The 144179-nt window shown below is 35.0% G+C and overlaps 1 protein-coding gene across 1 annotated transcript; it reads right to left on the bottom strand.

The window, feature by feature from the left end:
* Positions 1-10282: 10282 nt before the first annotated feature.
* LOC149535331 (uncharacterized) lies at positions 10283-66387 on the bottom strand. The gene is made up of 2 exons (XM_089805074.1): positions 66167-66387; positions 10283-10924 (listed from the first exon to the last, which is right to left on the bottom strand). Exons 1-2 carry the CDS (start codon positions 66223-66225, stop codon positions 10693-10695), a joined length of 291 nt encoding a protein of 96 aa, XP_089661200.1. The 5' UTR covers positions 66226-66387; the 3' UTR covers positions 10283-10692.
* Positions 66388-144179: the final 77792 nt, after the last annotated feature.

The following is a 144179-nucleotide window of genomic DNA, read 5'->3' on the forward strand; positions in this document are numbered from 1 at the left end:
CATCTTGATTATAGTGAGTTGGAATCTCCGGCGAAAGGAGTGTGCTCACTTGGGTCGTTCCTAGAGGTTGGATCACTTCGATAGACCCTCTAAAGGATTGGCTTGGACTGGTGGTTCGATCACAAGGGTCAAAGTTTTTTATTTCCCTCAAGGGGAAAGAGCATACTCCTCTACCTTACTTTCTCACCCAAACACGCAAAATAGGTTAATTACTGACTTAGCTTAATCAATCTAGACTCATTAAAGATTTTGATTCCCTCGAAAGGAAACCATCATCTCATCATAGAAAAGAATTAGCACTAGAGAACCACTAAGTTGCTTGCCTTCTTTGAAATGTCGTCTTTCAAAAGTGTCTAGGTTTCTGATTCACCCTTGGTCATGACCTCCAAGTGGAGAAGAGCATAATCCCCTATTCTTCTGTCTTGCACCCTAGGAAGTTCACGAGCCCTAATTAGCCTATGTTTTAAAAGAAGGAAAGAAAACACATTGTTTTTGTGGGTTTTAAGATTTGATCTTCGACAAACATGTCTTTGACAATCGTCCTACAAACAAACAGTCAATTCATGTTTTGAAGAATTTGTGTAAAGGAGTCTTCATCAAATGTCCTATAGACAATTGTTAGAAACCAGAAAAATCGAAATAAAAATGCTTCAGAGAAAATGTGTTAGTCAAACAGAAGCTTAACTATGGGAAAAAAAATTTTAACTTTTTTTGTTCTTTTTTATACCAATAAAATAGCTTAAAAAATATCAAAACTTATGAAAACATCAAAAGTCAAATTTCATTTTATACTCTTTTTTTTTAATAAATTATTTTATCTGCAAAATTTTGCGTGAAATCCTGCACAGACCCGCACGAAGAAACAATCTATACTGTCCGAAATCATGCACAGATCCGTGTGAAGAAATAATTTGTATCGCGCGAAATCATGCATAGATCCGCGCGAAGTCTTTCACTAACCCACACGAGAAAATGAGGTGCCACGTGAAGACTTGCGCAATAGGGCACTTTTTTGCGCGAGAAAGTTTAGAACTTCGCACGAGATCTTCAAATCCTCACGCAAAAATGGAATGTCTCGCACGAAGATTCGAGTGACTGTACGGAACAGTACAGACAGAATGTTAAAATAATAGAAAAAAAATGCAGATGAGGCCAAAGAAATTGATTTTCTCTGCCCCACGGTGGGCGCCAGAAATGTATGTGTGAATATGTGGCCTCTATTAACACACACACTTCAACACGATCTTTATATGCGAAGTCATCCTAGAATGAACATGAGATTGTTCACCTAAGAAGAGTCCTGCAAGAAGACCTGTTACCTTCTATCTAAAAAGATTTTGCCTATTTAATATCCTTAGATTTGAGGTGTAGGCAACCAGACCCTCTAAGAATGAAGGATTTAAAGAAAGCTAATCTATATGAGTGTGCAAAGTAATCTAGAATGATTAGCAACTAATTTAAGACCATATAAAATGAGATTAACTAGATGTATGCATATTAAATCTAGATGATTTTTAAATCTAAATGATGAGAAGCTTATGAGAATAACAAGTGCACAATTTAGCAAAGATTCGATAACAATAATATTCAACCTCTGAAATGAGGAATTAAGAGTCCTTTAAATAGAGTTCAGGAATTGATCAATGGGTGAGATCAACTTGGATCGACGGTCAAGATTGAAGCAAAGATTCAGTTAATATGGAAACTTCCTTGTGCAGGTGAAGTGAACTATTTCAGATCTAAGTGTAATGAGTAGTTAACTGAACTTGTCATAAGTATGAGAGCAAGTTAGCTAAATTACTTCGAATTTCAAGAAGTAGTTCACTCAGAGTTTCCGTTTAGAACTGAAGAGAGGATTTTGAAGATATTATTTAATTTAATAAATGAGACATGAACTCATAAATGCCTTTTCATTTAATTGAATAACTACATTCAATTAATTAAAATAAGCATCATTATTAAATTAAATAAATTTAATTCCCTTAGTACATTAGCCTTAGGATATAATTTAATTTAATTAAAGTAAAAATACTTAAAATTAAATTAAATCGTAATCAGTAGGTTTAATGTGACTAATATGAGTAAATACTATAGGAATTAAATAAAGAGTATGATTAATGCATATTTAGGTTTTCTGCATTTGACAATTAAGTCAAGTAGCGAATATTAGAGCCATAATTGCCTAGTGACATAGGACTTAGGATTGATTGAAATAGACCAGAATTGGTGATCATGGCAATGAGCCAATTTTGGGGTATTACATTGGTTAGTTAGGGAGGGCATCTTCTAGTCCTTTCCCTTTTGCAACTAGTTGTTATGATTTATTCCAATTTGACCCTTTATCTACAAACTTGCTCTAACAAACTTGGATATAATAATGTCCCATCCCCTTTCCATTTGAATGTATGTTGTTGCTTTTCTCCAAGAGAAAGTTAGATGCAAAATTGGGTAAGAAAGTTAAATCTAATTTGAATTTGAAATTGAATTAATCAAAGTATCTTCATTATAAATCAACTACGATAAGAATGAAGTAAATTATATAGGGGTAAATGAATAAATAATCAATCTAAACTCAAAATTGTATTTCTTTACAATAGAAAAATGTTATTCTATATTGTAAATTTAAAATTAATATCTTCTAGCCCCCACAGGTTAGGTGAGTTGGCCTGAGGTTGTGGACGATCCCCATGGTCTTGGATTTGACTCGCTTGCCTATCATTACCCAATTGCGAACACTTGGGGGAGGTGTTGGTTATCCCGTGGCTGAAGGGATTAGTCTCATTCCAAGTTTGCCCCGTAAAGGGAACCCACTGGGCTTGGATCGCGGGGACACCCTCTGAGAACAAAAAAAGCATTAATATCTTCTATATAATTATAAAACTACACTCTTTCACTTGTAAACTTATATATAAGTATATCATCTCTGTCAGGACATTTCTTACTAATATGACCTTTGTACCTCCATTCAGGACAAGTGCCAATATATTTTAGTGTAAAAGGCATGTAAGTTTTCCACTTGGATTATAAGTACACTCATACAAAAGTCTTAAACAATTGAAAAAGAAAATTTCAATGTTACACAAAATGTGTATATGTTAGTAACATTTTCTTTTATTTTTTGTATTTGTTTTTAAAATATGTTGTAAAATAGTTCATTTTGTATAAAACTAAGTTAATTTTTCTATTCTTATACACTCTGAGCTGATTTAATCTTAAAACTTATTCAACTGAATGAGCAATCAACAACTTGACCTTTGTTTTTAAATTCAAAACCAAAATCTAGTTGATTCATCTCTTTTATTTTCTTCCTTTGCAACATTTGATGTTATGTGCTTATTTGAAGGCATGCAATTGCATTCACACTAACAATAAACAAAATACTTATTCTACACCTACTTACACCTCCAATTGAGCTAAGGTAAGAAGAACGTGAGGAAAAATAGAACACAAACTCACGAAAATAAACCTTTTTTTTTATATTGTGTGATAAGGCTAATATTGTTCATAAGGAAATGTGATGCCTTAGTTTAGTATCATAAATTTTCCTTGCATCTTATTCTTACTCCTAGAAATGGCTTGACGAATGGTCAATCTATAGATTTTTTATACAGATGATAGATGGATAAGATTTGATATTTGTACATTAGAGGATAACAATGACGTATTTCAAATGATAAACTTCTAACTTGAAAAATGATAAAATTTATTGTTAATCAATATTATATCAAAGTTCCAAACTGATTATGTATTGAATTCTGCTTGATAAACAAGCTGATACACAAAAATTTATAATTGCAAACCAAATTTGGCATCTCATAATTGCATACCAAAATTTATTTATTTTTTAAAAATAAACTACTGCCTTCAAAACTTTGACTCTCGTTAGACACTTTTGATGTTCTTCTCTTCGAACTTTCAATGAGGACCTCGTTGGGGACATAGTATCCTCATCTAACCAAGTCTTTTTCGATGCCAAAATGGTTGAAATTTCAAGACATGGTGGACCATTTCGATGAAACTTTCAATGAGCACCTCATCGATGTCATAGCATCCTCGCTAAACTATGATGTAAGCCACTATCAAAATCAGATCTTCAATGCCACATTTTGCAACCATTTGACCTCTTTTTCGATGTCAAGATGCATCAAAATTTAGATGCACAAGTTGCTCATCGATCAATCAACCAAAAATTTCCGTCAAAGTTGTTTGTAGATACATCAACCAATGCACGTAGAAAAATCGACCAATGAGTGTCAAAAAATGCTTACAATTTTAGTAGTGAATAAATTACTTTGCCAAGAAAGATATTTTTTTTAAATCTATAAAAATGGAAATAAATAAATCACAAAATTAAGAAACAAAATTACATATGATACTAGGATGGCAAATCGGGTCACACAACTCGATTTACTAAAAAAATTGCCTTAAATTTTGCTTTTGTCAATATAGGCAAATTTATAGTCATTTCTTGCAAAAACCACCTCCTAGACATAATGGTGATGCCTTCATAGCCTTGATTTGTACCCATAATTGAATCAATCTAAACTTGCACTTCTTGAGGAGTCTTCATACCTTGAGAGCTCTTATATTATGTTAGAGTTCTACATGACATATGGTGCTAGGATGGAAAATCGGGTCATACAACTCAATTTGCTAAAAAAATTGCCTTAAATTTTTCTTTTGTCAATATAGGCAAATTTATAGTCATTTTTTTACCAAAACCACCTCCTAGACATAATGGTGATGCCTTCATACCCTTGTTTTGTACCCATAATTGAATCAATCTAAGTTTGCACTTCTTGAGGAGTCTTCACACCTTGAGAGCTCTTATATCATGTTAGAGTTTTAAGTGACTCTACAACACCCATGGGATCAAATGAAGACCGAGATAACTTTTATGAAAGAATGGCAAGACAATTGCATTAAGATGCAAGAATGATATTATTGTTAATGGATATCAACTAGAAGATAATATCATAACTGATGGATTTAACGATTCAACTAGAAGGATTTAAAACGTATAAGTATTTGATTATATTGGTAAGAAAATAAGAGACTATCATACAATGTAGATAAGTTATCACCCATCCTCCATTATGTAATGAAGTATGTGCAATATGTGATATATGCACTAAAAATGGCTCTTACCCATAAAGATGTGATGACAACTCTCACCACCTAAAGTATAATTTATCTTACACCATTTGCAAATAAGGTGCAAACTCCTAGGTGTCTCATATGCAAACTACTATACAATGCATTATTCTAAATAAGCTTAAGTAGAGTGTAATTAGTAAATATTTAATTACATCAACAAGGAGAACTATCATCCAACCTCGTAACATTAATGAAAGTGTCAATCATAGAACATACAATAAAATATTTATCTTTATTGACAGCCTTCTATACCTCCTCAATAATGGTTTAGACTCCTCCATAATAGGCATGTGTTCATTTTTCCTCCAAAGGCTTTGGTTGTTATTCCTTAAGCAAGTAGCAATAGTTCTTATGAGAATTGCAAACAAGAGAATCTTCAAAATCAATCTATTGCATCCAATTGTCATATTTTGAAGATAAGGTAAGGGAGAGGAGCTCAAAGTGAAGTAGGTCCAATGTTGGAGCAAAATAAGGTCATGTCAATACTTAAACCTCAAAATTATTTCAATAAATCTAAAAGCATTCAATGTTGTGATGCCACATCAACACACTAATAAGCATTTAGCATACAACTATGTGCCTTGTTTTCCGAACCATTTTGGACACCTCGGTAAAAAGAATGTGAATAAGCCATCATATTTGACATTATGAATCTAGCATTATATTTGACAAGTACAAAATTAAGAGTGATTTGAAATATTCACATGATATTGTGGGAGGTGCCAACTTAGAGTGTTCTACTATAGGGCTCTCTCCCCTAACATAGGTAAGAAGCACCCCATTCTTTTCCACAAACAAAAAAAAATCAAGAAAACAAATGTTGCTTAAATGTGGTGATCAAATCAATAGCATAATAGTGCCCAAAAGAATTTGCAATGATCATAGAAATCTTCTTATTCAAAAACTCCAACGACAACCTTTACAACAAATCCAAACAAGAAACTTGAAGACAATATCATTCATTAAATTAAAACCCAAAAACCAATCTTTAAAGGCAACTCACCATTGAAAACTAAGACCATCATAAAGAATCCTTGAGAAATCCTCTAGATTGGAAAAAGAAAAGAAAAATTGGTCAACACAATAGTTATCTAATGCTGCCTCTTATTTTGAATCTAGTGAAGATGTCTTCTAACAGTACTATTAGGACAATAGTCACAAAAGCTCCCAACAAGCAATCTCCTCAACCAAGCAAACTAGTCAACAAGAAGAGACTCTAGAATATCAAATTTTGGATCTAACCTTCCTTTGTAACCTTAATAGTATTATCATTAAAAGAATTGCCAAGATGTAGAGTTCCTTCAAAACCCTAGGGTTCAAAGCAAGAAGAAGAAGAGAGAAAACAACAATCACAACAATACCAAAACTATCAACAACCATGTCACTATCATAATTTATCTACAAGATTGAAATGCCACAAGCCTCCATCTCATAAAAATCCTCTAAAACACTTGAAGTTAGACCATGAAGAACATCAACAAGAGGAGAAACATTGCCACCCTCAACAAGCTTGGGCCAAATAAACTCAAAAAGTAGATTTAGTACTCTCTCTCTCTCTCTGGGGGAAAAAAAAAAAAAAAAACCTTTATATACAAACTTGAAAATAGTTCATCGAGAAGCCTTTGTCCCCCAACTCGCCAACACACTTTTCACCTTCACATAAGCTTCTAAGATGATATCCAAGAGAATTTAAGCATGGATGCAAATGAAGTCTTTGGACTAATGCCTTAGAGTGAAGATTGAAAACAATTTATTGTCACATTCTCTTTGTTGCATAAGAGTGAATCTTTAATACAAACCATTCGTCCAGAGACTTGTTTACATCCATAGTTAGACCATAAAGAACATCAACAAGAGGAGAAACATTGCCACCCTCAACAAGCTTGGGTTAAATAAACTCAAGTAGATTTAGTGTACACTATCTCTCTTAAGGAAAAAAAAAAAAAACTTTTATACAGACCCGAAAATAGTTCTTCTTCGAGAAGCCTTTGTCTACCAACTCACCAACACACTTTTCACCTTCACATAAGCTTCTAAGATGGTATCCAAGAGAATTTTAGCATGGATGCAAATGAAGTCTTTGGACTAATGCCTTAGAGTGAAGATTGAAAACAATGTGTTGTCACACTCTCTATGTCGCATAAAGAATGAATCTTTCATACAAACCATTCATCAAGAGACTTGTTTAGATCCATACTTAAATTGTGTGTTCTACATAACATTTGATAGTGTAATAAAGCAACACAATATGCAAATTTCAATGAGTTTAGCAATAGACTTAATATTGTGCACTACATATATCCTACCCCAATGTGATTTGCACAATGTGTGACTTACATTGTGGTGTGCAACATCTAACTCTTAAAGGATGACAATATAAATTTTAAATGATCAGTGAAATTTGTATTCCTCAAGTTATTCTCTCAATGTTTATTATTCATCATAGATCCAACTTATCCTTATTACACAGGGGTTTATGCTATTGTCTAGTGTTGTAGAATTCAAACTTGGAGGAGTTCCCCAATATGTTCTAGATTGTTCTACAAGCATAAGATTGGTTGGTCAAACAACCTCCTTTGTCCAAAGGAAATTGAATATAGCACGAGGTTTAAATTTGACTAACATGTAGATAAGATAAGATTATTTTATTTTATTGATGTCCAACAAAAGACCACAACATGGGTCTATGGGACAGGAAGCTCATGTCGTTGGTTTAAAAGTAGTGTCATCATATAGAAATTTTGAAAATGAACTAGCACATTATTAACTCAAACTTGGAGTTCCCCAATATGTTCTTGATTGTTCTACAAGCATAAGATTGGTTGGTCAAACAACAAACTTTGTCCAAAGGAAATTGAATATAGCATGAGGCTTAAATTTGACAAACATGTAGAGAAAATGATACACTACTACCTCATGGCACTGGTTTAAAGGTAGTGTCGTCATACAAAAAAATTGAAAATGAACTAGCACATATTATTGAAAAGATTGGGGATATCATGATTGTGTGCGTGTTCATGTGTGTACAGAACATAGTGTTTATGTGTGTGTGCACGCACGTGTGCAGAACATTGTGTGTGTGCATGTGTGTGCACAATCATTAGTGTGCAGAACATAATGTGTGTGTGCACGTGTGCACAAACTTTAATGTGTGCAGAACAATGTGCACGTGTGTGCAAATTTTAGTGTGTGCAAAACTATGCGTGTGTGTGTATGCACATGCGCATAACATAGTGTTTGTGTGTGTGAGAGAGTGTCTGTGTGTGTGCACGCACGTGCATGCTTTAGTTGAAGTACACATTAAAGGTTTTTAGGTTGTATACAACAATTGAGCTCCCTAAAACCTATCAAATATGAATCAATCAAGTGGATACTATATATTTAGTGTAAGCAACAAATAAATGGTGTTATTTATATAAATTTAATTTGGAAAGATTGCTTATGCAAAATTCAAAATTATGATGAATAAAACCAATTTTTAAAAATGTGATTTGAATGGAGCAACAATAACAAGAAGCAATCACATTAGATTGGTAAAAATAAAATATAATTCAAAAAAATTAGATATCAAGTATTTGAAAAAAATATAGAGAATTCACCACTCAAAGTAAATGGTCGAGTGGTGGTGGCAGCCGCATGCCCACCATGGTTTAAATCCCCGCTAGGCCATTGTGATTGTGGGTTTAGTTCTTCGTTCATCCTATGTTTTAATCATATTTTTGGGAACCATAAAGACTTCTAAGTCAACTGAAACTTATGTAAGGTCAATAATTCAAATCATCAAATGAAATTTAAAAAGGGCATAAACCTTTACTTCCAAAGGTTAAGAAATGTAAAATCTTTTGCCAATTAGCTCCATATTGCCTCGAAAATCAATTAACTCCATGTTGCCTAAAACAACATATTGACTAATAGTGCATATAGAATAAACCATTACTGTTTTGGGGTCTTACGAGGTTTTTATTTCATTCATGCAAATGCTGATTGACTGAGAAAATGTCCATGTAATTGGACACACTACCTGATTAGGAGAATGTGTTCATCTAAAATACCATAAGCAATGGGAAAATGAGGGCATCCATTTTCTTTTCTTTTAGATATTCTCATACTTCTCATGACTTGGAAAGGAAATGGTAAGGTGAACAAAACTTCCATTCTCATTGAATCATTAGCCTACATAAGATTCACATACTGAAAACTACTTTAATGAGATAAATCACTTCCAATACCTCATTATTCGTATATTTAAAATATTTTTAAAAGAAAATCAAGTGCCACGCATTTTAAACATGAAATAAAACTTAAAAGCTTAAATTTTAAAGAAAGAAAAACACATCCATCAAAAGCATTATATGTTGGCCATCAACACCCTAAAGAAAATCTCTAGCATCTCAGTGATATATGCTGGGCAGGTCTTCCATCCACAAGCATTTTGATAATGCAAGCTTCAACCACTAATGTTCCGAGGCCAACCTTGACACCAATGTTCTTCCGAAGGGCCTTATAAATGATATGCTTAACCCAAAAAGATGAAACAGCTTAATATAATGGAAAGGGTAGATGGGTCACTGAAATTCCCAATGGAACAGACTGATACAACAAATAAGGTAAATAGGTCACTAAAATTCCCAATGATACTTGCTCTCATGCTCACCAAGATGTGATAATACCTACTCATGACATACCACTCTACCTCTTAGTGTAGTAACAGGACAGGTGAAAATTTGAGGGGTCATTTTCTCAACGTTGTTTTACCTCTTCTCAAATTTGCCAGTAACTGTCTTTATCCCACTACTGATTTTCAGGAATAACTTGATACTATCTTCCTAAGCTGTCATCCAAGTGATGGTTGATAATATACTTTAAACAGGCTGCCAAGTATGGGCAGACACGGAGGCAATTCACTTGTCTTATACGCATTATGGATAAACTATCAAAGCTACAAGGGATATCTCTACAAAGGCATTCAATATTTTCTGCTTATGCTGATCGCCTTGGGTTTTTTGAACTCTAGCAGAATATCCAACTCACAAAATGTTAGTTCATAAACCTTGCTCCAAGACACGGGACCACTCCTAGGTTAAATGTACAGTTAGATAATAATGAACACATTCCCAACTCAGTCTTTGGCACTTGGAATATGCATTCCCAACAATTAAGCTCTTCTATAGTTGGCATCTTACATTATATCCTATCAAACGCATCCTTTCCACCAGATACATGTTCTGTGAACCAAACAATCACCCCTGCAACAGAAATCATATATAGAATCATCACTTTATACACAGGCATGGTTGCACCATGAGCATGAAAAACTTCAAAAAAAACACGCTCGAAGAAGCAAACGTGTTCAATTTTCCTTCGATAGTTTTCTTCAAACAGATCATTTCAATTAGATGCCAATTGTTTTGCAGTGATGCAGACAGATTTCAAAACTGCAGCTATTCTTTCTGTACTCAACTTATTATTTGAATCTTGCAGCAGTCAAAATAGAGACATCCATCTACAGGTAACCAGCCAGCATCCACAGTTTGATTATTCTAATTTATTTTCACCGACTGATTCAGAATTACTTTCAGAATTTTGAGATTCGAGCAACTTTTGGCGTTCTGCAAACTCTCTTTCACAAGCAGTTATGCCAACTAAAATGTCCAGCATGATTCCTGTTGTACCAAAGAATACAAGTGGTCCCAGTGACTTTCTCTTGATTCCAACTGGAATTGCCAACAGAGCTCCGGCTGCAGAAAATATCCATGTACTCCATGAACTACAAACACCAGAAAACCAACATTACTGACTCTATTTTATTTTTGTGAAAATGCAGACACTTTCAAAATTTAAAGACGTGGAGTTCAAACTATTCTATACCTTGTATATACCAAAACAGAAACATATATTTGAATATTGAGGCTATTTGATGTCCCACAATGCACGCACTTAAAATTGACGAAGTGGAGTTCAAAGTATTACTTGGTACATCACAAAAAATTATATATGTTAAATCTTATTTAGAATCACTTCCATTTCCCGAGAATGGATTGTGATAATTGAGCTTATTCTATGGTATTAGACATGTGTTGATCATTCCTGGATTTGTAACACCATAGCAGCGAAGCCAGTTTCCTTTTCCCAACAGGATAGTTGGGAGTTGGAAGTTGTTAAGCCAGCTTTCCAAGGGCGAATTTGCAGATTGTTTGTAGGTGCTCAAGCTTATTTAATTTTAAAAGAATGGTTTTCATATTAAATAATAGGATCATCTGAGATTTAGGTTATGAATCCTGTACTGGTCATTCATGGATTTGTAATATCATAGCAGCAAAGCCAGTTTCCTTTTTCCCACAGGGTAGTTGGGAGTTGAAGTTGCTAGGCCAGTCTTCAAGGGGTGAATATGCAGTTATGTTGGTAAGTGTTCAAGCTTAATTTATATTTTAGAATGCTTCTCATATTAAGTGCTAGGATCATCTAAGAACTTCAGATATTGGATGCACAATAGGATTAGCACTATTCAATGGCTGTTGAAGTCCATATATGAGGCAGCCAATAAAGCCAGATTTGGTTCTTCTAGACTCTAAACAGTAAAATTAAATTACCTGTATTTAGGTCATCCAGTTAAAATTCTCCATAAAGGTCACGCTCATAGTACTGGCACATGTTGAAAAGAACATGCTATGTTTAGGTTCTGAATCTAAGAAATCCAACACAATGGAGAATCTATAATTTCATGTAGATTCCATGCTGATCATAGGAAAAAACCTTTGGATTTCAGAGTATTCTGAAGATAAACTTGCCAAGAACAAAATGTCTTTACATAAATATATACTTATTTGTATGTATATATATACAAGCACACAAACGAATTTTATTATTCATATGTATAATATAGTTACACAGGACTAGAAGAATGTAAGTGTACATAAATTTATACTTACAATTTAAGGAACAATTGTTAATTTTAATCAAGTTTATTATCACTCTCTTTTATTGTTATTTTTGTATTGTTTTTCTCTAGTTTCTTCCCTCAACCCCTCCCACGCATAATTTTCTTTTTTATCCAGTCCCATAATCAAGTACTTTGAGCCTCGCCTCTTTTTGAGACTGCAATCAAGTTTTTTAATATCCTCTTTCTGATGATGCATCATTGACTGAGACCCAAAATGTCTTAAACTGATTGATAAAAACAAAGTTGTTTCCAAAAGCAAACTTTTGTATACCATCCTTGTAAACAACAATGCATTTGGATTTCGAAAGAAAATGCTCTTTCCATGCCTCAAATGTTTTAACATTTGGCTCTCTCAGCACCAAAACCTCCTAGCAACATCCACAGCATTCAAAACATTTTTGCCCGCACAAAAAACACTCACAACGGGGCTTCACTGCCCTCCCATTTCACAATCAAATCTCCTAATCAAGGGCAAAACATTCTTGATGCACAACACCAGGAATCCTCACAAAAAACCTGTCTAGAATTTGTCACCAAATTAGAAATATAATTTCATCTTTAGGAAAATGAAGGCAATTATTAAAAAATATAATTTTATCTTACAAGAGAAGTCCTTTAAACATAATTAAAAGTTCATTTTTAATATAAAAGTCAAAGTAAGATAAGGCTAAATTTGCTAGTTTATTATCTTTAATTTAAATTAAGTCAAGAAAAATTAAAATACTTTGCGCTAAATTTAAAACAAACTATACTTTTTTGAAAAATTTAAAAGTAAATCTAAAACCTCCACGTTTTATCTGCAAACATAATTTGTTGTTAGAAACAAATGAAAACATCAACCAATATAACGTAAGATGATTTATATTTATAATTTTCTTGAAGGACAGTTGATTGCATTATTATATTTTCAAAAAAGGAGGTAGACAAAAATACTAGTCCCATAACTCACCCCGGGTTGTGCAGGCTTTCTAGGTTAGCGGGCCAAGCAAGCCAAGGTGAGTTTTCATGACCCACTTGCTTGACCCACCGAGCAACAAGCCATGACCCATGTGACTTGCCGAGCCAGCAAGTGATGCCATGACTCGCCAAGTCTATGGCTATGACCTGGCTGGTGGCAACAATAAAGTTATTTGCAAAAAAAGACTAGTTTTTTTCCTTCTTTTTTTCCCATATCTTTTTTCATTTTACCATAAAAGGTGATTTATTTGCTTGTTATGAGAAGATGAGAGGGAAAAAACCAAGAGGCATAGGTTTACAACCAGCAAGGAAGAAGAGCATCAAGGAGTGCGCAAATCACATTGGGAAGGCCATAGGATTGCACTGAGAACATCAAGGAGTCCATAGCAGTTGTTCCAAGATGTTCCATGGGGACACATGCCCTAGCCTGGAACCCTTGTACCTTACTAGGGATGCTTGGATAGGTTATTCAACATCCTCGATCCATGCCAATTTCATCACCAAAAAGTGGGCATTTCCTTTTGCCAAAATGCAAAGTTTCCAAAACTCAGGGACGGATCCAAGTACCGCAGATGACTGAGGGGCAACCCAACCATCCCCGATACCTGAATCCGTTCCCTAATTCCGAGAAATTTAAAATGTCTACTGACTTAAAAAAAGATCATTTCTTTTTGGTTATGGGAGGACCCCACATGGTCTCTAATATCAAATAAAAAATTCTAAACCCTATTTTGGATCAAAAAAGGCAAAATCTCTTTTCTTTCTTCATTTCATTCATTCTTGGCAAGAAAAATGAAGAGGAACAGCAGCAAAGCCTTCATTTTTTAGTTGCAAGAGGAGGGTCTGGCATAAAAACTTCTTCATTCTAGGTATGTCTTTCTTATTATGGCCATTTCTTTGCATTTCATTTCAGTTTTACATTTGTTTTCCATTGTGCAACATACAAAGAAGGCAATTTGAGTGGAGTTTTTTTTTTTTTAAAGCTTGCAGCAGTATTATATGTTACACAATGATGAGCAGCAGCAATGAGGAGGGAAGTGCTAGTAGTGATAGAGTTGAAGTAGAAATTCAACAAACTCAATCCCAAAGGGAAAAAAATGTAGTACTATGGCAACCCTAGTATGAATGTATCAAGGCCAGCATCCTCTTCTGCATTTGATTGCCCTTTCGAAGCCCTCAAAAAGTATGCAAGAGGCCCACTCAATCCCAAGAAACCTCCCCTTTAATTTGCCACAAGAGTAGACAAAGGTAAAGAAAAAAGGATTCAACAGGTAGTAGGGAATGGGAGTTCCATTTGTGCAAAAAAATTTACTTTGGAAGCTATACTAGAGTTTATTGCCATCTTTTGTGAATGGATGGTCAAGGGGTAAAAGGTTGCCAAGCTATAACAAAAGTAGAAAAGCTAGAGGCCACTAGACTGCACATAGAGGGGGAGGCACTAAAAACAAGGGCTTCAAGCAAGCTTTGCAAGATTTGAGTCAGCCTTTTACTAGGGAAGAAAGTGCCACGCCTACTTCCATATCTACCAATAAGGGAAAGAGCCTTCTAGAAGGGAAGAATGGTAAAAGAGAAAAAAATGTTGCTGAATTACTTAACTTGCAAGCAAAAGAGAGGGTTGAAAAATCTATTGGGAGGTTTCTTTTTGCTCATGACATGCCATTCCATGTGTCACATTCCCCATTTTACAAACAAATGTGCAAAGATATTTATGTTGTTTGTCCCTCATTTGTACCACCTAGTGAGACAAAACTACGCACCACTGTTTTTGATAAAGAATATTCAAAAGTGAGTATTTTGATGGAGGAAACGAGATAGAAATCATCACCATGGATGGGTGGACCAATATCAAGCAGTGGCCGCTCATGAATATTATTATCGCTAGCTCAGCGGGCTCTTATTTTCTTAGAGTCATAGATTGTTCAAGGAAAAGGAAGGATGCAACCTTCCAATTTCAGATTTTAAAGATGCTATAAAAGAGGTTGGCTCTTCAAATGTTGTGCAAGTAATGATAGATTCAGCCTGGGTGCATAGGTCAGCAGGATTAATGGTGGAGAATACTTATAGGCACATTTTTTGGACCCCACGTTGTGTACATGCATTTAACAACACCTTGAAGGACATTGGGGAAATGGATTGGATAAAGGCTATGGTGGCTAAGGTTAGAGATGTGCAAATGTTTATCTGCAATCACCACACATCTCTTGCATTATTTAGGACATTTCCAAATAAAAAATTCCTCAAGCCCATAGAGATAGATATGCTAGCTATTTTATTTTGATAGAGAGGATGTTTGAGGTTCAAGAGGCCTTACAGTCCACGGTGGTCAAGGCAGAGTGCAATAGATGGCATAAATCTAGTACACAAGATGGAAGAAGTGTGAAACAAAGAATCCTTGATTATAACTGGTGGTCTACCATAAGGTAAGAAACTTAAGAGATTGTTATTGTTGATTTAATAAAATTATTTCTAATTTTACCATTTGCTGCTTTTATTATTTAAGAATTTGGAATTATTAAAATTTAAAATGTTTCCAACTTATAACTTGTTTGCATTTGCTCCTTCATAGAGCCCACTGTGTGGGTCATTAGATATGTTGATACTGACCCTCCTAGAGTTGGAGAGATTTATGAGACCTTTGATAGCATGTTTGGGCAGATCAAGCATGCTATTTATGCCAGAGATTGAAGCTTATGAGGAGCATCTTAGGCCCATTGTGACAAGACGATGAAACATTACAAACACTCTGCTCAATATGGCAGCGTATGTTGTGAACCCTAAGTGGTATGGATCAAGACCTGGAAGAGTCATTCCATCTAGGGATGAGGAGGTGAGTCTCCAATCTGAAATCTCAAGTTTTCAATTTAAAATTATTTAATTAAATCAACATGTGAAATAGCAAGCTATAATGCCCTTAGTTTTCAAATTTCAAATTAGTAATAGATATGTTTTTTATTTGTTCACCTTAGGTGAAGGAGGACTTCTTCAAGGCCCTTGCAAAAATGTACAATCTAGATGATGCTAGTAAGATTTGTGAACAATAGCTTGACTTTGCCAAACTTTGTGGCCCGACCTTTCGTAGACAAGAGGTGAAGACGGATAGAGCTACATTAGCTCAAAGAGACCCTATTGGATGGTGGATGTAGCATGGAGAAGATACACCTGAGGTGAATGTTCTTGCTATTCATCTTCTTTCACAGGTTGCAAGTTCTCTTGCTATAGAGGGGAATTGGTCAATATGTAGCTTCATCCAATCAGTGAAGAGGAACAACATTATCTCTAAACAATCGAAGAAATTAGTGGTTGTTCACAATGTACTACAGATACAAGATTGGCAGACTTAGTATCCTCAAACTCCAGCAGTACGTTGGGATGTTAATCTCAAGGATGCTCTACGGGTTGAGGAGAATGACACAACTCAAGGACTACCCCTACTAGTGACTCAAAGGTTGGCTCTGATGATGATATTGATTTAGATTTAGATTCTATGAGGATTCAGGACAGCCATATATTTGGCATATAATATTTGCAGATACATTATTAATTTTGATTATTATAGAAATATGATTATGGAGTTGAACTTCTATGTTACTGTTTAGTATTTTAGTAGGACTTCTCTTTATATCATTTTGATCTCGTGCATGAATTTTGGAGCCTTTGGGCAATTTTGGTATATGTACGCCATATTCTTACAATGAAATTATGAAAGTGTGTGAATCTTATTAATTTGCTATGTATTCATTGTATTATATCAATGTTATGATATGCATATTTGAATTTTCTCTATACATATTAAAATTCCCCTATTCTTTTAATAGTCATCCCCTATCGTCCCCTAAAATTTGGCTTCGAACTATATCCATACTAGAAACATGGCCCCATCCCCTAAAACGTCCCAGTCCCTAAAACTCCGTAGAGCATAGTTCTCAACTCATTTGAAAGAGGTAGGTGTTAAGTTTTGTTGATTTTGTTGGTATGTTTTCCATGTTTATGGATTTTCATTTTTTGTTAATTTTTTTAGTTTAACTTTCCAACTCTAGAATGTCTTCTATTAAAATATAATTTGCATACTTCAATGAGAGTAGTAGAACAATATATTCTTTTGGAAAAACATTATAAACATGTATTTATAATTTTTTCTTATTAACAATGTAGGGTTTGCTGATTTTTCTAAAGTCTTCCTTTGAAATTTGAAAATTTTGAAAAAAGAAACACAATGCACAAATGGGGAGATTTCTGATTATTTTCTGTTAGTTTAAAACTTTATAAAATACAAAGCATAAGTGGTAATTTGTCCATATAATTGCTTTATTGCAGCCGCCTTTATGTTTTGAAAACATTAAATTTTCCCAATGCCTCCAAAGGATGAAGCTTGAAAATATACTAAAGACTTTCCAGATAGACAAAATATTTTTTTTTGTAAAGAACATAATCATGGTGACATCAGTAGATATAAATACCATATTGTCGGCATATGTGGCAATGATGTTAAGCCATGTCTAAAAGCAACAGTCAAGGCAGTTTGATTCTATTAGGTTTGGTTAGAAACATATGTACAAGAAAAGGAAAATAAGAAGAGGTTGGCTCCTATTCATCCACACCTAAAGCTGCATCTGAGTCCAAATCCTGAGCTGTGTCATAAAGGGTTCTTCCATGCCTTGCTTTCGTCCTTGTGCTTCTTTCCCTCCTCCTAGTGGCAATATTACCCTTGGTGGCATCAGTAGATTTAAATATCATATTGTCGGCATATGTGACAATGATGTTGAGCCATGTCTAAAAGCAACGGTCAAGGCAATTCGATTCAGTTATGTTCAGTTAGAAACATATGTACAACAAAAGGAAAATAGGAAGAGGTTGGCTCCTCTTCATCCACAACTACAGCCGCATTCGTGTCCACATCTTGAGTTGTGTTATAGAGAAGTTCTTCCATGTCTCACTTGCGTCCTTGTGCTTCTGCTTTTGCTCCTCCTAGGCAATATTACCCTTAGTCGTAGAGTCCACAAATCCAAGTTGAACAGTTACTTTGTGTCATGTAGCACTCCTAGTTCATACCCCTCACTTGAGAGCATGGGTTGGAACAAGGAGGTCCATGATGTTGCAAGGAAACAAATTTGCAAGTTTTGGTACTTTTGCAACATTCTATTTTTTGCAGCCATGCAATTCCTTTTGATTTGATTGCTTTAAGTTTGAAAGTAAATTTTAAAATTTATAGTTTGTGGTTAAACTCTGCTTTGTCTAATCATAATCTATTTGTGACACGTCTCCTTACAAGCAATATTACAAAGTAATTGGTAAATATTTGCTTAATATTAACTGAGACCGAGAGGTCAATATATGCAAAAGAATGAAACGATGTTTCCTTAGGAAACGATTGTAAAGATTAGGAACTTTCTATTCTCGCTAAAAGAAAACAAATAGTTATCTATTACCTAACTAAATATTAGAAACATTCTAATATTCACAATAGATTACAAATAGATAACTATTAACTAATAATAGAAGCTATCTATTATTGTAATATCCTCCCTTAATGGTTAATCTATCCACAACACCTAGCTGGCCTCTGAATTTGACAAGCTTATCAGTACTAAGAGGCTTGGTGAGAATGTTTGTAGTCTAATCCGTTGTAGGAACATACTGCAATTCTATTGTTTTGGCTTCAACCAACAATCATATGCAGTGACAGTGAACATCCACGTGATTGGTTCGTTCATGGAAGACTAGATTTCGTGCTAATTTGATAACGCCGTCGTTGTCAACAAAGTGGTCAGTGTTGCTTGTGACATCTAAATATCCCCAAGTGTTCAACAAAGCCAACCAACTTCACAACCTACCTTGATTATCCCTCTATATTCAGCCTCTGTAGAGAAGACAGACACTACCTGTTGCATTTTACTAGTACATGTGACGGCACCAAATCCTAAACTAAACATATTTTTAGAAGTTGACTTTTTATCATCAACCGAGCTTGCCCAATTTGAATTTGTGAACCCACTGAGTCTAGGATTAGGACTCCGAGAGTAAAGAAGTTCATAATTTGTAGTGCCCTTCACATAACGAAGCACACGCTTTGTTGCCATCCAATGATCAGCCCTAGGGGCTGTCATAAAAAAATGAGATGTAGCTAACTATAGAGCTAATATCAAGCCTAGTAGCAGAGAGGTAGATGAGGTTGCCTACTAGTTGCATGTATGTAGTACCATTAACAGGAAGAGAATCAAAGTTGGCTGATAACTTGAGACCTTTCTCCATAGGCATGGATGCAAGTTTGCAATCCTACATACAAAATTTGTCTAACAGAGCCCTGGCATATTTGGACTGAGAGATGAATATACTAGAAGACTATTGTCAAACCTCAATACCTAGGCAATAATGCATGAACCCAAGGTCAATCATATCAAAAGACTAGCATAAACATTGTTTGATTCCCTGAATCAAAGATGTCAAACTGCTAGTGATGATCAAATCATCCACATAAATAACCAAAAGGATGATGTCACCATCAGTCGTCTTGATGTACAAATTTGAATCTGAAGAACTCCTCTAGAAGCCTTGATCACTGAGGTACTTGTCAATTTTCATGTACCATGCCCGAAGGGTCTTCTTCAAGCCATAGAGAGCTTTCACTAATCTAAGACCCTGATGTTCTTTACCGACAACCTTGAATCCAAGAGGTTGGGTCATGTAGACCTCTTCTTGTAGGTCACCATTTAGGAAAGCACTCTTGACGTCCATCTAATAGACCTTCCAGCCAAACTGTGTTGCCAAAGCTAGGACTAATCTAATTGTACTCATCTTTGCAAGAGCAAAGGTCTCCTCATAATCAATGCCCTAACGTTGAGAAAAGCTCTTTACAACTAAACGAGCTTTGTACTTATCCAAAGTACCATCAAATTTGTATTTGATTTTGTAAACCTATTTGCAGCCAATGGGTTTCTACCCTGGTGGAGGATCAGAAAGGACTCAAGTGTTATTGTTCAGGAGGCTCCGGTGTTCAAATGCCATCGGCTGTTTCCACTCTGGAATCTCTTTAGCTTCAGAATATGTTTGAGGTTCAAACACTCTATGAATGTTAGCCATAACAGCAAAATTAATTGACTCTTATGTTTGATCTTTTTCCAAGAACTTCTCCCATCAATGAGTTCATCATCCCAAAGATCAGCAAGTGTCTTAGCCCACCACTTAGGCTGGAGAGGAGAATGACCAACATTAGTATCAGGAGATGCTTTGTCATCAGGTCATCAAAAGAATCTAGATCAAACTCATGTGAAGCACCTACAAATCTGGGTGACCCTGCAGGAGAAGCTAGAGGTATTTGTACAAGGATAATTGGTATAACTTGAGCTGCAGGAGCTACTGGAGCTCTCCCATTAGGTGGACCTAATGGAAGCCTAACTCCCAAATCATGAGCCTTCATAGGCTGGTCTGTTGGATCAAGAATAGGAGAAATAAGCATGAATGGTCATCGCTACTCATCGAATACTATATCACGACTCTACAAGAGACAAGATGTCTCAGTGTTGATCAAGCGGTAGGCTTTGTAAAGACCATTATATCCAACAAGCATGATTTTCTGACTCTTGGCATCCAACTTGGTGCGTGACGCATCAGGGATCCAAACAAAAGCAAGGGAGCCAAAAACCTTCAAGTGGCTAATTCTGGGCTTATGACCTTACCAGGCCTCTTTTGGAGTCTTACCTTTGACCGCCACTATAGGTGACCAATTCAAAAGATAAACTGCGGTATTAACTGCTTTTTCCCAAAAGTTTGAAACGTGTCTATGTTCAAGGATGGATCGAGCCATCCTAGTGATTGTTCTATTCTGATGTTCAACTACACTGTTCTGTTGTGGTGTGTGGAGTGTGGTTAACTGGCGTTTGATGCCATGAGTATCCAAAAAGCTAGAGAATTCATTAGAACAAAATTCCCCCTATTGTCTGACCTAAGAGCAATAATAGATTTTCTAAAATCTTTTTCAACTAAAGGTTTAAACTTTTGAAATACAAGAAATGCGTCTAATTTCTTTTTAAGAAAATATACCCACATTTTTCTAGTGCAATCATCATCAAACAATAGAAAATACCTAGACCCAAGAACAGTAGGAGTGGCCATAGGGCTGCAAATATCCGCATGAACAAGCTGAAGTACCTGAGAAGCTCGCCATGAATCGCCACTCCTGAAAGGTGTGAGATGTTGCTTCCTAGCCTGGTATGCATCACAAACTCTAAGCTGCTGAGTCTAAATATCTAGCAAACCGAGAACAAGCTCTTCCCAAGCAAGCTAAGAGAGATAAAGCACATCTAAGTGCCCACACCGCTGATGCCAAAGTGTACTAACTAGAAGACCACCAAGCAGCCATAGTTAAGTCCCAAGAATCAGTAAGTTAGAAAAGAGACCATGATCCTCAAGACCCACTGCAACAATAGACTGAGTCGCCTTATCAGTGATGGTACACTAATGTGAACTGAAGGTGATATCCACCTGTGGAGAATGTCGCAACAACTAACTGAGAGTAGATTTAGTTCCATCCCTAGAACATAGTACATATCGAGGAAAATGAGATTCCTCCCAGTAAACTGAATGTGAATGGTACCCTTGCCAACAACGATGTACTCTTCTCTACCATTAAAAATAGCAGAATCTGAATAAGGCTAGTAGTCAATGAACCAATTTCTACAGTGGGTGAAATGACGGTAGGCACCTGAATCGATGTACCAGGTAGACGACTTCACATGATCTGCAGGTCTTTTAGCCATGAAGGCATAAAGGAAAATTCATTTTGCTTGGCATGCTCTACACTATTCGCTTTGGGTTGCAAACCAGATTTCTTAGATTGTGTAGCTAAGTGTTTCCGACATTCAACCTTTATGTGACCAAACTTGTGGCAATAGTTGCATTGAATATTCCTCTTCTAAGAGCCTTCTAAAGCTGGAGTAGAGAACTTCTGTTGAGAAGATTGTTGAGACTTGCCTTTATCCCAGCAAAGACTTTCTCTGTGGATGTGGAGCTAGAACTACTACCAAACTATTGTTTCCACCAATCTTGCTGAAATAGAAGTGTGCAAAGATCTGTGAACTTCAAATCAACACTAGTAGAAGTGATGTTGAGAGTTGAGATAAAATGCTCATAAGACTTGGGCAAAGTTTTGAGGGTTATGACCACAATGTCCTCTTTCTCTATCTTGTGTCCAATGCCAAGCAACTGATCACAAATTTCTTGAATCCTATTCAAGTACTCGGGAAGCAATTTCCACTCATCCATGGCAATAGAAAATAGTGTTCTTGAGAAAGAAGGCTCTACTTTTGTCTAATGTCTCATGAAGTTTCTTCAGATGCTCCCATATCTCAGCAGTTGTTTTGTCGGATGGAATTTGAGGGACTCGATCATTAGCTATGGATAATTTGAGAAGCATCACTGCCTCCCAATTATTGAGATCCCATGTATCCTGATCAGTACTAATGCCAATTGGATGATTTGCAACACCTAGAACAATCTGATCAGTATTCTAATATTCAAAGATTGCTAGTCTCCATTGCTTCCATGTATTATAATTCCAACCATTGAATTTTGAATTGCCCTTGAGCATACTATTTGTCAGAGATGCCATAGCACGTTTTTCGGTGAAAAAACATGAAAATCTATTGAGGCATGAACATTGAGGCAAAAAGACGAAAACCCCAATAAAATTGAAGGGGTACCTAGAAGAGAGCTCAAAAAACCCAGAGAGTATGTTGTTGGTTTTTGGATCCGCTGGCTCAAAAATCAAGGCACCTAGAAAAATCTACCAACCCAGTTGAGCTCTTGAAAAACCAAACCAAGAATCTATATTCAGAAAAAGAAAAAAAATTGAGTCAAGAAAGTTAGGGCTTTCGAACAACTAGTTGACGATTATGGAGGCAAAAAGTTACAAAAAAAAGGCAATTTCAAGTAGCAGGCAGCCGATTTTTTGCACAAAAAGGGGTTACTTGCAAAGACATCACAGGAGATGTGGATATTGACACCAAAAAATGGTGTTCCAAGTGCGTGTTTGAGAAAAAGCGGTAGCAAAAAACCGGCTCGCAATTTTGGAGTTTGTAACAAAAACATGCGAATGCAGACATTTTTTGTGTTTCAGATCAAAGGGAAAAAACAATGCCCCTAAAAGAAAATGCAAGCAAAAGAAATGACTCAGAAATTTCAATTTTTCAGATGGTTGTCGTGATTTTCTAGATCGCGATTTGTAGAAAAATCAACCCAGGCAAGTCGCAATTTTTGCCAAACAAGAAAACATGAATACTTATGGTAAATATTCTTAGACAAACCCTAGTTCGAAGCAAATAATTTCAGAAAAATTATTTTGAAAATAGGGTTTGATAATATCAGAAAAGAAATTATGATTTTTGAAAAAATTTAAAGTGGCTCTAATACCATATTACAAATTAATTGGTAAATATTTGCTTAATATTAACAATGACCAAGAGGTCAATATATACAAAAGAATGAAACGATGTTTCCTTAGGAAACGATCGTAAAGAATAGAAACTTTCTATTCTAACTTAAAAAAAACAAACAATTGTCTACAACCTAACTAAATATTAGAAACATTCTAATATTTACAATAGATTACAAATAGATAACCATTAACTAATAATAGAAGCTATCTATTATCATAATAGGCAAGCCATGGTAGATGTTGTAACCATTTGTGGGGTGAGGTTTACACCCCTTATTGATGTTAAGTACCCCCTCTTGTTAGAAATGATTGATGATATGAAAGTTGAGCTAAAGGAGCACCAACAGTCTTGGAGCGAAAACGATTGCACCATCATGACGGATAGGAGGAATAGGGCACTCCTAATTTTTTTGTTTCTTGCAAAGGTGATTGATCATTCTACTTCCCTAAATGCATTGAATTATTTAAGTTTTGATTTGTTGATTGATCCATGATAATTGATAATTATTTGGCTTTATTTATAAGATCCACCAATGTTCTTGAAGTCCATTGATGCTTCCTCACATGTGAAAAATGTCACATACTTATGTTACCTTATTAAGCAAGTCATATGTGAGGTGAGAGAAGAAAATGCAATGCAGTGGTGACGAATAATGCAACAAGTTATGTTGTTGCAAATAAACTTTTACCTTTTGATGAAGAGGCATCCATTAATTTATTTAAACGTTTCTTATCACATCTAAATTTCTAATTAATTTAAAATTGTTACAGGTAAACTTTTGATGGATAGGCACCCAAAAACAAAATTGGTCTCATGTGCAACCCATTGCCTTGACCTCGTGCTGGAGGAAATTGATAAGCTTGAATGGGTGAAAGCATACATTGAAAGGGCCAAAAATATCTACAATTATGCATTGGTCATTAGCGTTATGAGGCAATACACATGGCAAAAGAAGTTGGCTTGTCCTGACAACACAAGATTCATCCTATGCTACGACCATTGTAGGGATAGATGTGGCAAAATGCATTTATTATGAGCCAGGTTTTTGGACACATTGTGTAAAGATCATGCAAGTAAATTGATTAAAATTTAACATTTAATATTTACTTTTGATTTATATGCATATTTTCGTTTTTTTTGAAAATTGCAATTTTGTTTATTTTCATGCGCACTTGGAACTCAATTGTTTTTATTTACCATTATCTGCAAGTCATAGAGCCCTTGGTAGTTCTCTTTGGAGTTGTTGCTAGGGAGAAACCCTCTATGGGATACATATATGTGGGCACAGATAGGGTCAAGGAGGCCACTAGATCTATATATGCAAGAGTGGAGGATAAGTATGGCCCATTTGGGAGATAATTGATAGGAGATGGAAAAACCAGCTTCACAAGCTCATCCATGCAGCAGCTTATTAACTCAAATTCCAAAATTGAAAATCTTGATATGTTGCTAGTTCATCATCATCTGAGAGGAACTAGAGCACATACTCCTTCATCCACTCAATAAAACACAATAAACTGCATTCCAAGTTAGGCAAAAGACTTGGTCTATGTGCATTCAAACTTGAGGTTGCTAGCACACAAAGACAAGATCTACAAAAAAGGGAAGGCAATGCAATGGGATGTTGAACCAGAGGGTGTGGAATTGGAAGATTCAATTTATCAATATTGTCAACTCATTACAAAATACAAGCCTCCAAACTAGGCTACTTGAACAATTTTGGGAATGTATGAGATACAGAACTAAGTCAGATCCTCAAACTAGGTGCTCCAAAAATATATTGAAACTAAACATGGGGGCTGAAAAGGGGCAAATGTTTCTCCTATAGCAACTCAAAACAATACCAAAGAAGCTCCTAATGGCAACCATTGGGCTTTCACTTATTCACTGCTGCATATGTTACATACCCCACATCCACGAAAGAACAAGCCACTTAAAATAGAGCTAGTAGAATATGTCAGAGCTAGTAGAATATGTCACAACTAAAATTGTATTTGGTTTTTAGAATGTTTCTACTATAGCAATTCAAAACAATACCAAAGAAGCTCCTAATGACAACCATTGGGCTTTCACTTATTCACTGCTGCATATGTCGCATACACCACATCCATGAAAGAACAAGCCACTTAAAATAGAGCTAGTAGAATATATCACAACTAAAATTGTATTTGGTTTCTAGAAGGCATATCTTTTATTTGAATTTGTATTTCTCTATTTAGAAATTTCAGACTTACCTAGAACTTGGAATTACAAGATAGCAATTATACCAATATAAATACTGCAATTTTACCACAATTGCATAAAATTTAAACGCACATCATTGCATGGATACCTTACTTAATAGGAAATTGCAAAGCTTCTCTTAGAACCACTCCGTTTTGTCATTTGTACAGCAAACCAAGTCTTTTTTTTTAACTAAAGAAAAAAATTTAAAAGCATCCTTTTCGGGTTATCAAGCAGCTTTTAAGGCTTTTAGCCAATTTTGTTTATAAAATGATGATCTTTGTGTAGTGCCTCTCCCATTTGATTTCTGTAAGTCATCTTGATGGATGTAACCTTGATGATCTTGTTTTTGGGTGATCATGTTGAGACCCATCAATGGTCTACACCCATGGTGAAATTGGATTTATGCTATGGTCTCAATAGACCGTGTATGCTTATGCCTGATTGATGAGATTATGGTTAATGATTATCGATGGATATTGTTACACTTATTGTGATGTGCTTATGCTACGAATATTTACATCATTCTTGCAGTAAAAATTTATTATGGTGCAAATGAATGATTTAAATAGATTATTTTAATGAAATTAATTAAATGATTATTTACACAATTTCATGCACTATTGCTTTGGCTCTATGATTAACATGCATCTACTACACTTGATCGGGTTGTTTATTATGAAGGGCTTATATCCCCAACAGTGGCACATGGAGTCATTGATTCAGTTGCTCATACTAAGCCAATGTCGTCTCTCCGTGGGCAATGTATCTGTGTTAATTAAAATAATAAACCCTCTGATTAATTGATAAATCCAGATTCATTATGCATTGTGATTAGACCCATCACCGCGTATCTGCAATTAGGAATCTGCAATGGATGGGGAAGTTATTTTAATATTGTGATTTAATAGTTTAATGGGAATTTTATATTTGATTCAATTTATTTTAATTTACTAGCTAATTTTTCGTAGTTGAATTCGCAATTGGAATTGTCAGAGTTATTTGAGTTAAGAAAGCTAATTAGATTATTTAATTTAAATAATCTAATTTATGTCACTTTGTTAAATTGCATATATTGGCTAAAAGTGAGTTTATTCTCACTTCTCACTTTTGAAATTCAAGATTTTGGAGCAAATCCTCCAAACCCCTCTTGTGAGCCTTTGGAAATTTGTTCGTTGTGAGAACTACACTCGTGGAATCATCGCGAGAATAGGCTCACTGGATTCAGTGTGGGAAACTCCTCCTTTGTCGAACATTTTGTCAACCTTGGCACCTTTGTTATTTTCTAGCATCAATTCTCGTTTCTACCCTTTTGGCTGTGAGGTAGGGTTTTTCCGTTTTAATAGTTTTGGCCCATTTAAGCTTTTGTTTTTTATCACTTTAGGGTCAGAGGCTGAGAGCTAGTGTTCCCCTTTGTTTTCATATGTTTATTTGGCCCAGTTGGGCGTACGTAAGGATATTGGGTTTTGTGGCTTGGAAATTTAGAAGTTTTGAGCCGTTATGCTAGCCATTTTTGCATGAGCTTGGAACTCCGTTTTTATTTGATTTTTGGGAGTTTGGTAACCATTTGGATAATGGGTTTTAATTTCATCAATTTCGACAACGTTGATTTTTGAGCAATTTTTACATTGCCTCGTTTTATGTGCCACCCAGTTTTCTTGGGTATTTCTTGGCTCTTCTTTTGGTCATCGATTTGGAATGTATGTCTAGGTTTCCAATCCAACCATGTTTTCACTTTGTCTTCATTGAGATTTGTGTAGAATCCATGCTCCCAAATTCAGCTTAGTTGAGTGAGTTCATGATGCTTGGTGATTTGCTATTGGGATTCATGTCGAATCCGTACTCCCAGATATAGGCCAATTGAGTGAGATAGTTATACTTGTATCATTTGTTGCATTTCTCATATCCAAACCTTACATTGGTATTCTGTGATTACATTTGTGAAGTTGGTGGTGTCCACGCACGAGCACATGCGTGTGTGTTTGAAGGGATCTTGCGAGACCCAAACTCCTGGATATAGGCCAATTGAGGGATTGTTCATTTATTGGGTTGGGAAAATGCATTACCTACAAGCACTCATCGTGTGATGAGCATGGGTATGTAGGGTAGACGTATGGAGTGGTTTCTCTCGTGTACCCCAGCCCAACAGTGGCTGACAAGGTAACATGAAGAGGTTCTAATGAGTGAAAACCAAATTTAACCAATGAGTAAATAAACATAATGAAAGATAAGACTATGGAACACCTGGCCTCCTAAGGGAGTTGATCAAAGGTGTGTGTCTCGCCACCTAAGGGAGCTGATCAAAGATACATTTCGAGTTTGACCTACCGAGGGAGTTGATCAAAGGCTCAAAGTACTTGCCCCATCTGATGGCAAGTAATGACACTCGACTAGAGTCCCTACATAGTTATCCTATAGTGGGTCTAACGAGTGACCTAATGTATTATATTTTCTTCATGATCATATAGGTGTTGGTATCTTACTTGATTGGCATGTGTGTTAGCCATGAGTGAGTGTCTTATGTAATTTGTGGTCGGGCCATTATCTCCATAAGCACGGAGGGTGTGGATCTGCAGATAAGACATGGTTAGGAGGTGTAGCTACCGATACCACTATTGGGGACCAGTGTACAAAGACGGTCTACTTCCAATTTGAGGTCGGTGTTGGATGTTCACTTAGTACTTCGGTGTATTTGGAGTATGTTCCCTTGTGATTTATGCTTTACTTTGGATGTGTTTGATACCATGTTTAGATGATATTTAGTATGTTACTTGATGCATTCCTTTATCATGATTATGTATCTTATTGCTTAGGTGAAGTTTTTTACCATTGCTTTGGATTAGCGATGTTGTTGGTAGATTAGCATGTTAGGTGTTTCTTATTTTATGTGATGCTATGTATGTTTTATTGGTAAGAATGATCTATGAGGCAACTCCAACGATCTTGTTAGAAAAATGAGAGTTCATGCTCGAGGGTATGGTTAGGACCCTTGAGGTCTCATGATGCCATTAAGGTTGGGAGGAAACAAGCACAGTTGTTTTAGTTCAATTGACTCTTCTGCTTGTGCATTCCCTTCATTGCAATGTTGCCTATGTTCATTTTTTGCTTATGATGTTGTGGTTTAGATGGATAGATGCTATGTTATAATTTCTAGTATGTTAGGGTTATTTGATCTTCTTTTATGCATTCAAGTAATTACTCCTCGACTTTGGTGGTCCCGCTACTCCACGATGTGGAGGTTCTAACCCTACTTTGCCCTATGAGTTGGTCGATTGGCCTTGTGAGTATCTTGGGTGACCGTTTTCCAGTACTGTATACTCCTATCCTACTATCTTACTGCTTCTTTGTGGATTACTGTACGATACTGGACAAGTATTGTACTCGTACTTTGTAAACTATCATTTGATATTGGATGAGTATCGTACCAAAATTATGAAGTCTATCGTATTGCAATGATGCAAAGTATCATACTAGGTCTATTGGAAGACCTATTCGGCCAAACAATGGGTACCTCTCGACTTGTCTGATGTGTTCAAGAAGGTGATTTGGATACCCTTTTGGGAGTTCTTGCTCCCCATACCTTGACCATGTATATAAAATATATCAGTTGAGTATAAGGTTCTTATACTTAAGATATATTTTATATATACGATAATTCATTTGAGATAGGTTCCAACCCTCCAAGGGTTAAGATAAAGATTCCAATTTTCTGAAGTTGACAGGATTTCATACTTAGCCAAATTTCAAGGTTTTAGGATTTCAAACTTAGCCAATTTCAAGATTCAGCATTTGTCTTTCAGCATGGTGTCCAGTGGATGAACCCTCATCTTGTGCAGGAGCATTTGAGGATCTCTACTTACTATTCTTGATTATGTTATGGTTAGTTGGAAATGGACTTGTATGTTTAACCATGCTAGGAAATTTTACTTTGGGCTTAAAAAGAACATCTTGTTTGGGATTGATAGTTCAGTATTCCCCTCTTGGGATCCGTGGATGTTATCCAGATCTCCCTTGGGTATTCCCTTGACTCATGTGATCTTTGATTCTAAGTTATCATTTGGTTGTAACATCCGGTTTTCCTAGGTCTAAATTAACATCTAACATACTCAAAGAATACAGTTATTACTTCGTTTCATAGGAAGATAGTCATATCATTCCTGTTTATGTGAATAAGATTTACTGTTAAAATCAATTAGACAAAATTTCTTAACTAAAAACTTGAAATACCATCAAATGAAATTACTACAGAAATCGAAAACCACATACCTCGAAAAACTGAGATCAAAATCAAACTAGGGATGCTTCTGCAACCACCCAGGTTAGTCCACAAATACACTATAACAATTTCACATGACAACTATCTTCTAAAAACCGCTATCTTAAAATCAAATGATAATTACAATTAAATATCACTATATTTTAAATTAGGGCATCACATACTACTGTATCAATTAGGGCATCATTTACCATCAGTTCATTTATGGCTTCTGATACCGTTATATCACTTAAGGCTTCCGCTACCACGGATTCAATTAAGGCTTCCAATACCACAGATTTGATTAGTGCTTCCACTACCACAGATTCAATTAAAGCTTCCAATACCACTGATTCAAATAGAGCTTATGATACCTCATATTCAATTAGGGCTTCCAATACCACGGATTCAATTAGGGCTTCCAATCATCTCTCAATCAATTAGGGCTTCAAATTCCTTTCCTTCCAATTACTTAACTGTGATAGTAACTCAAGATTAAAATATATACTGATATTCATGAAAAACAATCCATAAAATCTATCTCTTGCATCTAGGTGTACGATGAAATAACTCAATTAATCTTACCTTCTTGCAATTAATCATAAAAGTGATAATAACTGTTTCCAGCAACCAATTGAATGTATGACTGAACTTTATCCGATGCACATCCAGTAACTTATGGGGAAGTGAAACATTGTTAAGGGCTCAACCACCCAACCTCAGACCAAATCTTATCCCCACACGATCTCTAACAAGAAAGGCCCTCCCTACCCGGAATAGACAGGTGTCATCTTGTCATCCACTGGGCATTCTGGTATGTAACACTCCATACAACTTGGCCGTAGGAGATCACAATAAAGGAAATATGCATGAGTTAATAATTAATTCTTATTAAAAATTATAAACGTTGTTATGTCATATCTGATACTGATTCATATTATTACAGATTTCTCTCTTTCACCTCATCACCCTTTTTCTTGGCTACACAGTCGAGTGAATCCCAAGTGTTACGAATTCTTAGATCAACCGGTTCAATCAAATATACAAGCATCCAGCATTTCACAATCTGTGATTACATAATTATGTTCTTTAAAGATTTCAAAATCGAATGTTTAATTAATTAATTTAATCATAACTGAATTCTCTTCCGCATACTTGCAGACCCTCTACACCTCCTCACCATTTCAGGCTACAATGCTAGTGATTCCCAGGTGCTCACAAGTTTATATCCACTATTTTGCTTTACACCTATTCACCTATTATGGCAATACTGCCGGTGAATTCCTCGGTGTTCAGATTACATGATTTCAATTCCATCTCGGATCAGATTTAAAAGGATGTATTAAATTCTAAGCTAATATTTATTGGACATGATTAATATGCTTTCTTGACTGAATAACATCAATGATTAACCAACTCCATATTCTAAAATCTATACCTTATTCCCTTGCATTCGGTCTGAAAATAAGTAAACATCAACAATATGGATTCTATGTAATAAGGGCAAAAGGATACGACTGGAGTGGTATATGGAAATGAATAGACGACCCACTTCTGTAATATATGTATTTAGTTTTCGGGTACTACATGAAACCCACCAAACATTATAAAGAACTACAAAAGGGACATACATGGTTCGACAGTAATCTTACTTGATATTTCAGTTATACTGAATTGCTCTAAAATCGGGAGTTCGGACTCCACTTACTGGTTCTGATTTCCACAGCAAGAAACGTGAAGGAGAAATACGCAAGGCAAAATCTCAACTAGTATTAATCTCAGTCGGGATTTATCTCAGTCGGAACTATTCTCAATCGCTTAGAGAGCCACTGATAGCAAGGAGAAAGGAGGAAAAAAAGTAAAAGATAGATAGCCGATACGATCATGAGACTCCAATATAAAAAAATAACTTGGCTCTTCGGCTTCCAACAGTTACAAGAAGACTTTTCGGTTCCTCCACAAATTCAAATTCCAAAGCATTAAATCGATTAAAAGCAAAAGAAGGAAAGATAAATAAAAGGTTGTAAAGTTGAAAGATTATGCAATTCAAATCGTCAAATATTAAATTGATTTTCATGCCAAGATGTTAAGAAATTATAGTTCGAATATTATAATTCCAAACATTATTATATTTTGAACATTATTATAATCACTTATTTAAATTATTAAATTATAATGTTGTTAAATCATTTTTATGTTTAAATGCACGAATATAAACTATTATCAAAATAATATGATGAAAGATAAATTAAAATCCTTTAAGATACTTTTTATATTTTATCTCAATTATATTAATGAAATTATTTATTAAATAACTCATGCGGGTCCCACAGATGTATTTTGTTCCAAGTCACTAGGTCCTTTACCCATCTGCTCAGTGATGGTGATGCCCCTACCTAATTCTTTTCTGACAATGCTTCCACCCCAATGACTTGCTCCCCTACAAGGAAATTCTCCACCGTTAAATCATAATAAATTATTTAAATAATCACAATGTTTAACCATCTTCTTAATTCCATGAATTCATGATTAATGATCAACTAACATGTCATCTTCACTTGAAATCATAATGACTAACTATCTTACCATTTCGCCAGATATAACAAATTAAACTGCCAACTGACTTCATGCGAACCTCAACGGCTATATTCCAAGTTGGGTCAAAACTTGGGATGTAACGTTGGTGTTTGGGGATCTTTGGAAGTGTTTGTAAGACTTCCGCTTATAAAAGTGAACATGTGAGTTTGGCCATGTTCCCTATGTTATTATCTTGAATAGGTGATTCATTCTTGCACTTGAATACTTTATGTTGTTGTTAGTAACTTATCTTAAGAAAAAAAATTTAGTCAGTGCATGTTTTATCCTTGTGTTCCAAGGATCTCCGAGCGGGGCATTACACTTTATCCCTATAAACATACAATGTAGCGTGAGAAAAGAAATTACTCTAGGATTTGGAAGTTGGGGTGCTTGCTAAGACCCTGGGGCCAATAGCAACTTAAAACAAGTGAGTCAATGTAGAGAGCTTGAGCCCAATGGCAGACAACTTGTGCTAACACCTAAAAATTTGACAGAGGCAAATTGAGAGAGGCGTGTACCTATAGACTATGGTTGGTGGACTAAGGCATTCATGAATTGGCAACTGCAATAAATGCAAACCATTTCCAAGTTCCTATTGTCACTACAACCATATAGGCTTTGTTCTACCTATGTAAAAGAATTGAACTTAGCAAATGAAATATTTAATTATTCAATATTATATTGTTTTATTTTAGAATTAACATATTGAAATATTTAAAATAGAGTATAGAGCTATTTCATTTTTTAGATTAAAAACGAAGACTATTTATGTTTTACTTTTTAATAAATTTAGTTAATGTTTTAAATATTGAATATTATTTTTCTTTTGAGCCATACAGTTATAATGGCTCCTAACAATCAACTTCCCCTGCGTGGAAATGTGACCTAAAAAATATCGAAATCAATTGTAGAAAGTGCTCCAAAGTTTTTACCAAAAGTTTAACAAGGGTAATCAACCACTTGGTAAGGTATCCATGTGAATTCAGCCAAAACATAAAGCAACATATTTAGACAATGGACTGCACATGAACTCTAAAATATTTGTGGGCACTTCTCTACAATCAACTTCTCAGCTCCCATAAAATTTGTTGCACAATTTTCACCCCTCCTTCAAGATGGCTTTCTCTACTATTCAAAGTATACATTCTAAAATTTTATTTGGCTCATGATTTCAGTACCTTCAAAGCACAACACCTTCAAGACAAACCACCAAAATATTGATCAATGGCCTATGCCATATATCCAACCATCCATCACTCAATACTGTGCAACCTATAGCCTTCCAAAAGGTTTTGAGCTCATCTACTTTTTCAGTCACTCTATTTTTTGACCTTCACAAAAGAGTTTGTCTTAAAAGCCTCAAAAGAGTGAGGTGTTTATCTTTGTCAAACTTTGCAGCTTTCTCAATTGCATTATTATAATGTGGATTTCTTGCTACATTGAATGGAATAACACTCGAATAAAACAAATTAGCTAGTGCATTATCCACTAGTTGTTTCTCCATTGGTTTCCAAAAACTGCTCAATGTTCCACTCTCTTAAATACCCTTACGGCCTTGGATAAACTAAAAGAGGAAGAGATGATATATGTGAATCTAAATGCATCCTCATCAACTCTTTTCTTCTTTTGTACCTACATCTATCCTGAAATCAAATAGGAATGCTCTTTCTCTAAAATAGCTCTAAACTTTGTAGTCACACCTACACATGCAGTAACTTCTCCACCTACAACCACTACAATACCAACCAAGTGGCCCATTACCCTTCCTATACTTTTTGTTAAAACTTTTAAGCACTCATTACAATTGATTTCAACACCATTGTGGGTCATATATTTCTATGCCTAGGCTATTGATTTGTTGGATGTCATTACAATCTATATGTTTCAAAAAAATAATAATAATAATATTTAAAACCTTAATTAAATTTTATTTGAATGTATTATAACCAAAAAATATATATCTTTATTTTCAACTCTAAAAAACTAAATAGCTCAATTAGTTTGAAGCTTTATTTAACTAGCGAGAGAGCGGAGATGGCCGTGCATGGCCAAGGGGGTGGCAAAGTAAGAAGGGAGTGACGAGGACTAGTTGGGGGGTGGATCCACCATATCCAACAGAGTCATGTAATAACTCACATGATACCCACCATCAACCAAGTCCACGGGTGGATCCACCATATCTACTCCTTGAGGGTGGAACAAAGGCTTTGGCCTCAAACTTCTCTCTCTCAGAGAAGAATGCATTGCAAGGAATTTCACCTCGAACTTCTTCCTCATTAAGAAGATCTCAATCTGTTGACTTTTAAGTCCAAGGTTGCTTTTTGGACTCCCTCTGAAACAAAATGTCCAAGATCCTTCAATGTCAACTTAAGTAGATCCTATAGTTACTCACTCTTGAACTATTGTCATTAAATCATCTAAGCGACCAATCTTGATCGTAGAAAAAAAATCCATCACACTCTGCTCCCTCTTGATGAAAGAGCCCTTTGTCTTGTCTTTATTTCATAGTCTTGTATGTTATCACTCAACAACATTCCTAATGCATCATTCTTCTTTTCCTAGAAGAATATTCCTCTGCACATCAACATCCTTAATACAAGTTGCTCCAGTGAAGGCCCATATGCATCAAATCAAAAAGATGATTCAAATTTGCAACTCTGATGATGTCCCTTCCCTTACATCTCCCTTCTAAAGATGGTTCAAGTGGGGAATGGAACATTGGCTATTATTATCCCCCCACAATAAAAAATTCCCACTCATTCCATTTTGTAGAGTCAAAACATTTCTTCCAATTGCTTTAGGAGTGAACCTGTAATCTATCTACAATCTTAGTGTATATTTGTATAGACATGATCATTGCTCTAAAACCATCCGGCTTAAGACTTTTGTATAACATCTCATCCTGTAAATCGTATGTATCATCAACATTGACTATTGGAGCAATTACTTTACTTCTCACATTTACTCTGAGTAATTTTCCACTTCTTGAACTAAATAATAGGAATTATGTCATATTTCAACTACTAAGTTTGGATTGAACCAACAATATATTTAGTAATGGAAAATATATCAATTCCTTAAAATATGATCTTGACAGATTTTGTAACATAACATTTTTCCTAATCAAGTTTTAATCTTGAATTATACTAATTTCCTATTTCATTTCACATGACTAATTTCCATCAACGGTATAAACTGAACACAAACACTTTTCGATATACATTACATATTCTACCAAGTTTCCGAGAATACAAAATGAGATGTTAGCATTTAACTTCATAATCAGCTGAAAGTAAATAACAGAAGTTCTTGAAATAAAATATCTAAAAATTACAATTTGAGATATTACGTATTGTAATCATTTATCTACTTCTTATTATTCAACTGAAAATAAGTAACAGATGTTCTTGGAAAGAAATATCTATCAAATTACAAATTGAGATATTTGCGAACATTTAACTCCTTTATCTAATTAAAATAATAACTATTTGAAAAGTAAGTAACTTTCATCTTGAAATAACTAAACATTCAGAGGTTTAAGAAACATACAATGAAATTGTGATACTTCTTTTGCTTCTTGTCCAAGCCCTGGCATTGGTGAGAGGAGAAGCATTGACATAGGCTTAACCTCCCAACCGTGGACCATTACTTATCTCCACTTATTCTAATTTAATAGAACGACTCTCCCTACCCCGAGGTCGGGCTTGGGATTTTCATATGTCCAGCCATCAAAGTATTCAGGTGGGTTGAAGTCCCAATAGTTATTTGACAAAATAACTAAAGCGTCTAGACAATCAACAAGATCACTTGTTCGGCAAATCCACCTAATTCCACCCTAGCCAATGTGAGTCAACAAACCCAATCTCCAAAACTCGGCTTGACAACATCCTTCATGAGTGGAACATGAATGAGCTAATGCATTATTTATTATATTATTTATTTCATTCTGATGTCATTCTTGTTTTGCAGATTTCTCTACACCTCCTCACCATTCTCAGGCCATCAAGTCGGTGATTCCTTGGTGCTCTCAAATTAAAAATCACAATAATACTTTACACCTTCCTCACCACATACTGGCATCTTCGCCTGGTGAATTCCTTGGTGTTCTGATTATAATATCTCACTCTCAATTATTTATATATATATCAGGATAAAATTAATTCTATCTAGAATGATAACTTTCTTGCCTTGAGCCATAAATGAATTCAGAGAATTTCTAATTTATCATTTCACATATTCGGTTATATATGGATAAGAAAAACGACAGGCTCTTATGCATAAATCAGTATCATATTATCACAAGGAAAACGATAGACTATATAAGCAGTATCTTGTTGGACTAAATAAGCAGTGTCATATTATCTCAAAGGAAAACGACAAACTTTGAAAAAGGGAAACAACAAACTTTATGCCCTTATTACTAATGGCTTAAGGAACAAATTCTGAATCCAAATAATCAAGCAAAAAGGGTGTAAAAGAAGGTTACGGGTTGCATCAGATATCTTACGTGACCAAAATCTAAGATTAGACTTGCACTTGAAAGAATCCACCAATCCTACTTTTTGACCCACCGTAAGATGGAAATGATTTAAATTGGAAAAGAATGAAATCGAAACAGAGTTGACTGGATAGTGATATCGGAGCAAGGCTCAGCCACAACGATGATATTTAGTAAGGATTTCAATTGCCAAGGAAGAAAGAATGCCGAAGGAAGGGAATGCCGATAGACAATTAAGGAAATTCATAATATAGATTGAGCCTATCTCTACAGCTTCCTACAGTTACAAGACTCAATTCGATAGCCATTCAAATCGACTTCAAAGAAAAAGAAAGAAAGGAGGGAAAAGTACGAAAGAAAGAAGATGAAAGGTTTTAAAAATTATAATTATTTTATTTTCTCATCTACGCTTATGTGTACGTAGTGATAGGGTGGCATCATTGAATTATTATTATTAATGTAATGGTGCCATTTTATTATTATTTACATATGATCATACTTAAGAATGTGAAATAATAATTAAATAATATTAATATTTGATAATTCTTTAAAAGTAAGAATTTATTTTTATTTTACATTGTTTTATTATAATGTTCTACTTATAGCTCATGCGGTTCCACCATGAAATATGTTGCCAAGTCTTAGTAACCTTGCCAAGATAGTTTTAGGTCAAACCTGTCAATTCTGATGACTAAACTATTCAACCATCCCCTTCCGATGACCCCGTTTAGCAATGCTTCCCCTCTCTCTTCAGTCTTCTTCCTGTAATCATTCCAAAACAACATTCTCGCCAAGACATCAATTCAAGATTTATAAATTGCTAATTCAAAATCACCAGGTGACCGTTAGGGATTTCATCAATTTCAGAGTAATGCTCATCATATATGTACAATGGCTATAATTAACTAACTCAATTTCACATGATCATGAATAGATTGATACAATGGCTATAATTAACTAACTCACTTTCATATGATAATTAAATCGATACAACGGCCATAATTAACTAACTCAATTTCACATGATCATGAAAGAATAAACGATGGCTATAATTAATTAACTCATTTTCATATGTTATAAACAATGGCTATAATTAACTAACTCAATTTCACACAATCATGAAGAAATAATTTGATTCAACGGCTATAATAAGTTTGAAATTTTAGGGCAAAATTTGGGCTGTAACAGATTTATTGTTGCATGTCGACTTTCATCATCAACTATCTGCTCCCTCTCTTTCCAAGGTTGCCTCTAATAAAATGCCAGGCTCCCTCCGAATCTGATATCAATCTTTCTTTTCTTGCACTAACATGTTGATGTGAAGCTTGTTTCACAATGTTAACCAATAATGATGATGCTATCACTATATGTGTATATATTGCTCTTTTTTATCTTATGAAATGATGGTGAGATATTTATAGCTGATGTGACAAATTCTAATTATTAATTAATCCTCTCTATCGATGTCTATCACTTCTTAGATGATGAGGTCCCTATATATTTTTTAAAATAGTGACATATATTTAAAAAATTAATAAATTATATTTTTTTAGTAAATCTCTATTATTTTTATCACTTCCTTGATATCATGTCCTTGGATTCTTTCTATGAAGTATGGTAGCCATCCAATAGACCCCTTGAACTCACAGCAGTGATAATGTCTAACTTCAACCCGTATTACAGCTTTCTATCTCTATTTGTCATGTAATAAAATCAGAATAATTCTGATTTCCTTCACTTGACCACAGCGCATCAAATCATTTGGAATGATGTTCTCCCAATGGATGTGTCACGGTGAAAGTAGAGACTCCTCTGATCTGTGTATTAATCATTGTGTGCTCTATATTTCTTCCCATTTATTTGTTGCACCTGGTTCTTATACTTCTTTTTGCCATCATATCTTCCTGATAACTAATCAATTTAGTTTTCTTTCTACTCCTGAGATGATATTGCACTTAGAGTTGATGGTCTAGCCATTTTCTATTGATGACTAGATTATGATCTTAACTGATATTAATTACAAAGTCTGCAGAGTATTTTAATGGGACTGATCTCTCATGGGTGTTTTGATGTTGTCAATATTCATTATCATTACATTGCTTATTGCTGATGGTTTCTGCATGATATCTTCTCCATATACATTGATGAAACATTTGAGCTAATAATGTCTTGTTTGACGTCAGATTATATATCACTTGCTGAAGTGATATATAATCTCAAATGCTCAATGCTGGAGGTGATTTAAATATAAACGCTCAGTGTGTGTGTATAATATTAATTGCTCAATTGTTTACTAACTTCCCATGGTCTGCAGTCTATACGTATGCTCTCCATTAATCACCAATTGTGTTCTTATTGAATCCCGCACTAAATTTCTCCTTATTATTATTTATTGCAGTCTTAAACTCTTCTATATTAACCGTTTTTCCCTGCATAAGCATTTAAGATAGTAGTAAGGTATCTAGGAGAATAGAAGTGATCGATGACTTTCTTGACTCCACTCTTATTGCAGTTTATTGCCAGTCTGTCCTTAATATTTGTGTACTATGAATTATATAGGTCTCTCATTGCAATTATTGCTATTTGGAATCCAAGCCTATAAAGTTTATGCCTATCATATACAGATCGGTCACAATTGCAATGACCCAGCATAACAACTACCTTCCTGAAAGGGTTTTGAGTCTTCCTCTAGATTTCTTCTTCTATAAAGTGCTTAACAACAAAAGTCACTGAATGGAAGCTTTTGGCTTCATGCTTGATATTTCAATAGATACACACTTCTCACTGGATAATATTTAATATTGCAATTGAGCAGAGAGGTCACTGCTATATTGTTCTTTCTTCCCACCAATCTTCTCTCCATTACTTCTGGTTCGCTGTTGAACACATTTCTTCAATAATTTATAAAACTTCTCCAATGGAGACATTTTCTACAAATCTTGATATGATTCCATTCCAAGAGGCGACATCTTTGAGTCGCCCAAAAATCTGCGAAGAACAAAAGCATTGCGTGCCATTAATCAGCCCTTGTAGAGAAACAGTTGTGACAACTGCTTTCCTTTTGTGTCATATTCCTTTCCAATGTGTTATTTTCTGTCACTTCTTTTATCGGTATTTTTGACAAGTTCAGGAACTTGATGAAGAACTGTGAAATATCGTTTCTTCCTTGATGATGCCAGATATGAATAACATATGTATATGTATTGAGTGGGTACTATTTCTACATGTTTCTTTCATACGCCCAGTGAGTATTTATTTTCTTTCCATTTATGATTCATAAGTTCCTCTCGACTGCTCATTGTCTACTCCAATTAGAAGACATCGATTTTGTATTAACAGCATTAATTTTTAAGACTCTTTGACATGGTTGTTTAGCACGAGCTTTCTTCCTTTTTCCATGTGCATAGACTTCCCCCCGTGTTCATTCCTTTGATATCACTGGACTAACTGAAGTATTTGTGTTCTTTTCTTGCCAATTACTTCCCCCGCGATTCTCATTTCTGATTTGATGTTATTTTTTCTTCTGCATATGGTATGATTCGATCTCCTAAACCGTTTTTTTCTGTTCTCATAAGTTCTACATCTTTTCTATTTTCTACACTTACAGCCTGCAGCTCTGGTACCATGTTAATTTTGTAGGATTGTTTTCTGCAAGTGTAATAATGCTCCTATTTATTTTTATGTGTTCCAAATGCAGACTTGAATGTTATATAAATATCTGTAGAAGAGACATGCCTCTATGGTAATAAATTAATCATCAATTAGACTATATATACATACATACATACATACATATATAATATAAGTAGATTTAGGATTTGTCTAATTGATGATTAACCAAAAACCATAGAAGGATACCTCTAGGTCTATTCAATTCGACTAAAGCTACAACATTAACATGTGTGATTTGTCTTCAAGCTTGAAAATCTATTGGGTGGTGGGGAATTTTGAAAGTGGCCTTGCATGACTGCCCGAAGGGGATCTACTGGTGTTTCTAACACTCCATTTTGAGATGTTTTGACAAGGAACGGTCCTTTCTCCATGCGAAAGAATCCTACTTTTGGTTTGAGTGACTCGGACATGGGTGAACATGCATCTCAGGCTGAAGTATTTATACCAACAAAAGTTAATGGATGTCTAGCTAGGATTGATAGTGATCTTGTCATTGTGATTTCTCTTACATTGGTTGAGAAGATATTGATTACCTCTCTAATCATGCTATGATTTGGAAACTTACAGGGATTCGGGAGTCCTTGCCTTTTTGGAATCTTGAGCTTGATGGACATGGAGTCTAGAAGGAGAAATGGATGTAATGTTAGTTGCTAATGGCTATTCTTTGGTATATTCTCAAGCATGACAGATAGAAACAGAGCTTTTGAAGGAGGCCCCTATTTCTATAATCAGATCAGTCTCTTTATTAAGCCATGGCATGTTGGATTCAACCCTATTGAAGAGCTTCCATCTTGGGTCCCAATTTGTGTGAGACTTCCATGGTTCCACTTGGAATTCTAGAGAGAGAACACTTTCAACTTAATTCTTGCACAACACGGTAAGCCAATAGGTTCTTCATACAAATGATGAGGAAAAAAGTAATCACTTATGCTTGTGCATGTGTTGAAATTGATTTGAGTAATCCTTTACCAGACTCCATAGAAAATAAGTTGGGTCCAAATTCTTGGATCCAACACCTAGATTATTAAACTTTACCTTTTCATTATTGTACTTGTCATGACTATGAACAATTGCAACAGACGTACCCAAAATCTAAGCCTACAGGGACTCTTAGTGGGAGGCATATGGGTTCTCCACCCAAACAGGTAAAGGAAAGGCTCCCATAGCGGAAGACTAGGAAGGTTTTAATCCAATTAGAACTCACAATAAAGGAAGAGGTTACAAATGATCATTTCATGACAGAAAATCTGATGTGTTTTTCAATAGGTTTGAGGCTTTAAACAACCAAGAGCGATTTGATGGGGGTATTGCCAACATGCCATGTGGTTAGGACGTTGTGGGTTCATGAGCTCTAAATAAAGAACACGACACAGATACATAGGTTGGACCTCAAAAGATAGATTTGGGGCACAAATGGATAGAGATGCATCTGTAGGAGATTGAGGGACTCTAAGGTCATGCAAAGGCATTAAAATATAGGATAAGGCAATAAGGGCTTGCTCTAGATTGCCTATGGAGAAAGATGATCAAGGCAACAGCAAAAGCAAGGATATTTCATCTAAGTTGGGTATTCAACAAAAGATTTTTAAAAATGGGGCTCTTGAGAAGGTCTCAAAGGCAAGTAGGAAGGAGGACCATGAGAAGGTTACGTTCGTTGTAGAGACTTTGGCAGAATTTAGTTCTATGAAGACCATTGGTTCTCACTTTCCCCCTCAACAATGGATATTCTCTCTTAGAATGTAAGGGGGCTGAATAACATCCCCAAACAAAAGGCTATTCGAGAGTTGAAAAGTTCTTGCTCTCCCGATGTGGTCTTCATTCAAGAGATCAAATTATCAATTTAAGGTATGCTCAATAGGGGGTTAAAATTTGACCTAGAAGTAAGTGTCAATGCATTAGGGCTCAAGGTAACTTTGGAGGTATGGCTTTCTTATGAGATCTGTGCAAGTTGGTCCCACTTTGGTGGATCTCCCATAGGTCTTCTATCTCTTTGGTGGCCAAAATTTATAATAGAGGGGTAAATCTGCTGCTAACTAATGTCTGTGCCTCAAGCAATATTTCTGGAAAATCCTTTCTTTAGTCACATATAAGTCTGGTCTGTTCTCTTGCTCCTTTACTTCCTTGGATATTGACTGGTGATTTTCAATGCTATCTCTAGTTTGGAGGAGAAAAGGGGAGGAAACATCAAGCTTGACTCTTCAATAGAGCTTTTGAGGAATAATATTGAGCTCCTAAGGGTTGTAGATGTCAAACCCACTAATGGGATGTTTACTTGGAATAACAGAAGATGAGGAGTTAAGGCCATAGATGAAATACTAGATAGATTCCTTGTCTCTTGCCTCTAGTTGGAAGATAGTTGGACTACTAGTGCAGATATTTAGATTGAATCAATGTCTACTACCAACTTTTTTGTGGTGAAGAAACGTTCTTTTCACGTCTAGTTAATGTGGCTTCGTGTTCCCTCTCTTCATCATCTTATGCCTGACTAGTGGAGTGAGGGAAGATTTTCTTATGGAGTTGTTATGTACTCATTTGTCAAGCAACTACAACACATTGAGTATAAGTTAAAATGGTAGAACAAGATGCATTTTTGGCTAAAAAAAGAGCTCAAGAGTAGGTTGATGTTATTACTCTACAAATCAGGGATCATGGCTTATATGTTGCCCTACTAAGAGAGGAATTTGTTGAACTCAAAGGATTGGAGGAATGGGAGCTCCAAGAGGAGATTTATTGGAACAAAAAGCTCCGGTAGATTGGCTATAGAAAGGGGATAGAAATACAAAAAAAAATCATTGTTCTTTAAAAATAGAAGACAGTGAGGTCATATTACTTCTCTTCTTTCCTCCAAAGGGGACTCTTCTTTTTTCCCAAAGGGAAATTTCTCAAGATGCCATCGAGTTTTTTGAGAACTTGTTTACAAAGAATCTACTCCTGCTACAGTAGTGGGTTGGTAGTTGAGTATGTTCCTTCCATAGTTACTAATGAAATGAAGGAAGACCTTATGAAGCCCGTTTTAATACTTGTCATTATAACAATGGTGTATGGGATGAAAAATGTAAAGCCCTATTGGATATTATTATTTTATTACTTTAATGTTTGTATATAATGAAATTTAGATCAATAAAGGTCGTTTCTACGATCTTCTTCAGTTCCTTATTAGAAACTTTCTATTTTGTACATTTGTAAAAAAAATTATAATATGGTATCAAAGCATAGTTTCTTCGATCATTTGTTGACACATCAAATATTGTACCAATTTGCATAATCTAGTATCAAAGCATAGTTTCATTTTTCAAAAAAAAATTAATTTCATTTTCCAAATTATGTGCTCATTGAATTTTTTTGAATTTCTTTCTCTAGGATTTTTGGCCCTCTATTCTTAGAATTCAACTAGGGTTTTCATAGCCATTGCCTCTGCAAATCGATGGTCTACAAATTGTGCGGGTTTTTTCAGGATAATTTTGGGTACTATTTGTTTGCATTCACGAACTAGATCTAGTTTATTCTGATCATTTTTTGCTTCAAGCAATGTTTTCTCTGTTGTTGTTGGCTCGTTGGGTTTTGAAGGCCTGTGTTTTGTACATAAACGTGTGTCTTCCGCATCTAGCCATTTTTTCTTGACAGGATTTAGTTCAGTCATCATTTTTTTCTACTACACGTCATTTATTGGGTCATTTTTCCTCTAGCATACTATTTTGCATTCTCTCTTTGTTACTTTGATCTATTTTCTGAGAACATCCACCATTTTTTTGAAGCTTGTCTACAATTTTTTGGAAGTTTTTTCAAACAGCTAGGGTTTCATTTGAAACTCTCTCCTTTTGTGTTGGTTTGAAAAACTAATAGCAGAATCTTGGTGGGTTTTTCAGATCTCAACCGGGTCATCATAGAATTTTTTGGGTGCCTTAGTTTTTGTCTCTTGAATTCCATACCAGCTAGAATTTAATTTTGATTTCAAATACCTTCTAAGTTTTTTGAGATCTCTTTTGGGTCTTCTTTAGATTTTTCTAGGTCATCCAAAAAAAACTTGAAATCCATGCAAGTCGTACTTGGTTTTTTTTTGAAGCTTGTACCTATATTTTCCATCGCCTCTTTAATCCTCATTTTTTGTGCATTGGGAAACGTGCAAGATAGCGTCATTGATCAACTCAATGTTGGACGACAATCAGAGATTCAACTAGAAAAAATGGTAACACCTAGAAGCAACGCATGCTGATAATCTTTGAATAGCACTGCCTTGAGACAATTGTTTTCGGCACAAAGACTCGTTCTACCACAGTCCAAGCAAACCAAGACAAGTTTGATGATCGGAATCAAGAAGTTGTCATGCTTCTCAAGCTCTCCTGTCACAGATGATTGATTGCCTCAAATTGCTTATGCCAAGTCTACAACAGACATTTGAAAGCATCTAAAGGAGTTGCATGAGACATCCGACAAGAGTTGAGCATTTTTTTCTAAAGAATCAGTTGTTCTCCATCATGATGGATAGATACATGTCCTTACAAGAGCATCTAACAAAGATTAAGGACATTCAAGATCAGCTTGAAGCTATTGGTGTGAAAATGGAGGAAGAAGATACAGTAATCATCACCTTGAATAGTCTATCTAAATCTTATGAGCACTTAATAGAGACTCTCAACATTACTTCCACTAATGTTATTTTGAAATTTCCAAAGTTGTGCACCAAACTTCTACTGCAAGACATTGGAAACAACAGTTTAGTAGTAATGCCACCTCGTCCTCCTCAAAGCAAGCCTTTTTCAGCCAAATCCTTCCACAAACATAAAGGTAAATCTCAACATTCTCAGCCATATCAACAGAAGGGCTTCAATCAGTCTCAAGATAGTTAAAAGAAGCAAGTGCAATGTAATTACTGTCACAAATATGGCTATTTGCTTAAAGATTGTCACGATTGGTCAACTTTTGAACAATGCTCATCCTAAAGGCAATTTTGTTGAGCACACAAAGTAGAAAGAGTCTGCCTTTTATGCCTTCATGGCTAAAAGACATGCAAACCACGTGAAATCTTTTGCTTGGTATATTGATTCTGGTGCTTCTTGGTATTTCACTCATAAGCATGATCGGTTTACAAATTTTTCTCTTTACTATTTCAGTTATATTTGGAGGAGGCAAAGAGTATATTATTGTCACCAAGGGCAAGATTCAGATACAATTTGGTGGGAGGAATCTCGTTTTCCTCAATATATACTACGTTCTTGGCATGGAACTAAACCAACTCTCAATAAGTTAGATCAAGCAGCGTTCTCCTTAACTTGATGTGGTATTCAGTTTACACTAGTATTTGATTGTTGATTGTGCAACACACACTACTATTGTTGTTGGCATTGAGGATCATGGTCTATGCAAACTTGTGGATACTACTAATTCCCTTGAGCATGCCTTTTCAGCAAAATCATCTCCAATCAGCGGTCTCTAGCATTAGAGATATAGTCACCTAAACATTCATTATCTTGCTCGACTTGTTCAAGATGATTTAGTACTTGGTCTACCTAAAATTGAAAATCAAAATCCGCGAGTTTGTGGAGCTTGTGAGGCTGCAAAGTAGCACAAGACGTCGTTCAAGGATGATGACTGATGGCAAGCCTCTAAGGTACTATAGTTGGCCCATGTTGATGTATGTGGTCCAATGGATACTCATTTTGTTACTGGGTGCGAGTATCTCTTACTTTTTATTGAGGATTTCAATAGAAAATTGTGGGTGTACTTTCTTAAACAAAAATTAGATGTTTTTATTGTATTTCAAAATTTTAAGGCCTTAGTAGAAAAAAGAGTTTGAGTTTTGTTCTATTGCTTTCTCCACTTTTTGATACACATGGCATAAAACATCAGTTAACCACACCATCCACCCCTCAACAAATGGCGTTGTAGAGGGTCGCAACTGCACCATTACAAAACTGGCCAAGTCTATGATGGAACACAAAAATGTTTCGAAGAAATATTGGGCAGGAGCAGTGTTTACTGCGATCTATCTCCTTACTCGATCTCCCACACATAGCGCTAAGGGCAAGACTCGCAAACCTAGGATCAATCACTTGAAGGTTTTGGCCCTTTAGCATATGTATGGATTCCAAATGCGCAATGGTCCAAGTTGGATTCCAAGAGTCAAAAACTTATGTTTATAGAATACGTTTGATAACCATAAGGCTTACCAGTTGATTGATGTAGACATTGATCACCTCATCTTCAGTTGCGATGTTGTCTTTGTTGAAGAACGAGGACTATTTCAACCTTCCTCCTTTGAGCAGAATTCTAAGGTTCAACATTTGAAGGCCTTTGATTTGGGTATCATGGAAAGGGTAACGACCATTCGTTGCCAAGGCAAAGATGCGATTGAAGCCAACACATTGGCAAAGTGGAACAAAGTAGGAATGACAATATCTACCATTAAGGATGTAGAGATTGCATTTGTTGTCAGAGTTATTGCACACAAATTCTATCAGTCTAGCCAACCTGATAGCATGCCCTGTGTTGTTATAGATTTGGCATGGAAGATTATCAAGAAAGATCATAGTTATGACCTTGCAGATCTCCAGTTAACACAGTTGGCTGAGAACTTGGGGAGCATAAGGAAAGCGAAGAACAGCTTGTGTAAGTTTGGATCTCTTATTATTTGTATTTTCTTCTATGTACAAAATTCAGTTCCTACAATTAGTAATGTTGTTTGGGATAGGAAGAGACCTGTAACTCGGCAAATAAATGAGATTATAAGTCAAATGGGTGGATGGGTACTTTGAAGAGTTTAAGAGAAAGATGAAAAACAAAACAAGGATTCCCCAATCCCTTGTTGATCAGTATTACAATGATATCTATTTCTTAGTTGACACATATGCACAAGCAGTCATACCTAGGATTGCATGGTTAAGACCTCTACCATATGAGGTTAACATTGATGAAGTGACAGCAGCAATTACTACTTTGTTGGCTGAGGAAGTTGATAAGGATGCTGTGCCATTCGGCAGATATGAAATTGCAAAATTGAAAATTATTGTACAACTCAACGCTCCAAAGATAGACAAGAAGAGAAAGAGAGTGACTGAATATTTGGAGAAAGCATTAGGAGGAGCAAGAAGATGCCTTTACAAATAACGTAAGGCAAAGGTGAGGATATGAGCAGTGATGATGAAGTAGATGGCAATAAAGAAGTAGAAGCAGAAGGAAAGGGTGATTAGATAGTGGCTACCAAGCCACAAAAAAGAAAAAGAAAGGAAATTGTGATTGTTGAGCCTAAAGTGTAGAAGACCATTAAAATAGTTACTAAGCCTGCATCTGCACCACCAAGAGTAACCAGGCAGAGGACTAAAGCATCTACCACTACAGCTGCAGCCGAGTGAAAGAAAGAGGTAGCTAAGGCTACTAAACCTGTTCAAAGAAGGATTTTGACAAAGAAGAAGAGTAATGGTGAAGAGGCAAAGAGGCAGAGCCAAGCAAGCCTGCTAAGAAGCCTAAGAGAAGGCTTGTGAATACAAATGATGAAGAGGAAGACAAAGAGAAGACAAAATCTGAAGATATTAGTCAGTTTAGAGTGGAAGTGCACAAGCCCCCAAAAACAATTGATGAAATATGTTACAACATCAGGGAAAGTGCAAGACTTTCTAGTTTTCATTTCATTAAGTATGAGAAACTCGGTGTTGCTGACAAGACCAAGTTGATGAAGCCACTTTGGATATGATGGCTAAATTCAAATATCATTGGAGTTAGGAAACATGATTCCTAATGAATTGTATGCAAAAGTTGATTAGAGGTGGCAATTTGCACTAAGGACAGAAAGGCAAATTAGAGAAGGTGCACTTGCTACTGTTATTCCTGAATTGAGTAGGAAGCAAATTGCAAACGCTATAAAAGAATATACCAAGAAATTTGTTCGAAAGACTAGAGCTAATGTGTGTCTAGATTATACTCTATGTCAATCTCGTTACCGCATGATTCTTATAGGTGTGTAGATGATCTAAGAAGTTACAAGCGCTTCAATTCCATAATAATTATAGGTAGTTGCATACACTCACTCTGAATCTAGATATTATGGATTGAGTTTTATAAAATGAAGAGCAGACGATGATGCCACTATTGGATTGTTATCGCATGCAATCTCCCAAGGAAAAGGCGTTGCGTGATTTGGCATTCTTCCTACTTACTCTAAGCACGGATGAATGTATGGATTTAGAAGACGATTACATTTTGTTTAAGGTGCGGTGGAGTTGTATTGGAAGGGCCTAATCACAAAGGATTTCATGAATGAATGAGCGTTGCTCAACCTTGGAAAATTCCTTCACCACAATCTAATTGTCAACAATTAGAAGCAGTGTCAACAAGTGTGTAGCTCATCTTTGATTACGATTATCGGAGTCCATCTAGCAGGCAACAATTCTCACTTTATTACTCTCCTTAGCACATATTATTCTAGCATGAATTTATTTTCTCTTGACTTCCGTTCATTTTATAATGGCAGTACAATTTATATCAAAGCCATCACTTTATGACTTGGTGGCTTCAGTTTTGTGGCAATATTATGGTAGTTTGTAATTTCATCGACTTACAAAAAATGGTGCTCTAGTTAAAATTTGAAGATCTCATGTGTTGCAAACTTCATTTTCAATCTTTTTGTCGTTGTATAACTGAAGCAAAATGGATTTATTATTCTGGGAATTCCCTGTCGCCGGAAGATTCAGTGATCACCTATGGCTCATCGCATTCCTATCATTGTTGTTGCATCTCTAAGGCATATTTTGTGAACTCCAAGGGTGTGTATATACCTGAACAGAACATTGATAAAGAGATTTTGAAAGCCGATCAACTAGGAGGTCTTGATATTTATCTTCATTTTCTATCTTCTCGAGAATGAGAGAAGATTTGGCAATTGAAATAGCTAGATCATATGCAGAGGAAGCCAATGGATCATTGTTATCATTTTTCATCAAACGGGAACTTCAATGGTCATGGTGTTTCTTTCCTTGCTTTCCCTTTTGCTTCAGTATCATTAATTTGTTTTTTTTTTCTATTCTTTGTTCATTAGGGTTGGACTAACAATTCTTGGCCTAGAAGTCATGGGAATGTCTAATTCCAACAAGTCTTGATGTTGCCTTCATTGTAGCGAAGGACAGAAGGACCACTTTGCGAAAGGATGTTGTTAAGGAACTGCACGAATGAATGGTGCAATACTAATTGTCTTCTAAGCTAACCAATCAATATCGTAGATCAAGGAGCATATTCTCCTTGCCATTCAAGCAGGATGATTATTATAGTGGATAAACTTGCTGATTGATTACTTTCTCAATTCCTTGTTAATATGTTTAATACGAGCAATGAATTCGGTGGCTTATTTTCAATGGATTGTTTATTACTATTTATCCTTACCATGACATTATTAGAGCACAATCTACTTGTGAAAATGGTTGTGATGATTTTAGTGGCTAGGTCATTTTCATCCTTGTGTCTCTATGAGTATTAGGATAAGGGCTCCATGGAAATTCTTGGTGTAACAGAGTTCTTGATTTTTTTGCCTTCCTAAAAAATTTCCGTCAATAATGATCTGGCATCATCTTTTGTTGAGCTTACATAGGAGTCTATGAGAGAGATGAGTATCATATGATTATATCTCTTGAATATTAGTTATAAAAAGTGTTTTCTTTCAAATGATAGTTATGAATTATTAACCTCCCACGATTGCAGGACAACTTAAGTAATGGGACGATGAGAGATTACATTCAAATAGGGTCATTGCATACAGTCTTAGAACTGAATTGATATTCAAAGGAAGGTTTCATTTGCTATCTTTATGGTGATCTTGATTGAGAGGGAGTAATTATGGAATTCCCACTATTCTTGTATATGTTGTTATTGTTTTATAATATTGTAGAATTTTGAGAATCTTGCTGGAAACGAGTCTCAGTTGTGATTACTTGTTGAATATGAGTTTTTATTAATATAGAAGGACAACTTGATAACTCTTTCACTTATGAAAGATTCATTGTGAGCATCATGTAGAGAAAGTCCATGATGTCATCATATTGAGAGATTTTGTGATGCGAGTTAGAAGCCATGTTGAGAGAGTCCATGAATGTATTACATTGAGAAAATATGTGATATAGAGTTAGTTGTAAACCTTATTGGCTTGTCATGTTGAGATGTTCCATGACAACGTCACATTGAGAGTCTGTGATGAAAACTGATCGTAAACCTTACTGGCTTGTCATATTGAGAGATTCCATGACAACCTCACATTGAGAGAATCCATGATGAAAGTTGATTGCGATTCTTGTAGGTTTGTCATGTTGAGAGATTCCAAAACAACATCATGTTGAGAGAGTCCACAAGGAAAGCTGATTGTGATTCTTGCAGGTTTGTCATGTTGAGAGATTCCATGACAACATCAGGTTGAGTAAGTCTATAATGAAAGTTCAATGTGATTTTTGCAGGCTTTTCATGTTGAGTGATTCCATGAACTATGTTTTTGATTTATGTGATCGGAATTTATCATTGACCTTTTTTTAGTTGCAACCTAGTGTGACTGTTTAGCTAAAAGATCTCTCTCTCGCTAAGAGAGAGTCTAAGAGATTGTAGTTGCAATAATGATCTTTATCTCTAGAAATATGGGCGTTATTATCGTTATGGTCACCTTTAGCTAAAGAGGACATTTATGATAATAATTGTAATATTAAATATCGAGACATGTCTTATGACATGTGTTGAGGCATGCATATGGAAATCCAAAGACTCATGTTTTGAGAAATTTAAGAGACCTTTGGTTGTAATGTGAAAAGTCTCTCTTCTGGTTATATATATCACATCAAGTGATAAGCATTGTCCACTTGAATAATTTATTATCAATAAACTGATCTTTTGTTGTATGGATGGGTTTTCCGTTCATTTTGGAAGGGTTTTCCCAGGGTAATTTCTGGTGTTTATTATATCTATTTTAGTTATTCCTTATTGTTGTTTATCCTTTTTTAACTGGGCAAAATCTAACACAATGAGCCCTATAGACATTCCTATTATGCTAATAACAAAGTCAACAAATTCATTTTTCTAATGCAAAAGATAACGGAGTGCAATTCCATTTGTTGCAATCATCCATGTAATATTTTAATAAAACTACCCTAGCTTGGTTCTATGTGAACTTAAGGCAAATGTCAACAATTTGTTACCTAATAAACTAAAGAGTGACTAAGATGACTATTAAAGAAAATTTATAATATTCTAGTACCCTCGCTTAATGGTCATTGTCTGACTATTTGTCTTTTGCTCACAAATTCTTCAAAACAGTTTGTTGCTGTTGAGACCCTCCCTAGCTCTACAAAATGTTAATGACCAAGAAGCCAAAATTCACCCATAAAGAACAAATAAGGGTGCCCTCTTCTTCAAAATGCTTTGCAACAAGAGACAAAAGCCTACCACTAAGTTGACTCTGCGACTAACCCTCCGAGAATCAGCAAAACATCTGACCAAAAATCATCATAAAATATCCAAACTAATGTTGGATAACAAAGTTGCTCTTCCCTGGAGACAGAAACAAAGACTAAGAACAACTAGCACGATTTTGAGGAAAAATTAACAAACCCTCCAAACTTTGCAAGTGAGCATAATGCTCCAAAACAAACTACAAAAAGGCACGATTTTTTAGAAAAAAATTTGACGAAACCCAACACAATTTTTAAGGTGAAAATTTGATCAAAACCTAGCATGAGTTTTGAGGTGAAAAATCAATCTAAACCAGACAATACAAGCTTCATTTTTTAGTAAAAACGGTAAAACCCACCAGATAATTTTTGGGGAAAAAATAACAAACCCACAAAGGAATCCCACACAACTTTGTGAATTACACAATCAAAATTTTAAAAGGGAAAAATTATAGAAACCCATAAGAATTTTTTATGAGAAAAAATCATGAAAACCCATCAAAAAAAAAAATTATTGGAAAAATTGGAAAAATTTATGAAAACCCATCAGAAATTTTTAAGGGAAGCAAAACATAGGACTTTGCATGGTAAACCAGCACGTGCAAGTAACATGCAAGGGCATACAAGAACATGCAAGTAAATGCAACCCTCAAAAATCAGAGACTTTTGCTGCAACCAATAAATTGAGCAATAGAAACCCTTGACCAAGCTTGTGATTTTCAGCAAAAATCCTCGAAGACTAACTACAAAAGTTTCATAAAATAACTCTTACAATTTTTGTTTCTAAAAATCGAAATGTAAATTTCTGGAAAGATATCCAAATCTAAAGAGGCTCAAGTTTTCCTTAAAAAATCTGCCAAATTTTATGAAATCCCATTGACCTGCTCTGATACCATGTTATGGTAAATCGATATTGTTGTAGTTGTATTAAACAAAGGAGATAAAAACTCCTTATATAGATTTACAAAGATGATGTTTCTAAAAAAACAATCATAAACTAAAGACGAAAAATAGAAACTACCTAATAAACTAAAGAGTAACTAAGATGACCATTAAAGAAACATTATAATATTCTAATACATGCTTCCTAACCTTGGCATTATGAAAATCTGCTACAAGCAACAATAGTTCATCTTTTGGTAGATTGAAGGATAGTTCATGATTTTACTCATCTTCTCTATCTAAAATTATGAATTTACCAGTGTTACACCGATGCACGGGTACGGTGGTGCGGGAGGGTGTCGGGGACAAGTTTCGGGTGCGGGAAAAAAAGGGCCTCAATTTGGGGATGGCGAAGGAACAAACAAAGGGACAGCGGGGGTGCGGAGGGGGGGTTGCATAGTGTATATATATATGTATGTACGTATATATGTGTGTGTGTGTGTGTGTGTGTGTGTGTGTGTGTGTGTGACTGAAAATGCTAATTATGAAATGCTACTTCAATATATTATATAACATACCAAATATAGTTGAATAGAGAAAATTGAAATGCGATTCACAAACCATAAGTTCAAACTTGAAACTTGAAACTTCATAACCATTTAACAAATTAACTTAGTTCAAGATGCAAGATTCAAAATTCATTGTTCAAATATGAATATCATATATCATAAAGATGCTAATGATGACAATGAGCCGAGTAGCATGAAACATTGAAATGAAATAATGTACATAGCCATATGATAGTGAGTATAATCAACAATATGAGAAAATTTCAATAATGAGAATCGAATCATCCCAAGCACTCTTTGATCATCCCCTATAATGACAAAATGTCAATAAAAAAGAAATGCAAAAAGTATTTTTTTATGACTTTTTGGGCCATTCAGTCGGCCACAACCCACGAGCACCCTGTGCCCACCCCCACACTTGAGCACCCGCCATGTACTTGTGTCTTGCGTCCCACCCGGGTGCTCGACTAGTGCAGCCAAGGTGCGGCGGCATTTTTCGGCCGGTGGGGGTACTCGGGTGCACGATGCATGCAAACCAGGTGCGTACACGTACCGGGTGCTTTGGGTTTTTGACCCGTGTGCGCGCACTCAGGGGTTACACTAGAATTTACTGTAATATTCAGATTTGTTGAATTTTTATAGCTGCAATAGAGATCTATATACCTATGTCTTGCTCGTTTGCTTCCATAAAAGCTCCACAGTCATCTTTCTTCCTCGCACAACCTTCTTTCATTCTCATTTGTGATTACATTCCTAGTTGGCTTTATGACAATTCATTGTTCGCTAGCAATATTCTATGATGTATTGGCACTTTATTTATGATTCACATCAAGTATCCAAGTGTTGTTTTTCTTGGCACTATGTGTCTTCATGTTACACACTGACTTAACATCATAAGGGTGTCACTTCATATGCTATCATGGCAGTTTTCTTACCTATCTTGAGCTCATGCTATGCAGTCACCACTTTTCATTATGGTCGACGGTGGATAGCAATCATGTGTAAAGGCCCAATTTTTCTTCTTGTCATGTTCTCTCTTATTGTGCAGTAGCTCATATTCAATTTTTTTGTGTAATCTTATTTCTATTCCATGCTTTGTGATCACTGGTGGATGAATAGTTATATTTTCTAAAGACTTCAGTAAGATTGAGCTTCAGCAGTTTTCATTCTCAGAGATTTTTGCTTTGCAATTTCTCTAATGTTACAAAACTTCAACATTCTTAATTTTTAAAGATTAAAGCACTGCGTATATATGCGCTGAGGAAAAACTTATATAGATTATTATCTTGTTGCATTTAATCAATGAGTGATAATTGAATAACTTCAGTGAGCTCTTGTGTTCATTTTTTTGTTTCACTTGAGCAGGAGGGTTTGCGTCATCTAATATTGTGTTTTTGTTTATTGCATTCTTGTATTTTGATTCAAAACATTAACATGGTATCAGAGTGGGTTTAAGGAAACGATGCGCACCAGACTAGAACAATTTGATTCTAGAAGAATCGCAATGTCTAATGGGTGCCAAAAATGATTTTCAATGTCTATGCTTACATGTTTGGCATTCATGTCTATGAGGATAGCAGATGTGCTAGAGTTCAAATTTTTCATTTTTGTATACACTAACACTGTGTGTGGCAAAAGATTTACCGGTGGATTTTGAGGAAATTCAAGCAATAAAGAGAAGTATTTGAATATTGATCATGAATTTTATGTAGTTAATTCATGCTATAATATTGGGTCTAGTAACTCATGTATGTTTTTAGCATTTTGTTTGTATGGTTCTCTTCAAGATAGTTTGATCCAATGAATCACTACTAATGTCTCTAAAAAAGTTTCCAAAATGGATTGAGAAGCAAAGGGATGATGAGAGATTACTGTTGATGTCAGTTTTGTACCACTACATAACATATAGCAATTGAATTCATAATATGGAATATCAGACACTCAATCCCTCTCTTGAAAAGTAAATACTCATAAAGATATGAGAATAACTCCAATGTTCCTTACACCTATGGATACTAACTTAGTTATATTAATGTGATTTGTTGGTTAATCACGTAGGAGGCCTTAAGTTGTTCATTCAAGGATAACTTGGACTTTTGGTGTGATGGTGATGAATCTAGCTTTGTAGAATATATGAGCACCAAATGATGTTGATGACGATGGGGGTGTGTCTGCCAATGGTGTTTCTCCTTTTCTAACTTTCTAAGAATGAACTCGAATTACTAAACTACTTGCTGCTCTACTCCTACTCTCATGAATGGAAAGATAAGCAAATAGATGGGGATCAATCTGACGAAAGCTTACCAGTGGCTCTACCTCCATAGATGCAATGATTCGAGGGAAAAAGACTAGATTACCACGCAAGACTTCCTAACAAGCCGCTAAGATGCTAGTGGCCTAGTTTATAGATCCCTATCAAACATCCACTAATATCACCATGCAACTATCCATCTACTCTTACTCTCAACAACTTTCTTGAAATAAAATCTACTTTAACAAATTCAATGAGATCTAACTTTAACTATTGGAAGTAGAAACCATGCAATAACACCAAATGTTCTTAATCAACATGCAAGTCACAACAATGATAAAGAGAGGTAATTTTGGTATTATCTTAAGCAACAACTTTCTTCAACCCTTTACAAATGAGAGCAAATGACCTTATATAGAGGGCAAAATTACAACCAACGGCAGAGATTAAGAGGCAAAATCAACAATCGGCATTAGATCCCAGAAACCCTAATTAGGGTTGCCACCCCATCAGCCAATGAGAAGATGCCACCTCATCAATGGACCAATGAAAAAAGGAAAAGTGGTACCCAATGAGAAGGCACCAAAATGGTAGCCAACCAGAATCAAACACCTATCCTACCCAAGAAGGAGATATTGCCACTTGGGCTTGCATCAAATGATTTTCTAATATAATTCTACCCTTTTCTTTCATCTTTTTAGCCAAAGCAATGAACTTCGCTAGCTTGTCGTTAACTTCCTTCATGTGAGGGCAAAGCATATTCCTTATCTTGAGCTCAGCTGAATTCATCATTTTGCTCGCTGCTTGCAGTGTATTCTCATCATCCTTCTCATACTCTTTTGCATACCCGATAAAGGCACTAAGGGAGGCAAGGGTGCCCAAATGCTTCTTCTTGATGGCAACCTTCCCCAACTCATCCAATCTCAACCCAAACTCTGTCTCATTGACGTTCCTCTCTGATATCTTCAAAATCAAGTACAACCCTAGCATCGCCCATCATGGTTGAAATGGAAGTGTCAATGCCTACGTTGTGCTATGCAATCTCGTTCTGTATCTCTTCAAGTATCATCAATCTAATGGTCAAGGCAACAAACCAAGACTCTACCATACTCATTCCTCCTTCATCTACCAACTTGGTTCTCTCCAAACATCTCTCTGATAGCTCGATAAATGCCTATAGCCTGGGAATGGCTAAGTCCTTGACCGGAAGGAAATCCTTCCACTCACCCTCAAATTTTTTAAATTTGTCTCTAATAGCCACTAATGACCTGAACGTCAAGATAAAGGAAGGCAAGAAATTTTGCCCATCCTAAATTATATCACTGGTGCAATCTTTGATTTCGCACAGCTGAGCCGATATCTCTTCTATGCTGCTCTCGCTGTCTTGCAGAAGGGCTACCTGATGCAACTGTTGGATAGGCTGACAATCTCTCCAATACTTGTTTTCGGCCTCCAACCTTATAATCCTCTCGTTTTCCTTCCTCAACCTTTCTCTAATTGAAACCATGCCTTCCTAAATCTCCTCACATTCCATGTCATCCGTGATTCTCCCCAAGTTATGCTCAACTATCCCATACTCTTGAGCTACAATCTCGTCTACTGCCTCGCTAACCTGTGGTATAGCAATCTGAACTTTTCGATGACCCTCATCATCGCTCTCGATTATCTTTGCCACCGTTTTTGCAATTTGTCTTTGTTTCTCACTATTTTCCTTCTCCATAACCCTTGAATATCTTCAACTATTTGGACAGCCACCACCTCACTTCTTGGCATAAGCATTTTCCTTAACCTAAGTCACAAGGTTCGAATTCGAATTCGAGTTCGACGAATGTAAAATTCGAATGAAGTTCGAAAAGGGTAAAAATTCGAAAAAAAATTCGAATTAAATTCGCCTTATATAATATTAATTATTTTTAAATATATGTAATGTATCAAGAAAGGCGCATAAATAAGTTTCTGGGGCGAGGTCATCCGTTGGGGTGGGGGGGTCAACCACAAGTGACACCCTAAGTACATTTGGCTATGTTTGTAGCGAAAAAGTCACCAAGGAGGAACGACCCTTATAGATAGTAGGGCCAATTGAACAAAATTTTTATTTCACATTAATAGATTATTTAAATATATATCAAATGATCGATTATTTTTAAAATCTCAAGAATCAATTACTTAAAAAATTATATAATAATACTTTAAAAACTTTTAATTTATACTTTATAAATTTAATAAAACAAAAACTTCATTTAAAATGAATACATAAAATATATATGCATTATTATATTACAATGAAATAATCCTACGATTAATGAACATTATTTTATTTGTACTCAATAAATTTAATAAAACAAATAATTCATTTATAGATTACAATACATTATTACATTAAATAAATTTAACAATGACCATCAAAAATAAAATAAACAAAGACATTTACATTACAATGAAATAACTTATAAAATAAATTTATCAAAGACATTATTACATTAAATAAATTTAACAATGACCATCAAAAATAAAATAAACAAAGACATTTACATTACAATGAAATAAATTATAAAATAAATTTATCAAAGACGTTACAATGAAATGAAATAAACTTTAAAAAGACATTTGATGAAAGGCGCTAGAGACGGCAAAGGAAAAAAGCGAAAAATTGCAGACAAGAGTTTACAGGAGCTGAAATTTTGCCCGTGCATCTCTCTCAATTTTTTTAAAAGAAATTATTAAACTTACAATGAGCTAAATAAATACGCTAGATTTCAATGGGTATTGCTGCCTTGGTTCCTGTGTTGCTGGTTCGTCTGCCATTACTTCTTTTAATTGGGACTTAATCTTTAGCGGCTCTGCAATCCACTCTCCTATATGTTGAGGCAGGCGACATGCTATTGCACTTCTCTTAGGTGCAAAATGTGCAAAATATACAAAATAGATTTCTTAACGAACCTTAAAGTATATAAGAATGTGAGCCATATGCGCTAGGTAGCCACACTGGTCAAATAGAGTTGCAAGAATTTTTGCAATGGGCACATGTAAGAACTCCTCACAAACAAAAGCCGCCTCAGTATCTCTGTAGGTCTACAAAAACCTTTGTTCATTTTTAGCATTCCAATTTTTACGGGCGAACACTACCGCTTTTCATCGAATGTTTTAGAAAAAATTAATATTCAGCAAAATCCGAATCTCATGCTTGGGATTCGCCGAATCTTGTGACTTAGGCCTTAACCATAGTGGTGCAGTGCATCTCCCCAAATCTGGATTCGATTTGACTAGCAAAACATCACCAATGGCCTCGGGCACCTAGTTTATTTTCTCAATATCAATTGGCCTATCCTCTTCTTCACTAGTGACTGTCACATCATCTCCATGTTGGTTCTCCGAGGAAGGAGAGTACTTAGTACTGTCATTGTAACCACTTGATTTCGAATCAGAGCTCACCTCTACTGCGACCCCTTGTCCACTTGTATTATCCTTACCGTCTTCATGGCAAAGGCGTCATAAAACATCTCATAATCTTTGGTGTTGTACAAATGAAGTTGTGGATAGCACTCATGCACCAAACATTGCCCCAGCCCATTGCCAATCACTCCTAAGGCCTTAAGTCCAGAACTTTCATATAGTCTCGCAATCAAATAGAAAAGATAGGACCCCATGTAGAATTGTTATTGATTTTGCACTATCCTAAGTTGCAATTCTAAATTTTCTCTTTCCATTTTCAATTTCATTAATAAAGTACATCTAGTTCTCGAATTGCATACCTTAAGCCACACCCATGATTTGGCTGAGAAGCATAATAAGATAGTCATACTCTGATTTAACATCTGACTTGGTGAGCTTTGATGACCTGGTAACTCCCTTCTTGCCTTCGTGTAACCAATTCTGCTTTAGATGAATGAAGCAGGCCTCCTAACTATCCTAAAATAACTTAACCGCTTGATCCATCATTACCACTATCATGCTTTTATACTGGGGAATATTAAATACTTCTTCGACCACTTGTCTGCCAATGTTGGCTAACACTCTCTTCCCTTCATCAAAAATGATGGATTTTGTAACAATATCGAACCGGGATGCACACTCCATTACCAATTCTGGACAAGGCATGGTAGGAGGAAAAGTCGCCGCATATATGATTCCGCTCTTGTAGATCTTCTTTGCCATGGGGAGTCCTTCCTTTAATCTGCCCCTCAACTGTACCATGTTCACCATGTCAATATTGGTATCACTTATTCACCTCACTTTCAAGAAGAAGGTGGTCTTAGGCATCATTTCTTTCTTGTCTTTTTTGGTATTCGTTCCCTTTGGGTTCTTACTTGCACTAACATCTACCATCCTAAACACTTATTTTTGCCCCTTCATGCTAAATGATATGGACTACATTTATCAATCTCCAACCTTCTTTCTATCAATGGAATCTGGCTTATTTCTGCCTCTCCAAATCCTATCTCTACACTTATCACTCTCCAAACTTCAATCCTAGGGGTGGGACTACCACTTATTTCTGCCTCTTCATTACCTTAGGATGGACTACACTTATATCTCCCAACTTCTTTCCTAAAGTGGTCTAGCTTATTTTTGCCTCTCCAAGTGTGCTATCATGAAATCTACACTTATATCTCTCAACTTCAGCCTATCAATGGAATGAAGTGGTGGATGATGAGTGCAAGAAGAATATAAAGGAAAAGTACCAAGCAAGAATAAAGAATAAAATCCGCCTTTAAAACCAATCTTCACCTCTAAAAATGAATAGAATTTTACCTTAAATTTGTCTTTTCCAATAACCGGACCCTCTTCAAGTTCAGATCAGATCTCGAAAATTTCCATCCTCCTTGCAAATAATGATGCCCTAGCAAAAATCAAAATTTCAACTTCCTTAAAATTGCCCACACTTGCCAAAAATCAAACCTTGAATCATATAGCCTCTTCACCAAATAAAATCGCCCAAGCTGGAAAGAGTAATCACTGCCAAAGATGGAGAAATCTGCCCCAAAAATCACCCAAGCGATAAATTTGCCTTTAAAGGAAAATCGCACATCCAAGGAGGAGGAGGAAAAAGGAATGAGAAAATAAGAGAAGGGGAAGCCCCTCTTATACCACACTTTTTGCCTCTCTAAGTGGGCCGACATAAAATTAGCCCCTAATTAATGGCCCAAATTTAAATGCAATGTTATAATTACTTAGCGCATAGTGAAATTGGCTCATTTAATTGCTAGTTTTGATCAAAATTTGCAAAATAGAAACAAGGTAAGCCTAGGAGATGTCAAAATTTTCATTTAATAACGTTTTGGCGATTAAAATATCATTAAAATTGAATTTAATGAGCAAAAATCAATTTTCAATTCCAATTTACCAATTTCCTTTCAGATTTTTAAAATCTTCTGGGCAATATTTCAACCAAATTAATGCGATTTTGCAATTTAGTCCACTTTCAATTTTGCAATGCCATTATAATTTTTTTAACAAAATAAATCATTTTCCTAGCAGTCCAAAATTCAAACTCCAATTTCAATTTCACTATCAAAATTTCTATTTCATCAAAAAAATTCAAGATTTTCCGAAATGACTAAATCTAACAAATTCACTTTTAAAAATGCACAAGTTTATACAATTATTTCAAATTTTCAAAAAAATTCATCTAAGTCCAAAATTTGCAATTTTATCCTTCCAAATATTGTTTTAACAATCAAAAAATGTTGTTTTTTGAATTCTATTTGGCCTAAGGATAAAATTAGATGTTCCGAAAAAAATCAAGTTTCGCACCGGATGAATAATAAACCAAATCAAATCCCTCTTGGCCTGAAGGTGTCCAAGGTGTAAAATTTTCAATCGAAAATCTCTAGACAACTCCGAAAAAATTTGCTAAGACAATTGAAAAATTCCAAAAATTAGTAAAAATTGTCAAAGCTTGCCCGAAAAAGGGGGTTCCCAAAGATTTTGGGGCGACGATGTGAAAACCTCACAACAATTAATGCAAAATATGCGAGCTATAGAAATGAACATGGGAATGTTGCTTGACGCCATGAGACTGAATTGGTGGCACATAACTTTATTAAAGAGAAAGAATTATTCAGTTTTTCATTGCAATTAGTTTCTTCGAAGAGGAACAAATGACATACAAAGGGAGACTATTAAGCTATAGAAAACAGATTTAGAGGGAGCTTGAGTGGCAAATAGAAAACAGATTCAAAGGAAGCTTGAGTGGCAAATGCAGAATGGTAAGTCCTATGCTGAGGATCAGCAAGTTTGTGTAGTGGTGTCACTACAAAAGCTCCCTGTTGGACATATATTAGAGCCAATTTCCCAGTATTGTGATAATCAAAGCTATTAGAATGCTCTATTGAGAGGGAGTCTCAGCAGCCAAATGATACTTTATATGTGCTTTAATGAGTACTTTTCTAGGAGTGAAAAGTTTGAGGTGTGATTGCTTGTTAATGGGTTCTTCTCTTAAAGGGAGAAGTTTGAGGTGCATTCCCTTGTTAATGAGTTCTTCTCTATAAGAGAAATTTGAGGTGAAATCCCTTGCTAATGAGTTCTTCTCTAAGAAGGAGAAGTTCGAGGTGCAATCCCTTGTTAATGAGTTCTTCTCTCTAAGAGAAGTTCAAGGTGAAATCCCTTGTTAATGAGTTATTCTCTATAAGAGAAGTTCGAGGTGAAATCCCTTATTAATGAGTTCTTCTTGCAAGAGAAATTGGGGGTGAAATCCTTGTTAATGCATTCTTCCTTACAAGACAAGTTCAAGGTGAAATCCCTTGTTAATGCATTCTTCTCTGCGAGAAAGGTTTGAGGTAAAAGTGTTGTTCCACCCTCTGGGAGTAGCCAAGGTGAATACACCCTCTAGGAGTAGCCATGGTGAATACATCCTCTAGGAGTAGCCACATGTGTGACTCCATGACTTGGTTTTTCGCTTTTTCTGTTTCACCCTATAGGAGTAGTTATGGTGAATATTGTTATTTTGAGATGACAATTTTTATTAAGAAAAAAAACTGTAATGAGATATTTTGTTGACATTCCTTTTGGATGCAGCTATGTGGATACGTCATGCAATGGCATATTGGAGATCTCTCTCTTGCTAAGAGGGAGTGTTGATTTTGTTATAGCTGTGATAGAGATATGTATACCTGTGTCTTGCTCTTTTTCTTCCATAAAAGCTCTACAATCATCTTTCATCCATGTCCAACCTCTTCAGTTCTCATTCATCCTTTAATTTCCAGATTGGCTTTATGACACTTCATTGTTCGAGTAATATTCAATGATGTCTTGGCACCTTATTTAAGATCCGCATTGTGTGTCCAGGTGTCATTTTCATTGGCATCGTGTGTCTTCAATTACATGCTGGCTTGACATTGTATGGGTGTCACTTCATTTGCTGGCATGGTGATTTTCTTACCTATCTTGAGCTCATGCTATGCGGTCACCACTTTTCATTATGGTAAATTGTGTATAGCAATTGTGTGTAACGGCTCGGATTTTCTTCTTATCGTGCTCTTTCTTAGTGTGCAGCAGCTTGTATTCAGTTTTTTGGGGAAGGGACTTGTGGTCTTATTTCTATTCCATGCTTTGTGATGTCCGGTGGACAAATAGTTATATTTTCTGAAGACTTCAGTGTGATTGTGTCTGAGCAGTGTTCATTATGAGAGATTTTTGTTTTGCAATTTCTCTGATGTTACAGAACTTCAATGCTCTTATTTTTCTGAGTTTAATGCACTAAGTATATATGTGGAGAGGAAAAACATATATAGATTATAATCTTCTTGCATTTAATCAGTGTGTGATTATTGAATAACTTCAGTGAGCTCTTGTGTTCATTTTTGTTTCAGATAAAATCTAAGACAAATTTTGATAAAGGATCAGTCTTATTGATTGGATGTATGGAAGACTTCAATCATAAGAAAGAGCTTTGGTATCGAGTTTGAGATTGAAATAGACATCATTTTTGTACGCTGGGTTGTTTCCCTCAAGCAAAAGGGTTTTCCATAATACAATTTATTGTGTCATCTGTTGTTGTGTTTCTGTTTATTGCATTCTTGTAATCTGATTAAAAACATTAACAAAATTAATAATTCACAAAGTAATTCTGAAAATAAATCATATCTTCTCTTGAGAGCTTTTGTAGAATGGTAGGGATGCAGGTCAATATCAGCAAAACTAAGGTTATGATTTTCTCTAATAATAAAAAACAGCATCAACATGACTTTTATTACAATAGAAGTGTTTTTGAAGAAGTTGCAGAGTATAAATACCTTGGCATCGATTTCAACAAAAAACTAAGCTGGTCTAGTTGTAGGCATAAAAGGACATGAGGTAGGTGGAAGGCTTTTTATGCTCTTCAGAACAGGTGCCGTGAAGTGGAGTTGTGGGATTGGAAAACTATCCAAACCTTGTTCGGTCTTCTTGTGCTGCCAGTTGTTCTTTACGGGTGTGAATTATGGGCCAGCAACACTACTATAGCACAATGGAAACAAATTGAAGGAATCCAAAAGCATTTGATCACAAGCAAGTTTAAAATCAAAAGCACTGTTCCATATGATATCATGCTAAGTGAAATGGGGGTTGCTCCTATCGAGGCACTTGCTATGGTTCGCCTTTAAGCTATCTAAAAAGAATCGAAAAAATGGAAGAGGATAGATGGCCTAAAGTTGTCTTTAGTGATACACTATGTAAGCAAAAAAGGACATAGATGCAACAAAACATCAAATGGATGAGTAAATGGAATATCCAATTCAATATGTGCCCCACAAATAATAAAGAAATAAAGGTCTTTGTTATGGAGAAATTCTACAAGAGAAACTGGGGAAGTGAGATCAGGAGGAAGAAAATATATTATATAAATGAGTTCAACCCCACTTGTGATCAACTCCAAAAAGCGTACATAGGAGCCAACATTTCTTGGAGGGCTAAAATTCTTATTGCTCAGCTGAGAACCAACTCTCACCAACTTCGTTGTGAGACCGGGCATTGGAAGAGGCCAAAGGAGGCTTGGGAAGAGCGAATTTGCAGATTCTGCAATTCTGGGAAAGTGGAAACTGAACAGCACTTTATTTTAGAGTGTGAGGCCTACAAGGACAGCAGAGATAAATTTGCGGATACTATATGTGACAGTTCTTGGCATAACCTATTCAACGAAGAGTACATCGAGCAATTGGGTGGGCTCATCATCATCTTACACAAGAAACGAATGGTGCTACTTAAGTCTGCTTGAGTTGTCTTGCTGTCCCATAGGCTATTTTTAGCCTCACGGACGTTAAAATTTTATCTATCTATCTATCTTGATTTTCTGTTATAATTTTCCTTCAAACTATGAGATTCCTAGATGTATGTCTACTTTGAGAGTGCTTTCAGATTTCCATGAAACAGGGGGTTTTGTCCCTGACTAGATAATGGCATGAACTAAAGGTATTCGTCCCAGACTCAGCAATACCAATTAAGCGTGTTTCCATCCAACTTGGCAAGAGAATTTAGAGTTGCATCCTTAGAACTCTTAATTTACCTTCAAGGTTTATTGTCCTCCTTCATTGTAGTTCACTGGTAAACAGTCACAATATTTATTCCAAAATTGATGCCTTCTCCACAATGAAACGATCTTCCTTTATATCTCACATTTGAGGGAATCACGACTTTATAAACACAACCATTGCTCTTCAAGAGTTACTACCCTTTGCTGCTTTTAGTCTAAATATGATTAAATCCTGCTATATGTTAGCGCTAGCTGCGCCACTTATTACATGCTTATGATGCCAGCTTTAATTTTAATCCCGTAGAACAAAATTAAAAGGGGCTGCGATCCAGTTCTTGTGGCAAGGGCATAACAAACCATAGTCTAAACTCGATACCTTGTGAGCCAATACCAATTGTGATGTGAATCACCACTATTTCCTTCGAGGCGACTGCTTGCATTTTTCTGCATCACCAGTGATTTAGGCAAAATAACATGTGGACCCTCTCTCTAGCCTGTAATAGTTATCTATGTGATACCATTATAATAACTAGCCGTTTACTATGGGAAGAAATGCTAAAATGCGATTTTACTCCACATCAATGCTTTCCACCTCCATCGAAGGCAGGTATTTTTCTAATAGTTTGATATCACTACCAAGGGCATCACAATTACAAAAGACCAATATTTCCTTACAAGAAAAAATGAATGAAAAAAAGTCCCAAAATTTGGTCATTGCAAACAGCTCAATGGTGGAATGAATTTCGTTATTTTACAACATTACATTCCAACTGGATGTTATTATTGCATAATGTGCAATTAAAGAGTTTAATTTGAATCAGCTACTCTCAGGAATCTCAGCAATCCGTTTGAAAAAACATCAATAAAAAAACGACTTAAATTTCAAAGATACCCACTTGGCAACCGAGCACTCTTCTAATTGCTTAGAACCAGTGGAAACGCCCCCCTTGTCCATTGCAAAATGCAGAAATCTGATCACTTCTTTCTTAAAATCCAAGAGATTTTTCCACGCAAACACTTATAATATGGAGTTCTTTTAACAGTCTTGCGGGAACTTTACGAGAAGACTTAACCTTGCACGACACAAATGAAAAGTAGAACAGATTCAAGTGTAGATAGGGCAATCCTTCAAATTCTAGGGTTAAAATATCATTCTAATGTTGGGCCAAAATATTACTCCTCTTGATTTGAAAAATTTTCAATCTAGGATTGAGTGGAAAATGTGCTCTTCTATGATTTCTACGGCTTCCGTTTGAACCCTTGCTAGTTTGTTACTTGTCATACCGCATTTACGGCCTTCTCTGACCTAGCAATTGATGTTGGTGTTGGAGATGTTGTTGGAGAGAATGGCTCCAAATATCATTCTAATGTTGGGCCAAAATATTACTCCTCTTGATTTGAAAAAAATTCAATCTAGGGTTGAGTGGAAAAAGTGCTCTCCTAGGGTTTCTATGGCTTCTGTCTGAACCCTTGCTAGTTTGTCGCTTGTCATACCACATTTACGACCTTCTTTGACCTAGCAATTGATGTTGGTGTTAGAGATGTTGTTGGAGAGAATGGCTCTGTCAAACAAACACTCACACAAGTTCGTACTTTGAATGCCAAGGAATTTGATAGTGCATGCACTTGGCTAGAATAGCAAACCCTAATTGGGTATTTTGTGAGTTGGACTCCTTCTGAAAGCATGTTGTTGGAATGGGTTTCCAAGGTCTAGATACATTACGATGTCCACCTTGAAGGTGTTCATTTTAGCACTCTTGGCCAAGCTAAGCATGTTTTTATTCAACGTCCCTAGACTGTCTAGTCCTCTCTTTTGGTTTTTCAACGTTGGTCATGTGATTTTGTTGATTCTGATGACCACAGGCTTAAGGTGCCCATATGGGTGGAGTTCCCTTAACTTCCTATCCCATGCTAGTCATTTTTGCAAGTCATTGTGCAAATTGTCGGCAAGGTAGTTTGCCTTGAGCCAGACAAGTTTTTCAATGCTTAGCCCCAGCGTAGGGTATGTGTTGAGGCCGACCTCTTCAAGGACATTAAAGATTAAGTGGAAATATAGATAGGTGGTATCACCTTCACTCAATAGGTGCTTTACCCAAACCACCTAAATACCTACTATCGGTGTAAGTTAGTGGACCACAAGATTAGGGATTGTCCACTGCTAGAATTCAATCGTCCATAGTCTCTAAAGCCAAACCAATTTTGGCCTCAAAAAAGATGAATGGACTATTGTTGTGAAAAAGGGCAAGGGCTCCATTGTAACTAAGGCAAGCTTTTCGCCCATAGATAATGGTCAACCTAGTTCAAGCCTGGCTTTATTAGAGCCTTCAGTCCCCTTGCTTCCACTACCGCTTATTTCAAACCTTAGTGTTTAGGGGACAACGAGCGTTCACACCGTCGACCCTCACCCTTTATGGGTTCGAGCGCCACAAGTGGCATCGATGATTTCGTCATAGACCCTTCGTCGTTCTCACAGCCCAGAAGATCACAATGAGGTTCATGATAATGGGGAGAAGATACAGCAAGTCAACTCTCTTGGAGACCCTTCATTTGATGCTCCCACATTTTTGCACAATAGCTTCTCCTCTCTTGTGGACGAGGACGACATGGAAGTTGGGTTACAATGAATTGTCTCTCATGGAATGTGTGGAGGCTAATAGACCTCCCTAGAAAATATTTTGTTCGGGACACCAAGCGTTGGCTTGGTCATCTTGATGTTCTTTTTCTTCAAGAAGTTAAAGTTGTTGGGTTTCTTCTCACTTCCACCTACTAAATTATTTGGTCGGACAATGTCTTGTTTGCTTCCCAGCATGAGGTTGGATGAGGTGGCATTGTTACTCTTCTCTCTACTCATTTACTTCTATTATTTTGCATTGTTCTAACCCCATGTAGAGGATTGTTTGGATTTTGTTGTCTTTTTTTAGAATCATTCTTTTGGTACTATTAACATTTATGCCCCCAATGATGTTGTTGAGCGTTCACACCTATGGCGTTGGTTGGTGGATCACTTGCCACTTGTGACCTGGGTGTTTTATGGGGATTTCAATATGGTTGAGCTAGCAACTAATAAGGAAGGGCTCCTTCCTTTTCGATGGGCAGCTAGCGAGAGAGAGGCCTGGTTTGACATGTGAAATAAACTAGGCCTATTTGATCCCAATGCTACTTGTCGCCAATCTGATGGGGTTTAGCATACTTGCTCCAACTTTCAAGTTGGGTCAGACAGAGTATTAATGAGACTTGACAGGGCTATGCTTTCAGATCAATCCTTTTTTTCCTTCTCATACAAGATTGCTTTACCTTTCACCCCTTTGCTAGATGTGACCTTTTCATATCATTACCCCCATCCTCTTTTCTATCACCTAACACACTACTCAGCCTCGTCCTTGCAAAATCTAGTTTTATCTCAATACCCCCTTGTTGTCTCATCCATCAATTATTGTCCACATCCTTTGAACCTAGAATCTCGAACCTCGACCCCACACCTAGGTTGGGTGGATTCAATGGTGGAATGACATCATTCTTCGTACTACGAGATTTCTTCGCATTTACAGTAGACAATTAGCCATATACCACAGAAGATCTTATGAAGCCACTAGTAAATATCTGTGTACAGCCTCAGAAGCCCTCATCATAAATCTGTTTGACACTAGAAACAAGTTGCAGACAACTAAGTCGCTAGGGAATGTCAAATCAAAGCTTGTCTCTGTTGGTTGGAGGCTAGCAATCAGGCTTCCAAACAATTTTTCAATGTCATGTGGGTTTGTCATTCTCTAATGGGCATCAAATGCAAAAAGGAAGACCAGCAGGTGCTTTCTAACCTGCTTAGCATACTTCAGTCTTTTGTGCGTCACTATGAGAAGGTCTTCATTGCTCATGGATCCTCTACAATGCGTGACCAAGCTCTTTAAGCTTGCCTTTTTGTCACTCCCAAATAGGTTTGCTCCTAAGCAATATGCCTTTTGTGAGCAAAAGCTCATGCTTGTTGAGCTCAAGGAAGCTGTCATCTCTATGGCGGATGATAAAACCCCTAGTTGTGATGATTTCCCATGTGAATTTTACAAAATCCTATGGGATGATATTGGCCCTAGTCTGCATCGAGTGTATCAAGAAGCTTACAACTCTCATTCCCTAGGCAACATTATTAATGAGGCTAATATCAAATTCAAACCTAAAGTCGGTGATCTTGAGGAAATCTGCAATTGGAGGCCTATCACTTTGTTGAATATCTCTTACAAGATTATTGCCAAGGTTCTCTCCCTTAAAATTTGGCATCTACTCCCTTAGATTGTTTGTTCTAAGAAAACTAGTTTCATTAAGTCCAGATCCATCATGGATAATATTATTGTTGTTTGGGAAGGTATGGAATGGGCTCAGTAGTCCAAATAGCAGACCTTATTTCTTAAGATTGATTTTGCTAAAGCTTATGACCAAATTGAATGGCCTCTCATTTTGGCCATGCTTCAAGCTTTAAGGTTTGGCCCAATCTTCTTGCAGTCAGTTCAAATGCTCTTTGGCAATGCCTCTACTTGTATTGCTATAAATGGTCGACAATTTGAAGCCTTTGGGCTCTACAGATCTATCTGTCAAGGCTGCCCTTTAGCACCTTCTCTTTATGCATTGGCGGTTGAAGAATTTGGCTATCTTCTTGCTAACATTATCTCTTGAGGTCTACTGCATGGCATTTCTCTTCCAGATACCACTTTGCAGCTTGTGAATGGCCATTTTGATGATGGCTTCTTTCTCACCCTTTTTGACGATGAGGACAATATTGCCAACACCTTACAATGCTTGGATACTTTTTGCCTTGCCTCTGGGTCTACCATTCAATGACACAAGACCCTTTGTTATAGACAATCCTTCTTGCTAGACCCTCATTGGTTGCAGCACTACGGGTGGAAATGGGTTCAACATGGTGAAATCTTTAAGTTTTTAGGCATTCCATTTGCTTTTCAAGCTTCTCCCATGGAGCTATGAAATGTTGTCCTAGCACAGATTGAGAAGAAATTGGACTATTGGATCACCAAGCCTCTCTCCCTCTCTATCTATTACGCATGTATACTACTCCTCATGTTGGGCCACTTCCAAGGCTTCATACCTCAAGCTTGAGCATCTCCTAAGAGATTTTCTCTAAGCCTCTAATGTTGTGCATCATGACTTTCACAAAGTTGCTTGGGATTTCTATTGTTTGCCCAAAGACTCTGGTGGTCTTTGATTGCTTTCCACTCACAAACAGGGGATTTCCCTCTATGCTAAGTGGGTCATTTGAACTCTCACTAGTGATGAGGCATGGAAAATTTTGTTGCGGCATTGCATATCTTCAAGCTTTCCGATTAATTGACCTGCCTGGAAGGGGATTGGCTTTCAAACCCTTCTCATAACCATTGGAACTATATAAATTCAGGGTACTTTTGTTGCCAAAAGCATTTGGAAAGCCTAGGAAGCCATCAAGTCATGGCTTCATTGGGCTTGCAATGGTTTCAAAGATGGGCTCTTTATGAACCAACAAAGCTTGTGGTGGTCTCCCTTGTTTGTTGTTCAAGCTATTTCACTGAGTAAAATTCAAGGAGCTAGCATGCAGTGCTTATTTCAAAGGGAAATCAAGACACCCAAAGATTTGTTTTCCAGGGTTATCATGAGCCTTCGCTCATGGGAGGACCTGGATGTCCAGTTCAAGCTTATCCATCCAGATTGGCAAACACTTGATCTTCTAGTTTCTGTAGTACCTCCCCATCTATTACACAAGCTTGAAATTCATTCATCTCGCCCTTGGTGGAAAGACTAGAAGTGGTATCCTGCCACTCCTATGACTAGTTACAAACCCAAGTTGGGCTATTGATAGTTGGTTCCCCACCTTCCGATAGTTGATGCTCTCAAACAACATTAGCATTTGCAATCCTCTCACAAGACTTGGAGTCTTAGATTTGCCACTATTTGTAATACCATCACAGAGCCAAAAATAGCTCACTTTGTCTTGTGCCTCCTTTTTCCAGGGGTTGCCTTTGGGCCCTTAGCTCTAACATCTGGGATTCCTGGACCCTAGATGTCCTTTATGTGGTTAGCTGGAAAGCTTCCTGCATTTTTTTGGTTCTATAGGCAAGCCCAGAATTATTGGCTCTGGATCCATGATTTTTTTAAGCCTTTCCACCTAGAGGCTTGTCCATGGCATATGGTTGTGCTGGGAGATTTGTCCATGCTTCCTTTCAAATACTCCTAGATATGGCATGCTTTCATAATGGAGATTTTATTTACTATTTGTAAGGACCACAATGTTGTTTTATTCTCTCACAACTTTCTTGATATGCATATTGCTATGCACTCTAAAGTACACATTTGTAATTGTTGGAAGCATGAATGTTGATGATACTACTATGGGGGAGTATTGTAGAAACATGATTAGATCATTATCATGATGATATGTTACATTCATAATTGTGTTTGTCATTGATGTCAACATAACAGTTTTATATGGTATTTGACAAAAGAATAGCGGAAAGACTAAGTTGGTACGGACAAATCGTTGAGTACTTTCACTAAGCAAGGTTAAATGTAGATACCACTAAGTGTCTAGTATATGCAGCTAACCTCGGAAGCATAAGATATTAAGTCTGGAAGAAGTTTTGTAAGGTTTGGTAAAGATTGTTTTGAGATAGAGTTTACAAAGGTATGTTCTGGTAAACTTGTTATATCTATTAGTAGAGTTGTTATTCTAAGAAGCCGAAGTTAAAGATGTAAAGAAGACATTCTAGAGTTGGCGTAGCTAAGCTTGCTCATCATAATGTTACATGTATGGAATGTTATTTAAGTTACAAGGCCAAAAAGAATAATGCTATCACTAAGTGTAACATGTTCTTAATGAGGTCCTATAATAATTAATCGAGAAGGTGTAATAGCCGACTCTAGGAATTGTTTTATGGATTTGGTATAAAGGAAGAACATTTTCCTTTATCATGTATGGATGTAAGTAAATGATTGTAAGCAGCATGAAGAGTGGAATGTGAAGATAAGCAGAGCAGAGCTAAGGTGAAGGAAACTTCATTGCCAATGTTTTATTGTGTGATTTGAAGTTTGATACTTGGATTCGAGGTTTGTGACCTAGTCTACAAGGTTTGACAGTGATTGGTCTAGTTGACAGGACAGAGGAAAGAAGTTAAAGTATAGTACAGACAATTATTCAACAAGGAATAGTTGAGAGATTAGTTGGACAGTGAGTTCAATGATCTTGCCCCATAAGTTGTTTGGATAGTGGGTCCTTCTGTCTTCTATAACTCCTAATAGGGGTGAAATCTTCTAACAAGGATTCAAAGTCTCCTAACAAGGACTCATATGTACTAAATGTTGTAATGGACTCCTAACAGGGTCCATCCTTTAACAGTAACAGATTTCCACAATCCGTTTGTAAAATACGAAGTTTTTTGGATTCAATTGTGTGTGTTTATTTATCATCAACGTTTTGGATCACACTACATGATCCATCATGAGGATGAGAAAGTGCAGGATGGTAAGATATGCAGACTAGACCTTTCTCAAGAAATATAAGAAGAGAAGGGGGAAGCACATAAAGCAATGTAGAGAAAATACAATTATAATAGAAATAGAAAGGTACACCCACAAAAAATTAAAAAGAGATAAATGAAAAAAGGTTCAAAAAGAATTAAAAACTTAAAAAAGAAAAAATTGAAACAAGGGGACAAAATTAGAAAGAAACCTAAATCCAACATAAGAAAAACCCAAGGCACAAATAAAAGCCATTGGAAATCGAAGCACACGGGGCGAGCAAATACAAATCTAAAAAGTCTAAATGAGTATAAAGTTATATATGTAGAAATATATAAATATATAGCCACATATATATAAAAATATAGGGTCCAACCTCTAACAAGGAATATTTATATTAGTACATCATCTTGTGGGCATCATTCCCACCGGGGTTTTCCCTCTGATCAAGGGTTTCCCTAGTTAACATATATAGTGTAATTGTATATGTACATCTTGTTATGGTTGTTGTTTACTTTGGTTGAATGGTTAAGATTATTTAAAGCGAATAAATATTTTAATTATTGAATAACTGATTCACCCCCCCACCCCCCCTCTTAGTTATCTTGGTGGACTGTTGTTTCTAACAATTGGTATCAAAGCATCAGGTCCTTCAAAATAAAGTTTAACAACTTTGGAAGATCCATGATGAACATATTCAGAAAGGATAGTCTGAAGTTCGATGGAACAAATTAATGCAACTGGAAGGAAAAGATGAAGACACATCTGTTGTGTATGGGTCCAGGATATTGGATCTTGACAAAATCAGAAAAGACAATCATTGTTGAAATAGATTTGGAAACTTGTACCAAGGAAGAAAGGGAACTTTTCATGCGCAACATGAGAGCTAGAGAAGCACTATTGTTTGCACTTCCTGAAATTGAGAACAACCAAGTAAAGTCACTTATTACTTCTCATATGATTTGGAAAGCTTGGAAAATAGTTTTCAAGGTGATGCACATTCTAAGAAATTGAGGTTACAGAGCTGAATTTGTTCATTTCAAGATACTAAAATGATGGAGGATGAATCTATAAGAACACATGTAGGCAGGATATCAAAAATTACTGTAGGTATTAGATCTCAAGGAGGAACCAAGCAAGATGATGAGGTGATATGGAAGATATTGAAGAGCTTAACACCATTATTTAAGTAGGCAACTCAAAAGATAAAGCTGTTGATCTCTTGTACCAAAGATTTCACAAAGGAAACATTACTTGGGAGACTTGATGCAATTGAGAATGAGCTTAGACAGTCCAGAGAATTGATCAGAATAGAAACAACTTTCAATGCCTTAAATATTCAACCTAGTTTATCAAGGAGCACAAGTGCTAGAGGATACTTTACTAGTAGTAGCAGATCTGATGAGGACAAAAAGATAGAAGGAGTAACCCTTTTGGTCAGAAGATAAAAAGATGGTAAGAAAATCTTTAAATGTTGGACTTATAATGAATTTGGTCCTTATGCATCTAAGTGTCCTAAAAGAGAGAAAAAGCAAAGAGGAAATTTCAAACCTAGAAGAGATAGGGAATGTTTGTATACAAATGAAGAAGATTATTTTGATGAACAAGTGGTAAGTGCTAGTGATGGTGAAATGGGATTTGTAGCTATTAAAGATGAAATTTTGGAAAAAATAACTTTGGTATCACATGTCGAAAAGAAATCTGATTGGATAATTGATAGTGGTTGTTCATATCATATAACTAGTGATATGAACAAGTTTGTTGACTTCAAAAGTCATGATGGAGGCATTGTTAGAGTTGGAAACAATGCAGCATGTCATGTTAAAGGTATTAGATCTATAACTCTTGATGGTAAGACTAACACTGAGGATGTATATTTTGTTGATGGCTTGAAACACAATATTCTGAGTGGTGGACAACTAGTGGATAAAGGTTTTTAGTCACGGTTCACAAAGAAGACATGCATGATCAGAGACAAAGATGGAAAGGTAATTGGAACAGGAACCAGATCTAGAGGTAATGTATTTCAGTTGAATCCTACTGAAATGAAATGTTTAGCTGCAAAGGTAGATGACATTTGGTTATGGAATAAGAGATTTTGTCATATAGACTTTGATAGCATTGTGAAGACTAGTAGTATATTTGCAATTAGAGATTTGCCTAAGATTGTAAAGCCTACTAACACAATTTGCAAGGAGTGTGCATTGGCAAAGCATAACATAACTTCTTTTCCCAACAAGAAGTTTACTACTACAGAAAAATTGGAGATTATACATACAGATCTTAGTGGTCCAGAGAAGACTAAAGGATTCTATGGTGAAAGTTATTTTATGATTTTATTTGATGACTTTTCTAGAATGATGTAGCTTGCATTTCTCAAAGAAAAGTCTGAGGCATTTGATAAGTTCAAGATATTCAAGAATAGAGTTGAGAATGAATCAAGTATGAAGATTAAATGTTTAAGATTAGATAGAGGAGGATAATTGACTTCAAATGAGTTTAACATCTTTTGTGAAGCTTATGGAATCAAAAGACAGCTGTCTGCTCTGAGAACCCCTGAACAAAATGGCATTGCAAAGAGAAGAAACAAGTCAGTAACAAAAGCAACAATAGTTTTATTAGCTAAGAATGATGTATCCAAAATGGTTTTAAGAGAAGTTGTGAATATAACAGTCTACACTATGAATAGAGTGCAAATCAAGAAAGACACAAACAAGACCCCTTATGAACTATGGTTTGGTCACTCACCTACAATTAAGTATTTCAAAAATTTTGATAGTAAATGTTATATCAAAAGAGATGATGATGTTGGTAAGTTTGATGCTATAAGTGATGAAGGTATGTTTCTTGGTTATTCATCAAAAAGCAAGGCCTATAGATTTTATAATCTAAGAACTAAGACTATTGTTGAAAGTGCAAATGTAAGAGTTGATAAGAAATTCAGAATACAAGAAAGAATAGTTGACTACAATTTAGATGATGAGAATTTTGTTACTAAACTAAGGAATGATGAAGTATTCTTTGAGACTAACAATGATTTGCAGAATGAAGGAGAGCTAAGGCAAGAACAAAGCTCAAAACCTTCAATAGAGCTAAGAGTTGAGATAACAACTCCTACTTCTGGTAAGAATATGACAAAGAATCACCCACTCAAGTAGATCATCAAAAGTAGAGATAAAGGTGTGATGAAAAGAAGCAAAATCAATGAAGAACTATGTTTGATATCTCAAGTTGAACCAAAGAATGCAAATGAAGCATGTAAAGATGACTATCGGAAGCAAGCTTTGAAAGAAGAATTGGATCAGATAGTGAAGAATGAGACATGGGAATTGATCCCTAGACTAGCAGACAAGAATGTGATAGGAACAAAATGGGTATTCGGGAACAAGATGAATAAACAAAGTGAAGTTGTAAGGAACAAAGCAAGTTTGGTATGTAAAGGTTACTCACAGCAAGAAGAAATAGACTACGATGACACCTATGCTCATGTGGGAAGAATATAAGCAGTAAGGTTATTCTTAGCACATGCAGCATATAAGAAATTCAAAGTGCATCAGATGGATGTCAAGTCAACATTTCTGAATGGAGAACTTGAAGAAGAGGTATACATAAAACAACCTGAAGGTTGTCCTCTAACAGATGACAAGGACATAGTATGTAGATTGAAGAAAGCATTGTATGGCTTGAAGCAAGCAACTAGAACTTGGTATGAAAGGTTGGACAAGCATTTGACAAAGCTTGGATATAGCAAAGGTATGACAAATAGTAATCAATATTGGAAAGAAAATGTTGATGGATTGATGATTTTGGTAATATTTGTTGATGATATCATATTTGGAGGAAATGATGATGAAAGTGACAAGTTTTTAGAAGAAATGAAGAGGGAATTTGAAATGAGCATGATAGGAGAAATGAAATATTTTCTAGGATTACAAATTGTGTAGGACAAAGAAGGAATCTGTATTTCACAGACTAAGTATTTGAAAGATCTATTCAACAGGTTTAGTTTGGAAATGTGTAAACAAGTTGGAACACCTATGGTAACTAGACACAAGTTATCTACAAAGGATGAGACACCTATTGTTGAGTAGAAGAAGTACATATCTATGATCAGAAGGTTGTAATATTTGACTCACACAAGGCCAGATATAGCAAATGCAGTTGGAATTGTTGCAAGATTTCAAGCTGACCCCAGAGAAGCACATTATGCAACAGTTAAAAAAGATATTTAGATATCTAAAAGGAACTCCAGAGTTTGGATTGTGGTATGATAGATCTAATGATTTCACTTTATATGCTTATATTGATGTTGATTGGGCAGTTAGTATGGATGACAGAAAAAGCACTAGTGGTGGAGCCTTCTTTCTTGGAGGAAGGTTGGTTTCTTGGCTAAGCAAGAAGCAAGATTGTACCTCACAAAGTACAACAAAAGAAGAATATGTTGCAGCAACAAACAATTGTAATCAAGTTGTTTGGATGAAGTAGATGCTAAAGGATATAAGGATAGAATTCAGTAAGTCTATCAAGTCATACATTGTGACAACACAAGCACAATAAATATGCCTAAGAATCCAGTGTTGCATTCTAAGACTAAGCACATTTCTATCAAGTATCACATGTTGAGAGAGAAAGTTTTAGAAAAGGAAATTAGATTGGAATATGTAAACACCAAAGAGAAGATTACATATATTTCCACTAAGCCTCTTCCCAAAGAGACTTTTGAGTATTTGTGAGGTATGCTAGGGGTTATGCCACTTCCTACATTAGAGTAGATGATGCAAGAGTACACGAGTCCAGTGTAACAGAGCACTATTATTTGTCTGGATTGAATGTTGATGCTTCCTATATGGGGGAGTATCTATGATGGATAGAGTCATCCAAGACTCTTGTTGGATGTTGTTTTTAACAGTGTCTTTGGACACTTAAGTAGGTTAGAGACAGTTGTTACAGAGATTGATGGTTGTTGAAACCTTTGACATTGATGTCAACGACGGATAAGTACAACATGAAAAATAGTTTGGGAGAAGTAATAGTTTGAAATAAGTACTGAAAAATAGTTTGGGAAAAGCAATAGTATGAAAGAAGTATAGAAAAATAGTTTGAGAGAAGAAAAATAGTTTGTAAAGTACAGCATGGAAAAATAGTTTGATATAGAGCACATTGAGGTATATCAATGGGGAAGAATGATTGTTGAAGAGGATTTGAAAAGAAAGGTTATTAGTCTTTTGCAATTGGTATTTTTGTAACTAGATGTTTTTCATCTATGTTGCCATCAATGCCAAAGGGGGAGATTGTTGGAAGCATGAATCTTGATGATACTCCTATGAGGGAGTATTGTAGAAACATGATTAGATCATTATCATGATGATATATTACATTCATGACTGTGTTTGTCATTGATGTCAACATAATAGTTTTATGTGGTATCTGATAGAAGAATAGCGGAAAGATCAAGCTAGTATAGACAAATCGTTGAGTACTTTCATTAAGTAAGGTTAAAGGGAGATACCACTAAGTGTCTAGTATATGTAGCTAACCTCTAGAGCATAAGATATTAAGTCTAGAAGAAGTTATGTAAGGTTCAATAAAGATTGTTCTGAGATAGAATTTACAGAGGCATGTTCTGGTAAACTTGTTATATCTCTTAGCAAATTTTTTATTCTAAGAAGCTGAAGTTAAAGATGTGAAGAAGACATTTTGGAGATGACGTAGCTAAGCTCACTCATCATAATGTCACACATACGAAAATTTATTTAAGCTACAAGGCGACATATTAATGTTATCGCTAAGTGTAACGTGTTCTTAATGAGCTCCTATAATAATTGATTGAGAAGGGATAATAGCCAACTCAAAGAATTATTGTATGGATTTAGTTTAAAGGAAGGACATTTTCCTTTATCATGTATGGATGTAAGTAAATGATTGTAAGCAACATAGAGAGTGAAATACGAAGATAAGCAGAGCAAAGTGAAGGTTAAGGAAACTTCATTGTGATGTTTTATTGGGTGATCTGAAGTTTGATACTTGGAGCTGAGGTTCGTGACCTAGTCTACAAGGTTTGATAATGATTGGTCCAGTTGACGAGACAGAGGAAAGAAGTTAAAGTACAGTACAAACAATTATTTTGCAAGGAATAGTTGAGAGATCAGTTGGACAATGAGTTTAGTGGCCTTGCCCTAGAAGTTGTTTGGACATTGGGTCCTTCTATCTTCTACAACTCCTAAAAAGGTTGGCACAACTCCTAACAAGGATTTAAAGTCTCCTAATAGGGACTCATATGTACTAAATGTTGTAATAGACTCCTAATAGGGTCCATCCTCTAACAAGGAATATTTATATTAGTACATCGTCTTGTGGGCATCATTCCCATCAAGGTTTTCCCTCTGATCAATGGTTTCCCTAGTTAATAGATTTGGTGTAATTTGTGTATGTACATCTTGTTATGGTTGTTGTTTACTTTGGTTGAATGGTTAAGATTATTTAAGGTGGATAAATGTTTTAATTATTGGATAACTAATTCACCCCCCAGTCATCTTGGTGGACTAGTGTTTCTAACAGTAATAATGTCATGATGTAGATTCAAGTACAAACAGATAAGGTCGCGCTAGAGGTTGGTTACCTACAGGAGCTTTTAGCACATTAGGGAAATGCCCCTTGTATAGTTTCTTAGGAGCCACTAGATGCCTTATCTAGTGATTGTACTCCTCCTCACAGTCGTTGGAGAGGCTAGAGCAATGTTGTGCAGTGCTCGAATACTCCCAGATCCTAGTGGCAATTTCAATGATCACTGCCACTCGACCTCGCCTCCGTGGAGGTTGGGTACGGGTTGGTCCCCTATGGCTCCTCTTGTTGCCCCTGATGCAGGTTGGCCTTCTTTTTATAAAGATTCCAAGTGGTCTTTCCCTCGACTAGACTTAGTTATCTCTCCACCCAGGCCAGAGGTAAAAAAAGAACCTAATGATGTTGTTGTTGCCCCTGCTAATGGTTGGGCTCCCCCTAAGCCAAATGCCAATCCCAAGGATATTTGGGGTTTTGATGATAAAGATCCTCCCTCAATTGGCATCTCTTGTAGTCTAAGGGCTTTATATATTATGTAAATGTTTTTTTTATGAATAGTTGTACTCTCTGGCTTCATGCTGAGTGAACTTGTGGGGTGATCTTGTATCACTGACCCCCTTTTTGGTGGTTATGTATCTTTAATATTTAATTAATAGGAAATATTTATTCATATATATATATATATATATATATATATATATATATATATATCCTAAATCGATTTAGGGCTGAATAATGACAAGTATTTGTAACATGGCGGTATTATTCATATTTAAATGATATATATATATATATATATATATATATATATATATATATATATATATATATATAATTCCAAATATAATCTTAGTATATTCCTATTTTTAACTATAACCATAGTTATAATGTTTGAAAGATTGTAATAATTAATAATAATTAGTAATTTTATTATTTGAATTATAATAATTTTATTTTATAGTTAGTTAATAAAATATTAAAATAACTAAATATTGGAGGGAAAATGGCTCACAAAAGTAGACATAAGCAACATCGAGCAAATAAGAATTCACATAATGTGGAAAGACATAATAAAAGGCAAATCATTTATATGAATAAACAATTTTTTTTCACAAAAACAAGCTATGTCTTGTCCATCACGAAATCCTTCGTTGCCCTAACATGGAAGGTTCCATGGATTCTAGAAAAGCAAAGCTATTATTGATAACAACAATGGAAATAAGAAGGGCAGGGAAGTTGTTTGCAATACTAGAAATAGGTAAAAGCCATGGATTATCTAGATTACAAGCAAAACACCCAAGTTTTCCACTTGAGTGAATAAATTACCTCTTAGCTCTTCCATTGGTAAAATCCCAAGCCAAAACACCCAATCAAGCTTCAATACTTGACTGAGCAAAGAAAAGAGTGTTATGTGCCTACTTTAAACCCTAAGACAGAGGATGAGATTTTGATTGCTAGTAATATCTACTCAAACGACCTTTGGAATCATTACAAATCAAATGGCCTCTTTGTCTTTTGGGATGGTAATGTCAACACAAAATTCAATTTCCCTAAATGGATCAAAGATAAATTAGAGGACCGGGTAAGTACTATAACCCTTGATGGTAAATTTGTATATGTTCAATCTAAAAATAGAAGCTCAAAAGAAAAATTATTGTTTGGAGCTCATTTACATTGCAGAGATCTTTTAGTGAAAAAAATTGACTAGAGCCCTAACTTTAACATTGCTAAGTTTGACTCTTTAACAATCCTCTAATAAATTTATATCCCTAATTTCCATGTAGAACTCTTTTATGGAAAAATAATCTTCCAGATTGAAAATTTGTTATGGGGATACGAGAGTTTACTAGAAAGTTTTGTTTCTTCTAGCAATTTTAAAAAATTGGCCAAGGTACTAATCTCAAAAAAATTAAAACCATTAAAAATTATCTCAAAGAACTCATTTTACAATCTAAAACCATCATATTATGAGGAAGTAAATACAAATATCATATTTAATAATCCTAAGTTAAACAATAAATTTTACGAAGATCTATATAGTAAAATGGACCTCCTAAGATTACCTTTTCTAAAATAGACCCAGACATTATTTTTTGGTAAAATGGGGGTTTCATCTTCTAAAAATCCAACCCATGTACTAATAAAGACCCAATTACTCCCCAAAACAATCATGTAAGCCATCTTGAGCTTCCCCTAATCTATCGTGATTCCCAGCTTCCAAATACACCACTAACTTCCTTCAACCATTCTAGAAATCTAATCATGGATCTTAAAAACGATTTACGATATGATCTAAGTAAGTTACAAACTACTCATGTGTATGATCCTTTCCACTCATGTTAAATGGAAACCCTCCCCTACTAAAATTTTTACTTCTCCATCAATTGCTATTATCAAGCCCTCCTACCCCAATTCTTTCCTGACTTCTCCCTTTGCTATCGCAGGCATGTTGAGCCCTCTATCATATCTCACCAAAAGGTTCTAAACCCCAACCTAGACAAAACTCCTATTCCCCAACCAAATTTCTCCACTCCTTGGATAATTCTTCTCCTATTTCCCAAATCTTCTCTTAGACAGAATCCCCCCAGTAGAAGGATATTATAAATTATAACATAAATAAATATAAAACTTTAGGTAATACAAAATCAATCTTTGATAATAATTCTAAATTATCTAATTTATTAGAGTAGGAAACACTTGTGAAAAGAAAGGAAAATAAAATGAGAGATCTTAGTAATCTCTTTGGGAACATTATAGCTAAGCCTGATAAGATTAGTCAAGAACTTTTAACTTGGCATACTCTTAAAGAGAAATTAGATTCTATTCAAAATCCAAGGAAGTGGTTGATGATAATCTCAATCGAACTCCTCATGTCTCAGCCACATCCTAATAATAATGAAATCCCTCAAGAACTAGAAGCAATCTACAATACACTGGGAATGGGCAATGATTTGACTGATTATGATATTAATGAGGAAACACATTCTTCTCATAAGAAACTCAACTTTAAATAATTTACAACAAGATCTTGAAGAGGACAATCTTGAAATGAGTAATGTAGAAGAAATTAATTGATTTGAGATATGAAATAACAACAAACATGGTATTTCTTAAAACAAACTAGGCTAGGATACCCCTAAATGCAATAAGATTCACAAGAAAAGAGGAAGATAATCTATAACTGAACTAAGGAAAAAGGATGGAGATGTTCAAAACCAAACTAAAATCTCAAACCTACTTAATGCTAGGAAGGGGAAATTCCTTCCAAAATACCATGAAACTCATAACATGGAATGTTAGGGGTTTAAATGCCCCTAACAAATAGTGCCTCCTAAAACATTGTCTAAAAACTTTTAATTCTAATATTATTCATATTTAAGAAACTAAATTAAATAATGAGGAATTTTCAACATTAAGAGATTGGGTATTTGGATGATGGAAGGGGTAACAACGAATACCGCCTCAAAAAGTTTAGCCATTCTATGGGACCCCAAAATAATTAAATTTGAGCTATACATCGAAAATCATAATTGGATGGGTTGGTGGGTTAAGAGTATCAATAGTAAGATACGAATCAAGAAAACAAAAAGAGTATCAAGAGTAAGTTGTCCTTTTTTCTTATAAACTTTTATGGTATGATTACCACCTTTGGAAAGGCAACTCTCTAGACAAAAATCAACAATTTATCTCCTCTTATAATAACATACATTATTTCATAGGAGGAGATTTTAATTCAATCAAGAATCGTAGTGAGAAAAAAGTGGCATTCAATCCATAATCCAATCGATGAAATATTTTTATTAGTTGATTTTGAATAATAATTTTAATCACTTCAAAATAACTAATGATAATATTACATAGAATAATAAAAGGGATGGTGTAAACTATATAGAAGAAAAATTGGACAAATTTCTTTACTCTAGGAGTCTCTCTAGCTTAGACTTCGAAATATCAGTCTCTATTCTACCTAAATCAAGCTCCAACCACTTACCTATCCTTTTAGAAATTACAGACAATCTAAACCATCTAGATGTTATTTCAAATTTGAAAATATGCAATACTTAGATGAAAATTTTATGCACTTGCTCAAAAAATGGGGGTCTGAAAAGTCATATGAAGGTTCCAAGATGTACAGTTTTGTATCTAAAATAATGTATCTTAAAACTAAAATCATTGAAAGGAATAAAACCTGCATAAAAAATATCTTTGAGGAAAAGAAAATGTTGGAGATGAGATTAAGGAATTGAATGAAGAGGTCCTAGAAGATGGAATGGACAATGAAAGATATTTTAAGGAAAAAGAGCTTTGAAGTAAAAAAGAAAACCTCTTGCTTAAAGAGGATTTTTTTTTGGAAATATAAATCAAGAGAAGATTGGCTATCTTAAGGAGACAAAAACACCAAATTCTTTCATAACAATACCAAGATGAGAAGAAATATCAATAAGATAACCAAAATTAAGTACACACATGGAAACACAATAGATGATCCCAAGGAAATAGCTAAGGAAGTAATGTCATTTTTCTAAATTACTTTAAAATAATTGGAACTACTTTAATTTAAAATCCCAAAGTCAATTCTTGAATTCTATTCCCAAAATTATAACTAAGGAAGATAATCTAGTGTTAAACTAGGGCTTTTTTAGTTGAAGAAATCAACATAGCTTTATTTCAAATGAAGCCCAATAAAGCACCCGGTCCTAATGGTTTCCTACCTAGGGTCCTCCAAAAATGTTAGCATTTTCTAGGTAATGAACTTTGGGAGGCTATAAAAAATAAACTAGAAGATTATGTAATATCCTCAAAGAAATTAATAATACATTTCAAACTCTAATACCAAAAAAAGGTTGAATTTGAAATATTTAGTGATTTTAGATCCATAGCTTTATGTAATGTAGTACATAAAATTATGTCTAAAGCCATGGAAAATAGGTTAAAGATAATTCTTCTGAATATCATTTCAGAGGAACAAACGAGATTTGTTCGAGAAAGATCATTTTCAATGGAAAAATAATTATTCAAGAATTAATACATTTCATTCTAAAATTTAAACATGCCATTATTTTAATTAAGTTATATATACAAAAAGATTATGATAAAGTGGATTGGTGTTTCCTTTGTAAATTTTTAGAGGCCTTCCACTTTTCAAAAAGATGGATAAATTTGATCTAGAACCTTATTTCCAGACCAAAAATATATACCCTAATCAATGGCTCATTGGAAGGCTTCTTTGACACATATTAGGGATTAAGGCAAGGGGGTCCTATTTCCCCTTTCCTCTTTATTATTATGATTGAAGCATTTAGAAGAATGATAAAAAAAAGTTCTCATTTTGCTAATAAAATCTTGGGACTAAAGTCATGGATGGGGTGTCAAACATCACTCCTCAACTATTTGTGGATAACACCATCCTGCCAGCCAAAGGTTCCAAGGAACATGCACATAATCATAAAGAAATTCAAACCTTGTACATGAAAGCCTCAAGACAAGAGGTAAATGTAGATAAGTCCAATTTTATTTTCAACAATTATAATCCAAAGGAGGAAAGGGATATATGTAATATATTGGGGTTTAGAAAAAGGCTCCTTTCCAATCAAATACTTAGGTATCCCTATTGATAAAGATAATAGGTCAACTAAGTGTTTGGATCCCATTATTAATAAACTTGATCACAAAATGGAAAATTGGAAAGGGAAATGTTTATAGAATGCAAGTCATCTAACTATGATAAAATCGGTCATATATGTCTACATTAGCCTCCCATCAGATGGCATGTGCCCTACTTGCTTCTAAGGCCAAATCTTTAATAGAAAAGAAAATGAGAAATTTATTTTGGTAAGGGACTTCTAATAACAAAAAAAATGGTATTAATAAGTTGGGACAAGATATACAAACTGTAAATTCACCCAAGACCAAGGAACTCAAGCACAAGCACAACAGTAGACCAAAAAAGTATGATAAGAATGATGATATGATATTAACTCAACGTGTTTAGTGATTGATATGAATTGATATGATATGTACACTAGAGGTGTCTCTATATAAAGGCCTCCAAGATGTAGAATGCCTACAAGTTAGCAACATGATAAGTCATACAACCAGGCACATGTCCACCAGGTGTGGATTATCCTCCATTAAGCATAGGAGTAAGTGCAATGATGAGAGGATAAGCCTACAAAGGTGTAGCATGCAAAATTATGTTGTAGACACCATGTGCTAAAATAGGAGTGCAAATAACTATGTTGTCTACATGGCAACTTAGTTAGTTATGAAAACTCCAGTGTTGTAGACACCATGTGCTGAATTAGAGTTGCTTACTTCTGTGTTGTCAACAAGACAACTCATATGAGTATGCAAACTCTTAAGTGTTATCCTAATAATTAATAAAATAATGCATTGACCTAAGTAAACATAAGTAAAGTGTAATAAGTAAATACTTATTTACACCAACACCCCCCCTTAAGTGCAACTTAGGGGAATGCACTTAAGCTTACGAAAGCTAGAATGAAATGCATGATAGGTCCTGGCTAGTAGGCTATGTTAGGTACCCATGTACATAATGCAATGCAATCTCTCATAAAGTGGAGAAAGAGGGAAAACCTCATGGGAAAAGCCCTCCCAAAAAAGAGAGATGAAAAGACAAGATGCATGGATGGATGGAGTAATCAAGACCCCCCATTACGACATACGTCAAGTATATACAAAAAAGAAGTATGAGAAGGACAAAACCCCATAAGAGAAAAAGATTCCCCTGCCCCCCACCCCATAAAAGAGAAGAAGAAGGAGACAAGGTATCCCCCCCCCCCGCCCAAATGTAGAGTGCCAATCAGTGATAATTGCTCTAATGTAGAAGCTAATCTAATGATGCTGAATAATGTTCCTCCCTTTTGGGAGAAACAATAGAAGAGGTACAAATGAGATGCTTCCCTTATGTGTAGAAAGAATCTCAATGATGAACTCAACTATCCCTGTGTCAATGTTGATGGTCGTCCCTTCCAATACTATGGAAAAGAACATGTGTAGATCGAGCAAGGATGGATGTAGAACATGCCTCAAAGAACCTACTGTCTCCTCAAATGATAAAGAGACCTCCTGCAACTGTTATACATAAGGATCCACAATCACATCAACCTATGAAGATTGATCATGTAGAGAATGGACAAGAGGGTCAGAGTGAGCCCTCACAACAACTGAAGAAGGATCTTGTTCATCAAAGAGAAGATGTATATCATCAATGATGTCTCCCAAATCTATTATGTGTGACTCCATAAACAAACCTGAAATATCTGTTAAGAAGTCATCCATTGATGCTGGAACTGGAAGACAAGGTGTACCTTACTATTGTGGACCTATCATTATGGCTATGGATGAAATATTCACCTCAACAAAGAGAAGAGGAATATCATTGATGATGTCTCCCACATCTTCAATGTAACACTCCACAGACATACTTGCAATATTTGAAAGGAAGTCATCCCATGAAGCTGAAGTAGGAAGACATAGTGTTTTCTTCTACACTGAATCAGAAGCATCTATGGTTGGAACTGGATCAGTAGTAGCAATAGAAGTTGTTGGTGTTTGAAAACGTTATCGGTTTTCAATTACCCTGATGAGAACAAAACACATCTAGGGGTAGCTAACTCCCATTTTCAACATGCCCATTCAGACACCAAGCCAACTATAAGGCTTGACCCTTCTTCTTCTTCAGGCTCTACAAAACCTAGGCAGGTAGACCTATAGATTCTTTATATGGTACCAGTTGTCAAAGCATACACTGAATCTAATATGAAGCAGATAAAACCCTTATTTCTCATGATAACTCATGAAATAACATCAATCTACAGTAGCTAAATGTAGATCTAGGAATGTCAGAAGCTGAGTGAGGGCATTCTACTATAGCTCTTCAACATGAAAGGGAAAAGTGTTGATTATTGATGTTGATGTTCAACAAATCCTCAAGCATGCAGCAAAACCTAATGATCCTGTAACTAATCAGTGCCTAATCCATTGGGCAATTTCATGAATCCAAAACATACATTTGTGACATCAGGACATATTCTATATACCCAGACATCAGATCTATCTAATCACCTTGTGATTCAGACATCAATGTTCATTTAGATCTTATTCTCACAAAATATCCTTCTCAACATAACCAGTAACCCTGTCAAACACATTAAGCATTTACTTGGCACTTTGTTCCAATAGAAAAATATATTAGATATACAACCTTAAGGGGAAACAAATTGATGTCAAATCTTTGTTCCAGGACCACATAAGACTATAGATTATTGAGACAGGAGACGAGAACCAGAATGAAACTAATGAAATGCTGCTCATATGTATTCATTTTCTTTGAAAATATACATTCAGATACATGAAATGAAAACATGAAAATACCAAACATATCAGAACTATCTATACTATACTTCTTAATTGATGTTCACATGAGAGAAAAATTGTTGAAAAATGAAGGTGGAATCACAGTTCTGGATCCAAAGAAATGGCCTCACAGAATGACTGCAACTTTCCTACCGACAATGGTCTTACAGTAACAAAAAATGGAACCCCTCAAATGGAAGAAAGAAAGAATAATGAAGCCAGGAGATGAATTCTCAGATTGAAACTGAAGACGACAAGTGTCCATTTGGAATCCCATCTTGTGCAACTGAAAACCTCTTTTATCCTTTTACCCATTTGATCTGATTTTCTGTTTCATCATTACATTGTAACTAATTGGAAAATATCTCTGTTTAATGATGAAATTCTTTGAATCACCAAAATATCTGATATCTTCATGAAATGCTGAAGGAATCAAACTTTAACTGATTTGAAATTAGTTCCATTCGACCCCAACTGCATTTTACTATCTTTTATGCATATCCAGGTCATTTCCATGCTAGAAATCAATTTTGAACTCTAATACCTGAAATTGGTTACAATCTAGAAACCTGGGACAAAACCCCCTGTAGCAGGAACACATTATTACCTGTGCAAAATATGACTCCAGAAATGGATAGTTCGTCTTTTTATGGTTCAGATGGTATATTGAAGTGCCCATTTTTTATATCGAAAATTCTCATAATCCAAATTTGAAAAATACCCCCTCTAATATAAAAATCATGTCTGCATTCCTTTGAAATTTAAATTTCAAAAAATTTAAATTATTCTAAAGTAAAAACTTTAGGCTAAATGTCCCCTTTTGCAATTTTTTAAAAAAAAATTAAATTAAATGTACCCACTTGAAAAATAATAAAAGATATATTTTTTATCATTTTCAAACTTTTACCCTTGCCCTTCAAATCTGGGGTTAACCCACGGTTGACTGAGCCTCTCTGCCACGTGGCAATTTTTGATTAGTCATCCTCTGATGCTGGACTACCTCGTCATCACCTTGTCTACAGTGCCACGTCAGTGCCACAGGGACCCGCACTGCCACATGTCAAAAATGCGCTTCCCTGCATTACTTATCGAGTGCACACTTTTTATTGCGGGGAAGCGTCAATTGTTGGATCGTGACACATGTCACCATCCTATGTGTCCCGTTTAAACTGCTCGTCCTTGCCATTTCATCATCTACAAGACCCGCGGTGCCACGTGGCGCTCAGGCGCATCCCCGCATTATTTAACTACCCCGCAACTTCATATTGCGGGGAAGCGTCGTTCGTCGATCTGGCCACGTGTCGACATCTGTTGTGATCTCCAGTTGGGCACCGCATTAGTGTATGAGCAACTTTGATTAAAATATTGCTCTGTGCGACCCCGCTGATGTCACACCTCCATCTCATCAACTGGAGCCCTCTAGCGCAAGCTTTACCTTCAAAAGGCGCTTTCTTTTTAGACAACATATAATATGTTTGTTTTTGTATTTAAAAGCCTAATAAGTCCCTCGTGTCAACAATGTGGGACAAAAACTCTGAATGTACATCCTTTGCTAGTCTGCCTGGGCGTGAGTTACCTTCTGCGTTTGAATTGGCGTGATTTCTCTTTAATAACTACTGGCTTCTTTCATTCACATTTTTTACGCTGCTTTGAATGTGTGGAAGCTTTTATTGTGCTAGTGTGTGGCTTGATTATTTACATGAGCTATGTTTTTCTTTTAAAATTCTGTGCTCTCTGGTTTATGTTGACTGTCATCTTTTCTACACCATGGCTTTGTGTTGGGTTTGCCCTTCTTTTTAGAAGCTGTGGACTATTCCTTTCTATTGCTGGCTACTCCAAATTTAATGTCGACCCTGCCTTTCTTACTATGGTTTCTTCTCTTTCCTATATGCATGAGACTACTTTGAGCTTTTTGCTTTAAACAATAGTGAGCTTCCTTATTAAAAAAATGTGTGGAGCAACCTCCAGTTACATGTGTGAGGCTCTGCTGATATGGCATGGATGTCTTTGAGATGCTCCTTGCTGTGGATTCCCTTGTGAAAAACGTTTGAAACAATGTGCTCATCTTTTTGTGTTATTGTTGTGCAGCCCATGGGAGATATTAAAAACAATGAAGATGTTCATTCCCTTTCAAAATGAGAATGTTTAAGATAGTGGTTTAAACATGGATGGGTGTGCTTATTTGAAAATCTGCCTCTAAACATTATTGCAATGCCCAAAATGGGGTGCACGTAGCATTGGACCTGCTGTAATAACTAATTCTGCTCCACAATTCTTTACACTTTCTCTCCTTTTTGCATAGATGCCCAAATACCTATGGCTTGGATGATCTCTTTGCAGATCAGTTTTGTTTAAAATAATAGACTTGTTTTTCTTTATTGAGGAAGAAACCATTACCTTTGATGAAGAAGTAAAGCAAGTAATATCCACAATTATAATCATGAGAATAGGAATCCCTTGTTGTAATAACTGACATCCTCATATTTATCACATGACCCCATTGTAATGATTGGAATTAAAAACAATCACTGAAACATCACTTTAAAATTCCACTTTAGTCATTTCCACACTAGTGTGAAAATTGTGCCTAGAGGCCTGCCAGCTGGCCTTAAAAACTAACTCAATCAAGTAACCAGGCCATAAAAATTTGCATGAGTGTTCAATCCTATATGCTTTATCATACTGCAAATTTTCAACCCATGATGAATTCCCAGTCAAAAGATTTTAATTTTCGAACATCCATATTTCAATTATCCTGCAGGCAAACAATGTTAAAAAACATAAACTGGGCTCGAGTTTGGCATTATAAAACTGAGTTATTGATCACTTGGGTTCTGAAAACTAGGATATAAGTTCTTTGCCATGAAGAGAATATAATTTCATGTTTTGGACTCATGACGAATCACAGGGCACATTTGGCGAATTTTCAAAAATAGGTACTTGGAAATTTTAATTAGGAAATGTGTCAAAAAGTAATTTTTGGCAAATGTACGGACATATGAAAATATGCAAATGGATTCGTCATGACTTGGGAACTGGCATACTTCAAGGATTTTTAAGAGACAACATAATGATATAATCTATTTAGGCTCACCAATCACTGGATCAAAGTTATAACTTGCTGAATAGGGGTACGGATCAATCAGGATACCTTAGCTGTAACAAAATAATATAAACTGGGTTTTTGATCATGTTAGCAAACTGATCAAATGGATTTTTCATGACCTCAAAATAGGAACATATAAAGTGTCTGACCCCTGGAATATAATGCAAAAAGAATTTTTTCATTTGGGTCAATTGGGTCAAAGATATGATTGGTCGAACAGGGCTTCCTAGAATTGTAAACAACTAGTCAAATGCACAAAACAATAAATGACCAACTTTGGGGGGTTCAAAACCTAGTCAAAACAATTCAAAATGACTTGAAAATTGAAACGTAGGTTTTGCGTTATGCATAATAAACATCCCCAAAGTGGCTAGTCATGACACATTCCTGGGTAAAAGATATTGAAATGCAAACTGGGCCTCTGGTCGCTATTTGACACTTGGGCAGAATTGCAAATTTTGACACTAGCTCAAAATGGGACTTCACAGAATGGTTCGAAATATCAGTTTAACTTCATAGAACACATAGACGCACTAAATGAAAGGTGTTAAAAGCATTAAACACCTCTTAGGCCTCAGACTGACAACCAAATACAATCTCATTTAAAAGCATTTAAGGGCTTGATTTTTTTCAAAGGTTCTCAAAATTGACCATGCAATTTTTAGTCCCAACAGGAGCATCAAGAGGTGTGATCTCATCTGGAGTTGAAGGAATCAATACTAAAGCTACTAAAGATAGAATGTTATCTAGAAAAGGAGGAACTATGGGATCTCCACATTCTTTCCAAAGAGCCATCCTCATATCATACAAGTGAATAAGCTTTTTAATGACATGCCAAGGATCAGAACTGATATTCATTATAATAATATCCAAGAGTCTATTAATAGGCGGTTGTCTTTCAATGTCAGAGATCAGTTCATTGGAACATAAATAAGGAAATACTTCCTTATGCTCACTTCTTAGATGATCAATGACTAAAGCACTCCATTTTTTATAGTTCCTTTTTGTCAATGGAGGTCTAATCCCAAACTAACATGTGAAACAAAACTCATCCATGAGATCAATCAATGTAAGCACCCCCCAAAATGTAGAAATATTCAATCAACCCCCCCTAATGTATGATTTGGCACTTAGTGTGATAGACACGTGCCAATTTAGGGCCTAATTCTGAAAGTAGTATTTCTATCCATAGAAGCCTATAATTTGATTGCAGATCTGGAAAGTAGACAAAAAATTATGAACTTTCAAAAAAAATAGAACTTGATTATGTTTCTAGATGAGCCCATACTAAGCATTTGAAGTGGCAAAAATCAAGATTTGTGAGTTGTAGAAAAATTCAGGAATAAAGATCTCAAACCACCTACACCAATGTGTAGATCATGAAATTCTACCCCAAAACAAAACAAAAAAATTGCTCGCAAAAAGGAGTCTGTATGAGGGAGATATCACTGTTTGAAAATCATTGTTGTAATTGTTTTTCCCGAATTGTCGTTGTTGTTCCTCCAAAAAAGAAATGGCTCTAGCTTTTGCCTCAAATGTCCTATTTGGATGAAACAAAATCTGATTTGGGGGTTTTTTGACCTTCTAAATGTAATGCCAATATCTGATTAGCATCTCCAAGCTCCAATCTTTCCTGCAATAAATCTCTCCTACTAGCTTAATGGCCAAAAAAAATTTGAAAAATAATACAGATCCAAAAAAATAGTAGAGATTCAAATGATAAAATAGCAAATCTAAAATTTAAATTCAAAGATCTGAAATGATCATACCAATTCTAAAAATCGAGCCTTCAGTTGCCAGTTTGCAAAAGAAATTTGCCTCAAATTTGACTATGGCATAGGGTAGGCAAATGTATAGTCAAATTTCATCAAATTGATGTTCTAGACGCAATGGCGAGGTCCACTTTGGCTCTAGACGCTCCCAATATCTACGGATACTCTGGATCTGGGTTGAGGTCATCCAAGAGGTGAAGCAAGAATGACCTCAAACGGCTATGTGAAGAGAATCTCCCTCATCTCTGATACCATGTAAGAATTTGCCTCAAATTTGACTATGGCCCAATATAGGAAAATTTATAGCTGATTTTCACTGAATCAATGTTCCAGATGCAATGGTGAGGTTTACTTTAGATGCTCCCAATGATTGCAATACTCTAGATTTGGGTCGAGGTGTCCTCAAAGAGGTGAAGCAAGATCAGTCTTCAATAACTATGTGAAGAGAATTTCCTTCAGCTCTAATACCATGTAAGAATTTGCCTTAGGGAAAAATTCACCCAAGACCAAGGAACTCAAGCACAAGCACAATAGTAGACCAAAAGAGTATGATCTGAATGATGATATGATATTCATTCAATGTGTTTAGTGATTGATATGAATTGATATGATATGTACACCAGAGGTGCCTGTATATGAAGGCCTCTAAGATGCATCTAGAGTGCCTAGGAGTTAGCAACATGATAAGTCATACAACCAAGCACATGTCCATCAGGTGTGGATTATCCTCCATTAAGCACAGGAGTAAGTGTAATGATGAGAGGATAAGCCTACAAAGGTGTAGCACACAAAATTATGTTGTAGACACCATGTGCTAAAATAAGAGTGTGAATAACTGTGTTGCCTACATGACAACTCCATTAATTATGCGAACTCCTGTGTTGTAGACACCATGTGCTAAATTAGAGTTTCTTACTTCTATGTTGTCAACAAGACAACTCATACACAAACTCCTAAGTGTCAACCTAATAAATAATAAAATAATGCATTGACCTAAGTAAACTTAAGTAAAGTGTAATAAGTAAATACTTATTTACACCAAAAATTACAATGTTGAAGTAGCATAACAAATCTATAAGAGAAAAACTAATTTGGAGGATGTATCATAATTCAAACAACAAATGGGAAAAAAAATTAATTCACAAATATTTGGATCCTAATAATATAATTAACTTATTTAGGACCAAGAACCCTCCTAAGGGTTCAAGGTTCTGGAATTTTATGTTAGAATGTAGGAACATTATTACTGGGAAACTTTTATGGGATATAGGATTGAGTAATAATGCCTTCTTCTAGGACAACTTGTAGGGAGGCTACTCTCCTATCTCCTAATATAAAGACTATTCAGACAAACTTGTGGGAGAAACGCTTAACAATTACATTGAATTTCCCAAAGGAGACCCAAGTTAGAGATGAAAATGAAAATATTTTTAAAATACACCTCTCACTTTAGAGAAAAATCAATTTTTTTTCCAATCCTTTCATCCAGAACTATCAATCCTAAAAAAACTAAAGATTCCCTTGTTTAGTTGGGTTCCAAAACTAGCTCCTATAGGGTCAAAGGGACATATTAATGTTTGGTAGACAAACAAAATTTGTAAACCTCGAGTCTCCCCTTACATCTGTGCTAGGATAAACATTGTCTACCTAAAGATGGGATTGTTTCTAGGGACACTCTTTAGAAATGTACCCTTACAACTGACTGATCTAAGAAAATAGGCATTGAAGATCCTTCATGACACAACCCATGTGAAGCCAATAAGGAAACTGTAGACCATATCCTATTTAATTGCCCATATGCTCAAATCTATCAAATATGGTTAATCTAGAATTTACAATTTAAATTTCCTCTTCCTAACAGTTTACTAGATTTATTAAAAAGCTAGTTGACACCCTTCAAAATTAATATTTCCCCCACTGCACAAGATTGTCCCATTCAGTCCTAATTTGGGAACTCTAGAATGAACATAAACGGTGCATCTTTTAAGATAGGAAGTTAGAATTTATGAAGCTTGACAATAATATAGAAGCCACCATTGTGGAAGTAATAAATCATAGGCTTAAAGAAACTAAGGCCTCTAAAAATATCTTTTGTCAATGGGATTTTTAGATTAGAAAGAGTTGGTACAACCTGACCATTCCTCCACTATATGGTCATGGTGGAAAGACATCATTAATGGGCAGATAAAATTGCTAGTAGTTTCCCCCTCAATCAAACTTTTGTAAATTAAATTTTGATGGAGCATCAGATGGTAACCTTGATAAGGATGGAATTGGTTGTACGGTTTGTAATTGGGAAAAATAATTTTTGGGAAGAATTGCCAAACCAATTGGGATTGCTACTCATAACATTTGCAAAACTAGAAGCATTATTTGATGGTCTAAAAATATGCTTAAAATGGGTTTTTAATATTGAGATTGAAGGACACTCACAGATAATCATCAACACACTAAGAACAAGTTCTATTCTAAGATGGAAGCTCTAAAGGATTAAGGAAGTAGTGATTTTTTTAAAGAATGTAAGTTTCAAACATATGTGTGTGTGTGTGTGTGTGTGTGTGTGTGTGTAACACAGAAGGTAACATAGAAGAAGTCAGACTAACCAAAGTAGGTTTTGACAACATAACCATCTATGTGAACATGTTAGTACTCCAAAATAAAGAATAATATATCCTAAACCTAATAACCCTATCACTCAAATTAGTCCTTAATTGAAAATACTCAAAATCCTATCTTAATCACTCATTTTGGTACTTTAAACAAAGTTTCCCTAATAATTAAAATGCTTTAATCAAAGAAAAGTAGTAAGTGAGTTTCCACGTACATCTATAAAACTTAATTAAATCTACAAGTATAGTTTACTTCATTGAGTTATGTTATAAACCAAATTAATCAATTTAAAAAGGTGTTAAATTCATAGTCTATTCTTATATAAGGGTATCATAGCTTTGGAAAACAAATCCTATCCAAGGTGGCAAAAATTTATTTGTTACTTTTAGTAGACTAACTACTTCCAGCTAGCCTAGATGTGGATATATTTTGTGCAGTAATAGGAGCATAGGTTATCAATCACTCTGGATGCCAATTTTTCAAATTAGACAATTAGACCATGATCATAGTGGAAATAATATCTACAATTCTACCTATATTTGATCTCTAAAAATAGATGTGATGTATCTTTGTAAACACAAGAAGGGCTAGGCCTTTTTATTTTAATGTAAAATGAGGAATGTCTCATAAATTACTCTAGATTTTATATGTTGGATGAAAGTCCCAAGTGATACCATTATTTTGTTTTGGTTCTCACACTAAATGGAGGATGATGTAAAAAATATTTTTATATATTAATAAAAAGGATTTGTCCATTTATTTTGGAAAAAAATACATTAAAATAACTATAAGCAAAAATAAAATGTAAGATTGGAATATTATAGAATGACATTGAGAAGCAGTGAGCAACACCAAATCATAGGCGAGGAAATTCATAGGCAGGTTACTGAGAAAGGAAGCAACAAAATGAGATAGAGGAGTTGGAGTACTCAAGCTTCAAATCAATTTACAATGACAATGTCAATATCTCTCAATGCGTTTTTTTTTTAGAATAGTAGATATGTGGACAAATGCTCAAGACATGGAAGCACACTAAGGAAATCTTGGATCTTAATGATATAATAGTAGCACAAAACTATCTTTTGAGGGCTTAGAACTAATCAAGGTGCCCAAATTTTATCAACAATAAAATATATAATTATTCAAGGCAAAGCTACAAGGGATCTTTGTAGCTGGCACCACTCCAAAGATAACATAGCCTTTTCAATTTGTTCCAAGAGATGCAACTTGAGAATCAACCTTGAGAAAAATTTTACTAAGTCAATTTGAATTATTGAAGAAGAATGGTTGAAAAAAAAGGTAAGAGTGGATGGTTCAAGAAGATAAAAATCCCTGAGATAGATTTAAGCAATAATTGGCATAACAAGTACAATTTTTTTCACACTAGTAGATGCATTCCTAACCATGTTGATGGGAAGGGAAAAGAACCAACAATTCACAATGTTGAAGCTTTTAACATATGCAGTGAAAATCGAGGTAATGATAAATCTCAAGCCCCCCCTAATGGAGATTCATCCTTGGGTTCTTGGAAAACTTGCATCACCTAAAAATGTTTCCTTTCAATTTATCTAGTTGTTGTTTATTTGAGCAATTTTCCTATTGTTTTAGGTTGTGATCAATATAGTTGGCTCATTTACTCATGTGATCCTTATGTTATGGTCTAAGAACCATAGAGATCCTATGTCTAGCTTTGTATTTTGTTATGATGTTTACAAATGAAGTTATCTTAAGATTGGTCAAGTCTTGTACTAGGTTTCATGTTCTAAAGGTAAAAGTGGTGAGTTGCAGCTCATGATGATGATTCATAACATGTGATGCATAATAGTGCATTATTATATGGTGTAACATGTTTGATCAACCGTCTTGTATGTTTGCACAACGTGGTGTATTCATTTTGGTTTTTCATATGATTTGGGTACTATCATATTGATTTGTATATGTTTTGCTTATCTTGGAAATGATGACTGGATAAGATGAATTATGGCTTGTGATCTTGTATATATGTAAGGTAGTAGTTCTTGTTTAGATAGTGCTACATAGAAAGAAGAAGCTAGGAGATTAGAATGTAGAAGATATTTAGTTGAAACAATTGAGAAAACTATTGTCTATTGAAGTTGCATAATTTTGTGGGATGATTTGTTGCCAAAGATGGGAATGCCTTTTTATACTTTTATATTGACAATGACTATGTAATATTTGCATTTGTAGACCAACTTAGTGATAATCTAATGATTTTCTTTGTTTTTTGTTCATTAATTGTTAGTATTTTTAGGTATTTATTTTGTGGTTTAATCTAGCTGCAAGGAAGACATCTTCTTTGGGGATTTTCTATCCTTGACAATGTCAAGTGATATAAGATTTGCTTGTAGAATAGAGTAGCAAAAGAACTTGGGATATGATGTCTTTAACTTTTATGCCTTGTTGTTGTTAAGTGGGAGAAGTAAATGTTCTAGTCCACATCAATTGAAGGTTAGCGTAAGGTGGCAAGAGAATGATTGGTTGTTAGAAGATTGAAGATCACACATTTGAACATGGTTGTGGGGTGTATGAGGAGTATTGGTTGGTTAGCAAAGTTGATAGTTTCCTACTTATCTAATAGACCTATTTTCTTGAGAAAGATTGTTGAACTAGACTAGGGAAATGGATACTTGTAATCAAATCGTTGAACCCGAGGAATTGAATATTGGCATCTTGATAAATATGTTGCCTAGAATAATGAATCCTATAAGATTAGAGAAAATGATGGAGGATTTCAAAAATGATATTATGACTAAGATTTGGAATTCTTTGGGTGGGGCTAGGAGAAACCTTGAGACTAAAGATAAATTTGAGGAGGCTTCTCAAGATCTTGAGACAACTCAAGTTAAAATTCCAGTCAAGGAGGAAATATAGTTGAGAGCTATGGCAAAAATGGTTAAGAGTTATATAATTTTTGTTACATTCTTTTCTGGTTCTTTACATATGGAGGAATTGATAGATTATATTAATGAATTAGAGGATTACTCTAAGCTTGAAGATATTAGAGATCGATGTAGAGTTAGGTGGGCATGAACTAAGTTGAAGTGTCATGTTACCTTTTGGTGGAAATAATTACAAAAAGATAGGGAATACAATGGTGAACCCAAGATCACTAGATGGAGAGTTACAATTTCTAGACTGAAGGCCAAGTTCATACCACAGGATTATGAACTGGAATTGTTTAATAGATTGCAAAAATTAAAGTAGAAAGAACTAACAATTAAGGAGTACACCAATAATTTATATAAGATGATAATCAGATCCACACACTGGTAGACATATAAACAGAAGCTGGTTAGGTATGTTAATGGTCTAAGATTTAACATTTGAGATGAATTAAGTATGTTAAAGCTTAATACAATTAAGTATGCTTATTATTATATCATAAAGGTAGAATATAATTTTAAGAGAAGACAAGCTACCCCTATGTTTAGAGATAAACTAGTTGTTGATAACAGTAAAGACAAACTTGTGATCAAAGAGGAACCTGATTATAAGATTCGTGGAAAGGGCTAGTCAACAATGGAGAATTCAAAGGTACTTGTTTCAAATGTGGGAATTTTTTTCATAGATCCTTTCAATGTTTGACTGGTATGAACAAAGGAAAAAGTAATTTAGTGGCATACGAGGAATAAGAAGAAAAAGATAAACTTTATGAAAGATAAGTTACATATAAGATGGGAAAATCTCTAATGTTCAAGAGAGTTACATTGAGCAAGAAGGAACCAGAGTCTATGCAAAGATGGTAATTATTCCAAAATATTTGTAAATCAAGAGGCAAATATTGTAAAATGATATTGAAATGTGGAAGTAATAATAATCTTGTATTAGAGGAAATGGTATATAATTTGGGATTAAGGAGAACAAACATTATTGTTCTTATGGGATGAGTTGGTTATAGGATGATCGTATGGTAGAAGTGAAAGAACAATGTTGGGTTAATTTTAACATTGGACCTTATCAAGATGAAGTATTCTATGATGTGGTTTACATGAGTGATTTCCATGTTTTTTGGATACACCTTGGCAATATGATGTTAGTTCTATTCATTATCGGTTAAGAAATTTTGTTTCTATCATTAAAAATGACATAAGATTTACTTTACATTCTTTGAAGAAGGGAGGAATAAATTATAGAAACCTAAGTATGATGGAGACCTACACCTTAGGAAATTAGTTTGCTTCGAATCTAAATGTGATAAATTTGCAGCAGATGGCTAAAAAGGTTAGTGAGGTTGTATAATCATTGAAGAATCTTATGCATTAATGTGATCTAGAGAACTTTAAAATAGGTGATAATTAGATGATGTTATCATAAAAAGTTTCTAGCGAAATCATATCATATGAGAAACAAAATCACGTGGAAGGATTAGAGAACACTAACTTATAGAATTGTATCAGAGGTGAAGCCAACAATAAAAATTGAAATAGTTATTAGATGGTGATTATAGAAGTGATAGAGACCAAAATAGTTATTGTGGTAAGATTAATGAGAAAAAAGTTTGTTGAAGTGATAACAATAGTAAGATACCTAATTATGGAGTGTATCTTTATGGATTTGTGGATTTACAAAGTCAACACATTCATATGATTCTAGATGGAGAAGATTTGTGGGTCAATACTGAGCATGGGACTTGTGTTCTAAATCTTATAAGATATTCATAAGTTCCTCTTATGGAACATTTTCTATTAAGCTAGGGTATCTGATGCAAATGTGTCCTTGGTGTTGGAATTTACAAGTGGGAAGATTTACTTCTAAGGGGTGGGGGGGTGTGAATCGGAAGTAACAAACTTTAACCTCTAAAACTATTTAACTGAAATCAATCACATGCGTCTAACATCTCTAATAAACATGAAAGTAAAGACATGAATGAAAATAGATAACACAAGATTTGATCACCCAGAAACCCTCCAAAATGAGAAGGTAAAACTGGGGTGGGGATGACACCCACAACTTATCACTATAGCAATATGTAACTGGTTAAGGTTACAAAGTTTGACCACCATCAATGGTCTGTCCTGTGAAAGGCCTACCCTATTAAAGGCTTTACACCCTATTAAAAGTGACCTATCTAAAGGATTTACAAACATTCACTTGGAATGTCACCCTATTAAAGGATTTACAACCCTTTTAAGGATTTACAATATGGCTATTAAACCAACCTATCATCATAGGATTTTCATTCTCCTAATACAATGGTTAGAAAGTATAATAGAATGTCTTGACCTAATAACTTACAATCTTCAACTGCTAATTCCAGATCCTTGTTCTATCCAAACTGAACTGATATGACTCTATTCAAAGTGTTGATACTCTATTCTGATAACCTTGATTCTGTAATGTTATTCTTCCTCTAAGTCTTCACACCCCTTTTTACTTCTTTCAAAATTTCACTAGCATTCTCTCATGCATTCCCATACGACATTGAATTATGGGGTTTCATCCTCCTTATAAAGGTTTCAAGACTTAGGGTTAGGTATGAATCTACGATCGAGATTCATCCATCTTTCCCGCTCAATTCTTTCCAATTTTTCTGATTGGTTGCATGTTCTCTCCATTTTTTTGATTGGTTGCATGCTGATTGCATAGGTAATGTAATAGATTTTATCTTATCTTTTAGATCCTTCAAGATTCATCTTGAGTCAGCTCAAAAATGGTTTACATTTGAGTTTGTGAGGGCACAAACTCATATGTTGATTCTGTGTTACTTGACACTTACTGATTGTTGATGCTGAACACATATGGGAATTCTATCTTGCTCAACTCCTATAGTAACTTTGTCTTTCTTAACACCTATACTTTACTTTGCACATATATTGGCTCCACATCAATTGTCACTAGGCACTTGAGACTTGCTCGACACTTGAATAACTCGACACCTATTGAATTTCTGGCTCAACACATATTGTAGCTTGACATCTATATTATACTCGGCATCAACTTAGAAATTTCTTAAGTGTGTTGACACTCAATTGTCAAAACCAGTCTGAGATCAACACTTGGTTCATTCACAAACTTGCATCACCCAATAATATTTCCTTTTAGTTTTTTTTTTTAATTTATTTGGACAATTTTCTTGTTGTTCAGGTTATCATAGATCCAATTACCTTTTCTTATGCAATCCTTATTACATGGTTTAGGAATCATGGAGATTCTATGTCTAGATTTTCATCTTGTTATGATATTTCCAAATGAAATTATCTTAAGATTGGTCTGGTCTTATACTAGCTTTCTTGTTCTAATGACCAAGGTGGTGAATTTTTTGGAAATGGAAAGGAGTAATTGAGAGAGTAGGGGTGAATCAATTACTACATAAAAAAATCCAAAGTCCCTTTTAAGATGTCAACATAATATAAAAACCAAATTCTGTTGTAACTTGGTTAACACTGAATATTCTATTGTAACTCGGTTAACACTGAATATACTACTGTCACTCAATTAGCATAGAGATAATTAGATCTTAAGATATTAATGTGATTATCCTTTATTAAATTAGTTGCATAAACATAAAGGAAATAATGTGAACACTGTAAGAGTTTCATAATAGATGAAGATAATCACACCATTGTCTTTCTTAAGGATACTATATCTATTCTAAAGACTACCTATTCCATCATGAAATACACTTGAATTGTCAACCTAGAGATGTAATACTTGAAATGGGTCAGCAAAATATATGCACTAAGTTCCCGTAAGAGTCTCAACACCTATGTTGTAGGAAAGAAAAATGCATGAAAGGAATCTATACTACTATGACAAAATAGAAAACACACTTGGACTAACAATAGATAACTGTAGAAAGCTTTGGAAAATAAATTCTAAACTAGTTAACAACTCAAAATATCCACCACGATCATTTTCCGCAAGTGCTATAGGAACTTTCACAATAAAAATGTTGCAGGACTAATATAGTAAATCTATCTTGAAAATAAGAAATTGCAGGGAATGAATCTACTCTACCCAAATCTATTCCACCTCCCAAGTGGGCCCCCTTCATTGGCTTCAACTAACTAAGAAAACAATAGTTATTCCAAAATCACTTTCTCATTAAAATACTTCTTTGATTACATCACTAGATAATTCATGAAGAACAAATAAAGAGTACTTCTAAAACTTACTTATTTTCTCTTTTTCCATCCCTTAAGATGATCCAAAAATCCATTATATAGAGGATCGGATGCTTACTAAAAACATGACATAAAAGTCTTAAACAAAAATTGCCAGGAAAAAAGATGAAAGATCAACCATGACATAGTACATTGATTAAGCAACAAAATATCAACTTGCAATAAATATAGCAAATCAGGTCTTCCTGGTTTTTCTGGAATAGTAACTCCTCTATAGGCATCGCTTATCTATAGGAACTAAACCGTGCTTCCCTTGCCATGATTGGTCTCCATCATCTTCTTCCTTTATGCAATAATCACCACCCTTTTGCAATGCTCTTCATTTCCTGAAAGTTAAAAACATCTAGAACACATATGCAAGATAACATTCCTACTCTTATTCATATATTAGAATATAGCTTAAAATATTTATATGAAATATAGCATTCTATGTATAATATTAAGCAAAGTATGTCATACACACTACCCATAGGTTTAGTAAGTTCTATTTGTGTCTGACATAAGTTCACAAGATATTTTTAAAAATGTTTTAGAAATGTTTTGCACAAAGAGTAAGTCCAAACTATAAAAATTATATCAAAATTGAGGCATTAAATTGCCTCATCATCTACCCCCCACTATGAAAATGCTTGTACTCAAGCATTATAATTCTTTTCCATAGCTCTGAAATCTCCCATTGTAGTTTTCTCTTGCTTTCCACTTCCAAAAGTGTAGAAGAATCCTTTGGTGTGCTTCCAATGTTCACCTAGGTGTTCCTCAACCAATGAATCCAGTATGGTAGCATTATTATCATAAAGAGGCCAAAGAAGGGTAGGAGGCAAAAAATTCAATGACATCCATAATTCCTTCCTAATTTGTCTTCCCAATTGTAGATACTTAGCCACCATATTAATAGTTGCCTCATAATTGATAGTGCTATGTGGTTCTACCTTTTTAAAGGCTTTTGGCAATCAGCTCCATCAGTTCCTAAGCCCTACAATAGCTCTTTGCTATGTAAAATTTGGAAGTGTCTGGTATTCTCTATACACCTTTTCTCTTTTTGCAAACATTTTCTCTCTAATCTTTGGTTTTGGTCTTACATAGGTTAATCTGAACCAGTCTCTTAGAAGGTCATCAGGCTCACATGATTCAACCTGTAATGGTAATGGTTTAGATTTCTCAAGATCTCTATAGGTATATAACTACCTATCATAATTTATCTCTTTGTGCATCCAGGACATTAAAGCTCTGAGGTGAACATCTCCTATGTAAAGTAGAGGATTCCACTCTGTGTCATGTGGAATTATGAAATTATGTGAGTAAAGTTCACACAATAAATTCTTCTGCCATGAAGGAAAAGTCTAATACACATTATAGAAATCTTTAGCATTTTTTAATTCACAATCAACATCCCTTATTGTCATCATCAGTTGAAATAGAGAAACTGTTACTTCAAATAAAGGGAATACACCCTGGGTGGTGGCCTGCAAGCCATCACCTGGTCAGCTAACTTTGAAGCTTTATTCATTTGTTGTTTCTGTTTCTCAAGTTGCTCTTTTAATGATTCAATTTCCTCATCTTTATCAAATATTACTTTCTATATTTGGTTCCTTTCTTGCTTCCACAAGGCCTTTTGAAAAATAAAATGATTGTATAGACCAAATAATATAGATTGAATTGTTAATAAAGGAAATTCTTGAGCTATAGATTTCTTCTTTTTCTCCTTAGCAATTTGCTAAAAGTAATGGGTATACCAGGAGGATCTATAAGGTATGAGAGAAACATTACAATATTTAGAGACTAGTGGCATGGTAGGTTGATCATTGTTAGGGGATTTTTTTGGGACAACAGTGGGATTTGACTCACACATTTCCTTACTCCCCTATGGCATTTCATTAACAGGCTCATTTTCATTTGTTTCCATATTTTGGGGTTCTAATTGCATAGGAGAGTAATCTAGAATATTCTCAACTATTGATTCTATATGAGATTTTGAAATTGGGGCATTTAGGTTTTCAGTGGAAACTGGGGATACTCGACCTCGCATATGAGGGCTTCTATGCATAGGAACCTCTTTAGCTTCGACCATTTTGAAGGTTCGTTGTTTAGGTGTGATTAGGGTAGGTGCTACAAGAGTGGTTGCTGTAGGAACATACCTTTTTCTCTTTGTTACTTTAACAGAAGAGTTTTGGGCTTCCTTTTTAAGTTAGGGCTCTATTTACCAACCTTACGCTTGCCATTGTTTCTTGAAGAGCTAGGTATATCACCTTCTAAAATAGGATCAAAAGGTTTATCATAAGAGGGTAATGCTGGTTCTTTTTCTATTTCAGATGAATTTTGACTAGTCTCTACAATTTCTTCCCCATTCCCTAAATTTTGCAGAACACGGTTGACTTGAGGCTGCAAGGTTTTAAATCAACAAAGTTTGCCCATGACATAGGGGAGGAATCCCTACGAGACCTTTCAACTAAAAGTTTGATGCGGGCATGATGAGAAATAGAATTTGCATTTCCTTTCTGAGTTTCCTCAAAACTAATACACAACATATTATAAAGGAAATTGGGGACATTAACTTGAATGTTATGTCTTATACAACTGAGCAGCTTAAAATGGTGAGCATGCAAGTTTGAAAACTTGCCTTCACAGGTCAAATACCTGATGATATGGGTCACCAATTCTGGGTATGGAGCTCAAAAAGAGAGTCATTTATACCCTTTCTTATGTCAAATTGAGGCTCACCTAGCTGAAAGAATTGCGCCCGTGATGCCCTGGCATCATGTTCATTTAGATAATGCTCCCCATTTTCCAGTAGTCCTATGACTTCTGTTATCCACTCCTCAGTAGCAATTACTCTTAATCCCCATATTGTGGCTTCCCCTTCATCAAATGTTGTCATAAATTTCATTGCCACTTCTTCATTGAACTCAATTAACTGCAGGAAGTAGCCAAGCCATCCATAAGCATGAAATCGTCGGATTGCTTCTATGTTTGCAAGTAAAATACTATGAACAACTGGCTAATACCTTCACACCTGTCTGCCCATCTTCAAAATGCTTATCTTGAAAAAAAATTATCCTCACCACCCTAATCAATTTTATCCGCTTTAACACTTCTGCAGATACCCTCTTCTCAGAATTTCAAATTTATTTTTCTCAGAAAGTTTGATACCTCATTCTCTTAACAAGACTCCATTATGTTTGGCATGTAAAATAATGATGCCATTAATTATGAAGGACATCAAGGTTTAACTGGAAGTGTTCTCATAATAAATCATAGTCCTTTTTTAGTCATGTCAATCACAAAAGATATTTCCTAAATTCATAATAAAAAGATACGATAGATACAAAAAGATTTTAAAAATTAAATCAGACCACCGCCAAAGTACAACCTATCATATGGATATGACTAAGGTGACATGGAGATGAAATTTAGAAATTAAAACACTTTCTTGGCCTCCCACTAAAATTTGACAAGTGTCCACACTTTAAAAAAATTGGCATAGGAATGAGAAACTGGCTTAAGGCTTAAACAATACATTTAATGTAGTATTATATATAAATATTGAAATCGATGCACTAAAAATAAATAGAGAGTAAAAAAATGTTATACCTAAAATTTGAGAGCATACTTCTACATGCAAACTAATGAGGTGGTGAAGTCTGATGACCGTAGAAAAGGTATAGACGATATGGTTTATTGAAAGTAGTAAAAATAGAATTTGTGGGTGACATGGAGTGTGAGTGGATGATAGATAAAGAAATGAGATGAGTTGATATGAAGAAAAGGAAAAATGAATCAAAGAATGGACCTTAGATTAGATGAGTTTTTATTATGAGTGCTCGTTAAGGGTTTCTTATGGTATGGTTATAGGAAGAAGGTTTTCACCTTCGACTGCAGGAATTGTGTCCGCTGGGAAACTGTTTAGTTGAAATTGTTGCAGGAACTCATCTTTGGTTTGTAGTTTATGATAGAGGCATAACCTATGGTCGTTTACAAGTAATTTGAACTAGAGGATCAATGGTTGTTAACTGGACTGATCCATTGTTGAATACATATTGAATTTCATAAGGCCCTAGCCATCGAGTCTGCAACTTCCCTGGATTCTCTTTGAAATAAGAATTGTATAGGAGACCTAATCTCCTACTTGAAATTATTTATTACTAATATGCATGTCATGCCACTTCTTTCAATGCTATTGAATGATCTCTATTCTTTTCAATGTTGTCTTTCACATTTCATCCAATGAGTTCAAGTGGAGAAGTCTCTCTTGTTGTGTTGTAGGAAGGCTAATGTTCAATTCCAAGGTAGTTTGTAGGGTTTTATGTTCAAATTCAGTAGGCAACATTGCTACTTTGCTCTACACAAATTGAAATGGAGTCAATCCAATTATTGTCTTCCATGTAGCTTGTTATGCCCATACAACTTTAGTTAACCTGCTACTCTAATCCTTCCTATATATTTGCACTGTCTTGGTTCAAAAGGCTTCAATTTTTCTATTGGTGACCTCTACTTGCCCATTTTCCTGAGGGTGATAAGCACTAGATTTCTGGTGCCTTATTTTGTATTCTTTCATAACTTTAGTGATCAAGTTTGTTGTGAACTAGGCACCTTGATTTGTGACAAGTTCTCTAGGAACTCCATAGCATGTGCATATTTCTTCATATAATTATTTAGCTACTTTCTCATCTCTTGCATTTTTTATTGCCCTAATCTCCACCCATTTAGTTAAATAATTTGTGCATACTAAGATTTAGGATTTTCCATTTGATGGTGGATCAATTGGACATATAAAGTCCATAACCCACTTGTTAAAGGGTGTTACAATAATCTATGGATTGTGTGGCATCTCATCTGACTTGGTTGGTTGACCCATCCTCTGGCATTTGTCACACTTGGTCGTATAATTTGTTGCATCTTTATGTAATGTTGGCCAATAATATCCAGTTGTAAGTACCTTTAGTGTTGTTCTTTCACTTGCAAAATGGCATCCACATGGTTCATCGTGACATGCATGCAATATGTCATATATCTCATCCTCTCTGGCACATCTCCTCATGACCTGATTTGGTCCAGTATAGAAGAGATTGTTATCTATCCATGAATAATGAAAACTTTTCTTTGCTAGCTTCCTCCTATCCTTATGAGAGAAGTGTGGGGGCATTCTATTTGCAACAAGATAGTTTGTTATTTCGGCATACCATGGTGTATGAGTTGCTATGTGAAATAGGTGCTCATTTGGAAAGGGATCTTCAATAGGAGTTGGATCTTCATCAGCAATGTGTAGTTTGGACAAATAATCAACAACTATGTTGGACTTGTCGGGCTTATCAATAATGGTAATATCAAACTCCTACAACAATAAGAGCCATCTTTCCAATCTACAACAAGTTTGTTCATTAAGTACCTTATAGCTAAGTGGTCAGTATGAACAAAAATAGGATATCTAGTTACATAATGTCTGAATTTGTTCAATGCATAAACTACAACTAAAGTTCTTTCTCAATTACTATGTAATTCAGTTCAGGACCATGGAGGCTTTTACTAATATAGTAGATGGCATTTTCAAGATTAGTAGGCTTTTGTCCTAATACAACACCTACAATGTGGTCTGATGCATCATTATAAATATGAAATGGAACTAACCAATTTGATCCCTTCAAAACTAGTGTTGTGGTGAGGAGTTTCTTAAGCTACAAGAAAGCTTTATGCCATGCAGGTGTCCAATTGAATTTAGCTTCTTTAGTCAATAGTGTATACAAAGGACTAGCTATTTTACTAAAATCTTTAATGAAATTCTTATAATAGCCAGCGTGACCCAAAAAAGATCTTACATCTTTTGGTTTTGTAGGTATGGGCAATGTTAGAATTACCTCTATTTTAGCCAGATCCACTTGTATTCCTGTAGATGATATAAAATGACCAAGCACCACTCCTTCCTGCATAAGCATGAAACATTTCTCACTATTGAGTGATAGATTATGTTCTTTGCATTAGACAAGAACCTTTTCTAGATTCATCAAGGCTTCCTCAAAGGTGACTCCAAACACTGTGAAATCATACATATATATTTCCATGCATTCATGCAAGATATTAGCAAAAATGTTGATAACAGCTCTTTGAAATGTCACAGGAGCATTACACAAGCCAAATGACAAGACGAAATATGCAAAAGTACCCCATGGGCATGTAAATGTGGTTTTATCTTGATTTTTAGGAGCTATACTTATCTGATTATAACCACTGTACCCATCAAGAAAAGAAAAGTATTTCTTACTAGCCAGAGTGTCTAGAACTTGATCAATGAAGGATAAAGGAAAGTGATCCTTCTTGGTTGCCTTATTCAATTCTTTGTAATCTACACAAATCTGCCATTTCCCTCCCTTTTTAGGTACTATAACCAAAGGTGAGACCCATCTACTATCAGATATAGGGTATATAAACCCAACATCAAGCAACTTTTGTAGTTCAATTTTAACTATTTCACTGAGTGCTAAATTAATCCTCCTTTGGGGTTGACGGAGTGGCAAGCACCCTTCATTGATATATATTTTATGGGTGCATAATGTAGGACTTAATCTTTTCATATCCCTATAGTCCCTTTCAAAAGCCTTTTCATGTTTTTGAAGAAGTTTTGTTAATTGTTTCATCTGTTTGGGAGACAGTTTGTGATTGACATAAAGATTATTACCTTTTGACAACTCAACAGTAGTTATGAGATCAACCATAGTAGCTTTAGAGATTGGACTTGTATCTAGTTCACATGGTAAATTTTGATGGATAATGCTTGGCTCCTTAGGAAAAAAATGATTGTCATTAAATTCCTCATATGTTGTTAGTTCCAACATAGAACTGTCAGATACATCTTTTTCTACCACACAAGTATTATTAAGAATACTCTTGATTACTGAATCCTCCTCCTATAGCTTTAGAAAGGACTATCTATGTAACATCATAAGCTATGCTATAGAGATTAACTCTTCTTCTCCATCCCCTAAATTTGGTCATATGGGTGTACTGAAATCTAGTTGTGGTTGTGTTGAAGGATACAGGTGAAATTTCTTGGTTGCCTATCCATTTGATATGGTCATACTCCCTAACCTACAACTTATATTTGCATTGGTTGTAGCTAAACATAGTCTTCCTTAAATGACAAGGTAACCAGATAAGTTGACTTTTGGGAACAAAATCATGAAATTTGCAAGGTACTCTAGAGAGTCTAGGTTTACTACTATGTCTTCTATCATCCCATCAGGAGTGACAGTGGAACTATCTGCAAGCTACATAATTGTTAGAGTAGCTCTTAACCCTTCTATATTCAATTTTTTCATAGTATCCTTAGTCATAATATTTATAGCAGCACCAAGATCAATCAAAACATTATTAATAGACTGACCATTTATAATCACATTCACAACTAGACTTCCTAGATCAGAATAATTACAAATAATCAATTTTCCTAACATAATATTAGCCAATTTTCCTACAACATGGACTATGGTTAGGTCCTTTTTCTTTCTCCCAGGCTTTTTCAGACAAGCTTCTCTAATGGCTTTGCCATAAATAGGAACATCTTTAATGGCTTGGAATAAATGAATTTGGACATGCATGTTCTTTAGCTAATCAATGATGTCAAAGGATTGTTCCTCTATTTGTGCAGGTTTACTTTGTATGAGCTTTTGTGGAAAAGGAGGTTCAACTGCTGTTTGAGTTTGAGCTGAGCTAGTTACATTGGTTGGGTCAACCATTTGTGGCTGAGAAGTTGTAGGTTCTGATGTTGTAGGAGTATCTAGTATTTAATTTATGAGAGGTAGTTTACACATTGGTGGGGTTGTACTAGATCTCAAATGTATATCTATAACATTTAGAGCATAGGCAAGGTATTGTTGAGTATCAACAGAATACATGGGTTGTTGTGGTTGCTAGTTATTTGGATTTGGCTGAGGTTGTGCAGGAAACTGAGTCTGCTTTTGAGGTCCAAAACTTGTAGGTGGTGGCATTAGTGTAGGTTGTTGGACTAGAGGGGGTAATTTTGGATTACCAATATTTTGGTTAGGCCATTGTTGAGGTCCTCTCCATTGGTTTGTAGACTATCAATTCCCTCGGGATGGTTGCCATTGGTTCTGCTCATTCTGCCATTGATTATTTTTTTGGTTAGACCATTGGTTGTTTTTCTAGTTTGGCTAGGAAGGTTGGGAGTTCTGAGGTTATTGAGGCTATTGTGGATTATTTTGAAAGGCATTATTCCAATTAGGTTGACTATATTGTAGAGGACCATAGGTACTACAATTTTTCCACTTATTACCATATGGATATGAATTTTGTAAAGGGTCTTGAGGCATACCTTGATGTGAGGCCCATGGCCAACATTGAGAAATGAAGAATACTTTCTTATCCTCTCCTTCTATCTTGATGTACTCAGTTGGAAAATGTTGGTTCTCTATGCTAGCGACCAATTTGCATTGACAATCTTTCTTCTACTTCCGATAGTGTGGACAATACTCAACTAATTGCACCTTAGCCTCTGCATGCTTATTCTTTGCAGTTATTGTATTGAGATGTGTAGTGACATCATTTATGATGTCTTTCTTGAAATCTAAGAGTAGATTAGATATCTTGAGCTTTGAAATACCTTGACTAATTCCTTTAGTGGCTGTGGACTAGTGTCCTCTGCCTTTCTTCATAGTTGACCTTGAGCAGTTAAGACAAATTTTCTTAAGGTCATCCCAAGAAGATTGATATACATCACCACTAGCCATCAAGTCTAGTGATTCCAGACAATTATCATTGACCCCTCTCAAGAAGACTAGTTTCTACGACTCCTTTGCTAGTACATGCTGGGGGTTCTTTTGCAATGTATACAAGAAACGTGAAACATAGTCTTCTAATGTTTCATCCTCCTTTTGTGTTATTCTAAAGATATCATCCCTTCTTGAATCATTTGCCTTGCAATACTCTTTGTATTTCTCTAGAAATGGAGTTTGCATTTCATCCCAAGTACCTACTGCATTGGCTCCTAAACCCATGAACCATAGTAAAGCGGATTCTTTTAGTGTTGTTGGAAACAACTTGAGCTTATGGGCATTAGTGTTATAGTCAAAGCTATGATAGAGTATGTCAAACTCAAACAAGAAAGTATCAGGATCTTCAGTTGCAAGGCCATATAACTTTGGAAGAGTAGTTGTACGTATATATTTTTATATTAGCATTGGTTATGAGGCTTGGGAGAGGAAATGGAAAAGTAGGTTGTGTCATTACTGGAGATATTTAGTTATGGGTTGTTGCTGAAAAGGAACATTGACTATGGGATTGTTAACAATAGGTGGATTTGGACTAGCACTATCAAGAAAGCTGGCCAAAATTTTAGAAAAAGGCTGAAGACCACTTGTATCCAAGGGTTCTGCTCTAGAGGAAGATCCTATAGGAAAAATAGGGATTGCGTCCTCAAAAGGAAACTCAACTTCTTCAATTTCTTCATTTAGATTAACAAACTCCCGTGGATGAAATCTCACATATTCATCTCATTGTCTTCCTCTTCAATGTATGCAATTGAATTGGTGACTTGTTAATCAAGCTCGTAACTTTGCAATTTTTAGCTAACAAACTAATCTAAAAATAAAGGACTCATAAAGGTTCCTAGTTTGACATCATCCTTGGAAATGACACAAAAAATGTAAGGGTTTCATAATAGATGAAGATAATCACACCATTTTATTTCTTAAGGATACTATATATATTCTAAATACTACCTATTCCATCATGAAATAGACTTGAATTGTCAACCCAGGGACGTAAGACTTGAAATGGGTCAGCACAGTATGTGCACTAAGTTCCTTTAAGAATCTTAAAACCTATGCTGCAAGAAACTAAAATGCATGAAAGGAATCTATACTATTGTGACAAAATAGAAAACACACTTGGACTAACAATAGATAACTATAGAAAGCTTTGGAAAATGAATTCTAAACTAGTTATCAACTCAAAATATCCACCATGATCATTTTCTGCAAGTACTACAAGAACTTTCACAGTAAAAATGTTGCAGGACTAATACAGTAAATCTATCTTGAAAATATGAAATTGTAGGGAATGAATCTATTCCACCTCCCAAGTGGGCCCCCTTGGTTTGCTTCAACTAACTAAGAACACAACATGTATTCCAAATTCATTCTCTCATTAAAATCCTTCTTTGATTACGTCACTGAATAATTCATGAAGAACAGAAAATAAGTACTTCTGAATCTTAAACTAGCATTTTCTACTTTCTCTTTTTCCATCCCTTAAGATGGTCCATATATAGAGGATTGTATGCTTATTAAAAACATGATATAGAAGTCTTGAACAAACATCGCTAGAAAAGAAGGCGGAAGATCAATGATGACATAGTACATTGATTAAGCAACAGAATATCAACTCGCAGTAAATATAGAAAATCGGGTCTTCCTAGATTTTATGGAATAGTAACTCCTCTATAGGCACGACTTATCTGTAGGAACTGAACTATGCTTCCCTTGCCATGATCAGTCTCTATAGTCTTCTTCCTTTAATGCAATAATCACCACCCTTTTGCACCGCTCTTTGTTTCCTAAAATTTAGAAACATCTAGAACACATATGCAAGATAACATTCCTACTCTTATTCAAATATTAGAACATAGCATAAAATATTTATATGAAGTACTAAATTCTATGTATAATATTAAGCAAAGTATGTCATATACACTACCCATATGTTTAGTAAGTTCTAGTTGTCTCTGACATAAGTTCACAAGATATTTAAAGAAATGTTTTGTAAATGTTTTTAGATAAAGCACAAAGAGTAAGTCCAAACTATGAAAACTATATCAAAATTGAGACATTAAATTACCTCATCAAACTTAAGAGACACAAAGATTTAACGTGGAAACCCAATTTGGGAAAACCACCAATTACAACTAGTTACTATTTTTCACTCTTCTTAAGTGAGCCCTATTAGGAGCCAACCCTATTAAAGGTTACAAAATAAATTGTTAGGTGTGACCCTATTAGAGGATTTAATTCACCTTGTTAGGAGTGGCCTTGTTAGAGGTCTTTAAACACTTCAATCTAGAAATAGCACCTTATTAGAGGATTTGCTAAATAGTTATTAGGTTAACTCGATTAAGAGATTTGATTCACTACTACAATTATTAGAAAGTAACAATGAGTTGACCTTATTGCTGATGCAACTAACTTTATTGATTCATATCTCAATTTTGGCTTGATTACTTGATCCTCCTTGATCAAAATGTTATGTTTATATCAACCAACTTGGATGCTCTGCCCTTTATAGATATCCTTCAAATTTGTTTCCTTGATTCATCTTTTTTAATTCCAAATTTCAATCCTCAACTTGACCTTTCATATATATGATTCACCTTGTCAAGCCGACTTGAGTACTCTTTTGATCAAAATATTTTCATCCCTTAAGTTGACTTGTATTAACCAATAAATTTATCAAAATAAATATGCTGAGAGTTGACTAATAAAGAATTGAGTACTTAGTCAACACAGAGGATCCCTTTATTAACCAACCCAACTTGGTTAGAACAAGAGTTCTAATGTTAACCGACCCAACTCGGTCAATATTGACTTCATGATGACTTTCCTTTGTTAATTGATTGAACTTGATCAATACAAACTCTGCTTCATTATTCAACTAAGCTCAGTCAATATTGACTCTAAACTTGGTTATAACTAAACGCTTGACATATACAAGAAATTGCCTTCGATGCCCAAGTAAGCTCGACTATCACTGACTACATGGTAAAGGTTTGACACTTTATGTAACATCAAAGACAACATACAATTGAATCATTATATTCAACAGAATTATGGCTTGCAACAAATATTAAAGACATGTGATGGATAATGACTCATTATTCTATGTTGTAACTCATTTAATTGACGCTCTTGTATGTTTTTACAAGATGATGTATTCATTAGGAGTTGTTCTTATGATCTAGTTCTTGACCTATTTATTTGTAATACATTTCTTTTATCTTAGAAACTAATGAGTAGATAATTCGACTTGTGATTGGTGATCTTGTATATATATAGAGTACTTGTTCTTGTTTAGGCAATGCTAGATGGTAAGAAGAAGTTTGGATATTAGAAGGAAGGATTTATTTAGTAGAAGCAACTAAATAATGTCTAGTGTTGTGGGATGGCTAGTTGCCAAAGGATAGAATGTCTTGCTATAGTTCTATATTAACAATGACCATGTAATATTGTATTTGTAGACCAACTTAATCATAATCCAATGATTTTATTCCTTTGGTGCTCATTAATTGTTAGTTAGTTTGGACATTTGTGTTGTGGTTTAATCTAGCTAGCTACAAGGTTAGACATCTCCTTTGGGGATTCATCATCCTTAAATGTGTCATGCCTATTGGCTCGTAATTTAATAGTTTTTGAATAACCCAATGATAAGAAGAAATATATCCATGGTGTAGCTACTTCCCATATTCAACACACTTATTTAGAGACTGGGGCCAAATATAAGGCTAAGCTCCTTCACTTTAGGCTTTGCAAAACCTAGGCGGGTAGACCTTAGATTCTTGATGTTACCAATGCAAAAACCATAAATCAGAATGTATATTAAGCATATGAAAACCCAAAATTCTTCTACACTTATGCAATGATAGAGGCATGCAATAGCTAATAACATGACCTATGAGATTCACAAGATTGGTGAGGGTTATCCTTTCATCTCTACAACATAAAAGGGAAAATTATTTGACATTAAAGGAATTGATTTCAGCATAACCCAAATATGAGACAACAAGATATGCAATCTCCAACTGAGATTAGTGCCTATTCCATTGGGTATCTCAAAAATTACAACATACATCAAGATATTTGAGTATATCATTTCACTTGTGAATCAGACTTCAATGTTCACAATGAATCTCATGCTTATCAAAATCCTTCCATGAAATATGCAACCCTGTCATACAATGTTAAGCATTTACTTGATTCGTTGAATAAATGGAGAAACATATTAAGACATACAAAATTAAACAAGCTTCATCTAGGACCTATGTTCTTTGTCCATAAATCTCAAAAGATTGCAAACAACAAAGATAGGAGACAAGACTCAAAGTGAAACTAATTGCATTTGTTTCTTTGTATTCATTTCCTTGAGACAAATACATTCAAGATGCATGAAATAACCTATGGAACACAAAATAAACAAGAACTATCACTTATAAGTCCATTATCATTATTCATACAAATAGAATACTGAGAATGAAGGTGAAACCATAGCTAGAGCCTTGCTCAATAGACTAGAACCAACCACATACAAAGAAAGAGAAAGAGAATATATAGAAGAAGCAAGAAAGGTCAGATATGATCTAGAACTATCACTTTTCCCCTTGATTCTTCATCCATTGCTAAAAAAAAATTCTCTCCTCTCTCTATAACTAAAAATTGAATAAGATCTCATCATTAGGCACAACACATTTGTAAATATCTCTTCAAAATGATGAGAAAACCCCATTTGGAAAAGAAATATCACCTTTTCTCTCAAAATTATTGCCAAATGTCCCACTAAATTGGTTAGGAGACAAAATATCATCACTAATAGGACCCTCTCCAAGCTTGGCAAATACCCACTTCACAATTTAGCCACAAACTAAAATTGAACTGCCAAACCAAAATATAGTTGGAAAATGAAGCACTTTGGACAAATCTGGGAATAACTTTCACCCACTACTAGAAAAATTCTTCTCTCATCTCTCTCTAATTGAAAATTGAATTAGATCTCATTATTTGGCACAACAAATTTGTAAATATCTCTTCAAAATGATGAGAAATCCCATTTGAAAAAGAAATATCAAATTTTCTCTCAAAAATGTTGCCAAAAGTCCCACTAAACCATTTAGATGACAAAATATTATCACTAACAGGACCCTCTCCAAGGTTGGCAAATACCCACTTCACAATTTAGCCACAAACTGAAATTGAACTACCAAACCAAAATACAATTGGAAAATGAAGCACTCTGGAAAAACCTAGGAATAGCTTTCACCCATTGCTACTTGCATTCAATATAATGGCAAAAATAGAAACTAGACTCTAAGATCTTTCCAAAAATACATGGTAGTGCCATGTTGGCTTCCAAATCATGTCCACGGCATCAAGTTGAAGATCACGTACAAAAATGAATGAACATGCTTATTAAAATATTACATATTTTATACATCATAAAGTTTAAACTTCATGATAAGGCATTTTCCATTTAAAATCAAACTTGTGCCCTCAACCCAAAAAATTTATGTTTGAATATTCATTTTTGGAAACATTGAAAATTTTCCTCCACATTTTCTTTCTATGATCAAACCTGTTTCTCAAACTTGCTTACATATTGATGTCACATGTCACATTTTCATTGGATTCTCCTATCCATCTCATTGGTCCTATCACCACTCCAATTGAGCACCTCACCACTTCACCGCCACATGGCATGCTTTGATTCATTCTTCATTTCTGCCACATTACTACTTGACTAGGATCCACACTACCATGTATCACATAAGCGTAACTTCAAAATGAAAATAACAATTAAACTTCTAACCATCATGAAGTTATGACTAACTATTATTGGTTAGTCATAACTTCATGACAAACTAGATCTCTAACATTCAAACTCCCGACCACCATATGGGTGTAACTCCAAAACTTTCTTTGCGAATTGTATATTCTATCCTATGAAGTCATGCTTGTGCCTGCTCATGCTACATGGCATACTCCTACTTGTCCACTACATTACCTACATCACTTTCCAAATCTACATATATCCTCTCAAAATTATGCACGAGGCGAAGATTTTGACCCTCGGTCTCTACCACATGTGATACTCTTGTCTATAAAGCATGCCCTTTTAGAAATCTTAACATGGATGGGCTTCTACATAAGAACACCACAAAGTTTCGTTCACCATCAATGTGGGATCAAAACTAAAAGTGTTTCTTTACCAAAATACTAACATGCCATTAGCTCAGACACAATAATAACAACCTTTATAGCTTATTCTAATAACATTGAATGGAGGTACAATCTCACTGATGCCCCATCCATACTTGGCTCACTGCATGCCTTTAGCAAGTTAAGATGACTTTCATAGCCTGAAGAAAAATGTCTCTTCCTTTTTAGCTCCATCCAATATTGACAAACTTATGATAAAATTATGGGTAGAAGTAACAAACAAAACCCCAAATTTATGCACAATGGCATAACTTCTATCATTTTTTTAATCATCTCCCATTTATAAGTGCTCGACAACACCAACTTTGATTCCCATGCACACTTCAGGCTGAGGGAAAGAATTTACACTAGGAATATAATCCATCTAGATTTATCCTAGTGCATTCTCCCTCTATTCATTACCTTTGAAGAAAAATCATAACCTACAAGAACTATACATAATGCATCGAAGGAATTCATTTCAAATTGGTAGCAAGATCATTGTAATGATATAGGAGACTCGTAGATGCATTAAGTCTTTTCTTCATTGTTTTGGCAAGAAAAGAACACAATTTATTCTAATGTGATCAAGAACTCCTCATAATTGATTCAAGATATTTAATTCCCAATCAAACCCCAATTTGGTCAAACAACATCAAAATCACAATGATTTGCTTCTCTGCAATCTAGGGCTACGTGAAAGGTCAGGTAACAAAACTCTTGCTATGTTTTTAGTCTATGCCATCATCTTTTGGTCTTTGAATGAAAAACCCTTCTATTTGCATCTATAAAGGAACTGGCACTATCGAAATGGTTTTTTTGCAAGCATGCACCTCTTTCCCACACTCAAAAATGAAGTCACCACATTTCAAATTCTACCAAATTTTCTTACACTTGGAAACTTGGGTAGGTCTACCACTTCACTAGGAAGGATAGAAATAACAATCCATTTGGTCTCTCAGTTTTACATAGATTGGAAGAGAAATCAATATGAAATCCTAGCGTGGATTCCTCATTTTTCAATTTTGCAATCTAACCCATGGAATACATTAAATTTAGCAAAGGACTTCACCCATATTTGTCTACAATCAATGCCTTTTTGCATACATTCACACTAAAGATAGCACATCTATTACACTTGAAAATTGAGTGTTTAAATATGCACAACTAACTTTAGTTAATTCCATCTCCTCGGGTAGGTCAAGAGCCCCCCAAAAAAGGTCCATTCAAGCTCCAGGCATGATTAGGTTTAACAAAGGGTCCCAAGCACATCAAGCATGTCTTCATTTATTTATTTCACTGAGCCTTTTAGGTTCCTTTGTCTTGGATTTCCTCATAAAATTGCATCCCATACAACGTGTTGTGTACTTCAATCTAAAGTTTCTCCACTTACATCATCTTGAGCAACCAAAACCTCAGCATCTTTATCAAATTTTAGCCTCTCCTCATCATATCTCTAAGTGAAGTCATACTAGTATCCTTAATTCCTCAGGTCAAAATAATAATATCCATATACTTTGGTATGATAAACTCTTGTATTCCTAGAGCTATGCAAAATGTAAATTTTACACATCCATTGAGTCCAAGTAATCCATAGCATCTTCCATAATTTAGCTCAAGCTCCAAATCAACAATCAACTTGTGACCATGGAATGCAATTGACCAATATTACATAAGAATATCCTAAGACAATTAAATTGGGTTGCAACATATTGTGGCATATAGATAAAAGTAATACATGTTCTTTCATTGAGATATTTGGGTGTGTATATGATCCAAATTATTCAGAAGATCAAATGTTTGAAACTATTTTTTTCATTATTTTTTAAAAGTGTTTCTATCTTTTAATTGGCCTTTTTGGAGGTCTTTTGCTCAAATTTTCAAGTCAAAACTTTTATTGGTCCCTAAAATAAAGCAGCCAAAGGCTTGTTGTTTTAGGGACTAAAATTAGATTTTTAGTTCTTCTTTCCAACAGTGTAAGTGGTTTCAAATTCTGAGGTCTAGGTCAAAAGTTATGACCTTGAAAAGCTGGGGTAATTAAACACCTAGTTTTGAATAGTTTTAGTTAAATATTGTTGTTTTTATTATAGCCACATATACATTTTGAATTCATGGCTATGGTTACTTTTGATGTTCCATCATTGTATATATTCCTACATTTTATATTAATATGATGGCTTTTGGTTTGCATACAACTTTGTTTTGAGTTTTTGCAAGTTTGTCCAAAAATTAAACATTGATATTGCAGGTATTTGATTTCACCTAATATTATGTTTTCAGCCCATTTCTTAAAATCAGATCAAAAAAAGGAATCCTCGTTCTCCAAGAAGCTTTCTTGCATGAGAAAACTAGAAGTTCACACCAATCTATGTACTTCCTTGTGTGGGATAGCATATGCTTGCACAGAGAAAGCAATTTCTTACACGGCAGAAAGTGAATCCTCGTGCGATAAGCTATAGAGTCTCACCTGAGACTTGACATTAGAATATGGAAACTTTGCATTTTTAAGTCCATTAGTCCTCATTTTTATCTAACCTTTATTTTTGAAGCATCTATTTTATGATTTTTGATTTTGGAAGTAGCTTAACAGTGGTTTGTAGGAAGATTATCAAAGATACCATGAAATAAACATATAAACAATACTAACGGTTTGATTATAGGATGTTTGTCAAAGATCTGCTTTTCAAAGAACTATTCAAACCTACTCAAACAATGTGTATGTTTTAATGTTTTTCTGTACACATAGTTTAATAGGGCTTGTGAACTTGGTAAGGCTCTAGACAAAGGAATAGGAGAGTATGCTATTTGCTACTTGGAATGATGGCCAAGAGTAAATCAGAAACCTAGACACCTTTGAAAGATGGTACCCGAGGGAGGCAAGAAATGTAGTAGTTCTCCCAAGAAAAGTTTTTTATGAAGAGGTGATGATCTTTTCCTTTTAGAAAAATCAAAATCTTGGAAAAAGACAAGTTGGAATTGATAAGCTAGCTCGGTGATGAATATGTTTTGTGTGTCTGGGTAAGGTGAAGAGGTATAGGAGTATGCTCTTTTCCCTTTGGGAAAATCAAAAACTTGGACCCTTGAAATCAAACTACAATATGAGTCAACCTTTAGAGGGCATGTCAGAATAATCTGACCTCTAGGAATGACCCAAGTGAGCATGCACCTAATGCCAGTGATTCCATCTCACTATAATAAAGAAACTTTGTAGAGTAAAAAACTCTAGAGCCATGTTAATTTCTTATTCTTGATTTTGATATCTCATATCAAGAAGAGGCTTTGTCTATTGCACTGGGTGGTGCCACCCCTAGTCTTGCTAGTCAAGTGTGTGCACTTTCAGTTGTCAGTGTGGACTATTGGCCTTAACCTCGTTTGCGAGGCCATCGGGGATTAATGTGAATGGAAACCTATTAAAAACTTTGTAGTTAGTTTCTACCTGGTTCACCTCTAAAAGGTGGCAAAATCTTTGTACAAGGAGGGGGAAGAATCTCTCCTATAGATCCTCACCATGGGCATGTACCTCGAGAGTGAAAGGTGGTATATGCCATTGATCCCTGCCACAAGGGTGCTCATTGAGCATATATGTTATCGAGTCCTTCAAATACACCAAAAAATGGGCACCCTCTAGTGGAGTGAAACAACTGTGTGAGGTGAACACATGCACATAAGTTGTGGGACAAAGGTTTTGTTGCCTCTACCATTTCTAGTTATAGGGATAAAAGAGCCTCTTTTTTGAGTTTACAAATTGTCCAAGTTGTCCAAACAAAAAGGTCAAGACTTCACTTTCCCTTTGAGTTTCTTTGTCCTCAATTGGATTGTTTATGACTACTGCTCGTGTTCCCTTGTCTGAAAATCAATAGTCTATTTGCAATCCAAAATAGTGTCCAAATCTAAAAATGATGTCCACGTCTAATTAAAAATTACAAACACTATCGATACTTTGTCCACAAACTGTCAGAACTTATCAAAATTTCTTCAAATTCAATCAAAACATGTCAGTCTATCTTTTACTTGCCTACACTTTTGCAAAATTTCATGCAAGTCAGGACCTATAGGTCTGTCAGTTTGCATTTCCTCACATAGTACTCTATACTTCCTTGCATGGGACACTAAGTTTCCTCATGTGAGCATATACTCAAACACTGCCAACTGATATAAAATTAGTCAAAACATTGTTTAAACTGACAAACTATCATTTCCTCATGCATGTCTCTATTTTTCTATTTCCTGGCATAGGTCTCTATACTTCCTTGCGTAGTTCTTCCATAATTCTTGCACAAGCTTCGGTCATTAAACTATCAAACTTTTTTCAAATTTGGTTTGTCAGAGGTCTTTACTCATCTAGTTCACAATATTTACTCGCATCAGAGTCATTTCCTCACATGAGTCTGTCAAGAATTATGCAAAAATAGTTAGCTATTCTAAGCTCCCTCATCAAAACTTGATCCAAATCTAGTCTTTGACTAAAAACATTAAGTTATTCCTCTACTGTAGTAGTCTAAAACTTAGACATCTTGCTTAGTTTATCACTTTCGATTTGCATACGAACTTGTCTCGTAACTTTGTTGTCCTATTTGCTCTCTTGTGTTTGTCATACCTTGTGTCATGATAGTCAAAAATCTCAACTATTCTATCCATTTCTCTAACTACTTGTACTTAGATATACAACATGCTTACTAAATCTTACTTACTTTGAGACAATGTTGTAGTTTGATCCTTTTTCAAACTTTTTTATAAGTCATTGTCTATGACTATTACAACTAGGAGTGGAAACATGTTTACTCCCCATAGGATGAGACAAGGTAGAGATAGGTAGAAATCACGATAGAGGTCATTCCTAGCTCTACATATAGTCTGAGTATAGTGAAGGATCCTCATGATCTCTTTCACATATTGGTCCACCTAGTGCTCAAAGAGTCTTTTCCATAAACTTACAATAAGTTAGGAATTTGTTATTCCAAGAATATCTGGACATTGACAAGACACCTACATCTTCAAACAAAATAATTGAACTTCTATTTGAAACACGTATACAACCTAAACAAACTGAAAAATTCTACACCCCTAGAATGGCAAATCAAGATCAAGAAACAAGTGAAAATAATAGGAGACAATACAAAGAAGACTTCCAAAGAAATGAAAGGATGAATGATCTGTATACCTAAATGAATGATTATAGGGATATTAAATAGATAACCCTAGAAGACATAGAGAAATGTCATAATGATAAAAAAAATTCTAGAAAATTACAAAAATCTTACTCCATGATGAGAAAGAGAAATATTTCCTCAAACTCACTCAAGGAGCAAAACTACCTCAACACTTCAATGTTGAATCAATTGTCACACAAGAAGAGGAAAATGAAACCTCCAAGTTACAAAAAAAACTCCAAGCCATGCAAGAGCAATTGGCCCAAATGTTGAAAGATAAAGATAAATTGATTAAATAATATGCGTTAGACACTATTTGTTCATTTCCTTTTGACAAGGACCTACACATGCCTCCTTTTCCAAGAGGAGTTGAATTACCCAAATATGACAAATACTTTGAACATCTAATCCCCAAGATAACTTGAGGGAGTTTGGTCCTTTGTCTATGGAACTCATACACAATCAAACATATCTTATGTATTTGTTCCCACAAAGTCTAGGTGGTCAAGCCATGGAATGGTTTTCAAGATTACCTACTGGAATTAAAACATTTGACGAGATTGCTAACATGTTTATTCAACAATGCTCACATAATATCCAACATCCAATCAACATACGAGATATGTGTAACCTTAAACAAAGAATTGGAGAACCTTTCATAACATTTCTCTAAAGATGGAGACAATTGTATACCAAATACTCATGTCAAATCCTAGAAATTGAAAAACTTGATATCTTCATGGATAATATTTTACCTGATTTTGGGTACATAATACAACTTCAAGGTCCACATACCTTCGAAGACATGATTACACAAGGTGTCTGAATAGAAGAGTTCATGGTAAAGAAAGGTAAATTAAGCCTTAAAAAAGACATCAAACAAGGGTCTACCTCTAGCAAAGATAAATCCAAGTATGTTAATAAAAACCGAGTGGTAGTACATGATGGAATGGTGCATAATATCACTCTTGAGCCTTCTAAGGCATCTTTTTGTTGACATAAAGTTATTTGTCATTAGTGACAACACTTTTTCACAGTATTAACCGAGTTCAGTCGGTTAACCAAAAACTCAGCATTAACCGAGTTCGGTCGGTTAACATAAAACTCAATATTAATCGAGTAAAGACGGATGCAGTGTTAACTGAGTTAGGTCGGTTAATATAGGACCCAGTGTTAACCGAGCTCAGTCGGTAAACAAAGAAGTTTGTTCTACCGAGTTTGTTTTGCTATTTGGCCGACTCAGTTAAATTTTGTCTACTTTTGTTCAGCCGACCATTGCATGTAATTTTAACTTGGATGGTATATATATGTAATGTATTGTATCATTCTAAGGATATATGTATGTGTGTGATGTATATGAAATATGTGAAGAATGTGTGCGAAAGCATGTAAGCTGAATTTTGAAGGTTTTCAGCAAGGTCAGCATTGGAGCAGAAATGTTTTATCTGTCATATCAAGGACAATCAGAGCATAGCGGATCTTATCAGCAATCAGTTGTATTCAGATCCACTATTTCATTCTAACAGGTGAATCAGTTTTTATAAATCCTTTAACAGGGTAGACTTAACAGTCTTTGTACTAAATCTCCTAACAGAGTGCATACTTATGGAGTATGTTTCAAATCCTTTAACAAGGTGGATTTAACAATCCTTTATGCTCCTAACAGGGCAGATCACCAGAAGTGATCATTGTATGCCTTAACCGGCTAACTTCCTACTGCAGTAAAGAAGATTTGTGGGTTTCATCCCCACCCCAGTTTTACTTTCTATTTTGGAAGGTTTCTGGGTTACCAAAATCTCTGTGCTTATGTGTTATGAATGTCTTCATACTGCAGATTAGATGATTAAATATTTTACTGGTTAATATGAATTGATTTAAAGATTTTATGTTTACTGATTCACCCCTCCCCTCTCAGTAAACTGTTATATCTTGAATATTTCCAACACTTTTAATCTCACAAATAACATCAATGCATCTAAAACCACTAAAAAATCTACTTCAGATAACAAGACATTTGGCAACAAAGAAAATATCTCATCTTGTGTTTCTTGACCCAAAAGTGAATACAAACCTCTAGGTGAGCCTCTAGATGTGGTCTATAAAAATTTACTTCAAAATTAGATTATTACTTCACTCTATAATTCTCATCCTTATGATCCACAACCATGACCCACATGGTGGAATGAGAATGCATATTGTGAATACCATTAGAACAAGGGTCACAAAAAAAACAACTATATTAATCTACATCATAAGGTTCAAGACCTCATTGATGATGGTGAAATAGTTATGGGTGGATAGAACAAGAATTCAAATCACAAAGCTTTTAAGGAGCCATTTCCACATTATGACAAGGGAGAAAATTCTAAATAGAAAAACAATAACAAGATCAACTATACATATACCAATGATGATAACAAAATCAACATGTTTGAACCTTTAGATCTTGAACATTGTGATGAACCTTTAGACTTTGAACATTGTGATGTTATCACAATTAAAGGAAAACATGACAATACAAAATCTAAGACTCCATTTGTCTTAAGACATGCTACATCTCTTACATCTAATCATGAATAGCCACAATCTTATGCCAATGTTGTTACATGTTCTCATGCCAAGATAGTGCTCAAAAGCCCCACACCTTCTACTCCCAAGGTAGATCAACATAAAGACAAACCTATTGTTGGTCCATCCAGCAAAAAGAAAAAAATTACAACATCCTCCACAGCTGATCACTATAGTATCCTTGAACAATTGGAATGAATGAATGCTCAAATAACAATATTTGAACTACCTAAAATCTGACCTACTCATAGGAAGATTCTTGACAATGCCCTCACTAAGGCAAGAATACCTCAAGGTCTTAATCTTGACAGGTTTCAATCTATGGTAGGTCACTTAACCTCACCTCATTATTTGTCCTTTTTTGAAGAAGACTATAATTCATGGAGTCATCCTCATAATCAACTGTTGCATATTGAACTCATGATACATCAAAAATGTGTTTGTCATGTTCTTATAGACAATGGAGTAGGTCTTAATATTTGTTCTGCTAGTTTGCTCAAACAATAAGGTTATGTTGAAGAGTTTATCAATCCTCATCGCAAAATAACCATCAAAGCATATTATGAAGTAGAATGCAAATCCCTAGGTCTTTCTTGTGTTGCCTCTTCGAGCTAGTCTTATAGAAAGAGATATTACTTGTCAGATCCTTAGTCTTCCTTTAGCATACAACATACTATTAGGAAGATCATGGATTCATGAAATGAAAGTAGTACCTTCAACATACCATCAATGCATCAAGTTTCCATTCCAAGGATCATAAGTTACTATACCTACTAATACTAGTTACACATGTAACATGCTCAAGTATGCTGACATTTTTGTTCCTAATAATAGAGAATCTATAGACAATCATGTCAAAAAGCTCAAATAAATGGAGAAGACTCTCAACTTAACAAAAACAGGAATGGGCAAATATCACATTGAACCAATTTTGTCTTTGACATCTCTTCCTGAATCTCCTTGTTATTATGGGAGACCATTTGAAGCAAAGAGATCTTTTGTAGTATCACCTAATACTATATTCAATGGTGTCTTTGTAAAGGCCACTATATCTCTAGAAGACAAAGATGAAAACAGAGCCATCGCTATGTGGTTATACAAAGAAGAAGTCCCATCTGATCTCATAGACCTGTCTCATGAGACAACTCCTGAAAAGTATGGACTAGGTCTTAAATTGTTAAGATGACTTGGCTACAAGGAAATGGTCCTATCAGATGTAATAACAATGTGTTGATTGATCTGATCAAGGCAACATCTAGAAGGCCTCATGACACAACAGGCTTAAGCTTCAAGAAAATTCCCTTTCATCTAGGGATTAAAAAATTTGTGCCAGAATCAAATAGTTCATTTAAACATGAGTTAAAAAATGAGTTCAATAATCAAGTGGACATTTTTGATGATGTGGATACTTTTCCTTATCCTATTTTGCTAGATCTTGCTATGTTCTTTGCAAAACCATATGACTTTGTATCATGTGTCAGTACTATTAAAGTTGACAGTGATTCCTCTAAAAATACTACTAATGCTCCCCAAATCCAACAAGAACAATGTGAGTCTAGTCATACTATCATTGTTGAACGACATTATAAAAATCAAGATGATAATAAAAGTGGAGAATGGATACCCATAACTATTGGGGAATTCTACAATCTACCTTCATGTAGCACACACTCTCAAGAATATGAATTTGATTCTCTCTTAGAGGCAACTTCCAATAAGGATGTAGATCAAGTTCATACATATGAAAATTATCTAGAAATAGGAGAGCAATGTAAGGTTTGGTTGGATGAGTCTCATCCTACTGATGTTGATAGGTCTTCGATTAATGTTGTTAGAACTCAAAGGCATTCAAACATACCACTGGACAAAGTTGCTTTAGGTCTCAAATTACTTGTCCATTTATTTGATGACTATATTGTGAACACCATCAAACCCGCCACTTCTCTTTTGATCACTTATCCTGAGTTTATAGACTAGAATTCCAATACTACATCCAATGAAGTCCCTATGTTCCAAAATGACTATACTCTTGCCTACTACTTATGAATTGTTAAACCAGTAATGTCTTCCACCAATGGATAGAGTGTTAATATGACTAAATTTGACATCAAATATCTCAGTCATATAATTAAGAGAAAAAATAATAGACAATTTGATGGTGAAAACCACATCGTGGCAGTATCAAAACAAAAAATAATAAAAACAAAAGATGTATCCAAAGGTGAAAACCTCTCCAAGGCACCTACAAATGAGATATTCAATGGAGTTTTGAGTCATTTCTAGGAGAGTTCATCAGTTTTGATAGAACCAACACAATCAATCAATCTAAGAACTAAGGAACACCTTCATATTATACATCTTGTGCAATCTTTATCTGAAGAGGAAAAGAAGAATTTGCTGCTTTCTTATGGGAGAAGAAGACCAATTTTACATGGAAAGTACTCAGATATGTTATGCTTAGATCCTAATCTCATAATGCATCATTTATCTATCACACCAGGGGTGAAACCTATAAAAAAAAAAACTAAGGAAAATGCATCCTCATGTGGTAGTACTTGTTAAATCTGAACTAGAAAAGCTCTTGAAAGTTGGTTTCATATGTGCTATTGATTATGTTGAATAGATCTCAAACATAGTCCTAGTCTCAAAAAATGACAATTCTATCAGAGTTTGTACTAATTTTTGAGATCTAAATAAAGCATGTCCCAAGGATGACTTTCCACTACCCAATATTGATCATGATAGCGAGATATGAAATGTACTCACTCATGGACAATTTTTCTAGTTATAATCAAATTAAAATTGCCCCTAAAGACCAGGAGGAAACTAATTTCACTTGTGCATGGGGTACTTTTTGCTAGAATGTAATGTCATTCAGTTTGAAGAATGCAATTGCCACATATCAATGAGCAGTTACAACAATCTTCAATGACATGATGCATAAAATGATGGAAGACTATGTTGATGATACCTTGGTGAAGAGTATGCAACAAAACACTCATCTGCAAGATCTAAAACCTATCCTAGATTGTATGGAGAAATTTAGCGTCAAGTTAAATCCTAAGAAATGTGCTTTTGGTATTACATCAAGGATGCTACTTGGTTACTTTGTATTTGCAATTGTAATCGAGGTGGACCCAAAAAAGATTCAAGCTATAATGGAAATGCCTCCACCTCATAAGATTAGTCACATGACGGACCTACAAGGAAGACTTCAATCTATTTTTAGATTCATCTCCTAGTTAGCAGATAAGTCACAACCTTTTACTAAGACTTTGCATAAAGGTGTAAAATATGATTGGAATAAGGATTGTAATCAGAGCTTAACATAGATTAAATAATATCTTGCTAATCCACCGATCATGATGCTTCCTATTTATGGGAAGCCTCTCATTTTCTATATCTCTATAACAGGCTCATCTCTAGGAATCTTGCTAGCTCAAGAAGACAACAACAATAAGGAACAATCCATTTATTATCTCAATCATACATTGATCTCCTATGAGATGAACTGCAACATTATTGAGAAATCTTGCTTGGTACTTGTTTTTGCTTCCCAAAAGTTGAGACACTACATTCTCACTCATACCATGTGACTAATTGCAAAAATTGATCCATTGAAGTATTTGCTTAGCAAGGCTACTTTGACAGGAAGGCTAGTTAAATGGGTCATGATCCTGAGTGAGTTTGACATTGAATATGTCGAAAGGAAAGCTATCAAAGGACATGACATTGATGATAAACTAGCAAAAGAACCGATGTAAAGTTTTCTACAACTAATTATTGAATCCCTTGATGAATCTATTTTATTGATAACATGTCAAGCATAGGTAATGTTCTTCAATGATTCCTTCACACAACAAGGATCCAATGCTGGACTTTTATTTATAACACCACAGAAATATTCTTTACCAAATGTGTGCAAGATTATTTTTCCTTGTACAAATAATATTGTAGAATATGAAGCCTTAATCAATGGCTTGAAAATTACAATATAATAAAGGGCAGATGAACTAAATATCTTTGGTGACTCATAGTTAGTAATCAATCAAGTCAATGACATTTCTTAGAAAAAGGATGAGAAGTTGACACCTTACAAAAGAATGGTTGATGGTTTGAGAAATTACTTTGCACATGTCAATTTTCAACATATTCCTTGGGCAGATAACAAGGTGATCGATGCAATGGACACTCTCACTTCCATGCTACAAATTCTAGAAAATAACTTTTGACATGAGTTCTTGGTGGAGATGCTATACTACCCTAATTATGATCACCTAAATCTCAAATGGTCTATTTTATCATAGGACACGAATCATCTTGCTACCTCATATCTACTCTTACCTACGTGACCAAGTTGTTCTGGACAACGTAACGAGAATGAAAAATGTCACCTAATCCAAAATGGTTCATGATATGTCATCATTACTAACAAATTATTTAGGAGAGGTATTGATGGTACACTCCTTAGGTGTTTAGAACTTGATGAGTTGAAACATGCATTGATATATGTACATGAAGGCATTTGTGTATCCCACTCAAATGGCTTGACACTAGCTCGCAAACTTATTAGAGATGGTTACTATTGGCTAGATATGGAGAAAGAGGTAATTAAATATGCCAAGTCTTACACCAACTCCATGGAAATCTGATTCATGCTCTAGCTAGGGAACTAATTCCTTTCATCACACTTTGGCCATTTCAATAGTGGACCTTTGATCTAATGGGTCAGATTCATTTGTCTTCTTTGAATAGACATAAGTTCATTATCACAGCTACAAACTACTTCACAAAATGGGTAGAAGTAGTTCCTCTTTTTGAGGTTAATGGAAAAATTGCAGCTCTATTCATTCTAAAATACATCATCTATAGGTATGGTGTACCATCCTCAATCATTACTAACAATGGGGGACAATTTAAAAACAAGGATATCAAGGAACTATGTTCAAAATTTTAAATCACACAACATTGGTCTTCCATCTATTATCCACAGGATAATGGACAAGCAAAAGCATTCAATAAGGCTATTCTTAAGATATTACATCACACAATCAAAAAAATTGGAAGGGACTAGCACCTTCAGATCAATCCATATTTAAGGGCTTGCAAACTAAGTATTAGAACTCCTATGGGAATAATGCCCTTTGCTTTGGTAAATTAAGAGGATGTTGTGCTTCCTATTGAGGTCAAGATTCCTACTTTGTGAATCTCTCTAAAAGACCTCATTATTGATGATGATTATGTTGAAAATAGAATGATACATATATGATAATGTGTTTCAATCATTGGGTTGGCACTGATGTTAAACCTGCCACTTGCTAGTAAGATAATTGCTTCTATGATTTGAGTATTATCATTTGTTTGATTGATGAAGAGGATTTGATCAAACAAGGTAACAATAGCATCTAGAGGAAAGGTTGAGTTATGATATGGAAAAGGAGTACAAGGATCAGTTAAGATAGTGGTATTATAGTGCATTGATAATCTACTTAAGGTTACAAAGGATGGTTATATTGATTAAGTTAGAAGAACAAGTTAAACAAAGTTTATCTGCCAAGCTTAAACATTCAACATAGTAGGTGCCAAGCAAAGTTAGTGCAAGCCAAGAAAAAAATTAGTTGGAGCTGAGAAAAGTCAATTTTAGTGTAAGTCAAGTGACATAGTGTAAATTAATTAAAGTTTAGTTGATGTTGAGCACCATTAAACTTTAGTTCATGCTGAGTGTTTTGATAGAGGATACCGAGCAACGTAGTATGTGTTGAGTGCCAAAAGCTAGTTAATGTCAAGTGTCAACATTATGAGAAAGATCAAGATTTTGGTGAATCTGAGCCAACAAGTTTGATTTCTTAGATTATGTGAACCGTGTGGAAGATAAGATTCATGAGCTGGTGGCACAGAATTCATGGTGAACCATTTTGAGGTGAATTCAAAGAGGATTGAAGGAGAAGTTTCTAGAAGGGAATGAAATGAGATCATGGGTAGATTCATTGAATCCTACCTAACCTAACCTAACCTTAAAATAGATGATGGAGGATGAACGAAAAAAGATTTTAATTCTCTATTTATAGAGATGGTTGGTCAGAAGCAAAGGTTGTCATGTGCGAGAACCTAAGGAAGACACAAGTCTAGGGTATTGCTTCATTCAGTGACCTAAGAGAAGAGACTCTATTGGCAAGCAAAGCAAGAAGGCTTAAGGGTATCTATGCTTGAAGGGTGAACAAGCTATCAGAGCTAAAGTGTGTAAAAGCCAAGCAAAATGGAGGACTGAAATAGAGATCTGTAATCTACAAGTGTGTTGTATGTTGTTATCAGATCAATCCTTATTGTTACTTTCTAATTATTGTACCACTCTAGGGTAAATCCTTTGGATTAAGGTTGACCTAACAGTCATTTGTAGATCCTTTTACTGGGTGACATTCCAAGTGAATGATCTAAAGTCCTCTAACAAGGCTCACTTCTAACAGGGTAATTGACATCCTTTAACATTTAAGAGTGTGCATTGTAACCTTTAGTAGGGTTGGCCTTTCATAGGGCATCACTTTAGAAGAGTGAGAATGAGTAGCATGTTACTAGTGTTTTTTCCCAAATTTGGTTTCCATGTTAAATTATTGTGTCAAATGTGTTATTGAATCTATTATATTTCATGTTTACATTTCTACAAAGTTGATTTGACAGTAACCTACAAGTTTAAGTGATTGTATAATCCAATGGATGCATGCATGATGAAAATGTTTTATGGATATGGGTTCACTAAGTTGTGAAAAGTTTTAATTGTAACTCTAGACCTTGGATAACTGATTCACCTCCCCTCTCAGTTATTCTAAATAATTCCAATAGATTACAAAATATCTCGACTGCAAGAGCTTGAACTACTAGGTGAATGTTGACAAGTGGTGTTTGATCATCTACAAGCTTATCAAAAGTGAATGTCTAAAAGCTACAATAAGAAATTCAAACCACATGAATTCCAAGTGGGTGACCTTGTCTCAAGGGAAAACCCTAAGAATCAATAACAATAGATATAGAAAGATAAGTTTGAACCTTACTAGATTAGTCCATATATAGTCATTGTAGTGTTTTGATGCTTATCAACTTTCAACAACTACAGGAGAATAGCTCAAAGATTCGATCAATAACTTTCATTTGAAATGGTTCTACAATTGACATGCTTTCAAAACTATTTGTACATACTTAAATATCCCAAAAAAATCTATTACCTTGGTGAAAACTTAGCAATAGGCACCTTGGTAATACCAAATTTAAATATTGAAAAATATGAAAAAATTAAAAAAACAAGAAAAAGTGTCATTGATGAAAACCTGGCAAATAGGCATCATGGTAGCAAAAATAGAATATCTACCAAGAAGGTAAAAACCTAGTAAATAGACACCTCTTGTTTCAAATGCTACATCTTGCAGTGCATCTTTTGGCTCATGTACAATTGCTTTCCTACTTTAGTTTGTTGCTTTTGCTTATGCATATGCTCTTAGCTACATTCAAGATTTTTCCTGATATACACATGGACTGAAATTGGTCATAGTCTCAGGGCTGTCTATTGTCACTTACTTTACTATTGAGATTCCTCTCAAAGAGGATCTCTTATGCATCAGTCACTATTTGTTCTAGCTATGTCTGTCTATTGTCACTTAGTCTCCTATTGAGATTCTTCACAATGAAGATTTCTCTTTGATGTCAATCACCAGCTATCCTAATGGAGTATGTCTATTGTCATCCTCCTACTAAAGAGATTTCTTACACATACGTTCTAAACATCGACACTTGACGTCAATGCAATGAAACTGAAAGTAAAATAGAAATGTTGACACTGTTTGAGCTATGTTGAGCTTTTATTTGTCTATTTTGCTTTTGCTTTATCATTCCTCTTTGAGCAACTTGAGGATGTCTATTTTGAGTAGAGAAGCAAGGATTGGTGGCATGATCTTTTCTTTGTTTTTTTCTTGATGGTTTAGTTCCAATGATCTGAAGCAAACATATAAAAGGGGTGTCACTATAAGAGCCTCTATCTTGTGTTGGATGACCATGTGTACCTTGACTCATTTTATATGAACACTTTAGTGAGGTTGGTTCTTCTCATTGACTTTTTGAGTGGATTATCTATGCTATAGTAAAATACTGATACTTGTCTTGATAAGTGAACATATGGGTCACTGTGAGTACACTTAGCACACTTTTTTCTCTGGCTATGAAAGCAAGGGTCATTGCAAATAGAATACTTACTGATTACTTAGCATGAGAAGGATCTCTTATGTGTCTAATGTGTTTGTACGCAAGAAACATTCTGGTCATCCTAGTGTTTATGCTTTGATGCTTATGTCTACTTGCTACATAAAAGGGGACAAATGTTCTAGTCAGTTTGGCTTCTTGTGCGTTAATTCTTACATCTCATCCTAATAAAACTAAGACACACGTCATATTAATATTCTCATGATTGCAATGTCAATACAAATTGTATAACATTCATGGGTTTAACTAAAAGCTTTGTTATGATAACTATTTTATAGGTTCAGTAACCACTCCTAGGGATTGCATCTAGCATAGGGTTGCATTTCATACTCAAATTGCACTAGGACATAGCTTCGGTTACTTCTTTACTTGTATCTTTAGACTTGAGAGGTCACTGATTTCTTCAATGTATCACATTTTATCTTGACTGCACAAGCGTTTAATTCGTTGGTTGACCTCTCTGAATTGACGAAGAACTTGTCATGAGCAACAAATGACAATCTTGCATGAGATGTTAGTACATCTACATTTTTCATTACCATATCATCGTGTCATGTCATAAGCATACATCATATCTCATTAATCACTTTTTCATAGTAAACATCCATCTCATCTATGCTACATATCCATACATCATATCAATTTGCATTAATCAAAATCATATAGCTACACATCTCATGTATGAAAAATCATAACAGAAAAAGTGTGACACATGCAATGGTACTAAAAGAGAGCTCATATATACATATATATATATATATATATATATATATATATATATATATATATATATATATATATATGTATATATATATATATATATATGTATATATATATATATATATATGTATATATATATATATATGTATGTATGTATATATGTATATATGTATATGTATATATGTATATATGTATATATATATATATATACATATACATTTATACATATATAGATATATACATATATATATATGTATATATGTATATATGTATATATGTATATATGTATATATGTATATATATGTATATATATGTATATATGTGTATATATGTATATATGTGTATATATATATATATATCTCTATATATATAGATATATGTATATATATGTATATATGTATATATACATATATACACATATATACATATATATACATATATACACATATATACATATATATACATATATACACATATATACATATATATACATATATACACATATATACATATATATACATATATATACATATATACATATATACATATATATACATATATACATACATACATACATATATACATACATACATACATACATACATATATATATATCCAACGGAGTCAAAATGTACATCAATACAAAAGTGAGTGGTATTTGAGCACTGTAGATCTCAAAACTGATACATAATGATGTTGATACACCATATAATACATGACTAGAACTTAGACAGAAGAGAGAAAGCTAACTACATCCTTCTCCTTCATCCCTATGTGGAGGAGAAGGAGGAGATGCATCTTCTCTCGCTAGTGGAGATGCACCCTATGGTGCTCTAGCATACTCAAAAAAATGAGGCACCTAATCTAATACCTCCAATACTACTCCAACATAAGCCACATAATAATATGTCACTCTCATTATTTGTGTATGGGCCTCATCTTGCTATTTCTCTAGTTGCTCTCAAAGCTCACGGATCTCTTGATCCCACTCTACTAGGTGTGTATCCCAAATTGCTAGCTGGATCTATAGCTCACCCAATTGTCACTATGTTATCCTCACTCAATCCCTAGATCTCTTAAGAGCATCCTAGGTCTACGCCAAGATATCTTTTCCACATGGCTTAGGACTAGGTTGATCATGCATCTCATCATCACCCACACCTTGTTATGGAGGCTGGTCCTCCACCCTCTACCTCAAAGCATCACCTCTGATGGAACCCAAGGTTCCCATCTCTCCACAGGCTCTCCTCTTCCTGGATTCACTCCCATCAGCACCTAGATCCACTCTCATCTGTCATGGAGGGATCAGAACCTATGTAGTCTACTGCCTCGGACCCTAGTGTAATGGCTAATGTGGTGCTCGAACCGGTTGCACCATGACTGCAATCTTTACTAGATTTGTGAATCAAGGGAAGGGATGACTCACAAAATTCTCTCTATACTCCTGAGTCATCCCTCCATCTACTAGCACTTGCATGTAGTCCCAATGATTCAATGTAATACTGTGTATATCCATCATGGACCTATCTATATCCAATCTCATTGATCAACCCTTCTTCACCTCCTTAGTGAAGTAGGTGTATGCACATTACTCCTATTAAATGTTATGTGGCCACTCGTACTGCATCCACATGCGTATCAATGGGAAACTCTTAGTAACATGGATTGAGCAACCAATCAATGGTCAAGAGGTAAACATATAACCAAGTTGCATTTGGGCATCGTCCCATGCCTTTGTCTCACGCCAAAGTTGCCATACCACTACTACCAAATCATTTAACTGAGCTCTCCACTAATGAGTCTTATCCAGTGTAGTCTGGGTCATTTTCCCTTGATATCTACAAATTTAGCGCTCATGATGCCATCGATCGTCCTCACATATCGATCTTGTGATGGGTAGGTGCTCCCATGCCCATACCTGCAGCACATATACTCATGTCCATACTCTTTGTCTCTCTATAAATGATCACATGCATCTTATGGAACATATGGGCCAACATGCACTGAATCCACCCAAAGTGTGTTGGTTGCTCCAACATCCTCTACAAAATTCATCCCCATTCGCACTCTAACCCATGCTGACCTCTATCAATCACCAAATAACATCTGAGGAAAGAGCTAAGTACCACTGCCAATTTGTGGGTTGGACCACATGCCTACACTAACTCCTCCAACAGAATAGCTCTGCCCATGATGATATCATCTTGAAATATGGCCCTTAGTGCTAGTGTCCCCAGTCGTGGTTGTGTATCATAGTCTATCTAAGGCCCATGAAATGGGATCTGAAGTACCCTATATATGTCCTCCAATGTGATGGTCATCTCTCTAAGGGGCAAATGTAAAGTGTCCATGTTCGAATAGAAATGCTTCACCAAAGTAGTCAATAAATTATAATTCACCTTCAGATCAAGGCTATCACAAAGATGTGAGAGACTTAGTGTATCAATGTGCTTCAACTTAGCAACATCTAGATGCCTAATCAATGCTATCATGTTGGGATAATGCGATCAAAATCCTACATCTGGAAAGTCAACTTGCAAACAAGAAAATAACATAACCGTGATCACTATCCAACCTAAGTATAAATATGGTTTTGCTATACTACTACAACACAAACATCATAATTTTTTTGCTACAATGACCAGCAATGACGTGAACCAAACAATGAATATGATATTTTCAACACAAATGACTCATTCATGCTTAGAATCTCCTATGCAAACTTCACAATCTTGTGTGCTAGGCCCACATCGTCACATGAGGAAACTCTATAGCTTACACAAAAAAACAACCTCGCATAATCCAACAACATTTCTATTGTAAAAAATGCCCTCATTCTAGGATCAATCATGTGAGAGATGGGTGTCTCCATGTGAGGAAACCTTGCACTGCATGTGAGAAAGTGCCCTAGTGGCACTTCTTCACAAGAGATCTCCTAGCACCTTGTGTGAGAAATTGAGTCCTCGTGCGAGGAACTTGACAAAACAAAGTTTAAATTACTAAAAAATGGCTAAAATTCAATCAGATTACATGAAATTTGAAATGAACTAGAGGTTTACAAGTTACTCACTAGAGGTCCATAGTTTGTTAGCTGGTTATGTCATCTAGATTGCTCAAATCAATGAGAGTGCATGGGGACCACCATTTTCACCTCAAAGATTCTTCTCCACAAAAGACAAATGCACAAATGATTTGAAAATTACTCTTTGGGCACTTATATAGATTTTGACCTAATTTTTCAAAGTATTCCTATGGACATGAAAATCACTCCCCTAGCTAATTAGACCACTTTGAATTTATTTTTGGGATCAAAATCAAAATCTAACACACTTGGACAACTCAAAATTGTAATTTAAAATTTTAGGACCAATGTGATCAAATGCTTGTGTGGTCTATTTTTCTAATATGTTATGAATCTTAGAACATCATCAATTCAATATTTCTCCAGTTTTCCAAAATTGTCAAGTCAACTTTGGTCAAACTTGGTCAACCAAACCTCAAAATTACTTTGAATCAACTTCAAATTTTCCTCATGCTCTTTTGATCTATTCTACATTCTTTTGACTCTCTTATCAATTTAGTATCTTTTAATCTACTACTTTGCATCACTATTTTTTTGTGTCCTATTTTGATTTCACTCCTGAAGGGGCAAGATGCTTACATCATTGAGTGCTTCAACTTAATTTGAACGTAATGTCCTAATTTCTAGGGGCATCTAATCACTTGGGCCATTTTTGTTCCATCTATTTGGCATCATTTTTCTATCTAATCTTAGTTATTGATCAACTAATCAAACTCATAAAATTCTAGTCATAGCTCGATGGACAAGTATCTAGGTGTTTTATCTCGAATCCTAAGGATTAAAACTCATTATGGGGATAATCCTATGACTCATGATTAGGTTTTGTTATTTTTTATGGACCAATATTCAGGTGTTCTATCTAGACTTTGGAGGATTAAGCTTCATTCTGAAGATAATTCTAAGTTTTCTTTTCAATCACCATTTAATCGATAGGTATTAGGGCATTCTAACTCTGACTCCTAAGGATTAAACTTCATTCTAGGGATAATCATATGAATCATGATTAATCTTGTAATCTCTTAATGGATGGGTATTGGGGTATTCCAACCCTGACTCCTAAGGATTGAGTTACATTCTGGGAATAATCTTATGAATTTTAAGAATCTTTATTCTATAAGACCAGTATCTAGGTGTTCTACCTAGACTCCAGAGGGTTAAGCTTCATTCTAGAGATAACCCTAAAAAATCTCATCCATTGGTTTCTGTGTCATCAATCTCAGTTCTTGATCTATACTTCAGACTTCTGATTTCTTTGAATTAATGTGTTGCTCACACATTTATTCAAAGAGGGGCAAATGCAATACCCCTAAATTGGCACATTGGTATTCTAAACCAATTTTGGTGCATCAATCTTACAACATCTATTTGTTGATCAAATTAAGTTCTATTATACTAGGCATTTCTAATTTTGTTCATCTCTACTTGACCTAGGTGTCAAATGCAAGAAATTCCTAATCTGTATTAATCACATACTTTCTTTAATTCCTAAATATTGATTGGAATTAGCTAAATTAATCTCCTAATTGAATTAATTTAATTATAATTTCTAAGTACTTTAATTAAATTAAATCCATGATCTTTAACTAATAGACATCAAAAAGGAATTAAAATACATTGACTTACTTAAATATATATATCATAAGTGTTTAAACTAAATATTTAATTAATTAGAATATTCTATTATGATGTCATGTTTGAATGGATCAATATTCTTTCCTAATTCATATCATATGAAAAAATAATTAAATATATTGATTTAATAAAATATTCTCATCATAATGTTTAATTAATTAGAAAAATAATTATGAGCACATATTTGAATGGATCAATGGTATCTCCTATTTCATCTCATTCAACTCCATGAAATATGGGGGATTCAATCTAAATAGCACACTCAGTTTAATCTTGACCATTGATCGGGTCCAAGACTTTATAAAAAGAGACCCCTGGTCTCTCATTTGGAAGGAGACACATAAACAGTATCAAATCATTGTTGGATTGATCACTCAAGTGCTTTGCATTTGAATCGTATTTGTTTGACATGCTCATCATCTAGATTGCAATGCATTAATTTGTTTCTCAACATTCTTAGATTAATTTGAAAATCATTTAGATTAATCCATATCTTTGCATACAAAAAAATCAAAAACATAGGTTAGATTGCATTTGCATTCATTCAAATCCTTCATACTAGTTTGGTCTGGTTACTAAAATCTCAATTTTGAAAGCGAATAGTAAAACACTATCTAGTTAGAAGGCAACTGATTGCCTTGTGCAAACATACCAAATATATCATGTTCATTTATGGATGTTGCTGACAAATAATAATCATGTTGAAGTCTGTGTGAAATTGGAGGCCCATATTTAACACTCATACTTTGCAGCTTCTTAGATTCATACTTCCACATGTGTGCATGTGTACACCTCCACATTTTTTGAAGTTTTGAACTTGCCAAGTTCACTATTTTTAACTCCACATCTCTGCACCTCAACAACTTTGCAATTTTGAATATTTTTAAAAAGACACAATTTTCACCTTTAAACCTTTGCACGTGCGCAGCTCTACAACTCTATAGGTGCGACGATTTAAGGAAACTTATAATTGCATTTCTAGCTAACTACCAATTTCTGAATTTGTCATTTTTATGCATCAAAAATGCAATTTTTGAGCTTAGAGGTGGTTAACTAGTAGATATGCATGGAGAAGGTCGAGTTCTTATTTTTGGAAGGCTCCTAAGCTCTAGCTACTACTCATAGATGCCTCTTTTCTTATATTAGTCTTCTCTTTATAGTTTTGAGTCATGTAAAGGCCCACACACCATTTAATTAATAAAAATAAGAGTGCAAGCCTACTTAGCACCATATTAGGGATAAATTTTTATATAATTAGTTTTATTTTAATAGCTTTTTCATATTCTTTGTGTGGAAAAACCCTAGCTCTAGAAATCACATGATGGAGAGTGTTCACTATAAATACAGTGATATAACATGTATTCAAGGTTGTCATTTTATGCAATAAAGTATGTTATTGGTGCTCTCATTCTATGTGTAGTAATTCATGTTGGAATGTGTATTCTCATTGTGAATTAATATTTCATGAATAATGAAAGAGCTAATAGTCTTGTTGTTTTGGAATGCTTCTACGATTTTAGTTTTTTTAGAGTTTGTCATGATTAGTCACATAATACCTCTATTGTGATGAATTGGAGAAGGGGATTTCTATATGTAAATTCATAGCAATTTGTCTTGTGTGTGCACACTTCTATGGCTGTATAATTAGATGAGTTGTGAAAAATCACACTATCTTACAAAGTTCCTTTGGTTATTGCATAGGGGAGATTAGAATTGTGTTTCTTTGAAATTCATTGGTTTCCTACCATCCCCTTTGAAGATTTAATTCATAGACACATTGTCATTATGGCTTATGTCCATTTGGATTTCATTTTTGGCAATTTTCTTATCTTCTTGTTACCTTATCTCTTTGCAATTTTCTTTTCACATAAAATTGGTTAAGTTAGAATTCATATTAGTTTAGACTTGCATACATCATAAAAATTAGAAAATATAAAAAATACTATTTTCCACTGATCATTTTCCAAGTTTCTTAGAATTGCATATTGACTTTACAAAACCAATAAATGCCTCCTCATGAGTAGAAACATTTATCGTCAATTGAGATACCCATTTGGTTGAAAAATAGCCTCCCAGGACCTTGGAGTTGGTACTTTATCTACTTTTCAAGAGAGATATTCTCACAAAATTTTCTCATTATCATCATGCAATTATGAAACTCAACACTCTTCAAGAGAATGCTCTAATGCAAATTGATTTTTCTTATTTATCCATTATGTACATGACTAAGTGCACTTGAAAGATGTTTTTTGATGGTTCCTATACATAGAATGGTGTTGGTGCTAGAGTTCTTTTTAGTATACCCCAAGGATATACTATACCCAAGTATTACAAGTTACTATTTTCTTACACCAATAATATGGTTGAGTATGAGGCTCTAACCAATAGAATCAAGCTAGTATTTGAATGGTGGATAACTGAGTTATATGTCTTTAAATATTATTTCTTGATTATCAATCAAACAAATAATGACTATCACAAAAAAGATGAAAATTGGTGCCCTATAAGACAATGATTGATGATCTCAAGAATAATTTTAGCCTTGTCATATTCCATCAAATTCCTAGAGTTGAGAACAAAGTGGTTGATGCTATGACTACCTTGGCTTCCATCTTGCATCTAAAGGGACATGAATCAAGATATGAATTCCTAGTGGAATAATTATATTAACCTACCTATAACTCTCCCAATAACTTCATTATTGCACCATCATTGCTCATAATTCCTCACGTTATTCCATGACCAAATCATTAGTAAAAACCTCACTCACAATGAGAAATACTAGCTTATCTACAACACTTCCTATTATTCCCTCATCTCCGAAGACTTGTATAGGAGGGTTCTATGTGAAACACTTCTTAGGTTATTAGAAAGAGAGGAATATGAACGTGCATTGGCCAAAGTCCATGAGGCTGTGTGTGGGTCTCATTCTAATGGTCTTGCACTAGCTCAAAAACTACTTAGGGATGGTAATTACTAGCCTACAATACATATAGATGTTCACTTTTCTAAGTCTTACAATAAATGTCAATGCATGGGAACTTGATTCATGCTCTAGGAAGAGACCTCATTCCATATGTCCTACATTGGCCTTTTCAACAAAGGGCTTTTGATTTGGTAGGTTAGATACATCCTAACTCATCCTGAGGTCATAAGTTTATCGTCACTGCTACATTGTATTTCACTAAATGGGTTGAGGTTGTACCACTCTCAGTTGCTACTAGGAAAACAATCTCATTGTTCATCTTAAACTATATCATCTATAGATATTATGTGTCATCCTCCATCATTACTAATAATGGAGGACAATTCAAAAACAAGGATATCAAACAATTGTGCAATAAATTAAAGATAACACAACATTGGTCTTATATTGTTTTCCCCAAGGAAATTGTCAAGAAAAAACACTCTTCTTAAGATCTTACATATAATAGTTAACAAATCTAGTATAGATTTCCACCTCTAGATCAATCCTACTTTGTGGGCATGTAGAACAAACATTCACACACCTATAAGAGCCACTCCTTTCACCCTTGTCTATGGGTTTGATGTTTTCTTGCCTATTGAGGTTGAGATACCTTCACTTTGAGTCTCCCTTAGAGGAATTATCATAGATGAGAACTATCATATTTCACACTTGTAAGAGCTAGAACTATTGGATGAATGAAGAAAAATAGTTTTTGATCACATAGAGTTTACCAAAAAAAGGATGTCTTAGAGCTACAATAAGAAAGTATGCCATAGAGATTTTGAAGTTGGTGACTTGGTCTTGACAGATATCCCAAAACTTGGTAAAATAGACAACAAAAGAGGAAGTTTGAACCAAATTGGTTGGGTCTTTATTTTGTTATTGTTGCTTTTAGATCCAATGCATATCGACTCTCAACACCTAAGGAAGAAAATCTCCTTGAGCCCATAGACATACTTCATGTACAGAAGTTCTATGCTTGATACTCCTTGACATCCTCAACTTTGTACATATCTTATGATCCTAAAAAACTCAAAAAAAATATGGTCTTAAAAAATCTTATAAAGTAGAAAATGTCCTAAAAAAAATGATCATCTTAGTTTGATGTATCGTCTAAAAAACTCTTTTTGTACCATCCTAAATTGGAAGCACTTCAATTTAATGATAGTTTAGCACCTATTTAATGTGAGATCACTATCTCCTTGCATCTCTCCTCTTTTCTTCCCCTTTCTTCTCCTTTCTACTAGGTGAAATTAGAGTGAAACCAAATTGATCCTCATTAAAGCTCTTATTTTAATGGCATAAATCTTGAAGTAGGATCTACTCACCCGGGTCCTCCCTTTCCTTCATCTAATCACTCAAAATCTATTATTTACACTATAACAACTATATCTTTAGTTCCACGCCTAATTTATAGGATCTAGGACCTGTTTTGGGACCCCAAATGAATCCTGAGGGTTCTAGGCCATGGTTGGTAGGGGCATAATGTGCCCTTGCCAAATCAGGTCACATTGCATGGTTGGTCAATGTAATGAATCTGTATTTAAAGATTGGACATCCTTTTTACATTGACTCTGTATCTTATTAGTACCAAGTAATGTACTAGAATAACACACTACACTCATTAAATTATCAACCAGGGATGTAATCTTGAAATGATGCCTGCAAATTATATGTTTTAATTCATCTTATATGTCATTGAGACCTTGCAAAAGAAATGTTGAAAGAAACATTAGACTAGGAAATGAAATGCAAACCTACCCTAGTATTCATAAATGAGGCTACAAGCATGAGCTGAGCTATTCACTTATGTCGGAAGAAACAACCAACAGTTTTGTTACTATATGGCTACAAGAGCAACAAAGTTCTAGAAATACTTCTATTTTAAGGAAATAAAAGGTTGATTCCTACCTAGCTACAAATTACATTCACCTCTTGTGTTGGCCCCCGAAGAAGAATGAATAAATAAAAAATCTGAGATTAAGAACTATAAGTATCATTTCATTCATGAGCAACTCATAAGTACATATTGAAACAAAAAAATTGTATTTATCACTAATTCTATATTACAAAAGTGTTCCTATGGAATAACTGAACTCAAGAATCTAGACTCCATCTTATTTATAACATCGACATAAAACAAAACTCCTAAGATCTAAGATTCTCTAATGCTAGGGATATGACAAGATTGATAACACACAACAACATTTAATATAGGAATAGGTTGCACTTCATTTTCACATGAGTTCAGGAGTTTATGGCTTCTAGATCCATTCCATAATGATTTACAACCACTTTGACTCAGCCTATATCAATAACTAATAATTGAAAGGTCATGGGATCATTGCCATTTCTTTATCAACAATTTGTCTTCTGATGTTGACTTCTTCTTCCATTTTCAACTCGCCATTTTCCTACAAAAGATTAGCATGCAAAAATTGCAATACATACCCAAGATAAAATTAATAATAAATTTTCCTATATTATCTTTGCTCTTATCACATGTCTACAAGAAGAACTG

The sequence above is a fragment of the Cupressus sempervirens genome, chromosome 10 (genome assembly GCF_028749045.1).
Source record: "Cupressus sempervirens isolate cs-2001-9-10 chromosome 10, ASM2874904v1, whole genome shotgun sequence".
Lineage (NCBI taxonomy): Eukaryota > Viridiplantae > Streptophyta > Pinopsida > Cupressales > Cupressaceae > Cupressus > Cupressus sempervirens.

What these genes read in the sequence shown, in the direction of transcription:
- LOC149535331 (XM_089805074.1), bottom strand. Translation starts at nt 66,225, where the DNA reads ATGGACAAGGGGGGCGTTTCCACTGGTTCTAAGCAATTAGAAGAGTGC. An exon ending in GAAGAGTGCTCGGTTGCCAA is followed by an intron (nt 10,925 to 66,166) that starts GTGGGTATCTTT and finishes TGGTGTTTGTAG; the next exon opens with TTCATGGAGTACATGGATAT.